Here is a 144,179-nt window from a genome sequence, read left to right as displayed (position 1 = left end):
TTAAGCCAAAGCTGGTTTTCAGTGGCCTGTTCTTACTACGAGACGTGCTGTTCATTTGGCTATCCATTCCACCCTGTTCAGCTCTACATTTTCGTGTCCACAAAACCCAGCCTTCAGAAATCATTGGAATCACCACTAGAGAATGTTCCATGCATTCACTGCGAATCTGGAATTCATCTGAATCTCCACTCCCGGCAGGTTTTCATTGCACCACTGCTGAATGTTCAAGTAACGCAATGATGGTTTTCAGCGGTCTATTCACACTCGAACCCGTGCTGTTCACGGTCTAGCGACTCAACACTGGTGAGTTCTTCTTTTTCCAGTTCAGACAATACAAACCTCAGAAACCATTGCAATCTACACTACAGAATGTTTCATTCATTCACGCGAATCTTGAATTCATCTTGTTCTCCACTCCCAGCAGGTTTTCGTTTCACCACTGGTGAATGTCCAAGCAACCCAAGGCTGGTTTCAGCTGCGTGTTAACACTCGCAGCCGTGCTGTTCAATTGGCTATCCAGTGAACGCTGGTTAGCTCTTGATTTTCCTTCCACACACCGAGCCTTCAGAAATCATTCTTATCTCCACTTCAGAATGTTCCATTCGTTCCCTGCGAATCTGGAATTCCTCTGACTCTCCACACCAGGCAGATTTTCCTAACAACACTGGTGAATGACCAGGTAATCCAATGCTGGTTTTCAGCGGCTGTTCACACTCACAGCCTTGCTGTTCAATTGGCAATCCAGTCAAACCTAGTCAGCTCTTCATTTTCCTGTCCACACAACCCAGCGTTCAGAAATCATTGGAATCTCTACTACAGAAATTTCCATTCATTCACTGTGAATCTGGAAATAATCTGAATCTGCATTCCAGGAAGGCTTTCGTTACACCACTGATGAATGTCCAAGTAATGCAATGCTGCTTCTTAGTGGTCTGTTCACACTCGAAACCGTGCTGTTCACTGGCTATCCACTCAACATTGGTCAGCTCTTCAATATCCTGTCCAGACTATCCAGATTTCTAAATCTTGGCAATCTCCACTACAGAATGTTCCATTCAATCACGCGAATCTGGAATTCATCAGAGTCTCCACTCCTGGCAGGTTTTCGTGACACCACTGGTATATGTCCAAGGAAGCCAATGCTGGTTTTAAGCCGCCTGCTTATACTCTCAGCCGTGCTGTTCAATTTGCTATCCACCCAACCCTATTCAGCTCTACATTTTCCTGTCCTCATAACACAACCTTCAGAAATAATTGGTATCTCCTCCACAGAATGTTCCGTTCATTCACTGCGAATCTTAAATTCATCTGACTCTCAACTCCCGGCGGGTTATCGTTACACCACTTGTGAATGTCCAAGTAAGCCAATGCTGGTTTTCAGTGGCCTGTTCATACTAAGAGACGTGCTGTTCATTTGGCTATCCACTCCACCCTGTTCAGCTCTACATTTTCGTGTCCACAAAACCCAGCCTTCAGAAATCATTGGAATCACCACTAGAGAATGTTCCATTCATTCACTGCGAATCTGGAATTCATCTGAACCTCCACTCCCGGCAGGTTTTCGTTACACCACTGGTGAATGTCCAAGTAACTCAATACTGGTTTTCAGAGGCATGTTCAACTCGCAGAAGTGCTGTTCAATGGGCTATCCACTCAATATTGGTCAGCTCTTCATTTTCCTCTCCACACAAACCAGCCTTCAGAAATCATTGGGATCTCCACTACAGACTGTTCCATTCATTCACTGCGATTCTGCAATTCATCTGACTCTCCGCTCCAGGCAGGTTTTCATTACAGCACTGGTGAATGACCAAGTAATCCAATGCTGGTTTTCAGCTGCCTTTTCACACTCGCAGTGTGCTGTTCAATTGTCTATCCACTCAAACCTGGTCAGCCTTTCATTTTCTTTTCCACAATAACAGACTTCAGAAATCATTGGAATCGCCAGTACAGAATGTTCCATTCATTCACTGCCAATCTGGAATTCATCTGAATCTGCACTCCAGGTAGGCTTTCATTACACCACTTATGAATGTCCAAGTAACACAATGCTGGTTTTCAGCGGTCTCTTCACACTCTAAGCCCTGCTTTTTACTGGGTATCCACACAACTGTGGTCAGCTCTTCATTTTCATGTCCAAACAATCCAGACTTGAGAAATCATTGCAATCTCCAGTACAGAATGTTCCATTCATTCACTGCGAATCTGGAATTCAACTGAATCTCCACTACCTGCAGATTTATCTTACACCACTTGTGAATGTCCAAGTAAAACAATGCTGGTTTTCAGAGGCCTGTTCATATTCGCAGTCGTGCTGTTCAATTGGCTATCCACTCAACCTGTTTTGCTCCTCATTTTCCTGTGCACACAACCCAGCCTTCAGAAATCATTGTAATCTCCACTACAGGATGTTCCATTCATTCACTGGGAATCTGGAATTCATCTGAATCTGCACTCCACGCAGGCTTTCGTTACACCACTGCTGAAAGTCGAAGTAATGCAATACTGGTTTTCAGTGGTCTGTTCACATTCGAAGCCGAGGCTTTTTACAGGCTATCCACTCAACACTGGTCAGCTCTTCATTTTCGTGTCCCCACAATCCAGATTTCAGAAATCATTGCAATCTCCACTACAGAATGTTCCATTCATTCACTGCGAGTCTGGAGTTTATCTGATTCTCCACTCCCGCCTGGTTAACATTACACCACTTGTGAATGTCCAAGTAAGCCAATGCTGGTTTTCAGAGGCCTGTTCATACTCGCAGCCGTGCTGTTTAATTGACAATTCACTCCACCCTGTTCAGCTCTTCATTGTCCCACCACACTACCAGCCTTCAGAAATCTTTGTTATCTCCACTACAGAATGTTCCATTCATTCACTGCGAATCTGGAATTCATCTGACTCTCAACTCCACGCAGGTTTTCATTACACCACTGTTGAATGTCCAAGTAACCCAATGCTGGTTTTCAGCGGCCTGTTCATATTCGCAGCCCTGCTGTTTACTTGGCTATCGATTCAAGCCTGGTCAGCTCTTCATTTTCCTGTCCACACAACACAGGCTTCAGAAATCATTGGAATCTCCTCTACAGAATGTTCCATTCATTGACTGCAAATCTGAAATTCATCTAATTCTCAACTCCCGTCAGGTTTTCGTTACACCACTTGTGAATGTCCAATTAAGACAAAGCTGGTTTTCAGTGGCCTGTTCTTACTACGAGACGTGCTGTTCATTTGGCTATCCATTCCACCCTGTTCAGCTCTACATTTTCGTGTCCACAAAACCCAGCCTTCAGAAATCATTGGAATCACCACTAGAGAATGTTCCATGCATTCACTGCGAATCTGGAATTCATCTGAATCTCCACTCCCGGCAGGTTTTCATTGCACCACTGCTGAATGTTCAAGTAACGCAATGATGGTTTTCAGCGGTCTATTCACACTCGAACCCGTGCTGTTCACGGTCTAGCGACTCAACACTGGTGAGTTCTTCTTTTTCCAGTTCAGACAATACAAACCTCAGAAACCATTGCAATCTACACTACAGAATGTTTCATTCATTCACGCGAATCTTGAATTCATCTTGTTCTCCACTCCCAGCAGGTTTTCGTTTCACCACTGGTGAATGTCCAAGCAACCCAAGGCTGGTTTCAGCTGCGTGTTAACACTCGCAGCCGTGCTGTTCAATTGGCTATCCAGTGAACGCTGGTTAGCTCTTGATTTTCCTTCCACACACCGAGCCTTCAGAAATCATTCTTATCTCCACTTCAGAATGTTCCATTCGTTCCCTGCGAATCTGGAATTCCTCTGACTCTCCACACCAGGCAGATTTTCCTAACAACACTGGTGAATGACCAGGTAATCCAATGCTGGTTTTCAGCGGCTGTTCACACTCACAGCCTTGCTGTTCAATTGGCAATCCAGTCAAACCTAGTCAGCTCTTCATTTTCCTGTCCACACAACCCAGCGTTCAGAAATCATTGGAATCTCTACTACAGAAATTTCCATTCATTCACTGTGAATCTGGAAATAATCTGAATCTGCATTCCAGGAAGGCTTTCGTTACACCACTGATGAATGTCCAAGTAATGCAATGCTGCTTCTTAGTGGTCTGTTCACACTCGAAACCGTGCTGTTCACTGGCTATCCACTCAACATTGGTCAGCTCTTCAATATCCTGTCCAGACTATCCAGATTTCTAAATCTTGGCAATCTCCACTACAGAATGTTCCATTCAATCACGCGAATCTGGAATTCATCAGAGTCTCCACTCCCGGCAGGTTTTCGTGACACCACTGGTATATGTCCAAGGAAGCCAATGCTGGTTTTAAGCCGCCTGCTTATACTCTCAGCCGTGCTGTTCAATTTGCTATCCACCCAACCCTATTCAGCTCTACATTTTCCTGTCCTCATAACCCAACCTTCAGAAATAATTGGTATCTCCTCCACAGAATGTTCCGTTCATTCACTGCGAATCTTAAATTCATCTGACTCTCAACTCCCGGCGGGTTATCGTTACACCACTTGTGAATGTCCAAGTAAGCCAATGCTGGTTTTCAGTGGCCTGTTCATACTAAGAGACGTGCTGTTCATTTGGCTATCCACTCCACCCTGTTCAGCTCTACATTTTCGTGTCCACAAAACCCAGCCTTCAGAAATCATTGGAATCACCACTAGAGAATGTTCCATTCATTCACTGCGAATCTGGAATTCATCTGAACCTCCACTCCCGGCAGGTTTTCGTTACGCCACTGGTGAATGTCCAAGTAACTCAATACTGGTTTTCAGAGGCATGTTCAACTCGCAGAAGTGCTGTTCAATGGGCTATCCACTCAATATTGGTCAGCTCTTCATTTTCCTCTCCACACAAACCAGCCTTCAGAAATCATTGGGATCTCCACTACAGACTGTTCCATTCATTCACTGCGATTCTGCAATTCATCTGACTCTCCGCTCCAGGCAGGTTTTCATTACAGCACTGGTGAATGACCAAGTAATCCAATGCTGGTTTTCAGCCGCCTTTTCACACTCGCAGTGTGCTGTTCAATTGTCTATCCACTCAAACCTGGTCAGCCTTTCATTTTCTTTTCCACAATATCAGACTTCAGAAATCATTGGAATCGCCAGTACAGAATGTTCCATTCATTCACTGCCAATCTGGAATTCATCTGAATCTGCACTCCAGGTAGGCTTTCATTACACCACTTATGAATGTCCAAGTAACACAATGCTGGTTTTCAGCGGTCTGTTCACACTCTAAGCCCTGCTTTTTACTGGGTATCCACACAACTGTGGTCAGCTCTTCATTTTCATGTCCAAACAATCCAGACTTGAGAAATCATTGCAATCTCCAGTACAGAATGTTCCATTCATTCACTGCGAATCTGGAATTCAACTGAATCTCCACTACCTGCAGATTTATCTTACACCACTTGTGAATGTCCAAGTAAAACAATGCTGGTTTTCAGAGGCCTGTTCATGTTCGCAGTCGTGCTGTTCAATTGGCTATCCACTCAACCTGTTTTGCTCCTCATTTTCCTGTGCACACAACCCAGCCTTCAGAAATCATTGTAATCTCCACTACAGGATGTTCCATTCATTCACTGGGAATCTGGAATTCATCTGAATCTGCACTCCACGCAGGCTTTCGTTACACCACTGCTGAAAGTCGAAGTAATGCAATACTGGTTTTCAGTGGTCTGTTCACATTCGAAGCCGAGGCTTTTTACAGGCTATCCACTCAACACTGGTCAGCTCTTCATTTTCGTGTCCCCACAATCCAGATTTCAGAAATCATTGCAATCTCCACTACAGAATGTTCCATTCATTCACTGCGAGTCTGGAGTTTATCTGATTCTCCACTCCCGCCTGGTTAACATTACACCACTTGTGAATGTCCAAGTAAGCCAATGCTGGTTTTCAGAGGCCTGTTCATACTCGCAGCCGTGCTGTTTAATTGACAATTCACTCCACCCTGTTCAGCTCTTCATTGTCCCACCACACTACCAGCCTTCAGAAATCTTTGTTATCTCCACTACAGAATGTTCCATTCATTCACTGCGAATCTGGAATTCATCTGACTCTCAACTCCACGCAGGTTTTCATTACACCACTGTTGAATGTCCAAGTAACCCAATGCTGGTTTTCAGCGGCCTGTTCATATTCGCAGCCCTGCTGTTTACTTGGCTATCGATTCAAGCCTGGTCAGCTCTTCATTTTCCTGTCCACACAACACAGGCTTCAGAAATCATTGGAATCTCCTCTACAGAATGTTCCATTCATTCACTGCGAATGTGGAATTCAACTGACTCTCCACTCCATGCAGGTTTTCCTTACACCACTGATGAATGTCCAAGTAACCCAATGCTGGTTTTCAGCTGCATGTTCACACTCGCAGCCATGCTATACAATTGGCTTTCCACTAAATCCTGATTAGTTCTTGATTTTCCTTCCACACGACCCAGCCTTCAGAAATCATTGGAATCTCCACTAGAGAATGTTCCATTCATTCACTGCGAATCTGGAATTCCTCTGAACCTCCACTCCCGGCAGGTTTTCGTTACACCACTGTTGAATGTCCAAGTAACCCAATGTTTTAAGTGTTTTCTTCACAAGCGCAGTGGTGCTGTTCAATTGGCTATCCACTCAACCCTGGCCAGCTCTACATTTTCCTGTCCACACCACAGAGACTGGAGAAATCATTGTTATCCCCACTACAGAATGTTCCATTCATTCACAGCGAATCTGGAATTCATCTGAATCTCCACTCCCGGCAGGTTTTCGTGACACCACTGGTAAATATCCAAGTAAGCCAATGCTGGTTTTAAGTGGCCTGCTCATACTCTCAGCCGTGCTGTTCAATTTGCTATCCACTCAACCCTCTTCAGCTCCATTTTCCTGTCCACATAACCCAAACTTCAGAAACAATTGGTATCTCCTCCACAGAATGTTCCATTCATTGACTGCAAATCTGAAATTCATCTAATTCTCAACTCCCGTCAGGTTTTCGTTACACCACTTGTGAATGTCCAATTAAGCCAAAGCTGGTTTTCAGTGGCCTGTTCTTACTACGAGACGTGCTGTTCATTTGGCTATCCATTCCACCCTGTTCAGCTCTACATTTTCGTGTCCACAAAACCCAGCCTTCAGAAATCATTGGAATCACCACTAGAGAATGTTCCATGCATTCACTGCGAATCTGGAATTCATCTGAATCTCCACTCCCGGCAGGTTTTCATTGCACCACTGCTGAATGTTCAAGTAACGCAATGATGGTTTTCAGCGGTCTATTCACACTCGAACCCGTGCTGTTCACGGTCTAGCGACTCAACACTGGTGAGTTCTTCTTTTTCCAGTTCAGACAATACAAACCTCAGAAACCATTGCAATCTACACTACAGAATGTTTCATTCATTCACGCGAATCTTGAATTCATCTTGTTCTCCACTCCCAGCAGGTTTTCGTTTCACCACTGGTGAATGTCCAAGCAACCCAAGGCTGGTTTCAGCTGCGTGTTAACACTCGCAGCCGTGCTGTTCAATTGGCTATCCAGTGAACGCTGGTTAGCTCTTGATTTTCCTTCCACACACCGAGCCTTCAGAAATCATTCTTATCTCCACTTCAGAATGTTCCATTCGTTCCCTGCGAATCTGGAATTCCTCTGACTCTCCACACCAGGCAGATTTTCCTAACAACACTGGTGAATGACCAGGTAATCCAATGCTGGTTTTCAGCGGCTGTTCACACTCACAGCCTTGCTGTTCAATTGGCAATCCAGTCAAACCTAGTCAGCTCTTCATTTTCCTGTCCACACAACCCAGCGTTCAGAAATCATTGGAATCTCTACTACAGAAATTTCCATTCATTCACTGTGAATCTGGAAATAATCTGAATCTGCATTCCAGGAAGGCTTTCGTTACACCACTGATGAATGTCCAAGTAATGCAATGCTGCTTCTTAGTGGTCTGTTCACACTCGAAACCGTGCTGTTCACTGGCTATCCACTCAACATTGGTCAGCTCTTCAATATCCTGTCCAGACTATCCAGATTTCTAAATCTTGGCAATCTCCACTACAGAATGTTCCATTCAATCACGCGAATCTGGAATTCATCAGAGTCTCCACTCCCGGCAGGTTTTCGTGACACCACTGGTATATGTCCAAGGAAGCCAATGCTGGTTTTAAGCCGCCTGCTTATACTCTCAGCCGTGCTGTTCAATTTGCTATCCACCCAACCCTATTCAGCTCTACATTTTCCTGTCCTCATAACCCAACCTTCAGAAATAATTGGTATCTCCTCCACAGAATGTTCCGTTCATTCACTGCGAATCTTAAATTCATCTGACTCTCAACTCCCGGCGGGTTATCGTTACACCACTTGTGAATGTCCAAGTAAGCCAATGCTGGTTTTCAGTGGCCTGTTCATACTAAGAGACGTGCTGTTCATTTGGCTATCCACTCCACCCTGTTCAGCTCTACATTTTCGTGTCCACAAAACCCAGCCTTCAGAAATCATTGGAATCACCACTAGAGAATGTTCCATTCATTCACTGCGAATCTGGAATTCATCTGAACCTCCACTCCCGGCAGGTTTTCGTTACACCACTGGTGAATGTCCAAGTAACTCAATACTGGTTTTCAGAGGCATGTTCAACTCGCAGAAGTGCTGTTCAATGGGCTATCCACTCAATATTGGTCAGCTCTTCATTTTCCTCTCCACACAAACCAGCCTTCAGAAATCATTGGGATCTCCACTACAGACTGTTCCATTCATTCACTGCGATTCTGCAATTCATCTGACTCTCCGCTCCAGGCAGGTTTTCATTACAGCACTGGTGAATGACCAAGTAATCCAATGCTGGTTTTCAGCCGCCTTTTCACACTCGCAGTGTGCTGTTCAATTGTCTATCCACTCAAACCTGGTCAGCCTTTCATTTTCTTTTCCACAATATCAGACTTCAGAAATCATTGGAATCGCCAGTACAGAATGTTCCATTCATTCACTGCCAATCTGGAATTCATCTGAATCTGCACTCCAGGTAGGCTTTCATTACACCACTTATGAATGTCCAAGTAACACAATGCTGGTTTTCAGCGGTCTGTTCACACTCTAAGCCCTGCTTTTTACTGGGTATCCACACAACTGTGGTCAGCTCTTCATTTTCATGTCCAAACAATCCAGACTTGAGAAATCATTGCAATCTCCAGTACAGAATGTTCCATTCATTCACTGCGAATCTGGAATTCAACTGAATCTCCACTACCTGCAGATTTATCTTACACCACTTGTGAATGTCCAAGTAAAACAATGCTGGTTTTCAGAGGCCTGTTCATGTTCGCAGTCGTGCTGTTCAATTGGCTATCCACTCAACCTGTTTTGCTCCTCATTTTCCTGTGCACACAACCCAGCCTTCAGAAATCATTGTAATCTCCACTACAGGATGTTCCATTCATTCACTGGGAATCTGGAATTCATCTGAATCTGCACTCCACGCAGGCTTTCGTTACACCACTGCTGAAAGTCGAAGTAATGCAATACTGGTTTTCAGTGGTCTGTTCACATTCGAAGCCGAGGCTTTTTACAGGCTATCCACTCAACACTGGTCAGCTCTTCATTTTCGTGTCCCCACAATCCAGATTTCAGAAATCATTGCAATCTCCACTACAGAATGTTCCATTCATTCACTGCGAGTCTGGAGTTTATCTGATTCTCCACTCCCGCCTGGTTAACATTACACCACTTGTGAATGTCCAAGTAAGCCAATGCTGGTTTTCAGAGGCCTGTTCATACTCGCAGCCGTGCTGTTTAATTGACAATTCACTCCACCCTGTTCAGCTCTTCATTGTCCCACCACACTACCAGCCTTCAGAAATCTTTGTTATCTCCACTACAGAATGTTCCATTCATTCACTGCGAATCTGGAATTCATCTGACTCTCAACTCCACGCAGGTTTTCATTACACCACTGTTGAATGTCCAAGTAACCCAATGCTGGTTTTCAGCGGCCTGTTCATATTCGCAGCCCTGCTGTTTACTTGGCTATCGATTCAAGCCTGGTCAGCTCTTCATTTTCCTGTCCACACAACACAGGCTTCAGAAATCATTGGAATCTCCTCTACAGAATGTTCCATTCATTCACTGCGAATGTGGAATTCAACTGACTCTCCACTCCATGCAGGTTTTCCTTACACCACTGATGAATGTCCAAGTAACCCAATGCTGGTTTTCAGCTGCATGTTCACACTCGCAGCCATGCTATACAATTGGCTTTCCACTAAATCCTGATTAGTTCTTGATTTTCCTTCCACACGACCCAGCCTTCAGAAATCATTGGAATCTCCACTAGAGAATGTTCCATTCATTCACTGCGAATCTGGAATTCCTCTGAACCTCCACTCCCGGCAGGTTTTCGTTACACCACTGTTGAATGTCCAAGTAACCCAATGTTTTAAGTGTTTTCTTCACAAGCGCAGTGGTGCTGTTCAATTGGCTATCCACTCAACCCTGGCCAGCTCTACATTTTCCTGTCCACACCACAGAGACTGGAGAAATCATTGTTATCTCCACTACAGAATGTTCCATTCATTCACAGCGAATCTGGAATTCATCTGAATCTCCACTCCCGGCAGGTTTTCGTGACACCACTGGTAAATATCCAAGTAAGCCAATGCTGGTTTTAAGTGGCCTGCTCATACTCTCAGCCGTGCTGTTCAATTTGCTATCCACTCAACCCTCTTCAGCTCCATTTTCCTGTCCACATAACCCAAACTTCAGAAACAATTGGTATCTCCTCCACAGAATGTTCCATTCATTGACTGCAAATCTGAAATTCATCTAATTCTCAACTCCCGTCAGGTTTTCGTTACACCACTTGTGAATGTCCAATTAAGCCAAAGCTGGTTTTCAGTGGCCTGTTCTTACTACGAGACGTGCTGTTCATTTGGCTATCCATTCCACCCTGTTCAGCTCTACATTTTCGTGTCCACAAAACCCAGCCTTCAGAAATCATTGGAATCACCACTAGAGAATGTTCCATTCATTCACTGCGAATCTGGAATTCATCTGAATCTCCACTCCCGGCAGGTTTTCATTGCACCACTGCTGAATGTTCAAGTAACGCAATGATGGTTTTCAGCGGTCTATTCACACTCGAACCCGTGCTGTTCACGGTCTAGCGACTCAACACTGGTGAGTTCTTCTTTTTCCAGTTCAGACAATACAAACCTCAGAAACCATTGCAATCTACACTACAGAATGTTTCATTCATTCACGCGAATCTTGAATTCATCTTGTTCTCCACTCCCAGCAGGTTTTCGTTTCACCACTGGTGAATGTCCAAGCAACCCAAGGCTGGTTTCAGCTGCGTGTTAACACTCGCAGCCGTGCTGTTCAATTGGCTATCCAGTGAACGCTGGTTAGCTCTTGATTTTCCTTCCACACACCGAGCCTTCAGAAATCATTCTTATCTCCACTTCAGAATGTTCCATTCGTTCCCTGCGAATCTGGAATTCCTCTGACTCTCCACACCAGGCAGATTTTCCTAACAACACTGGTGAATGACCAGATAATCCAATGCTGGTTTTCAGCGGCTGTTCACACTCACAGCCTTGCTGTTCAATTGGCAATCCAGTCAAACCTAGTCAGCTCTTCATTTTCCTGTCCACACAACCCAGCGTTCAGAAATCATTGGAATCTCTACTACAGAAATTTCCATTCATTCACTGTGAATCTGGAAATAATCTGAATCTGCATTCCAGGAAGGCTTTCGTTACACCACTGATGAATGTCCAAGTAATGCAATGCTGCTTCTTAGTGGTCTGTTCACACTCGAAACCGTGCTGTTCACTGGCTATCCACTCAACATTGGTCAGCTCTTCAATATCCTGTCCAGACTATCCAGATTTCTAAATCTTGGCAATCTCCACTACAGAATGTTCCATTCAATCACGCGAATCTGGAATTCATCAGAGTCTCCACTCCCGGCAGGTTTTCGTGACACCACTGGTATATGTCCAAGGAAGCCAATGCTGGTTTTAAGCCGCCTGCTTATACTCTCAGCCGTGCTGTTCAATTTGCTATCCACCCAACCCTATTCAGCTCTACATTTTCCTGTCCTCATAACCCAACCTTCAGAAATAATTGGTATCTCCTCCACAGAATGTTCCGTTCATTCACTGCGAATCTTAAATTCATCTGACTCTCAACTCCCGGCGGGTTATCGTTACACCACTTGTGAATGTCCAAGTAAGCCAATGCTGGTTTTCAGTGGCCTGTTCATACTAAGAGACGTGCTGTTCATTTGGCTATCCACTCCACCCTGTTCAGCTCTACATTTTCGTGTCCACAAAACCCAGCCTTCAGAAATCATTGGAATCACCACTAGAGAATGTTCCATTCATTCACTGCGAATCTGGAATTCATCTGAACCTCCACTCCCGGCAGGTTTTCGTTACACCACTGGTGAATGTCCAAGTAACTCAATACTGGTTTTCAGAGGCATGTTCAACTCGCAGAAGTGCTGTTCAATGGGCTATCCACTCAATATTGGTCAGCTCTTCATTTTCCTCTCCACACAAACCAGCCTTCAGAAATCATTGGGATCTCCACTACAGACTGTTCCATTCATTCACTGCGATTCTGCAATTCATCTGACTCTCCGCTCCAGGCAGGTTTTCATTACAGCACTGGTGAATGACCAAGTAATCCAATGCTGGTTTTCAGCCGCCTTTTCACACTCGCAGTGTGCTGTTCAATTGTCTATCCACTCAAACCTGGTCAGCCTTTCATTTTCTTTTCCACAATATCAGACTTCAGAAATCATTGGAATCGCCAGTACAGAATGTTCCATTCATTCACTGCCAATCTGGAATTCATCTGAATCTGCACTCCAGGTAGGCTTTCATTACACCACTTATGAATGTCCAAGTAACACAATGCTGGTTTTCAGCGGTCTGTTCACACTCTAAGCCCTGCTTTTTACTGGGTATCCACACAACTGTGGTCAGCTCTTCATTTTCATGTCCAAACAATCCAGACTTGAGAAATCATTGCAATCTCCAGTACAGAATGTTCCATTCATTCACTGCGAATCTGGAATTCAACTGAATCTCCACTACCTGCAGATTTATCTTACACCACTTGTGAATGTCCAAGTAAAACAATGCTGGTTTTCAGAGGCCTGTTCATGTTCGCAGTCGTGCTGTTCAATTGGCTATCCACTCAACCTGTTTTGCTCCTCATTTTCCTGTGCACACAACCCAGCCTTCAGAAATCATTGTAATCTCCACTACAGGATGTTCCATTCATTCACTGGGAATCTGGAATTCATCTGAATCTGCACTCCACGCAGGCTTTCGTTACACCACTGCTGAAAGTCGAAGTAATGCAATACTGGTTTTCAGTGGTCTGTTCACATTCGAAGCCGAGGCTTTTTACAGGCTATCCACTCAACACTGGTCAGCTCTTCATTTTCGTGTCCCCACAATCCAGATTTCAGAAATCATTGCAATCTCCACTACAGAATGTTCCATTCATTCACTGCGAGTCTGGAGTTTATCTGATTCTCCACTCCCGCCTGGTTAACATTACACCACTTGTGAATGTCCAAGTAAGCCAATGCTGGTTTTCAGAGGCCTGTTCATACTCGCAGCCGTGCTGTTTAATTGACAATTCACTCCACCCTGTTCAGCTCTTCATTGTCCCACCACACTACCAGCCTTCAGAAATCTTTGTTATCTCCACTACAGAATGTTCCATTCATTCACTGCGAATCTGGAATTCATCTGACTCTCAACTCCACGCAGGTTTTCATTACACCACTGTTGAATGTCCAAGTAACCCAATGCTGGTTTTCAGCGGCCTGTTCATATTCGCAGCCCTGCTGTTTACTTGGCTATCGATTCAAGCCTGGTCAGCTCTTCATTTTCCTGTCCACACAACACAGGCTTCAGAAATCATTGGAATCTCCTCTACAGAATGTTCCATTCATTCACTGCGAATGTGGAATTCAACTGACTCTCCACTCCATGCAGGTTTTCCTTACACCACTGATGAATGTCCAAGTAACCCAATGCTGGTTTTCAGCTGCATGTTCACACTCGCAGCCATGCTATACAATTGGCTTTCCACTAAATCCTGATTAGTTCTTGATTTTCCTTCCACACGACCCAGCCTTCAGAAATCATTGGAATCTCCACTAGAGAATGTTCCATTCATTCACTGCGAATCTGGAATTCCTCTGAACCTCCACTCCCGGCAGGTTTTCGTTACACCACTGTTGAATGTCCAAGTAACCCAATGTTTTAAGTGTTTTCTTCACAAGCGCAGTGGTGCTGTTCAATTGGCTATCCACTCAACCCTGGCCAGCTCTACATTTTCCTGTCCACACCACAGAGACTGGAGAAATCATTGTTATCTCCACTACAGAATGTTCCATTCATTCACAGCGAATCTGGAATTCATCTGAATCTCCACTCCCGGCAGGTTTTCGTGACACCACTGGTAAATATCCAAGTAAGCCAATGCTGGTTTTAAGTGGCCTGCTCATACTCTCAGCCGTGCTGTTCAATTTGCTATCCACTCAACCCTCTTCAGCTCCATTTTCCTGTCCACATAACCCAAACTTCAGAAACAATTGGTATCTCCTCCACAGAATGTTCCATTCATTGACTGCAAATCTGAAATTCATCTAATTCTCAACTCCCGTCAGGTTTTCGTTACACCACTTGTGAATGTCCAATTAAGCCAAAGCTGGTTTTCAGTGGCCTGTTCTTACTACGAGACGTGCTGTTCATTTGGCTATCCATTCCACCCTGTTCAGCTCTACATTTTCGTGTCCACAAAACCCAGCCTTCAGAAATCATTGGAATCACCACTAGAGAATGTTCCATTCATTCACTGCGAATCTGGAATTCATCTGAATCTCCACTCCCGGCAGGTTTTCATTGCACCACTGCTGAATGTTCAAGTAACGCAATGATGGTTTTCAGCGGTCTATTCACACTCGAACCCGTGCTGTTCACGGTCTAGCGACTCAACACTGGTGAGTTCTTCTTTTTCCAGTTCAGACAATACAAACCTCAGAAACCATTGCAATCTACACTACAGAATGTTTCATTCATTCACGCGAATCTTGAATTCATCTTGTTCTCCACTCCCAGCAGGTTTTCGTTTCACCACTGGTGAATGTCCAAGCAACCCAAGGCTGGTTTCAGCTGCGTGTTAACACTCGCAGCCGTGCTGTTCAATTGGCTATCCAGTGAACGCTGGTTAGCTCTTGATTTTCCTTCCACACACCGAGCCTTCAGAAATCATTCTTATCTCCACTTCAGAATGTTCCATTCGTTCCCTGCGAATCTGGAATTCCTCTGACTCTCCACACCAGGCAGATTTTCCTAACAACACTGGTGAATGACCAGGTAATCCAATGCTGGTTTTCAGCGGCTGTTCACACTCACAGCCTTGCTGTTCAATTGGCAATCCAGTCAAACCTAGTCAGCTCTTCATTTTCCTGTCCACACAACCCAGCGTTCAGAAATCATTGGAATCTCTACTACAGAAATTTCCATTCATTCACTGTGAATCTGGAAATAATCTGAATCTGCATTCCAGGAAGGCTTTCGTTACACCACTGATGAATGTCCAAGTAATGCAATGCTGCTTCTTAGTGGTCTGTTCACACTCGAAACCGTGCTGTTCACTGGCTATCCACTCAACATTGGTCAGCTCTTCAATATCCTGTCCAGACTATCCAGATTTCTAAATCTTGGCAATCTCCACTACAGAATGTTCCATTCAATCACGCGAATCTGGAATTCATCAGAGTCTCCACTCCCGGCAGGTTTTCGTGACACCACTGGTATATGTCCAAGGAAGCCAATGCTGGTTTTAAGCCGCCTGCTTATACTCTCAGCCGTGCTGTTCAATTTGCTATCCACCCAACCCTATTCAGCTCTACATTTTCCTGTCCTCATAACCCAACCTTCAGAAATAATTGGTATCTCCTCCACAGAATGTTCCGTTCATTCACTGCGAATCTTAAATTCATCTGACTCTCAACTCCCGGCGGGTTATCGTTACACCACTTGTGAATGTCCAAGTAAGCCAATGCTGGTTTTCAGTGGCCTGTTCATACTAAGAGACGTGCTGTTCATTTGGCTATCCACTCCACCCTGTTCAGCTCTACATTTTCGTGTCCACAAAACCCAGCCTTCAGAAATCATTGGAATCACCACTAGAGAATGTTCCATTCATTCACTGCGAATCTGGAATTCATCTGAACCTCCACTCCCGGCAGGTTTTCGTTACACCACTGGTGAATGTCCAAGTAACTCAATACTGGTTTTCAGAGGCATGTTCAACTCGCAGAAGTGCTGTTCAATGGGCTATCCACTCAATATTGGTCAGCTCTTCATTTTCCTCTCCACACAAACCAGCCTTCAGAAATCATTGGGATCTCCACTACAGACTGTTCCATTCATTCACTGCGATTCTGCAATTCATCTGACTCTCCGCTCCAGGCAGGTTTTCATTACAGCACTGGTGAATGACCAAGTAATCCAATGCTGGTTTTCAGCCGCCTTTTCACACTCGCAGTGTGCTGTTCAATTGTCTATCCACTCAAACCTGGTCAGCCTTTCATTTTCTTTTCCACAATATCAGACTTCAGAAATCATTGGAATCGCCAGTACAGAATGTTCCATTCATTCACTGCCAATCTGGAATTCATCTGAATCTGCACTCCAGGTAGGCTTTCATTACACCACTTATGAATGTCCAAGTAACACAATGCTGGTTTTCAGCGGTCTGTTCACACTCTAAGCCCTGCTTTTTACTGGGTATCCACACAACTGTGGTCAGCTCTTCATTTTCATGTCCAAACAATCCAGACTTGAGAAATCATTGCAATCTCCAGTACAGAATGTTCCATTCATTCACTGCGAATCTGGAATTCAACTGAATCTCCACTACCTGCAGATTTATCTTACACCACTTGTGAATGTCCAAGTAAAACAATGCTGGTTTTCAGAGGCCTGTTCATGTTCGCAGTCGTGCTGTTCAATTGGCTATCCACTCAACCTGTTTTGCTCCTAATTTTCCTGTGCACACAACCCAGCCTTCAGAAATCATTGTAATCTCCACTACAGGATGTTCCATTCATTCACTGGGAATCTGGAATTCATCTGAATCTGCACTCCACGCAGGCTTTCGTTACACCACTGCTGAAAGTCGAAGTAATGCAATACTGGTTTTCAGTGGTCTGTTCACATTCGAAGCCGAGGCTTTTTACAGGCTATCCACTCAACACTGGTCAGCTCTTCATTTTCGTGTCCCCACAATCCAGATTTCAGAAATCATTGCAATCTCCACTACAGAATGTTCCATTCATTCACTGCGAGTCTGGAGTTTATCTGATTCTCCACTCCCGCCTGGTTAACATTACACCACTTGTGAATGTCCAAGTAAGCCAATGCTGGTTTTCAGAGGCCTGTTCATACTCGCAGCCGTGCTGTTTAATTGACAATTCACTCCACCCTGTTCAGCTCTTCATTGTCCCACCACACTACCAGCCTTCAGAAATCTTTGTTATCTCCACTACAGAATGTTCCATTCATTCACTGCGAATCTGGAATTCATCTGACTCTCAACTCCACGCAGGTTTTCATTACACCACTGTTGAATGTCCAAGTAACCCAATGCTGGTTTTCAGCGGCCTGTTCATATTCGCAGCCCTGCTGTTTACTTGGCTATCGATTCAAGCCTGGTCAGCTCTTCATTTTCCTGTCCACACAACACAGGCTTCAGAAATCATTGGAATCTCCTCTACAGAATGTTCCATTCATTCACTGCGAATGTGGAATTCAACTGACTCTCCACTCCATGCAGGTTTTCCTTACACCACTGATGAATGTCCAAGTAACCCAATGCTGGTTTTCAGCTGCATGTTCACACTCGCAGCCATGCTATACAATTGGCTTTCCACTAAATCCTGATTAGTTCTTGATTTTCCTTCCACACGACCCAGCCTTCAGAAATCATTGGAATCTCCACTAGAGAATGTTCCATTCATTCACTGAGAATCTGGAATTCCTCTGAACCTCCACTCCCGGCAGGTTTTCGTTACACCACTGTTGAATGTCCAAGTAACCCAATGTTTTAAGTGTTTTCTTCACAAGCGCAGTGGTGCTGTTCAATTGGCTATCCACTCAACCCTGGCCAGCTCTACATTTTCCTGTCCACACCACAGAGACTGGAGAAATCATTGTTATCTCCACTACAGAATGTTCCATTCATTCACAGCGAATCTGGAATTCATCTGAATCTCCACTCCCGGCAGGTTTTCGTGACACCACTGGTAAATATCCAAGTAAGCCAATGCTGGTTTTAAGTGGCCTGCTCATACTCTCAGCCGTGCTGTTCAATTTGCTATCCACTCAACCCTCTTCAGCTCCATTTTCCTGTCCACATAACCCAAACTTCAGAAACAATTGGTATCTCCTCCACAGAATGTTCCATTCATTGACTGCAAATCTGAAATTCATCTAATTCTCAACTCCCGTCAGGTTTTCGTTACACCACTTGTGAATGTCCAATTAAGCCAAAGCTGGTTTTCAGTGGCCTGTTCTTACTACGAGACGTGCTGTTCATTTGGCTATCCATTCCACCCTGTTCAGCTCTACATTTTCGTGTCCACAAAACCCAGCCTTCAGAAATCATTGGAATCACCACTAGAGAATGTTCCATGCATTCACTGCGAATCTGGAATTCATCTGAATCTCCACTCCCGGCAGGTTTTCATTGCACCACTGCTGAATGTTCAAGTAACGCAATGATGGTTTTCAGCGGTCTATTCACACTCGAACCCGTGCTGTTCACGGTCTAGCGACTCAACACTGGTGAGTTCTTCTTTTTCCAGTTCAGACAATACAAACCTCAGAAACCATTGCAATCTACACTACAGAATGTTTCATTCATTCACGCGAATCTTGAATTCATCTTGTTCTCCACTCCCAGCAGGTTTTCGTTTCACCACTGGTGAATGTCCAAGCAACCCAAGGCTGGTTTCAGCTGCGTGTTAACACTCGCAGCCGTGCTGTTCAATTGGCTATCCAGTGAACGCTGGTTAGCTCTTGATTTTCCTTCCACACACCGAGCCTTCAGAAATCATTCTTATCTCCACTTCAGAATGTTCCATTCGTTCCCTGCGAATCTGGAATTCCTCTGACTCTCCACACCAGGCAGATTTTCCTAACAACACTGGTGAATGACCAGGTAATCCAATGCTGGTTTTCAGCGGCTGTTCACACTCACAGCCTTGCTGTTCAATTGGCAATCCAGTCAAACCTAGTCAGCTCTTCATTTTCCTGTCCACACAACCCAGCGTTCAGAAATCATTGGAATCTCTACTACAGAAATTTCCATTCATTCACTGTGAATCTGGAAATAATCTGAATCTGCATTCCAGGAAGGCTTTCGTTACACCACTGATGAATGTCCAAGTAATGCAATGCTGCTTCTTAGTGGTCTGTTCACACTCGAAACCGTGCTGTTCACTGGCTATCCACTCAACATTGGTCAGCTCTTCAATATCCTGTCCAGACTATCCAGATTTCTAAATCTTGGCAATCTCCACTACAGAATGTTCCATTCAATCACGCGAATCTGGAATTCATCAGAGTCTCCACTCCCGGCAGGTTTTCGTGACACCACTGGTATATGTCCAAGGAAGCCAATGCTGGTTTTAAGCCGCCTGCTTATACTCTCAGCCGTGCTGTTCAATTTGCTATCCACCCAACCCTATTCAGCTCTACATTTTCCTGTCCTCATAACCCAACCTTCAGAAATAATTGGTATCTCCTCCACAGAATGTTCCGTTCATTCACTGCGAATCTTAAATTCATCTGACTCTCAACTCCCGGCGGGTTATCGTTACACCACTTGTGAATGTCCAAGTAAGCCAATGCTGGTTTTCAGTGGCCTGTTCATACTAAGAGACGTGCTGTTCATTTGGCTATCCACTCCACCCTGTTCAGCTCTACATTTTCGTGTCCACAAAACCCAGCCTTCAGAAATCATTGGAATCACCACTAGAGAATGTTCCATTCATTCACTGCGAATCTGGAATTCATCTGAACCTCCACTCCCGGCAGGTTTTCGTTACACCACTGGTGAATGTCCAAGTAACTCAATACTGGTTTTCAGAGGCATGTTCAACTCGCAGAAGTGCTGTTCAATGGGCTATCCACTCAATATTGGTCAGCTCTTCATTTTCCTCTCCACACAAACCAGCCTTCAGAAATCATTGGGATCTCCACTACAGACTGTTCCATTCATTCACTGCGATTCTGCAATTCATCTGACTCTCCGCTCCAGGCAGGTTTTCATTACAGCACTGGTGAATGACCAAGTAATCCAATGCTGGTTTTCAGCCGCCTTTTCACACTCGCAGTGTGCTGTTCAATTGTCTATCCACTCAAACCTGGTCAGCCTTTCATTTTCTTTTCCACAATATCAGACTTCAGAAATCATTGGAATCGCCAGTACAGAATGTTCCATTCATTCACTGCCAATCTGGAATTCATCTGAATCTGCACTCCAGGTAGGCTTTCATTACACCACTTATGAATGTCCAAGTAACACAATGCTGGTTTTCAGCGGTCTGTTCACACTCTAAGCCCTGCTTTTTACTGGGTATCCACACAACTGTGGTCAGCTCTTCATTTTCATGTCCAAACAATCCAGACTTGAGAAATCATTGCAATCTCCAGTACAGAATGTTCCATTCATTCACTGCGAATCTGGAATTCAACTGAATCTCCACTACCTGCAGATTTATCTTACACCACTTGTGAATGTCCAAGTAAAACAATGCTGGTTTTCAGAGGCCTGTTCATGTTCGCAGTCGTGCTGTTCAATTGGCTATCCACTCAACCTGTTTTGCTCCTCATTTTCCTGTGCACACAACCCAGCCTTCAGAAATCATTGTAATCTCCACTACAGGATGTTCCATTCATTCACTGGGAATCTGGAATTCATCTGAATCTGCACTCCACGCAGGCTTCCGTTACACCACTGCTGAAAGTCGAAGTAATGCAATACTGGTTTTCAGTGGTCTGTTCACATTCGAAGCCGAGGCTTTTTACAGGCTATCCACTCAACACTGGTCAGCTCTTCATTTTCGTGTCCCCACAATCCAGATTTCAGAAATCATTGCAATCTCCACTACAGAATGTTCCATTCATTCACTGCGAGTCTGGAGTTTATCTGATTCTCCACTCCCGCCTGGTTAACATTACACCACTTGTGAATGTCCAAGTAAGCCAATGCTGGTTTTCAGAGGCCTGTTCATACTCGCAGCCGTGCTGTTTAATTGACAATTCACTCCACCCTGTTCAGCTCTTCATTGTCCCACCACACTACCAGCCTTCAGAAATCTTTGTTATCTCCACTACAGAATGTTCCATTCATTCACTGCGAATCTGGAATTCATCTGACTCTCAACTCCACGCAGGTTTTCATTACACCACTGTTGAATGTCCAAGTAACCCAATGCTGGTTTTCAGCGGCCTGTTCATATTCGCAGCCCTGCTGTTTACTTGGCTATCGATTCAAGCCTGGTCAGCTCTTCATTTTCCTGTCCACACAACACAGGCTTCAGAAATCATTGGAATCTCCTCTACAGAATGTTCCATTCATTCACTGCGAATGTGGAATTCAACTGACTCTCCACTCCATGCAGGTTTTCCTTACACCACTGATGAATGTCCAAGTAACCCAATGCTGGTTTTCAGCTGCATGTTCACACTCGCAGCCATGCTATACAATTGGCTTTCCACTAAATCCTGATTAGTTCTTGATTTTCCTTCCACACGACCCAGCCTTCAGAAATCATTGGAATCTCCACTAGAGAATGTTCCATTCATTCACTGCGAATCTGGAATTCCTCTGAACCTCCACTCCCGGCAGGTTTTCGTTACACCACTGTTGAATGTCCAAGTAACCCAATGTTTTAAGTGTTTTCTTCACAAGCGCAGTGGTGCTGTTCAATTGGCTATCCACTCAACCCTGGCCAGCTCTACATTTTCCTGTCCACACCACAGAGACTGGAGAAATCATTGTTATCTCCACTACAGAATGTTCCATTCATTCACAGCGAATCTGGAATTCATCTGAATCTCCACTCCCGGCAGGTTTTCGTGACACCACTGGTAAATATCCAAGTAAGCCAATGCTGGTTTTAAGTGGCCTGCTCATACTCTCAGCCGTGCTGTTCAATTTGCTATCCACTCAACCCTCTTCAGCTCCATTTTCCTGTCCACATAACCCAAACTTCAGAAACAATTGGTATCTCCTCCACAGAATGTTCCATTCATTGACTGCAAATCTGAAATTCATCTAATTCTCAACTCCCGTCAGGTTTTCGTTACACCACTTGTGAATGTCCAATTAAGCCAAAGCTGGTTTTCAGTGGCCTGTTCTTACTACGAGACGTGCTGTTCATTTGGCTATCCATTCCACCCTGTTCAGCTCTACATTTTCGTGTCCACAAAACCCAGCCTTCAGAAATCATTGGAATCACCACTAGAGAATGTTCCATGCATTCACTGCGAATCTGGAATTCATCTGAATCTCCACTCCCGGCAGGTTTTCATTGCACCACTGCTGAATGTTCAAGTAACGCAATGATGGTTTTCAGCGGTCTATTCACACTCGAACCCGTGCTGTTCACGGTCTAGCGACTCAACACTGGTGAGTTCTTCTTTTTCCAGTTCAGACAATACAAACCTCAGAAACCATTGCAATCTACACTACAGAATGTTTCATTCATTCACGCGAATCTTGAATTCATCTTGTTCTCCACTCCCAGCAGGTTTTCGTTTCACCACTGGTGAATGTCCAAGCAACCCAAGGCTGGTTTCAGCTGCGTGTTAACACTCGCAGCCGTGCTGTTCAATTGGCTATCCAGTGAACGCTGGTTAGCTCTTGATTTTCCTTCCACACACCGAGCCTTCAGAAATCATTCTTATCTCCACTTCAGAATGTTCCATTCGTTCCCTGCGAATCTGGAATTCCTCTGACTCTCCACACCAGGCAGATTTTCCTAACAACACTGGTGAATGACCAGGTAATCCAATGCTGGTTTTCAGCGGCTGTTCACACTCACAGCCTTGCTGTTCAATTGGCAATCCAGTTAAACCTAGTCAGCTCTTCATTTTCCTGTCCACACAACCCAGCGTTCAGAAATCATTGGAATCTCTAATACAGAAATTTCCATTCATTCACTGTGAATCTGGAAATAATCTGAATCTGCATTCCAGGAAGGCTTTCGTTACACCACTGATGAATGCCCAAGTAAGCCAATGCTGGTTTTCAGTGGCCTGTTCATACTAAGGGACGTGCTGTTCATTTGGCTATCCACTCCACCCTGTTCAGCTCTACATTTTCGTGTCCACAAAACCCAGCCTTCAGAAATCATTGGAATCACCACTAGAGAATGTTCCATTCATTCACTGCAAATCTGGAATTTATCTGAACCTCCACTCCCGGCAGGTTTTCGTTACGCCACTGGTGAATGTCCAAGTAACTGAATACTGGTTTTCAGAGGCATGTTCAACTCGCAGAAGTGCTGTTCAATGGGCTATCCACTCAATATTGGTCAGCTCTTCATTTTCCTCTCCACACAAACCAGCCTTCAGAAATCATTGGGATCTCCACTACAGACTGTTCCATTCATTCACTGTGATTCTGCAATTCATCTGACTCTCCGCTCCAGGCAGGTTTTCATTACAGCACTGGTGAATGACCAAGTAATCCAATGCTGGTTTTCAGCCGCCTTTTCACACTCGCAGTGTGCTGTTCAATTGTCTATCCACTCAAACCTGGTCAGCCTTTCATTTTCTTTTCCACAATATCAGACTTCAGAAATCATTGGAATCGCCAGTACAGAATGTTCCATTCATTCACTGCCAATCTGGAATTCATCTGAATCTGCACTCCAGGTAGGCTTTCATTACACCACTTATGAATGTCCAAGTAACACAATGCTGGTTTTCAGCGGTCTGTTCACACTCTAAGCCCTGCTTTTTACTGGGTATCCACACAACTGTGGTCAGCTCTTCATTTTCATGTCCAAACAATCCAGACTTGAGAAATCATTGCAATCTCCAGTACAGAATGTTCCATTCATTCACTGCGAATCTGGAATTCAACTGAATCTCCACTACCTGCAGATTTATCTTACACCACTTGTGAATGTCCAAGTAAAACAATGCTGGTTTTCAGAGGCCTGTTCATGTTCGCAGTCGTGCTGTTCAATTGGCTATCCACTCAACCTGTTTTGCTCCTAATTTTCCTGTGCACACAACCCAGCCTTCAGAAATCATTGTAATCTCCACTACAGGATGTTCCATTCATTCACTGGGAATCTGGAATTCATCTGAATCTGCACTCCACGCAGGCTTTCGTTACACCACTGCTGAAAGTCGAAGTAATGCAATACTGGTTTTCAGTGGTCTGTTCACATTCGAAGCCGAGGCTTTTTACAGGCTATCCACTCAACACTGGTCAGCTCTTCATTTTCGTGTCCCCACAATCCAGATTTCAGAAATCATTGCAATCTCCACTACAGAATGTTCCATTCATTCACTGCGAGTCTGGAGTTTATCTGATTCTCCACTCCCGCCTGGTTAACATTACACCACTTGTGAATGTCCAAGTAAGCCAATGCTGGTTTTCAGAGGCCTGTTCATACTCGCAGCCGTGCTGTTTAATTGACAATTCACTCCACCCTGTTCAGCTCTTCATTGTCCCACCACACTACCAGCCTTCAGAAATCTTTGTTATCTCCACTACAGAATGTTCCATTCATTCACTGCGAATCTGGAATTCATCTGACTCTCAACTCCACGCAGGTTTTCATTACACCACTGTTGAATGTCCAAGTAACCCAATGCTGGTTTTCAGCGGCCTGTTCATATTCGCAGCCCTGCTGTTTACTTGGCTATCGATTCAAGCCTGGTCAGCTCTTCATTTTCCTGTCCACACAACACAGGCTTCAGAAATCATTGGAATCTCCTCTACAGAATGTTCCATTCATTCACTGCGAATGTGGAATTCAACTGACTCTCCACTCCATGCAGGTTTTCCTTACACCACTGATGAATGTCCAAGTAACCCAATGCTGGTTTTCAGCTGCATGTTCACACTCGCAGCCATGCTATACAATTGGCTTTCCACTAAATCCTGATTAGTTCTTGATTTTCCTTCCACACGACCCAGCCTTCAGAAATCATTGGAATCTCCACTAGAGAATGTTCCATTCATTCACTGCGAATCTGGAATTCCTCTGAACCTCCACTCCCGGCAGGTTTTCGTTACACCACTGTTGAATGTCCAAGTAACCCAATGTTTTAAGTGTTTTCTTCACAAGCGCAGTGGTGCTGTTCAATTGGCTATCCACTCAACCCTGGCCAGCTCTACATTTTCCTGTCCACACCACAGAGACTGGAGAAATCATTGTTATCTCCACTACAGAATGTTCCATTCATTCACAGCGAATCTGGAATTCATCTGAATCTCCACTCCCGGCAGGTTTTCGTGACACCACTGGTAAATATCCAAGTAAGCCAATGCTGGTTTTAAGTGGCCTGCTCATACTCTCAGCCGTGCTGTTCAATTTGCTATCCACTCAACCCTCTTCAGCTCCATTTTCCTGTCCACATAACCCAAACTTCAGAAACAATTGGTATCTCCTCCACAGAATGTTCCATTCATTGACTGCAAATCTGAAATTCATCTAATTCTCAACTCCCGTCAGGTTTTCGTTACACCACTTGTGAATGTCCAATTAAGCCAAAGCTGGTTTTCAGTGGCCTGTTCTTACTACGAGACGTGCTGTTCATTTGGCTATCCATTCCACCCTGTTCAGCTCTACATTTTCGTGTCCACAAAACCCAGCCTTCAGAAATCATTGGAATCACCACTAGAGAATGTTCCATTCATTCACTGCGAATCTGGAATTCATCTGAATCTCCACTCCCGGCAGGTTTTCATTGCACCACTGCTGAATGTTCAAGTAACGCAATGATGGTTTTCAGCGGTCTATTCACACTCGAACCCGTGCTGTTCACGGTCTAGCGACTCAACACTGGTGAGTTCTTCTTTTTCCAGTTCAGACAATACAAACCTCAGAAACCATTGCAATCTACACTACAGAATGTATCATTCATTCACGCGAATCTTGAATTCATCTTGTTCTCCACTCCCAGCAGGTTTTCGTTTCACCACTGGTGAATGTCCAAGCAACCCAAGGCTGGTTTCAGCTGCGTGTTAACACTCGCAGCCGTGCTGTTCAATTGGCTATCCAGTGAACGCTGGTTAGCTCTTGATTTTCCTTCCACACACCGAGCCTTCAGAAATCATTCTTATCTCCACTTCAGAATGTTCCATTCGTTCCCTGCGAATCTGGAATTCCTCTGACTCTCCACACCAGGCAGATTTTCCTAACACTGGTGAATGACCAGGTAATCCAATGCTGGTTTTCAGCGGCTGTTCACACTCACAGCCTTGCTGTTCAATTGGCAATCCAGTCAAACCTAGTCAGCTCTTCATTTTCCTGTCCACACAACCCAGCGTTCAGAAATCATTGGAATCTCTACTACAGAAATTTCCATTCATTCACTGTGAATCTGGAAATAATCTGAATCTGCATTCCAGGAAGGCTTTCGTTACACCACTGATGAATGTCCAAGTAATGCAATGCTGCTTCTTAGTGGTCTGTTCACACTCGAAACCGTGCTGTTCACTGGCTATCCACTCAACATTGGTCAGCTCTTCAATATCCTGTCCAGACTATCCAGATTTCTAAATCTTGGCAATCTCCACTACAGAATGTTCCATTCAATCACGTGAATCTGGAATTCATCAGAGTCTCCACTCCCGGCAGGTTTTCGTGACACCACTGGTATATGTCCAAGGAAGCCAATGCTGGTTTTAAGCCGCCTGCTTATACTCTCAGCCGTGCTGTTCAATTTGCTATCCACCCAACCCTATTCAGCTCTACATTTTCCTGTCCTCATAACCCAACCTTCAGAAATAATTGGTATCTCCTCCACAGAATGTTCCGTTCATTCACTGCGAATCTTAAATTCATCTGACTCTCAACTCCCGGCGGGTTATCGTTACACCACTTGTGAATGTCCAAGTAAGCCAATGCTGGTTTTCAGTGGCCTGTTCATACTAAGAGACGTGCTGTTCATTTGGCTATCCACTCCACCCTGTTCAGCTCTACATTTTCGTGTCCACAAAACCCAGCCTTCAGAAATCATTGGAATCACCACTAGAGAATGTTCCATTCATTCACTGCGAATCTGGAATTCATCTGAACATCCACTCCCGGCAGGTTTTCGTTACACCACTGGTGAATGTCCAAGTAACTCAATACTGGTTTTCAGAGGCATGTTCAACTCGCAGAAGTGCTGTTCAATGGGCTATCCACTCAATATTGGTCAGCTCTTCATTTTCCTCTCCACACAAACCAGCCTTCAGAAATCATTGGGATCTCCACTACAGACTGTTCCATTCATTCACTGCGAATCTGGAATTCATCTGAACCTCCACTCCCGGCAGGTTTTCGTTACGCCACTGGTGAATGTCCAAGAAACTCAATACTGGTTTTCAGAGGCATGTTCAACTCGCAGAAGTGCTGTTCAATGGGCTATCCACTCAATATTGGTCAGCTCTTCATTTTCCTCTCCACACAAACCAGCCTTCAGAAATCATTGGGCTCTCCACTACAGACTGTTCCATTCATTCACTGCGATTCTGCAATTCATCTGACTCTCCGCTCCAGGCAGGTTTTCATTACAGCACTGGTGAATGACCAAGTAATCCAATGCTGGTTTTCAGCCGCCTTTTCACACTCGCAGTGTGCTGTTCAATTGTCTATCCACTCAAACCTGGTCAGCCTTTCATTTTCTTTTCCACAATATCAGACTTCAGAAATCATTGGAATCGCCAGTACAGAATGTTCCATTCATTCACTGCCAATCTGGAATTCATCTGAATCTGCACTCCAGGTAGGCTTTCATTACACCACTTATGAATGTCCAAGTAACACAATGCTGGTTTTCAGCGGTCTGTTCACACTCTAAGCCCTGCTTTTTACTGGGTATCCACACAACTGTGGTCAGCTCTTCATTTTCATGTCCAAACAATCCAGACTTGAGAAATCATTGCAATCTCCAGTACAGAATGTTCCATTCATTCACTGCGAATCTGGAATTCAACTGAATTTCCACTACCTGCAGATTTATCTTACACCACTTGTGAATGTCCAAGTAAAACAATGCTGGTTTTCAGAGGCCTGTTCATGTTCGCAGTCGTGCTGTTCAATTGGCTATCCACTCAACCTGTTTTGCTCCTCATTTTCCTGTGCACACAACCCAGCCTTCAGAAATCATTGTAATCTCCACTACAGGATGTTCCATTCATTCACTGGGAATCTGGAATTCATCTGAATCTGCACTCCACGCAGGCTTTCGTTACACCCCTGCTGAAAGTCGAAGTAATGCAATACTGGTTTTCAGTGGTCTGTTCACATTCGAAGCCGAGGCTTTTTACAGGCTATCCACTCAACACTGGTCAGCTCTTCATTTTCGTGTCCCCACAATCCAGATTTCAGAAATCATTGCAATCTCCACTACAGAATGTTCCATTCATTCACTGCGAGTCTGGAGTTTATCTGATTCTCCACTCCCGCCTGGTTAACATTACACCACTTGTGAATGTCCAAGTAAGCCAATGCTGGTTTTCAGAGGCCTGTTCATACTCGCAGCCGTGCTGTTTAATTGACAATTCACTCCACCCTGTTCAGCTCTTCATTGTCCCACCACACTACCAGCCTTCAGAAATCTTTGTTATCTCCACTACAGAATGTTCCATTCATTCACTGCGAATCTGGAATTCATCTGACTCTCAACTCCACGCAGGTTTTCATTACACCACTGTTGAATGTCCAAGTAACCCAATGCTGGTTTTCAGCGGCCTGTTCATATTCGCAGCCCTGCTGTTTACTTGGCTATCGATTCAAGCCTGGTCAGCTCTTCATTTTCCTGTCCACACAACACAGGCTTCAGAAATCATTGGAATCTCCTCTACAGAATGTTCCATTCATTCACTGCGAATGTGGAATTCAACTGACTCTCCACTCCATGCAGGTTTTCCTTACACCACTGATGAATGTCCAAGTAACCCAATGCTGGTTTTCAGCTGCATGTTCACACTCGCAGCCATGCTATACAATTGGCTTTCCACTAAATCCTGATTAGTTCTTGATTTTCCTTCCACACGACCCAGCCTTCAGAAATCATTGGAATCTCCACTAGAGAATGTTCCATTCATTCACTGCGAATCTGGAATTCCTCTGAACCTCCACTCCCGGCAGGTTTTCGTTACACCACTGTTGAATGTCCAAGTAACCCAATGTTTTAAGTGTTTTCTTCACAAGCGCAGTGGTGCTGTTCAATTGGCTATCCACTCAACCCTGGCCAGCTCTACATTTTCCTGTCCACACCACAGAGACTGGAGAAATCATTGTTATCTCCACTACAGAATGTTCCATTCATTCACAGCGAATCTGGAATTCATCTGAATCTCCACTCCCGGCAGGTTTTCGTGACACCACTGGTAAATATCCAAGTAAGCCAATGCTGGTTTTAAGTGGCCTGCTCATACTCTCAGCCGTGCTGTTCAATTTGCTATCCACTCAACCCTCTTCAGCTCCATTTTCCTGTCCACATAACCCAAACTTCAGAAACAATTGGTATCTCCTCCACAGAATGTTCCATTCATTGACTGCAAATCTGAAATTCATCTAATTCTCAACTCCCGTCAGGTTTTCGTTACACCACTTGTGAATGTCCAATTAAGCCAAAGCTGGTTTTCAGTGGCCTGTTCTTACTACGAGACGTGCTGTTCATTTGGCTATCCATTCCACCCTGTTCAGCTCTACATTTTCGTGTCCACAAAACCCAGCCTTCAGAAATCATTGGAATCACCACTAGAGAATGTTCCATTCATTCACTGCGAATCTGGAATTCATCTGAATCTCCACTCCCGGCAGGTTTTCATTGCACCACTGCTGAATGTTCAAGTAACGCAATGATGGTTTTCAGCGGTCTATTCACACTCGAACCCGTGCTGTTCACGGTCTAGCGACTCAACACTGGTGAGTTCTTCTTTTTCCAGTTCAGACAATACAAACCTCAGAAACCATTGCAATCTACACTACAGAATGTTTCATTCATTCACGCGAATCTTGAATTCATCTTGTTCTCCACTCCCAGCAGGTTTTCGTTTCACCACTGGTGAATGTCCAAGCAACCCAAGGCTGGTTTCAGCTGCGTGTTAACACTCGCAGCCGTGCTGTTCAATTGGCTATCCAGTGAACGCTGGTTAGCTCTTGATTTTCCTTCCACACACCGAGCCTTCAGAAATCATTCTTATCTCCACTATAGAATGTTCCATTCGTTCCCTGCGAATCTGGAATTCCTCTGACTCTCCACACCAGGCAGATTTTCCTAACAACACTGGTGAATGACCAGGTAATCCAATGCTGGTTTTCAGCGGCTGTTCACACTCACAGCCTTGCTGTTCAATTGGCAATCCAGTCAAACCTAGTCAGCTCTTCATTTTCCTGTCCACACAACCCAGCGTTCAGAAATCATTGGAATCTCTACTACAGAAATTTCCATTCATTCACTGTGAATCTGGAAATAATCTGAATCTGCATTCCAGGAAGGCTTTCGTTACACCACTGATGAATGTCCAAGTAATGCAATGCTGCTTCTTAGTGGTCTGTTCACACTCGAAACCGTGCTGTTCACTGGCTATCCACTCAACATTGGTCAGCTCTTCAATATCCTGTCCAGACTATCCAGATTTCTAAATCTTGGCAATCTCCACTACAGAATGTTCCATTCAATCACGCGAATCTGGAATTCATCAGAGTCTCCACTCCCGGCAGGTTTTCGTGACACCACTGGTATATGTCCAAGGAAGCCAATGCTGGTTTTAAGCCGCCTGCTTATACTCTCAGCCGTGCTGTTCAATTTGCTATCCACCCAACCCTATTCAGCTCTACATTTTCCTGTCCTCATAACCCAACCTTCAGAAATAATTGGTATCTCCTCCACAGAATGTTCCGTTCATTCACTGCGAATCTTAAATTCATCTGACTCTCAAATCCCGGCGGGTTATCGTTACACCACTTGTGAATGTCCAAGTAAGCCAATGCTGGTGTTCAGTGGCCTGTTCATACTAAGAGACGTGCTGTTCATTTGGCTATCCACTCCACCCTGTTCAGCTCTACATTTTCGTGTCCACAAAACCCAGCCTTCAGAAATCATTGGAATCACCACTAGAGAATGTTCCATTCATTCACTGCGAATCTGGAATTCATCTGAACCTCCACTCCCGGCAGGTTTTCGTTACACCACTGGTGAATGTCCAAGTAACTCAATACTGGTTTTCAGAGGCATGTTCAACTCGCAGAAGTGCTGTTCAATGGGCTATCCACTCAATATTGGTCAGCTCTTCATTTTCCTCTCCACACAAACCAGCCTTCAGAAATCATTGGGATCTCCACTACAGACTGTTCCATTCATTCACTGCGATTCTGCAATTCATCTGACTCTCCGCTCCAGGCAGGTTTTCATTACAGCACTGGTGAATGACCAAGTAATCCAATGCTGGTTTTCAGCCGCCTTTTCACACTCGCAGTGTGCTGTTCAATTGTCTATCCACTCAAACCTGGTCAGCCTTTCATTTTCTTTTCCACAATATCAGACTTCAGAAATCATTGGAATCGCCAGTACAGAATGTTCCATTCATTCACTGCCAATCTGGAATTCATCTGAATCTGCACTCCAGGTAGGCTTTCATTACACCACTTATGAATGTCCAAGTAACACAATGCTGGTTTTCAGCGGTCTGTTCACACTCTAAGCCCTGCTTTTTACTGGGTATCCACACAACTGTGGTCAGCTCTTCATTTTCATGTCCAAACAATCCAGACTTGAGAAATCATTGCAATCTCCAGTACAGAATGTTCCATTCATTCACTGCGAATCTGGAATTCAACTGAATCTCCACTACCTGCAGATTTATCTTACACCACTTGTGAATGTCCAAGTAAAACAATGCTGGTTTTCAGAGGCCTGTTCATATTCGCAGTCGTGCTGTTCAATTGGATATCCACTCAACCTGTTTTGCTCCTCATTTTCCTGTGCACACAACCCAGCCTTCAGAAATCATTGTAATCTCCACTACAGGATGTTCCATTCATTCACTGGGAATCTGGAATTCATCTGAATCTGCACTCCACGCAGGCTTTCGTTACACCACTGCTGAAAGTCGAAGTAATGCAATACTGGTTTTCAGTGGTCTGTTCACATTCGAAGCCGAGGCTTTTTACAGGCTATCCACTCAACACTGGTCAGCTCTTCATTTTCGGGTCCCCACAATCCAGATTTCAGAAATCATTGCAATCTCCACTACAGAATGTTCCATTCATTCACTGCGAGTCTGGAGTTTATCTGATTCTCCACTCCCGCCTGGTTAACATTACACCACTTGTGAATGTCCAAGTAAGCCAATGCTGGTTTTCAGAGGCCTGTTCATACTCGCAGCCGTGCTGTTTAATTGACAATTCACTCCACCCTGTTCAGCTCTTCATTGTCCCACCACACTACCAGCCTTCAGAAATCTTTGTTATCTCCACTACAGAATGTTCCATTCATTCACTGCGAATCTGGAATTCATCTGACTCTCAACTCCACGCAGGTTTTCATTACACCACTGTTGAATGTCCAAGTAACCCAATGCTGGTTTTCAGTGGCCTGTTCATATTCGCAGCCCTGCTGTTTACTTGGCTATCGATTCAAGCCTGGTCAGCTCTTCATTTTCCTGTCCACACAACACAGGCTTCAGAAATCACTGGAATCTCCTCTACAGAATGTTCCATTCATTCACTGCGAATGTGGAATTCAACTGACTCTCCACTCCATGCAGGTTTTCCTTACACCACTGATGAATGTCCAAGTAACCCAATGCTGGTTTTCAGCTGCATGTTCACACTCGCAGCCATGCTATACAATTGGCTTTCCACTAAATCCTGATTAGTTCTTGATTTTCCTTCCACACGACCCAGCCTTCAGAAATCATTGGAATCTCCACTAGAGAATGTTCCATTCATTCACTGCGAATCTGGAATTCCTCTGAACCTCCACTCCCGGCAGGTTTTCGTTACACCACTGTTGAATGTCCAAGTAACCCAATGTTTTAAGTGTTTTCTTCACAAGCGCAGTGGTGCTGTTCAATTGGCTATCCACTCAACCCTGGCCAGCTCTACATTTTCCTGTCCACACCACAGAGACTGGAGAAATCATTGTTATCTCCACTACAGAATGTTCCATTCATTCACAGCGAATCTGGAATTCATCTGAATCTCCACTCCCGGCAGGTTTTCGTGACACCACTGGTAAATATCCAAGTAAGCCAATGCTGGTTTTAAGTGGCCTGCTCATACTCTCAGCCGTGCTGTTCAATTTGCTATCCACTCAACCCTCTTCAGCTCCATTTTCCTGTCCACATAACCCAAACTTCAGAAACAATTGGTATCTCCTCCACAGAATGTTCCATTCATTGACTGCAAATCTGAAATTCATCTAATTCTCAACTCCCGTCAGGTTTTCGTTACACCACTTGTGAATGTCCAATTAAGCCAAAGCTGGTTTTCAGTGGCCTGTTCTTACTACGAGACGTGCTGTTCATTTGGCTATCCATTCCACCCTGTTCAGCTCTACATTTTCGTGTCCACAAAACCCAGCCTTCAGAAATCATTGGAATCACCACTAGAGAATGTTCCATTCATTCACTGCGAATCTGGAATTCATCTGAATCTCCACTCCCGGCAGGTTTTCATTGCACCACTGCTGAATGTTCAAGTAACGCAATGATGGTTTTCAGCGGTCTATTCACACTCGAACCCGTGCTGTTCACGGTCTAGCGACTCAACACTGGTGAGTTCTTCTTTTTCCAGTTCAGACAATACAAACCTCAGAAACCATTGCAATCTACACTACAGAATGTTTCATTCATTCACGCGAATCTTGAATTCATCTTGTTCTCCACTCCCAGCAGGTTTTCGTTTCACCACTGGTGAATGTCCAAGCAACCCAAGGCTGGTTTCAGCTGCGTGTTAACACTCGCAGCCGTGCTGTTCAATTGGCTATCCAGTAAACGCTGGTTAGCTCTTGATTTTCCTTCCACACACCGAGCCTTCAGAAATCATTCTTATCTCCACTTCAGAATGTTCCATTCGTTCCCTGCGAATCTGGAATTCCTCTGACTCTCCACACCAGGCAGATTTTCCTAACAACACTGGTGAATGACCAGGTAATCCAATGCTGGTTTTCAGCGGCTGTTCACACTCACAGCCTTGCTGTTCAATTGGCAATCCAGTCAAACCTAGTCAGCTCTTCATTTTCCTGTCCACACAACCCAGCGTTCAGAAATCATTGGAATCTCTACTACAGAAATTTCCATTCATTCACTGTGAATCTGGAAATAATCTGAATCTGCATTCCAGGAAGGCTTTCGTTACACCACTGATGAATGTCCAAGTAATGCAATGCTGCTTCTTAGTGGTCTGTTCACACTCGAAACCGTGCTGTTCACTGGATATCCACTCAACATTGGTCAGCTCTTCAATATCCTGTCCAGACTATCCAGATTTCTAAATCTTGGCAATCTCCACTACAGAATGTTCCATTCAATCACGCGAATCTGGAATTCATCAGAGTCTCCACTCCCGGCAGGTTTTCGTGACACCACTGGTATATGTCCAAGGAAGCCAATGCTGGTTTTAAGCCGCCTGCTTATACTCTCAGCCGTGCTGTTCAATTTGCTATCCACCCAACCCTATTCAGCTCTACATTTTCCTGTCCTCATAACCCAACCTTCAGAAATAATTGGTATCTCCTCCACAGAATGTTCCGTTCATTCACTGCGAATCTTAAATTCATCTGACTCTCAACTCCCGGCGGGTTATCGTTACACCACTTGTGAATGTCCAAGTAAGCCAATGCTGGTGTTCAGTGGCCTGTTCATACTAAGAGACGTGCTGTTCATTTGGCTATCCACTCCACCCTGTTCAGCTCTACATTTTCGTGTCCACAAAACCCAGCCTTCAGAAATCATTGGAATCACCACTAGAGAATGTTCCATTCATTCACTGCGAATCTGGAATTCATCTGAACCTCCACTCCCGGCAGGTTTTCGTTACACCACTGGTGAATGTCCAAGTAACTCAATACTGGTTTTCAGAGGCATGTTCAACTCGCAGAAGTGCTGTTCAATGGGCTATCCACTCAATATTGGTCAGCTCTTCATTTTCCTCTCCACACAAACCAGCCTTCAGAAATCATTGGGATCTCCACTACAGACTGTTCCATTCATTCACTGCGATTCTGCAATTCATCTGACTCTCCGCTCCAGGCAGGTTTTCATTACAGCACTGGTGAATGACCAAGTAATCCAATGCTGGTTTTCAGCCGCCTTTTCACACTCGCAGTGTGCTGTTCAATTGTCTATCCACTCAAACCTGGTCAGCCTTTCATTTTCTTTTCCACAATATCAGACTTCAGAAATCATTGGAATCGCCAGTACAGAATGTTCCATTCATTCACTGCCAATCTGGAATTCATCTGAATCTGCACTCCAGGTAGGCTTTCATTACACCACTTATGAATGTCCAAGTAACACAATGCTGGTTTTCAGCGGTCTGTTCACACTCTAAGCCCTGCTTTTTACTGGGTATCCACACAACTGTGGTCAGCTCTTCATTTTCATGTCCAAACAATCCAGACTTGAGAAATCATTGCAATCTCCAGTACAGAATGTTCCATTCATTCACTGCGAATCTGGAATTCAACTGAATCTCCACTACCTGCAGATTTATCTTACACCACTTGTGAATGTCCAAGTAAAACAATGCTGGTTTTCAGAGGCCTGTTCATATTCGCAGTCGTGCTGTTCAATTGGCTATCCACTCAAGCTGTTTTGCTCCTCATTTTCCTGTGCACACAACCCAGCCTTCAGAAATCATTGTAATCTCCACTACAGGATGTTCCATTCATTCACTGGGAATCTGGAATTCATCTGAATCTGCACTCCACGCAGGCTTTCGTTACACCACTGCTGAAAGTCGAAGTAATGCAATACTGGTTTTCAGTGGTCTGTTCACATTCGAAGCCGAGGCTTTTTACAGGCTATCCACTCAACACTGGTCAGCTCTTCATTTTCGTGTCCCCACAATCCAGATTTCAGAAATCATTACAATCTCCACTACAGAATGTTCCATTCATTCACTGCGAGTCTGGAGTTTATCTGATTCTCCACTCCCGCCTGGTTAACATTACACCACTTGTGAATGTCCAAGTAAGCCAATGCTGGTTTTCAGAGGCCTGTTCATACTCGCAGCCGTGCTGTTTAATTGACAATTCACTCCACCCTGTTCAGCTCTTCATTGTCCCACCACACTACCAGCCTTCAGAAATCTTTGTTATCTCCACTACAGAATGTTCCATTCATTCACTGCGAATCTGGAATTCATCTGACTCTCAACTCCACGCAGGTTTTCATTACACCACTGTTGAATGTCCAAGTAACCCAATGCTGGTTTTCAGCGGCCTGTTCATATTCGCAGCCCTGCTGTTTACTTGGCTATCGATTCAAGCCTGGTCAGCTCTTCATTTTCCTGTCCACACAACACAGGCTTCAGAAATCATTGGAATCTCCTCTACAGAATGTTCCATTCATTCACTGCGAATGTGGAATTCAACTGACTCTCCACTCCATGCAGGTTTTCCTTACACCACTGATGAATGTCCAAGTAACCCAATGCTGGTTTTCAGCTGCATGTTCACACTCGCAGCCATGCTATACAATTGGCTTTCCACTAAATCCTGATTAGTTCTTGATTTTCCTTCCACACGACCCAGCCTTCAGAAATCATTGGAATCTCCACTAGAGAATGTTCCATTCATTCACTGCGAATCTGGAATTCCTCTGAACCTCCACTCCCGGCAGGTTTTCGTTACACCACTGTTGAATGTCCAAGTAACCCAATGTTTTAAGTGTTTTCTTCACAAGCGCAGTGGTGCTGTTCAATTGGCTATCCACTCAACCCTGGCCAGCTCTACATTTTCCTGTCCACACCACAGAGACTGGAGAAATCATTGTTATCTCCACTACAGAATGTTCCATTCATTCACAGCGAATCTGGAATTCATCTGAATCTCCACTCCCGGCAGGTTTTCGTGACACCACTGGTAAATATCCAAGTAAGCCAATGCTGGTTTTAAGTGGCCTGCTCATACTCTCAGCCGTGCTGTTCAATTTGCTATCCACTCAACCCTCTTCAGCTCCATTTTCCTGTCCACATAACCCAAACTTCAGAAACAATTGGTATCTCCTCCACAGAATGTTCCATTCATTGACTGCAAATCTGAAATTCATCTAATTCTCAACTCCCGTCAGGTTTTCGTTACACCACTTGTGAATGTCCAATTAAGCCAAAGCTGGTTTTCAGTGGCCTGTTCTTACTACGAGACGTGCTGTTCATTTGGCTATCCATTCCACCCTGTTCAGCTCTACATTTTCGTGTCCACAAAACCCAGCCTTCAGAAATCATTGGAATCACCACTAGAGAATGTTCCATTCATTCACTGCGAATCTGGAATTCATCTGAATCTCCACTCCCGGCAGGTTTTCATTGCACCACTGCTGAATGTTCAAGTAACGCAATGATGGTTTTCAGCGGTCTATTCACACTCGAACCCGTGCTGTTCACGGTCTAGCGACTCAACACTGGTGAGTTCTTCTTTTTCCAGTTCAGACAATACAAACCTCAGAAACCATTGCAATCTACACTACAGAATGTTTCATTCATTCACGCGAATCTTGAATTCATCTTGTTCTCCACTCCCAGCAGGTTTTCGTTTCACCACTGGTGAATGTCCAAGCAACCCAAGGCTGGTTTCAGCTGCGTGTTAACACTCGCAGCCGTGCTGTTCAATTGGCTATCCAGTAAACGCTGGTTAGCTCTTGATTTTCCTTCCACACACCGAGCCTTCAGAAATCATTCTTATCTCCACTTCAGAATGTTCCATTCGTTCCCTGCGAATCTGGAATTCCTCTGACTCTCCACACCAGGCAGATTTTCCTAACAACACTGGTGAATGACCAGGTAATCCAATGCTGGTTTTCAGCGGCTGTTCACACTCACAGCCTTGCTGTTCAATTGGCAATCCAGTCAAACCTAGTCAGCTCTTCATTTTCCTGTCCACACAACCCAGCGTTCAGAAATCATTGGAATCTCTACTACAGAAATTTCCATTCATTCACTGTGAATCTGGAAATAATCTGAATCTGCATTCCAGGAAGGCTTTCGTTACACCACTGATGAATGTCCAAGTAATGCAATGCTGCTTCTTAGTGGTCTGTTCACACTCGAAACCGTGCTGTTCACTGGATATCCACTCAACATTGGTCAGCTCTTCAATATCCTGTCCAGACTATCCAGATTTCTAAATCTTGGCAATCTCCACTACAGAATGTTCCATTCAATCACGCGAATCTGGAATTCATCAGAGTCTCCACTCCCGGCAGGTTTTCGTGACACCACTGGTATATGTCCAAGGAAGCCAATGCTGGTTTTAAGCCGCCTGCTTATACTCTCAGCCGTGCTGTTCAATTTGCTATCCACCCAACCCTATTCAGCTCTACATTTTCCTGTCCTCATAACCCAACCTTCAGAAATAATTGGTATCTCCTCCACAGAATGTTCCGTTCATTCACTGCGAATCTTAAATTCATCTGACTCTCAACTCCCGGCGGGTTATCGTTACACCACTTGTGAATGTCCAAGTAAGCCAATGCTGGTGTTCAGTGGCCTGTTCATACTAAGAGACGTGCTGTTCATTTGGCTATCCACTCCACCCTGTTCAGCTCTACATTTTCGTGTCCACAAAACCCAGCCTTCAGAAATCATTGGAATCACCACTAGAGAATGTTCCATTCATTCACTGCGAATCTGGAATTCATCTGAACCTCCACTCCCGGCAGGTTTTCGTTACACCACTGGTGAATGTCCAAGTAACTCAATACTGGTTTTCAGAGGCATGTTCAACTCGCAGAAGTGCTGTTCAATGGGCTATCCACTCAATATTGGTCAGCTCTTCATTTTCCTCTCCACACAAACCAGCCTTCAGAAATCATTGGGATCTCCACTACAGACTGTTCCATTCATTCACTGCGATTCTGCAATTCATCTGACTCTCCGCTCCAGGCAGGTTTTCATTACAGCACTGGTGAATGACCAAGTAATCCAATGCTGGTTTTCAGCCGCCTTTTCACACTCGCAGTGTGCTGTTCAATTGTCTATCCACTCAAACCTGGTCAGCCTTTCATTTTCTTTTCCACAATATCAGACTTCAGAAATCATTGGAATCGCCAGTACAGAATGTTCCATTCATTCACTGCCAATCTGGAATTCATCTGAATCTGCACTCCAGGTAGGCTTTCATTACACCACTTATGAATGTCCAAGTAACACAATGCTGGTTTTCAGCGGTCTGTTCACACTCTAAGCCCTGCTTTTTACTGGGTATCCACACAACTGTGGTCAGCTCTTCATTTTCATGTCCAAACAATCCAGACTTGAGAAATCATTGCAATCTCCAGTACAGAATGTTCCATTCATTCACTGCGAATCTGGAATTCAACTGAATCTCCACTACCTGCAGATTTATCTTACACCACTTGTGAATGTCCAAGTAAAACAATGCTGGTTTTCAGAGGCCTGTTCATATTCGCAGTCGTGCTGTTCAATTGGCTATCCACTCAAGCTGTTTTGCTCCTCATTTTCCTGTGCACACAACCCAGCCTTCAGAAATCATTGTAATCTCCACTACAGGATGTTCCATTCATTCACTGGGAATCTGGAATTCATCTGAATCTGCACTCCACGCAGGCTTTCGTTACACCACTGCTGAAAGTCGAAGTAATGCAATACTGGTTTTCAGTGGTCTGTTCACATTCGAAGCCGAGGCTTTTTACAGGCTATCCACTCAACACTGGTCAGCTCTTCATTTTCGTGTCCCCACAATCCAGATTTCAGAAATCATTACAATCTCCACTACAGAATGTTCCATTCATTCACTGCGAGTCTGGAGTTTATCTGATTCTCCACTCCCGCCTGGTTAACATTACACCACTTGTGAATGTCCAAGTAAGCCAATGCTGGTTTTCAGAGGCCTGTTCATACTCGCAGCCGTGCTGTTTAATTGACAATTCACTCCACCCTGTTCAGCTCTTCATTGTCCCACCACACTACCAGCCTTCAGAAATCTTTGTTATCTCCACTACAGAATGTTCCATTCATTCACTGCGAATCTGGAATTCATCTGACTCTCAACTCCACGCAGGTTTTCATTACACCACTGTTGAATGTCCAAGTAACCCAATGCTGGTTTTCAGCGGCCTGTTCATATTCGCAGCCCTGCTGTTTACTTGGCTATCGATTCAAGCCTGGTCAGCTCTTCATTTTCCTGTCCACACAACACAGGCTTCAGAAATCATTGGAATCTCCTCTACAGAATGTTCCATTCATTCACTGCGAATGTGGAATTCAACTGACTCTCCACTCCATGCAGGTTTTCCTTACACCACTGATGAATGTCCAAGTAACCCAATGCTGGTTTTCAGCTGCATGTTCACACTCGCAGCCATGCTATACAATTGGCTTTCCACTAAATCCTGATTAGTTCTTGATTTTCCTTCCACACGACCCAGCCTTCAGAAATCATTGGAATCTCCACTAGAGAATGTTCCATTCATTCACTGCGAATCTGGAATTCCTCTGAACCTCCACTCCCGGCAGGTTTTCGTTACACCACTGTTGAATGTCCAAGTAACCCAATGTTTTAAGTGTTTTCTTCACAAGCGCAGTGGTGCTGTTCAATTGGCTATCCACTCAACCCTGGCCAGCTCTACATTTTCCTGTCCACACCACAGAGACTGGAGAAATCATTGTTATCTCCACTACAGAATGTTCCATTCATTCACAGCGAATCTGGAATTCATCTGAATCTCCACTCCCGGCAGGTTTTCGTGACACCACTGGTAAATATCCAAGTAAGCCAATGCTGGTTTTAAGTGGCCTGCTCATACTCTCAGCCGTGCTGTTCAATTTGCTATCCACTCAACCCTCTTCAGCTCCATTTTCCTGTCCACATAACCCAAACTTCAGAAACAATTGGTATCTCCTCCACAGAATGTTCCATTCATTGACTGCAAATCTGAAATTCATCTAATTCTCAACTCCCGTCAGGTTTTCGTTACACCACTTGTGAATGTCCAATTAAGCCAAAGCTGGTTTTCAGTGGCCTGTTCTTACTACGAGACGTGCTGTTCATTTGGCTATCCATTCCACCCTGTTCAGCTCTACATTTTCGTGTCCACAAAACCCAGCCTTCAGAAATCATTGGAATCACCACTAGAGAATGTTCCATTCATTCACTGCGAATCTGGAATTCATCTGAATCTCCACTCCCGGCAGGTTTTCATTGCACCACTGCTGAATGTTCAAGTAACGCAATGATGGTTTTCAGCGGTCTATTCACACTCGAACCCGTGCTGTTCACGGTCTAGCGACTCAACACTGGTGAGTTCTTCTTTTTCCAGTTCAGACAATACAAACCTCAGAAACCATTGCAATCTACACTACAGAATGTTTCATTCATTCACGCGAATCTTGAATTCATCTTGTTCTCCACTCCCAGCAGGTTTTCGTTTCACCACTGGTGAATGTCCAAGCAACCCAAGGCTGGTTTCAGCTGCGTGTTAACACTCGCAGCCGTGCTGTTCAATTGGCTATCCAGTGAACGCTGGTTAGCTCTTGATTTTCCTTCCACACACCGAGCCTTCAGAAATCATTCTTATCTCCACTTCAGAATGTTCCATTCGTTCCCTGCGAATCTGGAATTCCTCTGACTCTCCACACCAGGCAGATTTTCCTAACAACACTGGTGAATGACCAGGTAATCCAATGCTGGTTTTCAGCGGCTGTTCACACTCACAGCCTTGCTGTTCAATTGGCAATCCAGTCAAACCTAGTCAGCTCTTCATTTTCCTGTCCACACAACCCAGCGTTCAGAAATCATTGGAATCTCTACTACAGAAATTTCCATTCATTCACTGTGAATCTGGAAATAATCTGAATCTGCATTCCAGGAAGGCTTTCGTTACACCACTGATGAATGTCCAAGTAATGCAATGCTGCTTCTTAGTGGTCTGTTCACACTCGAAACCGTGCTGTTCACTGGATATCCACTCAACATTGGTCAGCTCTTCAATATCCTGTCCAGACTATCCAGATTTCTAAATCTTGGCAATCTCCACTACAGAATGTTCCATTCAATCACGCGAATCTGGAATTCATCAGAGTCTCCACTCCCGGCAGGTTTTCGTGACACCACTGGTATATGTCCAAGGAAGCCAATGCTGGTTTTAAGCCGCCTGCTTATACTCTCAGCCGTGCTGTTCAATTTGCTATCCACCCAACCCTATTCAGCTCTACATTTTCCTGTCCTCATAACCCAACCTTCAGAAATAATTGGTATCTCCTCCACAGAATGTTCCGTTCATTCACTGCGAATCTTAAATTCATCTGACTCTCAACTCCCGGCGGGTTATCGTTACACCACTTGTGAATGTCCAAGTAAGCCAATGCTGGTGTTCAGTGGCCTGTTCATACTAAGAGACGTGCTGTTCATTTGGCTATCCACTCCACCCTGTTCAGCTCTACATTTTCGTGTCCACAAAACCCAGCCTTCAGAAATCATTGGAATCACCACTAGAGAATGTTCCATTCATTCACTGCGAATCTGGAATTCATCTGAACCTCCACTCCCGGCAGGTTTTCGTTACACCACTGGTGAATGTCCAAGTAACTCAATACTGGTTTTCAGAGGCATGTTCAACTCGCAGAAGTGCTGTTCAATGGGCTATCCACTCAATATTGGTCAGCTCTTCATTTTCCTCTCCACACAAACCAGCCTTCAGAAATCATTGGGATCTCCACTACATACTGTTCCATTCATTCACTGCGATTCTGCAATTCATCTGACTCTCCGCTCCAGGCAGGTTTTCATTACAGCACTGGTGAATGACCAAGTAATCCAATGCTGGTTTTCAGCCGCCTTTTCACACTCGCAGTGTGCTGTTCAATTGTCTATCCACTCAAACCTGGTCAGCCTTTCATTTTCTTTTCCACAATATCAGACTTCAGAAATCATTGGAATCGCCAGTACAGAATGTTCCATTCATTCACTGCCAATCTGGAATTCATCTGAATCTGCACTCCAGGTAGGCTTTCATTACACCACTTATGAATGTCCAAGTAACACAATGCTGGTTTTCAGCGGTCTGTTCACACTCTAAGCCCTGCTTTTTACTGGGTATCCACACAACTGTGGTCAGCTCTTCATTTTCATGTCCAAACAATCCAGACTTGAGAAATCATTGCAATCTCCAGTACAGAATGTTCCATTCATTCACTGCGAATCTGGAATTCAACTGAATCTCCACTACCTGCAGATTTATCTTACACCACTTGTGAATGTCCAAGTAAAACAATGCTGGTTTTCAGAGGCCTGTTCATATTCGCAGTCGTGCTGTTCAATTGGCTATCCACTCAAGCTGTTTTGCTCCTCATTTTCCTGTGCACACAACCCAGCCTTCAGAAATCATTGTAATCTCCACTACAGGATGTTCCATTCATTCACTGGGAATCTGGAATTCATCTGAATCTGCACTCCACGCAGGCTTTCGTTACACCACTGCTGAAAGTCGAAGTAATGCAATACTGGTTTTCAGTGGTCTGTTCACATTCGAAGCCGAGGCTTTTTACAGGCTATCCACTCAACACTGGTCAGCTCTTCATTTTCGTGTCCCCACAATCCAGATTTCAGAAATCATTGCAATCTCCACTACAGAATGTTCCATTCATTCACTGTGAGTCTGGAGTTTATCTGATTCTCCACTCCCGCCTGGTTAACATTACACCACTTGTGAATGTCCAAGTAAGCCAATGCTGGTTTTCAGAGGCCTGTTCATACTCGCAGCCGTGCTGTTTAATTGACAATTCACTCCACCCTGTTCAGCTCTTCATTGTCCCACCACACTACCAGCCTTCAGAAATCTTTGTTATCTCCACTACAGAATGTTCCATTCATTCACTGCGAATCTGGAATTCATCTGACTCTCAACTCCACGCAGGTTTTCATTACACCACTGTTGAATGTCCAAGTAACCCAATGCTGGTTTTCAGCGGCCTGTTCATATTCGCAGCCCTGCTGTTTACTTGGCTATCGATTCAAGCCTGGTCAGCTCTTCATTTTCCTGTCCACACAACACAGGCTTCAGAAATCATTGGAATCTCCTCTACAGAATGTTCCATTCATTCACTGCGAATGTGGAATTCAACTGACTCTCCACTCCATGCAGGTTTTCCTTACACCACTGATGAATGTCCAAGTAACCCAATGCTGGTTTTCAGCTGCATGTTCACACTCGCAGCCATGCTATACAATTGGCTTTCCACTAAATCCTGATTAGTTCTTGATTTTCCTTCCACACGACCCAGCCTTCAGAAATCATTGGAATCTCCACTAGAGAATGTTCCATTCATTCACTGCGAATCTGGAATTCCTCTGAACCTCCACTCCCGGCAGGTTTTCGTTACACCACTGTTGAATGTCCAAGTAACCCAATGTTTTAAGTGTTTTCTTCACAAGCGCAGTGGTGCTGTTCAATTGGCTATCCACTCAACCCTGGCCAGCTCTACATTTTCCTGTCCACACCACAGAGACTGGAGAAATCATTGTTATCTCCACTACAGAATGTTCCATTCATTCACAGCGAATCTGGAATTCATCTGAATCTCCACTCCCGGCAGGTTTTCGTGACACCACTGGTAAATATCCAAGTAAGCCAATGCTGGTTTTAAGTGGCCTGCTCATACTCTCAGCCGTGCTGTTCAATTTGCTATCCACTCAACCCTCTTCAGCTCCATTTTCCTGTCCACATAACCCAAACTTCAGAAACAATTGGTATCTCCTCCACAGAATGTTCCATTCATTGACTGCAAATCTGAAATTCATCTAATTCTCAACTCCCGTCAGGTTTTCGTTACACCACTTGTGAATGTCCAATTAAGCCAAAGCTGGTTTTCAGTGGCCTGTTCTTACTACGAGACGTGCTGTTCATTTGGCTATCCATTCCACGCTGTTCAGCTCTACATTTTCGTGTCCACAAAACCCAGCCTTCAGAAATCATTGGAATCACCACTAGAGAATGTTCCATTCATTCACTGCGAATCTGGAATTCATCTGAATCTCCACTCCCGGCAGGTTTTCATTGCACCACTGCTGAATGTTCAAGTAACGCAATGATGGTTTTCAGCGGTCTATTCACACTCGAACCCGTGCTGTTCACGGTCTAGCGACTCAACACTGGTGAGTTCTTCTTTTTCCAGTTCAGACAATACAAACCTCAGAAACCATTGCAATCTACACTACAGAATGTTTCATTCATTCACGCGAATCTTGAATTCATCTTGTTCTCCACTCCCAGCAGGTTTTCGTTTCACCACTGGTGAATGTCCAAGCAACCCAAGGCTGGTTTCAGCTGCGTGTTAACACTCGCAGCCGTGCTGTTCAATTGGCTATCCAGTGAACGCTGGTTAGCTCTTGATTTTCCTTCCACACACCGAGCCTTCAGAAATCATTCTTATCTCCACTTCAGAATGTTCCATTCGTTCCCTGCGAATCTGGAATTCCTCTGACTCTCCACACCAGGCAGATTTTCCTAACAACACTGGTGAATGACCAGGTAATCCAATGCTGGTTTTCAGCGGCTGTTCACACTCACAGCCTTGCTGTTCAATTGGCAATCCAGTCAAACCTAGTCAGCTCTTCATTTTCCTGTCCACACAACCCAGCGTTCAGAAATCATTGGAATCTCTACTACAGAAATTTCCATTCATTCACTGTGAATCTGGAAATAATCTGAATCTGCATTCCAGGAAGGCTTTCGTTACACCACTGATGAATGTCCAAGTAATGCAATGCTGCTTCTTAGTGGTCTGTTCACACTCGAAACCGTGCTGTTCACTGGCTATCCACTCAACATTGGTCAGCTCTTCAATATCCTGTCCAGACTATCCAGATTTCTAAATCTTGGCAATCTCCACTACAGAATGTTCCATTCAATCACGCGAATCTGGAATTCATCAGAGTCTCCACTCCCGGCAGGTTTTCGTGACACCACTGGTATATGTCCAAGGAAGCCAATGCTGGTTTTAAGCCGCCTGCTTATACTCTCAGCCGTGCTGTTCAATTTGCTATCCACCCAACCCTATTCAGCTCTACATTTTCCTATCCTCATAACCCAACCTTCAGAAATAATTGGTATCTCCTCCACAGAATGTTCCGTTCATTCACTGCGAATCTTAAATTCATCTGACTTTCAACTCCCGGCGGGTTATCGTTACACCACTTGTGAATGTCCAAGTAAGCCAATGCTGGTTTTCAGTGGCCTGTTCATACTCAGAGACGTGCTGTTCATTTGGCTATCCACTCCACCCTGTTCAGCTCTACATTTTCGTGTCCACAAAACCCAGCCTTCAGAAATCATTGGAATCACCACTAGAGAATGTTCCATTCATTCACTGCGAATCTGGAATTCATCTGAACCTCCACTCCCAGCAGGTTTTCGTTACACCACTGGTGAATGTCCAAGTAACTCAATACTGGTTTTCAGAGGCATGTTCAACTCGCAGAAGTGCTGTTCAATGGGCTATCCACTCAATATTGGTCAGCTCTTCATTTTCCTCTCCACACAAACCAGCCTTCAGAAATCATTGGGATCTCCACTACAGACTATTCCATTCATTCACTGCGATTCTGCAATTCATCTGACTCTCCGCTCCAGGCAGGTTTTCATTACAGCACTGGTGAATGACCAAGTAATCCAATGCTGGTTTTCAGCCGCCTTTTCACACTCGCAGTGTGCTGTTCAATTGTCTATCCACTCAAACCTGGTCAGCCTTTCATTTTCTTTTCCACAATATCAGACTTCAGAAATCATTGGAATCGCCAGTACAGAATGTTCCATTCATTCACTGCCAATCTGGAATTCATCTGAATCTGCACTCCAGGTAGGCTTTCATTACACCACTTATGAATGTCCAAGTAACACAATGCTGGTTTTCAGCGGTCTGTTCACACTCTAAGCCCTGGTTTTTACTGGGTATCCACACAACTGTGGTCAGCTCTTCATTTTCATGTCCAAACAATCCAGACTTGAGAAATCATTGCAATCTCCAGTACAGAATGTTCCATTCATTCACTGCGAATCTGGAATTCAACTGAATCTCCACTACCTGCAGATTTATCTTACACCACTTGTGAATGTCCAAGTAAAACAATGCTGGTTTTCAGAGGCCTGTTCATGTTCGCAGTCGTGCTGTTCAATTGGCTATCCACTCAACCTGTTTTGCTCCTCATTTTCCTGTGCACACAACCCAGCCTTCAGAAATCATTGTAATCTCCACTACAGGATGTTCCATTCATTCACTGGGAATCTGGAATTCATCTGAATCTGCACTCCACGCAGGCTTTCGTTACACCACTGCTGAAAGTCGAAGTAATGCAATACTGGTTTTCAGTGGTCTGTTCACATTCGAAGCCGAGGCTTTTTACAGGCTATCCACTCAACACTGGTCAGCTCTTCATTTTCGTGTCCCCACAATCCAGATTTCAGAAATCATAGCAATCTCCACTACAGAATGTTCCATTCATTCACTGCGAGTCTGGAGTTTATCTGATTCTCCACTCCCGCCTGGTTAACATTACACCACTTGTGAATGTCCAAGTAAGCCAATGCTGGTTTTCAGAGGCCTGTTCATACTCGCAGCCGTGCTGTTTAATTGACAATTCACTCCACCCTGTTCAGCTCTTCATTGTCCCACCACACTACCAGCCTTCAGAAATCTTTGTTATCTCCACTACAGAATGTTCCATTCATTCACTGCGAATCTGGAATTCATCTGACTCTCAACTCCACGCAGGTTTTCATTACACCACTGTTGAATGTCCAAGTAACCCAATGCTGGTTTTCAGCGGCCTGTTCATATTCGCAGCCCTGCTGTTTACTTGGCTATCGATTCAAGCCTGGTCAGCTCTTCATTTTCCTGTCCACACAACACAGGCTTCAGAAATCATTGGAATCTCCTCTACAGAATGTTCCATTCATTCACTGCGAATGTGGAATTCAACTGACTCTCCACTCCATGCAGGTTTTCCTTACACCACTGATGAATGTCCAAGTAACCCAATGCTGGTTTTCAGCTGCATGTTCACACTCGCAGCCATGCTATACAATTGGCTTTCCACTAAATCCTGATTAGTTCTTGATTTTCCTTCCACACGACCCAGCCTTCAGAAATCATTGGAATCTCCACTAGAGAATGTTCCATTCATTCACTGCGAATCTGGAATTCCTCTGAACCTCCACTCCCGGCAGGTTTTCGTTACACCACTTTTGAATGTCCAAGTAACCCAATGTTTTAAGTGTTTTCTTCACAAGCGCAGTGGTGCTGTTCAATTGGCTATCCACTCAACCCTGGCCAGCTCTACATTTTCCTGTCCACACCACAGAGACTGGAGAAATCATTGTTATCTCCACTACAGAATGTTCCATTCATTCACAGCGAATCTGGAATTCATCTGAATCTCCACTCCCGGCAGGTTTTCGTGACACCACTGGTAAATATCCAAGTAAGCCAATGCTGGTTTTAAGTGGCCTGCTCATACTCTCAGCCGTGCTGTTCAATTTGCTATCCACTCAACCCTCTTCAGCTCCATTTTCCTGTCCACATAACCCAAACTTCAGAAACAATTGGTATCTCCTCCACAGAATGTTCCATTCATTGACTGCAAATCTGAAATTCATCTAATTCTCAACTCCCGTCAGGTTTTCGTTACACCACTTGTGAATGTCCAATTAAGCCAAAGCTGGTTTTCAGTGGCCTGTTCTTACTACGAGACGTGCTGTTCATTTGGCTATCCATTCCACGCTGTTCAGCTCTACATTTTCGTGTCCACAAAACCCAGCCTTCAGAAATCATTGGAATCACCACTAGAGAATGTTCCATTCATTCACTGCGAATCTGGAATTCATCTGAATCTCCACTCCCGGCAGGTTTTCATTGCACCACTGCTGAATGTTCAAGTAACGCAATGATGGTTTTCAGCGGTCTATTCACACTCGAACCCGTGCTGTTCACGGTCTAGCGACTCAACACTGGTGAGTTCTTCTTTTTCCAGTTCAGACAATACAAACCTCAGAAACCATTGCAATCTACACTACAGAATGTTTCATTCATTCACGCGAATCTTGAATTCATCTTGTTCTCCACTCCCAGCAGGTTTTCGTTTCACCACTGGTGAATGTCCAAGCAACCCAAGGCTGGTTTCAGCTGCGTGTTAACACTCGCAGCCGTGCTGTTCAATTGGCTATCCAGTGAACGCTGGTTAGCTCTTGATTTTCCTTCCACACACCGAGCCTTCAGAAATCATTCTTATCTCCACTTCAGAATGTTCCATTCGTTCCCTGCGAATCTGGAATTCCTCTGACTCTCCACACCAGGCAGATTTTCCTAACAACACTGGTGAATGACCAGGTAATCCAATGCTGGTTTTCAGCGGCTGTTCACACTCACAGCCTTGCTGTTCAATTGGCAATCCAGTCAAACCTAGTCAGCTCTTCATTTTCCTGTCCACACAACCCAGCGTTCAGAAATCATTGGAATCTCTACTACAGAAATTTCCATTCATTCACTGTGAATCTGGAAATAATCTGAATCTGCATTCCAGGAAGGCTTTCGTTACACCACTGATGAATGTCCAAGTAAGCCAATGCTGGTTTTCAGTGGCCTGTTCATACTAAGAGACGTGCTGTTCATTTGGCTATCCACTCCACCCTGTTCAGCTCTACATTTTCGTGTCCACAAAACCCAGCCTTCAGAAATCATTGGAATCACCACTAGAGAATGTTCCATTCATTCACTGCGAATCTGGAATTCATCTGAACCTCCACTCCCGGCAGGTTTTCTTTACGCCACTGGTGAATGTCCAAGTAACTCAAAACTGGTTTTCAGAGGCATGTTCAACTCGCAGAAGTGCTGTTCAATGGGCTATCCACTCAATATTGGTCAGCTCTTCATTTTCCTCTCCACACAAACCAGCCTTCAGAAATCATTGGGATCTCCACTACAGACTGTTCCATTCATTCACTGCGATTCTGCAATTCATCTGACTCTCCGCTCCAGGCAGGTTTTCATTACAGCACTGGTGAATGACCAAGTAATCCAATGCTGGTTTTCAGCCGCCTTTTCACACTCGCAGTGTGCTGTTCAATTGTCTATCCACTTAAACCTGGTCAGCCTTTCATTTTCTTTTCCACAATATCAGACTTCAGAAATCATTGGAATCGCCAGTACAGAATGTTCCATTCATTCACTGCCAATCTGGAATTCATCTGAATCTGCACTCCAGGTAGGCTTTCATTACACCACTTATGAATGTCCAAGTAACACAATGCTGGTTTTCAGCGGTCTCTTCACACTCTAAGCCCTGCTTTTTACTGGGTATCCACACAACTGTGGTCAGCTCTTCATTTTCATGTCCAAACAATCCAGACTTGAGAAATCATTGCAATCTCCAGTACAGAATGTTCCATTCATTCACTGCGAATCTGGAATTCAACTGAATCTCCACTACCTGCAGATTTATCTTACACCACTTGTGAATGTCCAAGTAAAACAATGCTTGTTTTCAGAGGCCTGTTCATATTCGCAGTCGTGCTGTTCAATTGGCTATCCACTCAACCTGTTTTGCTCCTCATTTTCCTGTGCACACAACCCAGCCTTCAGAAATCATTGTAATCTCCACTACAGGATGTTCCATTCATTCACTGGGAATCTGGAATTCATCTGAATCTGCACTCCACGCAGGCTTTCGTTACACCACTGCTGAAAGTCGAAGTAATGCAATACTGGTTTTCAGTGGTCTGTTCACATTCGAAGCCGAGGCTTTTTACAGGCTATCCACTCAACACTGGTCAGCTCTTCATTTTCGTGTCCCCACAATCCAGATTTCAGAAATCATTGCAATCTCCACTACAGAATGTTCCATTCATTCACTGCGAGTCTGGAGTTTATCTGATTCTCCACTCCCGCCTGGTTAACATTACACCACTTGTGAATGTCCAAGTAAGCCAATGCTGGTTTTCAGAGGCCTGTTCATACTCGCAGCCGTGCTGTTTAATTGACAATTCACTCCACCCTGTTCAGCTCTTCATTGTCCCACCACACTACCAGCCTTCAGAAATCTTTGTTATCTCCACTACAGAATGTTCCATTCATTCACTGCGAATCTGGAATTCATCTGACTCTCAACTCCACGCAGGTTTTCATTACACCACTGTTGAATGTCCAAGTAACCCAATGCTGGTTTTCAGCGGCCTGTTCATATTCGCAGCCCTGCTGTTTACTTGGCTATCGATTCAAGCCTGGTCAGCTCTTCATTTTCCTGTCCACACAACACAGGCTTCAGAAATCATTGGAATCTCCTCTACAGAATGTTCCATTCATTCACTGCGAATGTGGAATTCAACTGACTCTCCACTCCATGCAGGTTTTCCTTACACCACTGATGAATGTCCAAGTAACCCAATGCTGGTTTTCAGCTGCATGTTCACACTCGCAGCCATGCTATACAATTGGCTTTCCACTAAATCCTGATTAGTTCTTGATTTTCCTTCCACACGACCCAGCCTTCAGAAATCATTGGAATCTCCACTAGAGAATGTTCCATTCATTCACTGCGAATCTGGAATTCCTCTGAACCTCCACTCCCGGCAGGTTTTCGTTACACCACTGTTGAATGTCCAAGTAACCCAATGTTTTAAGTGTTTTCTTCACAAGCGCAGTGGTGCTGTTCAATTGGCTATCCACTCAACCCTGGCCAGCTCTACATTTTCCTGTCCACACCACAGAGACTGGAGAAATCATTGTTATCTCCACTACAGAATGTTCCATTCATTCACAGCGAATCTGGAATTCATCTGAATCTCCACTCCCGGCAGGTTTTCGTGACACCACTGGTAAATATCCAAGTAAGCCAATGCTGGTTTTAAGTGGCCTGCTCATACTCTCAGCCGTGCTGTTCAATTTGCTATCCACTCAACCCTCTTCAGCTCCATTTTCCTGTCCACATAACCCAAACTTCAGAAACAATTGGTATCTCCTCCACAGAATGTTCCATTCATTGACTGCAAATCTGAAATTCATCTAATTCTCAACTCCCGTCAGGTTTTCGTTACACCACTTGTGAATGTCCAATTAAGCCAAAGCTGGTTTTCAGTGGCCTGTTCTTACTACGAGACGTGCTGTTCATTTGGCTATCCATTCCACCCTGTTCAGCTCTACATTTTCGTGTCCACAAAACCCAGCCTTCAGAAATCATTGGAATCACCACTAGAGAATGTTCCATGCATTCACTGCGAATCTGGAATTCATCTGAATCTCCACTCCCGGCAGGTTTTCATTGCACCACTGCTGAATGTTCAAGTAACGCAATGATGGTTTTCAGCGGTCTATTCACACTCGAACCCGTGCTGTTCACGGTCTAGCGACTCAACACTGGTGAGTTCTTCTTTTTCCAGTTCAGACAATACAAACCTCAGAAACCATTGCAATCTACACTACAGAATGTTTCATTCATTCACGCGAATCTTGAATTCATCTTGTTCTCCACTCCCAGCAGGTTTTCGTTTCACCACTGGTGAATGTCCAAGCAACCCAAGGCTGGTTTCAGCTGCGTGTTAACACTCGCAGCCGTGCTGTTCAATTGGCTATCCAGTGAACGCTGGTTAGCTCTTGATTTTCCTTCCACACACCGAGCCTTCAGAAATCATTCTTATCTCCACTTCAGAATGTTCCATTCGTTCCCTGCGAATCTGGAATTCCTCTGACTCTCCACACCAGGCAGATTTTCCTAACAACACTGGTGAATGACCAGGTAATCCAATGCTGGTTTTCAGCGGCTGTTCACACTCACAGCCTTGCTGTTCAATTGGCAATCCAGTCAAACCTAGTCAGCTCTTCATTTTCCTGTCCACACAACCCAGCGTTCAGAAATCACTGGAATCTCTACTACAGAAATTTCCATTCATTCACTGTGAATCTGGAAATAATCTGAATCTGCATTCCAGGAAGGCTTTCGTTACACCACTGATGAATGTCCAAGTAAGCCAATGCTGGTTTTCAGTGGCCTGTTCATACTAAGAGACGTGCTGTTCATTTGGCTATCCACTCCACCCTGTTCAGCTCTACATTTTCGTGTCCACAAAACCCAGCCTTCAGAAATCATTGGAATCACCACGAGAGAATGTTCCATTCATTCACTGCGAATCTGGAATTCATCTGAACCTCCACTCCCGGCAGGTTTTCGTTACGCCACTGGTGAATGTCCAAGTAACTCAAAACTGGTTTTCAGAGGCATGTTCAACTCGCAGAAGTGCTGTTCAATGGGCTATCCACTCAATATTGGTCAGCTCTTCATTTTCCTCTCCACACAAACCAGCCTTCAGAAATCATTGGGATCTCCACTACAGACTGTTCCATTCATTCACTGCGATTCTGCAATTCATCTGACTCTCCGCTCCAGGCAGGTTTTCATTACAGCACTGGTGAATGACCAAGTAATCCAATGCTGGTTTTCAGCCGCCTTTTCACACTCGCAGTGTGCTGTTCAATTGTCTATCCACTCAAACCTGGTCAGCCTTTCATTTTCTTTTCCACAATATCAGACTTCAGAAATCATTGGAATCGCCAGTACAGAATCTTCCATTCATTCACTGCCAATCTGGAATTCATCTGAATCTGCACTCCAGGTAGGCTTTCATTACACCACTTATGAATGTCCAAGTAACACAATGCTGGTTTTCAGCGGTCTGTTCACACTCTAAGCCCTGCTTTTTACTGGGTATCCACACAACTGTGGTCAGCTCTTCATTTTCATGTCCAAACAATCCAGACTTGAGAAATCATTGCAATCTCCAGTACAGAATGTTCCATTCATTCACTGCGAATCTGGAATTCAACTGAATCTCCACTACCTGCAGATTTATCTTACACCACTTGTGAATGTCCAAGTAAAACAATGCTGGTTTTCAGAGGCCTGTTCATGTTCGCAGTCGTGCTGTTCAATTGGCTATCCACTCAACCTGTTTTGCTCCTCATTTTCCTGTGCACACAACCCAGCCTTCAGAAATCATTGTAATCTCCACTACAGGATGTTCCATTCATTCACTGGGAATCTGGAATTCATCTGAATCTGCACTCCACGCAGGCTTTCGTTACACCACTGCTGAAAGTCTAAGTAATGCAATACTGGTTTTCAGTGGTCTGTTCACATTCGAAGCCGAGGCTTTTTACAGGCTATCCACTCAACACTGGTCAGCTCTTCATTTTCGTGTCCCCACAATCCAGATTTCAGAAATCATTGCAATCTCCACTACAGAATGTTCCATTCATTCACTGCGAGTCTGGAGTTTATCTGATTCTCCACTCCCGCCTGGTTAACATTACACCACTTGTGAATGTCCAAGTAAGCCAATGCTGGTTTTCAGAGGCCTGTTCATACTCGCAGCCGTGCTGTTTAATTGACAATTCACTCCACCCTGTTCAGCTCTTCATTGTCCCACCACACTACCAGCCTTCAGAAATCTTTGTTATCTCCACTACAGAATGTTCCATTCATTCACTGCGAATCTGGAATTCATCTGACTCTCAACTCCACGCAGGTTTTCATTACACCACTGTTGAATGTCCAAGTAACCCAATGCTGGTTTTCAGCGGCCTGTTCATATTCGCAGCCCTGCTGTTTACTTGGCTATCGATTCAAGCCTGGTCAGCTCTTCATTTTCCTGTCCACACAACACAGGCTTCAGAAATCATTGGAATCTCCTCTACAGAATGTTCCATTCATTCACTGCGAATGTGGAATTCAACTGACTCTCCACTCCATGCAGGTTTTCCTTACACCACTGATGAATGTCCAAGTAACCCAATGCTGGTTTTCAGCTGCATGTTCACACTCGCAGCCATGCTATACAATTGGCTTTCCACTAAATCCTGATTAGTTCTTGATTTTCCTTCCACACGACCCAGCCTTCAGAAATCATTGGAATCTCCACTAGAGAATGTTCCATTCATTCACTGTGAATCTGGAATTCCTCTGAACCTCCACTCCCGGCAGGTTTTCGTTACACCACTGTTGAATGTCCAAGTAACCCAATGTTTTAAGTGTTTTCTTCACAAGCGCAGTGGTGCTGTTCAATTGGCTATCCACTCAACCCTGGCCAGCTCTACATTTTCCTGTCCACACCACAGAGACTGGAGAAATCATTGTTATCTCCACTACAGAATGTTCCATTCATTCACAGCGAATCTGGAATTCATCTGAATCTCCACTCCCGGCAGGTTTTCGTGACACCACTGGTAAATATCCAAGTAAGCCAATGATGGTTTTAAGTGGCCTGCTCATACTCTCAGCCGTGCTGTTCAATTTGCTATCCACTCAACCCTCTTCAGCTCCATTTTCCTGTCCACATAACCCAAACTTCAGAAACAATTGGTATCTCCTCCACAGAATGTTCCATTCATTGACTGCAAATCTGAAATTCATCTAATTCTCAACTCCCGTCAGGTTTTCGTTACACCACTTGTGAATGTCCAATTAAGCCAAAGCTGGTTTTCAGTGGCCTGTTCTTACTACGAGACGTGCTGTTCATTTGGCTATCCATTCCACCCTGTTCAGCTCTACATTTTCGTGTCCACAAAACCCAGCCTTCAGAAATCATTGGAATCACCACTAGAGAATGTTCCATGCATTCACTGCGAATCTGGAATTCATCTGAATCTCCACTCCCGGCAGGTTTTCATTGCACCACTGCTGAATGTTCAAGTAACGCAATGATGGTTTTCAGCGGTCTATTCACACTCGAACCCGTGCTGTTCACGGTCTAGCGACTCAACACTGGTGAGTTCTTCTTTTTCCAGTTCAGACAATACAAACCTCAGAAACCATTGCAATCTACACTACAGAATGTTTCATTCATTCACGCGAATCTTGAATTCATCTTGTTCTCCACTCCCAGCAGGTTTTCGTTTCACCACTGGTGAATGTCCAAGCAACCCAAGGCTGGTTTCAGCTGCGTGTTAACACTCGCAGCCGTGCTGTTCAATTGGCTATCCAGTGAACGCTGGTTAGCTCTTGATTTTCCTTCCACACACCGAGCCTTCAGAAATCATTCTTATCTCCACTTCAGAATGTTCCATTCGTTCCCTGCGAATCTGGAATTCCTCTGACTCTCCACACCAGGCAGATTTTCCTAACAACACTGGTGAATGACCAGGTAATCCAATGCTGGTTTTCAGCGGCTGTTCACACTCACAGCCTTGCTGTTCAATTGGCAATCCAGTCAAACCTAGTCAGCTCTTCATTTTCCTGTCCACACAACCCAGCGTTCAGAAATCACTGGAATCTCTACTACAGAAATTTCCATTCATTCACTGTGAATCTGGAAATAATCTGAATCTGCATTCCAGGAAGGCTTTCGTTACACCACTGATGAATGTCCAAGTAAGCCAATGCTGGTTTTCAGTGGCCTGTTCATACTAAGAGACGTGCTGTTCATTTGGCTATCCACTCCACCCTGTTCAGCTCTACATTTTCGTGTCCACAAAACCCAGCCTTCAGAAATCATTGGAATCACCACTAGAGAATGTTCCATTCATTCACTGCGAATCTGGAATTCATCTGAACCTCCACTCCCGGCAGGTTTTCGTTACGCCACTGTTGAATGTCCAAGTAACTCAATACTGGTTTTCAGAGGCATGTTCAACTCGCAGAAGTGCTGTTCAATGGGCTATCCACTCAATATTGGTCAGCTCTTCATTTTCCTCTCCACACAAACCAGCCTTCAGAAATCATTGGGATCTCCACTACAGACTGTTCCATTCATTCACTGCGATTCTGCAATTCATCTGACTCTCCGCTCCAGGCAGGTTTTCATTACAGCACTGGTGAATGACCAAGTAATCCAATGCTGGTTTTCAGCCGCCTTTTCACACTCGCAGTGTGCTGTTCAATTGTCTATCCACTCAAACCTGGTCAGCCTTTCATTTTCTTTTCCACAATATCAGACTTCAGAAATCATTGGAATCGCCAGTACAGAATGTTCCATTCATTCACTGCCAATCTGGAATTCATCTGAATCTGCACTCCAGGTAGGCTTTCATTACACCACTTATGAATGTCCAAGTAACACAATGCTGGTTTTCAGCGGTCTGTTCACACTCTAAGCCCTGCTTTTTACTGGGTATCCACACAACTGTGGTCAGCTCTTCATTTTCATGTCCAAACAATCCAGACTTGAGAAATCATTGCAATCTCCAGTACAGAATGTTCCATTCATTCACTGCGAATCTGGAATTCAACTGAATCTCCACTACCTGCAGATTTATCTTACACCACTTGTGAATGTCCAAGTAAAACAATGCTGGTTTTCAGAGGCCTGTTCATGTTCGCAGTCGTGCTGTTCAATTGGCTATCCACTCAACCTGTTTTGCTCCTCATTTTCCTGTGCACACAACCCAGCCTTCAGAAATCATTGTAATCTCCACTACAGGATGTTCCATTCATTCACTGGGAATCTGGAATTCATCTGAATCTGCACTCCACGCAGGCTTTCGTTACACCACTGCTGAAAGTCGAAGTAATGCAATACTGGTTTTCAGTGGTCTGTTCACATTCGAAGCCGAGGCTTTTTACAGGCTATCCACTCAACACTGGTCAGCTCTTCATTTTCGTGTCCCCACAATCCAGATTTCAGAAATCATTGCAATCTCCACTACAGAATGTTCCATTCATTCACTGCGAGTCTGGAGTTTATCTGATTCTCCACTCCCGCCTGGTTAACATTACACCACTTGTGAATGTCCAAGTAAGCCAATGCTGGTTTTCAGAGGCCTGTTCATACTCGCAGCCGTGCTGTTTAATTGACAATTCACTCCACCCTGTTCAGCTCTTCATTGTCCCACCACACTACCAGCCTTCAGAAATCTTTGTTATCTCCACTACAGAATGTTCCATTCATTCACTGCGAATCTGGAATTCATCTGACTCTCAACTCCACGCAGGTTTTCATTACACCACTGTTGAATGTCCAAGTAACCCAATGCTGGTTTTCAGCGGCCTGTTCATATTCGCAGCCCTGCTGTTTACTTGGCTATCGATTCAAGCCTGGTCAGCTCTTCATTTTCCTGTCCACACAACACAGGCTTCAGAAATCATTGGAATCTCCTCTACAGAATGTTCCATTCATTCACTGCGAATGTGGAATTCAACTGACTCTCCACTCCATGCAGGTTTTCCTTACACCACTGATGAATGTCCAAGTAACCCAATGCTGGTTTTCAGCTGCATGTTCACACTCGCAGCCATGCTATACAATTGGCTTTCCACTAAATCCTGATTAGTTCTTGATTTTCCTTCCACACGACCCAGCCTTCAGAAATCATTGGAATCTCCACTAGAGAATGTTCCATTCATTCACTGTGAATCTGGAATTCCTCTGAACCTCCACTCCCGGCAGGTTTTCGTTACACCACTGTTGAATGTCCAAGTAACCCAATGTTTTAAGTGTTTTCTTCACAAGCGCAGTGGTGCTGTTCAATTGGCTATCCACTCAACCCTGGCCAGCTCTACATTTTCCTGTCCACACCACAGAGACTGGAGAAATCATTGTTATCTCCACTACAGAATGTTCCATTCATTCACAGCGAATCTGGAATTCATCTGAATCTCCACTCCCGGCAGGTTTTCGTGACACCACTGGTAAATATCCAAGTAAGCCAATGATGGTTTTAAGTGGCCTGCTCATACTCTCAGCCGTGCTGTTCAATTTGCTATCCACTCAACCCTCTTCAGCTCCATTTTCCTGTCCACATAACCCAAACTTCAGAAACAATTGGTATCTCCTCCACAGAATGTTCCATTCATTGACTGCAAATCTGAAATTCATCTAATTCTCAACTCCCGTCAGGTTTTCGTTACACCACTTGTGAATGTCCAATTAAGCCAAAGCTGGTTTTCAGTGGCCTGTTCTTACTACGAGACGTGCTGTTCATTTGGCTATCCATTCCACCCTGTTCAGCTCTACATTTTCGTGTCCACAAAACCCAGCCTTCAGAAATCATTGGAATCACCACTAGAGAATGTTCCATGCATTCACTGCGAATCTGGAATTCATCTGAATCTCCACTCCCGGCAGGTTTTCATTGCACCACTGCTGAATGTTCAAGTAACGCAATGATGGTTTTCAGCGGTCTATTCACACTCGAACCCGTGCTGTTCACGGTCTAGCGACTCAACACTGGTGAGTTCTTCTTTTTCCAGTTCAGACAATACAAACCTCAGAAACCATTGCAATCTACACTACAGAATGTTTCATTCATTCACGCGAATCTTGAATTCATCTTGTTCTCCACTCCCAGCAGGTTTTCGTTTCACCACTGGTGAATGTCCAAGCAACCCAAGGCTGGTTTCAGCTGCGTGTTAACACTCGCAGCCGTGCTGTTCAATTGGCTATCCAGTGAACGCTGGTTAGCTCTTGATTTTCCTTCCACACACCGAGCCTTCAGAAATCATTCTTATCTCCACTTCAGAATGTTCCATTCGTTCCCTGCGAATCTGGAATTCCTCTGACTCTCCACACCAGGCAGATTTTCCTAACAACACTGGTGAATGACCAGGTAATCCAATGCTGGTTTTCAGCGGCTGTTCACACTCACAGCCTTGCTGTTCAATTGGCAATCCAGTCAAACCTAGTCAGCTCTTCTTCATTTTCCTGTCCACACAACCCAGCGTTCAGAAATCATTGGAATCTCTACTACAGAAATTTCCATTCATTCACTGTGAATCTGGAAATAATCTGAATCTGCATTCCAGGAAGGCTTTCGTTACACCACTGATGAATGTCCAAGTAATGCAATGCTGCTTCTTAGTGGTCTGTTCACACTCGAAACCGTGCTGTTCTTTGGCTATCCACTCAATATCGGTCAGCTCTTCAATATCCTGTCCAGACTATCCAGATTTCTAAATGTTGGCAATAACCACTACAGAATGTTCCATTCAATCACGCGAATCTGGAATTCATCAGAGTCTCCACTCCCGGCAGGTTTTCGTGACACCACTGGTATATGTCCAAGGAAGCCAATGCTGGTTTTAAGCCGCCTGCTTATACTCTCAGCCGTGCTGTTCAATTTGCTATCCACCCAACCCTATTCAGCTCTACATTTTCCTGTCCTCATAACCCAACCTTCAGAAATAATTGGTATCTCCTCCACAGAATGTTCCGTTCATTCACTGCGAATCTTAAATTCATCTGACTCTCAACTCCCGGCGGGTTATCGTTACACCACTTGTGAATGTCCAAGTAAGCCAATGCTGGTTTTCAGTGGCCTGTTCATACTAAGAGACGTGCTGTTCATTTGGCTATCCACTCCACCCTGTTCAGCTCTACATTTTCGTGTCCACAAAACCCAGCCTTCAGAAATCATTGGAATCACCACTAGAGAATGTTCCATTCATTCACTGCGAATCTGGAATTCATCTGAACCTCCACTCCCGGCAGGTTTTCGTTACGCCACTGGTGAATGTCCAAGTAACTCAATACTGGTTTTCAGAGGCATGTTCAACTCGCAGAAGTGCTGTTCAATGGGCTATCCACTCAATATTTGTCAGCTCTTCATTTTCCTCTCCACACAAACCAGCCTTCAGAAATCATTGGGATCTCCACTACAGACTGTTCCATTCATTCACTGCGATTCTGCAATTCATCTGACTCTCCGCTCCAGGCAGGTTTTCATTACAGCACTGGTGAATGACCAAGTAATCCAATGCTGGTTTTCAGCCGCCTTTTCACACTCGCAGTGTGCTGTTCAATTGTCTATCCACTCAAACCTGGTCAGCCTTTCATTTTCTTTTCCACAATATCAGACTTCAGAAATCATTGGAATCGCCAGTACAGAATGTTCCATTCATTCACTGCCAATCTGGAATTCATCTGAATCTGCACTCCAGGTAGGCTTTCATTACACCACTTATGAATGTCCAAGTAACACAATGCTGGTTTTCAGCGGTCTGTTCACACTCTAAGCCCTGCTTTTTACTGGGTATCCACACAACTGTGGTCAGCTCTTCATTTTCATGTCCAAACAATCCAGACTTGAGAAATCATTGCAATCTCCAGTACAGAATGTTCCATTCATTCACTGCGAATCTGGAATTCAACTGAATCTCCACTACCTGCAGATTTATCTTACACCACTTGTGAATGTCCAAGTAAAACAATGCTGGTTTTCAGAGGCCTGTTCATGTTCGCAGTCGTGCTGTTCAATTGGCTATCCACTCAACCTGTTTTGCTCCTCATTTTCCTGTGCACACAACCCAGCCTTCAGAAATCATTGTAATCTCCACTACAGGATGTTCCATTCATTCACTGGGAATCTGGAATTCATCTGAATCTGCACTCCACGCAGGCTTTCGTTACACCACTGCTGAAAGTCGAAGTAATGCAATACTGGTTTTCAGTGGTCTGTTCACTTTCGAAGCCGAGGCTTTTTACAGGCTATCCACTCAACACTGGTCAGCTCTTCATTTTCGTGTCCCCACAATCCAGATTTCAGAAATCATTGCAATCTCCACTACAGAATGTTCCATTCATTCACTGCGAGTCTGGAGTTTATCTGATTCTCCACTCCCGCCTGGTTAACATTACACCACTTGTGAATGTCCAAGTAAGCCAATGCTGGTTTTCCGAGGCCTGTTCATACTCGCAGCCGTGCTGTTTAATTGACAATTCACTCCACCCTGTTCAGCTCTTCATTGTCCCACCACACTACCAGCCTTCAGAAATCTTTGTTATCTCCACTACAGAATGTTCCATTCATTCACTGCGAATCTGGAATTCATCTGACTCTCAACTCCACGCAGGTTTTCATTACACCACTGTTGAATGTCCAAGTAACCCAATGCTGGTTTTCAGCGGCCTGTTCATATTCGCAGCCCTGCTGTTTACTTGGCTATCGATTCAAGCCTGGTCAGCTCTTCATTTTCCTGTCCACACAACACAGGCTTCAGAAATCATTGGAATCTCCTCTACAGAATGTTCCATTCATTCACTGCGAATGTGGAATTCAACTGACTCTCCACTCCATGCAGGTTTTCCTTACACCACTGATGAATGTCCAAGTAACCCAATGCTGGTTTTCAGCTGCATGTTCACACTCGCAGCCATGCTATACAATTGGCTTTCCACTAAATCCTGATTAGTTCTTGATTTTCCTTCCACACGACCCAGCCTTCAGAAATCATTGGAATCTCCACTAGAGAATGTTCCATTCATTCACTGCGAATCTGGAATTCCTCTGAACCTCCACTCCCGGCAGGTTTTCGTTACACCACTGTTGAATGTCCAAGTAACCCAATGTTTTAAGTGTTTTCTTCACAAGCGCAGTGGTGCTGTTCAATTGGCTATCCACTCAACCCTGGCCAGCTCTACATTTTCCTGTCCACACCACAGAGACTGGAGAAATCATTGTTATCTCCACTACAGAATGTTCCATTCATTCACAGCGAATCTGGAATTCATCTGAATCTCCACTCCCGGCAGGTTTTCGTGACACCACTGGTAAATATCCAAGTAAGCCAATGCTGGTTTTAAGTGGCCTGCTCATACTCTCAGCCGTGCTGTTCAATTTGCTATCCACTCAACCCTCTTCAGCTCCATTTTCCTGTCCACATAACCCAAACTTCAGAAACAATTGGTATCTCCTCCACAGAATGTTCCATTCATTGACTGCAAATCTGAAATTCATCTAATTCTCAACTCCCGTCAGGTTTTCGTTACACCACTTGTGAATGTCCAATTAAGCCAAAGCTGGTTTTCAGTGGCCTGTTCTTACTACGAGACGTGCTGTTCATTTGGCTATCCATTCCACGCTGTTCAGCTCTACATTTTCGTGTCCACAAAACCCAGCCTTCAGAAATCATTGGAATCACCACTAGAGAATGTTCCATGCATTCACTGCGAATCTGGAATTCATCTGAATCTCCACTCCCGGCAGGTTTTCATTGCACCACTGCTGAATGTTCAAGTAACGCAATGATGGTTTTCAGCGGTCTATTCACACTCGAACCCGTGCTGTTCACGGTCTAGCGACTCAACACTGGTGAGTTCTTCTTTTTCCAGTTCAGACAATACAAACCTCAGAAACCATTGCAATCTACACTACAGAATGTTTCATTCATTCACGCGAATCTTGAATTCATCTTGTTCTCCACTCCCAGCAGGTTTTCGTTTCACCACTGGTGAATGTCCAAGCAACCCAAGGCTGGTTTCAGCTGCGTGTTAACACTCGCAGCCGTGCTGTTCAATTGGCTATCCAGTGAACGCTGGTTAGCTCTTGATTTTCCTTCCACACACCGAGCCTTCAGAAATCATTCTTATCTCCACTTCAGAATGTTCCATTCGTTCCCTGCGAATCTGGAATTCCTCTGACTCTCCACACCAGGCAGATTTTCCTAACAACACTGGTGAATGACCAGGTAATCCAATGCTGGTTTTCAGCGGCTGTTCACACTCACAGCCTTGCTGTTCAATTGGCAATCCAGTCAAACCTAGTCAGCTCTTCATTTTCCTGTCCACACAACCCAGCGTTCAGAAATCATTGGAATCTCTACTACAGAAATTTCCATTCATTCACTGTGAATCTGGAAATAATCTGAATCTGCATTCCAGGAAGGCTTTCGTTACACCACTGATGAATGTCCAAGTAAGCCAATGCTGGTTTTCAGTGGCCTGTTCATACTAAGAGACGTGCTGTTCATTTGGCTATCCACTCCACCCTGTTCAGCTCTACATTTTCGTGTCCACAAAACCCAGCCTTCAGAAATCATTGGAATCACCACTAGAGAATGTTCCATTCATTCACTGCGAATCTGGAATTCATCTGAACCTCCACTCCTGGCAGGTTTTCGTTACGCCACTGGTGAATGTCCAAGTAACTCAATACTGGTTTTCAGAGGCATGTTCAACTCGCAGAAGTGCTGTTCAATGGGCTATCCACTCAATATTGGTCAGCTCTTCATTTTCCTCTCCACACAAACCAGCCTTCAGAAATCATTGGGATCTCCACTACAGACTGTTCCATTCATTCACTGCGATTCTGCAATTCATCTGACTCTCCGCTCCAGGCAGGTTTTCATTACAGCACTGGTGAATGACCAAGTAATCCAATGCTGGTTTTCAGCCGCCTTTTCACACTCGCAGTGTGCTGTTCAATTGTCTATCCACTCAAACCTGGTCAGCCTTTCATTTTCTTTTCCACAATATCAGACTTCAGAAATCATTGGAATCGCCAGTACAGAATGTTCCATTCATTCACTGCCAATCTGGAATTCATCTGAATCTGCACTCCAGGTAGGCTTTCATTACACCACTTATGAATGTCCAAGTAACACAATGCTGGTTTTCAGCGGTCTGTTCACACTCTAAGCCCTGCTTTTTACTGGGTATCCACACAACTGTGGTCAGCTCTTCATTTTCATGTCCAAACAATCCAGACTTGAGAAATCATTGCAATCTCCAGTACAGAATGTTCCATTCATTCACTGCGAATCTGGAATTCAACTGAATCTCCACTACCTGCAGATTTATCTTACACCACTTGTGAATGTCCAAGTAAAACAATGCTGGTTTTCAGAGGCCTGTTCATGTTCGCAGTCGTGCTGTTCAATTGGCTATCCACTCAACCTGTTTTGCTCCTCATTTTCCTGTGCACACAACCCAGCCTTCAGAAATCATTGTAATCTCCACTACAGGATGTTCCATTCATTCACTGGGAATCTGGAATTCATCTGAATCTGCACTCCACGCAGGCTTTCGTTACACCACTGCTGAAAGTCGAAGTAATGCAATACTGGTTTTCAGTGGTCTGTTCACATTCGAAGCCGAGGCTTTTTACAGGCTATCCACTCAACACTGGTCAGCTCTTCATTTTCGTGTCCCCACAATCCAGATTTCAGAAATCATTGCAATCTCCACTACAGAATGTTCCATTCATTCACTGCGAGTCTGGAGTTTATCTGATTCTCCACTCCCGCCTGGTTAACATTACACCACTTGTGAATGTCCAAGTAAGCCAATGCTGGTTTTCAGAGGCCTGTTCATACTCGCAGCCGTGCTGTTTAATTGACAATTCACTCCACCCTGTTCAGCTCTTCATTGTCCCACCACACTACCAGCCTTCAGAAATCTTTGTTATCTCCACTACAGAATGTTCCATTCATTCACTGCGAATCTGGAATTCATCTGACTCTCAACTCCACGCAGGTTTTCATTACACCACTGTTGAATGTCCAAGTAACCCAATGCTGGTTTTCAGCGGCCTGTTCATATTCGCAGCCCTGCTGTTTACTTGGCTATCGATTCAAGCCTGGTCAGCTCTTCATTTTCCTGTCCACACAACACAGGCTTCAGAAATCATTGGAATCTCCTCTACAGAATGTTCCATTCATTCACTGCGAATGTGGAATTCAACTGACTCTCCACTCCATGCAGGTTTTCCTTACACCACTGATGAATGTCCAAGTAACCCAATGCTGGTTTTCAGCTGCATGTTCACACTCGCAGCCATGCTATACAATTGGCTTTCCACTAAATCCTGATTAGTTCTTGATTTTCCTTCCACACGACCCAGCCTTCAGAAATCATTGGAATCTCCACTAGAGAATGTTCCATTCATTCACTGTGAATCTGGAATTCCTCTGAACCTCCACTCCCGGCAGGTTTTCGTTACACCACTGTTGAATGTCCAAGTAACCCAATGTTTTAAGTGTTTTCTTCACAAGCGCAGTGGTGCTGTTCAATTGGCTATCCACTCAACCCTGGCCAGCTCTACATTTTCCTGTCCACACCACAGAGACTGGAGAAATCATTGTTATCTCCACTACAGAATGTTCCATTCATTCACAGCGAATCTGGAATTCATCTGAATCTCCACTCCCGGCAGGTTTTCGTGACACCACTGGTAAATATCCAAGTAAGCCAATGCTGGTTTTAAGTGGCCTGCTCATACTCTCAGCCGTGCTGTTCAATTTGCTATCCACTCAACCCTCTTCAGCTCCATTTTCCTGTCCACATAACCCAAACTTCAGAAACAATTGGTATCTCCTCCACAGAATGTTCCATTCATTGACTGCAAATCTGAAATTCATCTAATTCTCAACTCCCGTCAGGTTTTCGTTACACCACTTGTGAATGTCCAATTAAGCCAAAGCTGGTTTTCAGTGGCCTGTTCTTACTACGAGACGTGCTGTTCATTTGGCTATCCATTCCACCCTGTTCAGCTCTACATTTTCGTGTCCACAAAACCCAGCCTTCAGAAATCATTGGAATCACCACTAGAGAATGTTCCATGCATTCACTGCGAATCTGGAATTCATCTGAATCTCCACTCCCGGCAGGTTTTCATTGCACCACTGCTGAATGTTCAAGTAACGCAATGATGGTTTTCAGCGGTCTATTCACACTCGAACCCGTGCTGTTCACGGTCTAGCGACTCAACACTGGTGAGTTCTTCTTTTTCCAGTTCAGACAATACAAACCTCAGAAACCATTGCAATCTACACTACAGAATGTTTCATTCATTCACGCGAATCTTGAATTCATCTTGTTCTCCACTCCCAGCAGGTTTTCGTTTCACCACTGGTGAATGTCCAAGCAACCCAAGGCTGGTTTCAGCTGCGTGTTAACACTCGCAGCCGTGCTGTTCAATTGGCTATCCAGTGAACGCTGGTTAGCTCTTGATTTTCCTTCCACACACCGAGCCTTCAGAAATCATTCTTATCTCCACTTCAGAATGTTCCATTCGTTCCCTGCGAATCTGGAATTCCTCTGACTCTCCACACCAGGCAGATTTTCCTAACAACACTGGTGAATGACCAGGTAATCCAATGCTGGTTTTCAGCGGCTGTTCACACTCACAGCCTTGCTGTTCAATTGGCAATCCAGTCAAACCTAGTCAGCTCTTCTTCATTTTCCTGTCCACACAACCCAGCGTTCAGAAATCATTGGAATCTCTACTACAGAAATTTCCATTCATTCACTGTGAATCTGGAAATAATCTGAATCTGCATTCCAGGAAGGCTTTCGTTACACCACTGATGAATGTCCAAGTAATGCAATGCTGCTTCTTAGTGGTCTGTTCACACTCGAAACCGTGCTGTTCTTTGGCTATCCACTCAATATCGGTCAGCTCTTCAATATCCTGTCCAGACTATCCAGATTTCTAAATGTTGGCAATAACCACTACAGAATGTTCCATTCAATCACGCGAATCTGGAATTCATCAGAGTCTCCACTCCCGGCAGGTTTTCGTGACACCACTGGTATATGTCCAAGGAAGCCAATGCTGGTTTTAAGCCGCCTGCTTATACTCTCAGCCGTGCTGTTCAATTTGCTATCCACCCAACCCTATTCAGCTCTACATTTTCCTGTCCTCATAACCCAACCTTCAGAAATAATTGGTATCTCCTCCACAGAATGTTCCGTTCATTCACTGCGAATCTTAAATTCATCTGACTCTCAACTCCCGGCGGGTTATCGTTACACCACTTGTGAATGTCCAAGTAAGCCAATGCTGGTTTTCAGTGGCCTGTTCATACTAAGAGACGTGCTGTTCATTTGGCTATCCACTCCACCCTGTTCAGCTCTACATTTTCGTGTCCACAAAACCCAGCCTTCAGAAATCATTGGAATCACCACTAGAGAATGTTCCATTCATTCACTGCGAATCTGGAATTCATCTGAACCTCCACTCCCGGCAGGTTTTCGTTACGCCACTGGTGAATGTCCAAGTAACTCAATACTGGTTTTCAGAGGCATGTTCAACTCGCAGAAGTGCTGTTCAATGGGCTATCCACTCAATATTTGTCAGCTCTTCATTTTCCTCTCAACACAAACCAGCCTTCAGAAATCATTGGGATCTCCACTACAGACTGTTCCATTCATTCACTGCGATTCTGCAATTCATCTGACTCTCCGCTCCAGGCAGGTTTTCATTACAGCACTGGTGAATGACCAAGTAATCCAATGCTGGTTTTCAGCCGCCTTTTCACACTCGCAGTGTGCTGTTCAATTGTCTATCCACTCAAACCTGGTCAGCCTTTCATTTTCTTTTCCACAATATCAGACTTCAGAAATCATTGGAATCGCCAGTACAGAATGTTCCATTCATTCACTGCCAATCTGGAATTCATCTGAATCTGCACTCCAGGTAGGCTTTCATTACACCACTTATGAATGTCCAAGTAACACAATGCTGGTTTTCAGCGGTCTGTTCACACTCTAAGCCCTGCTTTTTACTGGGTATCCACACAACTGTGGTCAGCTCTTCATTTTCATGTCCAAACAATCCAGACTTGAGAAATCATTGCAATCTCCAGTACAGAATGTTCCATTCATTCACTGCGAATCTGGAATTCAACTGAATCTCCACTACCTGCAGATTTATCTTACACCACTTGTGAATGTCCAAGTAAAACAATGCTGGTTTTCAGAGGCCTGTTCATGTTCGCAGTCGTGCTGTTCAATTGGCTATCCACTCAACCTGTTTTGCTCCTCATTTTCCTGTGCACACAACCCAGCCTTCAGAAATCATTGTAATCTCCACTACAGGATGTTCCATTCATTCACTGGGAATCTGGAATTCATCTGAATCTGCACTCCACGCAGGCTTTCGTTACACCACTGCTGAAAGTCGAAGTAATGCAATACTGGTTTTCAGTGGTCTGTTCACTTTCGAAGCCGAGGCTTTTTACAGGCTATCCACTCAACACTGGTCAGCTCTTCATTTTCGTGTCCCCACAATCCAGATTTCAGAAATCATTGCAATCTCCACTACAGAATGTTCCATTCATTCACTGCGAGTCTGGAGTTTATCTGATTCTCCACTCCCGCCTGGTTAACATTACACCACTTGTGAATGTCCAAGTAAGCCAATGCTGGTTTTCCGAGGCCTGTTCATACTCGCAGCCGTGCTGTTTAATTGACAATTCACTCCACCCTGTTCAGCTCTTCATTGTCCCACCACACTACCAGCCTTCAGAAATCTTTGTTATCTCCACTACAGAATGTTCCATTCATTCACTGCGAATCTGGAATTCATCTGACTCTCAACTCCACGCAGGTTTTCATTACACCACTGTTGAATGTCCAAGTAACCCAATGCTGGTTTTCAGCGGCCTGTTCATATTCGCAGCCCTGCTGTTTACTTGGCTATCGATTCAAGCCTGGTCAGCTCTTCATTTTCCTGTCCACACAACACAGGCTTCAGAAATCATTGGAATCTCCTCTACAGAATGTTCCATTCATTCACTGCGAATGTGGAATTCAACTGACTCTCCACTCCATGCAGGTTTTCCTTACACCACTGATGAATGTCCAAGTAACCCAATGCTGGTTTTCAGCTGCATGTTCACACTCGCAGCCATGCTATACAATTGGCTTTCCACTAAATCCTGATTAGTTCTTGATTTTCCTTCCACACGACCCAGCCTTCAGAAATCATTGGAATCTCCACTAGAGAATGTTCCATTCATTCACTGCGAATCTGGAATTCCTCTGAACCTCCACTCCCGGCAGGTTTTCGTTACACCACTGTTGAATGTCCAAGTAACCCAATGTTTTAAGTGTTTTCTTCACAAGCGCAGTGGTGCTGTTCAATTGGCTATCCACTCAACCCTGGCCAGCTCTACATTTTCCTGTCCACACCACAGAGACTGGAGAAATCATTGTTATCTCCACTACAGAATGTTCCATTCATTCACAGCGAATCTGGAATTCATCTGAATCTCCACTCCCGGCAGGTTTTCGTGACACCACTGGTAAATATCCAAGTAAGCCAATGCTGGTTTTAAGTGGCCTGCTCATACTCTCAGCCGTGCTGTTCAATTTGCTATCCACTCAACCCTCTTCAGCTCCATTTTCCTGTCCACATAACCCAAACTTCAGAAACAATTGGTATCTCCTCCACAGAATGTTCCATTCATTGACTGCAAATCTGAAATTCATCTAATTCTCAACTCCCGTCAGGTTTTCGTTACACCACTTGTGAATGTCCAATTAAGCCAAAGCTGGTTTTCAGTGGCCTGTTCTTACTACGAGACGTGCTGTTCATTTGGCTATCCATTCCACGCTGTTCAGCTCTACATTTTCGTGTCCACAAAACCCAGCCTTCAGAAATCATTGGAATCACCACTAGAGAATGTTCCATGCATTCACTGCGAATCTGGAATTCATCTGAATCTCCACTCCCGGCAGGTTTTCATTGCACCACTGCTGAATGTTCAAGTAACGCAATGATGGTTTTCAGCGGTCTATTCACACTCGAACCCGTGCTGTTCACGGTCTAGCGACTCAACACTGGTGAGTTCTTCTTTTTCCAGTTCAGACAATACAAACCTCAGAAACCATTGCAATCTACACTACAGAATGTTTCATTCATTCACGCGAATCTTGAATTCATCTTGTTCTCCACTCCCAGCAGGTTTTCGTTTCACCACTGGTGAATGTCCAAGCAACCCAAGGCTGGTTTCAGCTGCGTGTTAACACTCGCAGCCGTGCTGTTCAATTGGCTATCCAGTGAACGCTGGTTAGCTCTTGATTTTCCTTCCACACACCGAGCCTTCAGAAATCATTCTTATCTCCACTTCAGAATGTTCCATTCGTTCCCTGCGAATCTGGAATTCCTCTGACTCTCCACACCAGGCAGATTTTCCTAACAACACTGGTGAATGACCAGGTAATCCAATGCTGGTTTTCAGCGGCTGTTCACACTCACAGCCTTGCTGTTCAATTGGCAATCCAGTCAAACCTAGTCAGCTCTTCATTTTCCTGTCCACACAACCCAGCGTTCAGAAATCATTGGAATCTCTACTACAGAAATTTCCATTCATTCACTGTGAATCTGGAAATAATCTGAATCTGCATTCCAGGAAGGCTTTCGTTACACCACTGATGAATGTCCAAGTAATGCAATGCTGCTTCTTAGTGGTCTGTTCACACTCGAAACCGTGCTGTTCACTGGCTATCCACTCAACATTGGTCAGCTCTTCAATATCCTGTCCAGACTATCCAGATTTCTAAATCTTGGCAATCTCCACTACAGAATGTTCCATTCAATCACGCGAATCTGGAATTCATCAGAGTCTCCACTCCCGGCAGGTTTTCGTGACACCACTGGTATATGTCCAAGGAAGCCAATGCTGGTTTTAAGCCGCCTGCTTATACTCTCAGCCGTGCTGTTCAATTTGCTATCCACCCAACCCTATTCAGCTCTACATTTTCCTGTCCTCATAACCCAACCTTCAGAAATAATTGGTATCTCCTCCACAGAATGTTCCGTTCATTCACTGCGAATCTTAAATTCATCTGACTCTCAACTCCCGGCGGGTTATCGTTACACCACTTGTGAATGTCCAAGTAAGCCAATGCTGGTTTTCAGTAGCCTGTTCATACTAAGAGACGTGCTGTTCATTTGGCTATCCACTCCACCCTGTTCAGCTCTACATTTTCGTGTCCACACAAACCAGCCTTCAGAAATCATTGGGATCTCCACTACAGACTGTTCCATTCATTCACTGCGATTCTGCAATTCATCTGACTCTCCACTCCAGGCAGGTTTTCATTACAGCACTGGTGAATGACCAAGTAATCCAATGCTGGTTTTCAGCCGCCTTTTCACACTCGCAGTGTGCTGTTCAATTGTCTATCCACTCAAACCTGGTCAGCCTTTCATTTTCTTTTCCACAATATCAGACTTCAGAAATCATTGGAATCGCCAGTACAGAATGTTCCATTCATTCACTGCCAATCTGGAATTCATCTGAATCTGCACTCCAGGTAGGCTTTCATTACACCACTTATGAATGTCCAAGTAACACAATGCTGGTTTTCAGCGGTCTGTTCACACTCTAAGCCCTGCTTTTTACTGGGTATCCACACAACTGTGGTCAGCTCTTCATTTTCATGTCTAAACAATCCAGACTTGAGAAATCATTGCAATCTCCAGTACAGAATGTTCCATTCATTCACTGCGAATCTGGAATTCAACTGAATCTCCACTACCTGCAGATTTATCTTACACCACTTGTGAATGTCCAAGTAAAACAATGCTGGTTTTCAGAGGCCTGTTCATGTTCGCAGTCGTGCTGTTCAATTGGCTATCCACTCAACCTGTTTTGCTCCTCATTTTCCTGTGCACACAACCCAGCCTTCAGAAATCATTGTAATCTCCACTACAGGATGTTCCATTCATTCACTGGCAATCTGGAATTCATCTGAATCTGCACTCCACGCAGGCTTTCGTTACACCACTGCTGAAAGTCGAAGTAATGCAATACTGGTTTTCAGTGGTCTGTTCACATTCGAAGCCGAGGCTTTTTACAGGCTATCCACTCAACACTGGTCAGCTCTTCATTTTCGTGTCCCCACAATCCAGATTTCAGAAATCATTGCAATCTCCACTACAGAATGTTCCATTCATTCACTGCGAGTCTGGAGTTTATCTGATTCTCCACTCCCGCCTGGTTAACATTACACCACTTGTGAATGTCCAAGTAAGCCAATGCTGGTTTTCAGAGGCCTGTTCATACTCGCAGCCGTGCTGTTTAATTGACAATTCACTCCACCCTGTTCAGCTCTTCATTGTCCCACCACACTACCAGCCTTCAGAAATCTTTGTTATCTCCACTACAGAATGTTCCATTCATTCACTGCGAATCTGGAATTCATCTGACTCTCAACTCCACGCAGGTTTTCATTACACCACTGTTGAATGTCCAAGTAACCCAATGCTGGTTTTCAGCGGCCTGTTCATATTCGCAGCCCTGCTGTTTACTTGGCTATCGATTCAAGCCTGGTCAGCTCTTCATTTTCCTGTCCACACAACACAGGCTTCAGAAATCATTGGAATCTCCTCTACAGAATGTTCCATTCATTCACTGCGAATGTGGAATTCAACTGACTCTCCACTCCATGCAGGTTTTCCTTACACCACTGATGAATGTCCAAGTAACCCAATGCTGGTTTTCAGCTGCATGTTCACACTCGCAGCCATGCTATACAATTGGCTTTCCACTAAATCCTGATTAGTTCTTGATTTTCCTTCCACACGACCCAGCCTTCAGAAATCATTGGAATCTCCACTAGAGAATGTTCCATTCATTCACTGCGAATCTGGAATTCCTCTGAACCTCCACTCCCGGCAGGTTTTCGTTACACCACTGTTGAATGTCCAAGTAACCCAATGTTTTAAGTGTTTTCTTCACAAGCGCAGTGGTGCTGTTCAATTGGCTATCCACTCAACCCTGGCCAGCTCTACATTTTCCTGTCCACACCACAGAGACTGGAGAAATCATTGTTATCTCCACTACAGAATGTTCCATTCATTCACAGCGAATCTGGAATTCATCTGAATCTCCACTCCCGGCAGGTTTTCGTGACACCACTGGTAAATATCCAAGTAAGCCAATGCTGGTTTTAAGTGGCCTGCTCATACTCTCAGCCGTGCTGTTCAATTTGCTATCCACTCAACCCTCTTCAGCTCCATTTTCCTGTCCACATAACCCAAACTTCAGAAACAATTGGTATCTCCTCCACAGAATGTTCCATTCATTGACTGCAAATCTGAAATTCATCTAATTCTCAACTCCCGTCAGGTTTTCGTTACACCACTTGTGAATGTCCAATTAAGCCAAAGCTGGTTTTCAGTGGCCTGTTCTTACTACGAGACGTGCTGTTCATTTGGCTATCCATTCCACCCTGTTCAGCTCTACATTTTCGTGTCCACAAAACCCAGCCTTCAGAAATCATTGGAATCACCACTAGAGAATGTTCCATGCATTCACTGCGAATCTGGAATTCATCTGAATCTCCACTCCCGGCAGGTTTTCATTGCACCACTGCTGAATGTTCAAGTAACGCAATGATGGTTTTCAGCGGTCTATTCACACTCGAACCCGTGCTGTTCACGGTCTAGCGACTCAACACTGGTGAGTTCTTCTTTTTCCAGTTCAGACAATACAAACCTCAGAAACCATTGCAATCTACACTACAGAATGTTTCATTCATTCACGCGAATCTTGAATTCATCTTGTTCTCCACTCCCAGCAGGTTTTCGTTTCACCACTGGTGAATGTCCAAGCAACCCAAGGCTGGTTTCAGCTGCGTGTTAACACTCGCAGCCGTGCTGTTCAATTGGCTATCCAGTGAACGCTGGTTAGCTCTTGATTTTCCTTCCACACACCGAGCCTTCAGAAATCATTCTTATCTCCACTTCAGAATGTTCCATTCGTTCCCTGCGAATCTGGAATTCCTCTGACTCTCCACACCAGGCAGATTTTCCTAACAACACTGGTGAATGACCAGGTAATCCAATGCTGGTTTTCAGCGGCTGTTCACACTCACAGCCTTGCTGTTCAATTGGCAATCCAGTCAAAACTAGTCAGCTCTTCATTTTCCTGTCCACACAACCCAGCGTTCAGAAATCATTGGAATCTCTACTACAGAAATTTCCATTCATTCACTGTGAATCTGGAAATAATCTGAATCTGCATTCCAGGAAGGCTTTCGTTACACCACTGATGAATGTCCAAGTAATGCAATGCTGCTTCTTAGTGGTCTGTTCACACTCGAAACCGTGCTGTTCATTGGCTATCCACTCAATATCGGTCAGCTCTTCAATATCCTGTCCAGACTATCCAGATTTCTAAATGTTGGCAATCACCACTACAGAATGTTCCATTCAATCACGCGAATCTGGAATTCATCAGAGTCTCCACTCCTGGAAGGTTTTCGTGACACCACTGGTAAATGTCCAAGGAAGACAATGCTGGTTTTAAGCCGCCTGCTAACACACTCAGCCGTGCTGTTCATTTGGCTATCCACCCAACCCTATTCAGCTCTACATTTTCCTGTCCACAAAACCCAGCCTTCAGAAATCATTGGAATCACCACTAGAGAATGTTCCATTCATTCACTGCGAATCTGGAATTCATCTGAACCTCCACTCCTGTCAGGTTTTCTTTACGCCACTTGTGAATGTCCAAGTAAGCCAATGCTGGTTTTCAGTGGCCTGTTCAACTCGCAGAAGTGCTGTTCAATGGGCTATCCACTCTATATTGGTCAGCTCTTCATTTTCCTCTCCACACAAACCAGCCTTCAGAAATCATTGGGATCTCCACTACAGACTGTTCCATTCATTCACTGCGATTCTGCAATTCATCTGACTCTCCACTCCAGGCAGGTTTTCATTACAGCACTGGTGAATGACCAAGTAATCCAATGCTGGTTTTCAGCCGCCTTTTCACACTCGCAGTGTGCTGTTCAATTGTCTATCCACTCAAACCTGGTCAGCCTTTCATTTTCTTTTCCACAATATCAGACTTCAGAAATCATTGGAATCGCCAGTACAGAATGTTCCATTCATTCACTGCCAATCTGGAATTCATCTGAATCTGCACTCCAGGTAGGCTTTCATTACACCACTTATGAATGTCCAAGTAACACAATGCTGGTTTTCAGCGGTCTGTTCACACTCTAAGCCCTGCTTTTTACTGGGTATCCACACAACTGTGGTCAGCTCTTCATTTTCATGTCCAAACAATCCAGACTTGAGAAATCATTGCAATCTCCAGTACAGAATGTTCCATTCATTCACTGCGAATCTGGAATTCAACTGAATCTCCACTACCTGCAGATTTATCTTACACCACTTGTGAATGTCCAAGTAAAACAATGCTGGTTTTCAGAGGCCTGTTCATGTTCGCAGTCGTGCTGTTCAATTGGCTATCCACTCAACCTGTTTTGCTCCTCATTTTCCTGTGCACACAACCCAGCCTTCAGAAATCATTGTAATCTCCACTACAGGATGTTCCATTCATTCACTGGGAATCTGGAATTCATCTGAATCTGCACTCCACGCAGGCTTTCGTTACACCACTGCTGAAAGTCGAAGTAATGCAATACTGGTTTTCAGTGGTCTGTTCACATTCGAAGCCGAGGCTTTTTACAGGCTATCCACTCAACACTGGTCAGCTCTTCATTTTCGTGTCCCCACAATCCAGATTTCAGAAATCATTGCAATCTCCACTACAGAATGTTCCATTCATTCACTGCGAGTCTGGAGTTTATCTGATTCTCCACTCCCGCCTGGTTAACATTACACCACTTGTGAATGTCCAAGTAAGCCAATGCTGGTTTTCAGAGGCCTGTTCATACTCGCAGCCGTGCTGTTTAATTGACAATTCACTCCACCCTGTTCAGCTCTTCATTGTCCCACCACACTACCAGCCTTCAGAAATCTTTGTTATCTCCACTACAGAATGTTCCATTCATTCACTGCGAATCTGGAATTCATCTGACTCTCAACTCCACGCAGGTTTTCATTACACCACTGTTGAATGTCCAAGTAACCCAATGCTGGTTTTCAGCGGCCTGTTCATATTCGCAGCCCTGCTGTTTACTTGGCTATCGATTCAAGCCTGGTCAGCTCTTCATTTTCCTGTCCACACAACACAGGCTTCAGAAATCATTGGAATCTCCTCTACAGAATGTTCCATTCATTCACTGCGAATGTGGAATTCAACTGACTCTCCACTCCATGCAGGTTTTCCTTACACCACTGATGAATGTCCAAGTAACCCAATGCTGGTTTTCAGCTGCATGTTCACACTCGCAGCCATGCTATACAATTGGCTTTCCACTAAATCCTGATTAGTTCTTGATTTTCCTTCCACACGACCCAGCCTTCAGAAATCATTGGAATCTCCACTAGAGAATGTTCCATTCATTCACTGCGAATCTGGAATTCCTCTGAACCTCCACTCCCGGCAGGTTTTCGTTACACCACTGTTGAATGTCCAAGTAACCCAATGTTTTAAGTGTATTCTTCACAAGCGCAGTGGTGCTGTTCAATTGGCTATCCACTCAACCCTGGCCAGCTCTACATTTTCCTGTCCACACCACAGAGACTGGAGAAATCATTGTTATCTCCACTACAGAATGTTCCATTCATTCACAGCGAATCTGGAATTCATCTGAATCTCCACTCCCGGCAGGTTTTCGTGACACCACTGGTAAATATCCAAGTAAGCCAATGCTGGTTTTAAGTGGCCTGCTCATACTCTCAGCCGTGCTGTTCAATTTGCTATCCACTCAACCCTCTTCAGCTCCATTTTCCTGTCCACATAACCCAAACTTCAGAAACAATTGGTATCTCCTCCACAGAATGTTCCATTCATTGACTGCAAATCTGAAATTCATCTAATTCTCAACTCCCGTCAGGTTTTCGTTACACCACTTGTGAATGTCCAATTAAGCCAAAGCTGGTTTTCAGTGGCCTGTTCTTACTACGAGACGTGCTGTTCACTTGGCTATCCATTCCACCCTGTTCAGCTCTACATTTTCGTGTCCACAAAACCCAGCCTTCAGAAATCATTGGAATCACCACTAGAGAATGTTCCATGCATTCACTGCGAATCTGGAATTCATCTGAATCTCCACTCCCGGCAGGTTTTCATTGCACCACTGCTGAATGTTCAAGTAACGCAATGATGGTTTTCAGTGGTCTATTCACACTCGAACCCGTGCTGTTCACGGTCTAGCGACTCAACACTGGTGAGTTCTTCTTTTTCCAGTTCAGACAATACAAACCTCAGAAACCATTGCAATCTACACTACAGAATGTTTCATTCATTCACGCGAATCTTGAATTCATCTTGTTCTCCACTCCCAGCAGGTTTTCGTTTCACCACTGGTGAATGTCCAAGCAACCCAAGGCTGGTTTCAGCTGCGTGTTAACACTCGCAGCCGTGCTGTTCAATTGGCTATCCAGTGAACGCTGGTTAGCTCTTGATTTTCCTTCCACACACCGAGCCTTCAGAAATCATTCTTATCTCCACTTCAGAATGTTCCATTCGTTCCCTGCGAATCTGGAATTCCTCTGACTCTCCACACCAGGCAGATTTTCCTAACAACACTGGTGAATGACCAGGTAATCCAATGCTGGTTTTCAGCGGCTGTTCACACTCACAGCCTTGCTGTTCAATTGGCAATCCAGTCAAAATTAGTCAGCTCTTCATTTTCCTGTACACACAACCCAGCGTTCAGAAATCATTGGAATCTCTACTACAGAAATTTCCATTCATTCACTGTGAATCTGGAAATAATCTGAATCTGCATTCCAGGAAGGCTTTCGTTACACCACTGATGAATGTCCAAGTAATGCAATGCTGCTTCGTAGTGGTCTGTTCACACTCGAAACCGTGCTGTTCATTGGCTATCCACTCAATATCGGTCAGCTCTTCAATATCCTGTCCAGACTATCCAGATTTCTAAATGTTGGCAATCACCACTACAGAATGTTCCATTCAATCACGCGAATCTGGAATTCATCAGAGTCTCCACTCCTGGAAGGTTTTCGTGACACCACTGGTAAATGTCCAAGGAAGACAATGCTGGTTTTAAGCCGCCTGCTAACACACTCAGCCGTGCTGTTCATTTGGCTATCCACCCAACCCTATTCAGCTCTACATTTTCCTGTCCACAAAACCCAGCCTTCAGAAATCATTGGAATCACCACTAGAGAATGTTCCATTCATTCACTGCGAATCTGGAATTCATCTGAACCTCCACTCCCGGCAGGTTTTCGTTAAGCCACTGGTGAATGTCCAAGTAAGCCAATGCTGGTTTTCAGTGGCCTGTTCAACTCGCAGAAGTGCTGTTCAATGGGCTATCCACTCAATATTGGTCAGCTCTTCATTTTCCTCTCCACACAAACCAGCCTTCAGAAATCATTGGGATCTCCACTACAGACTGTTCCATTCATTCACTGCGATTCTGCAATTCATCTGACTCTCCGCTCCAGGCAGGTTTTCATTACAGCACTGGTGAATGACCAAGTAATCCAATGCTGGTTTTCAGCCGCCTTTTCACACTCGCAGTGTGCTGTTCAATTGTCTATCCACTCAAACCTGGTCAGCCTTTCATTTTCTTTTCCACAATATCAGACTTCAGAAATCATTGGAATCGCCAGTACAGAATGTTCCATTCATTCACTGCCAATCTGGAATTCATCTGAATCTGCACTCCAGGTAGGCTTTCATTACACCACTTATGAATGTCCAAGTAACACAATGCTGGTTTTCAGCGGTCTGTTCACACTCTAAGCCCTGCTTTTTACTGGGTATCCACACAACTGTGGTCAGCTCTTCATTTTCATGTCCAAACAATCCAGACTTGAGAAATCATTGCAATCTCCAGTACAGAATGTTCCATTCATTCACTGCGAATCTGGAATTCAACTGAATCTCCACTACCTGCAGATTTATCTTACACCACTTGTGAATGTCCAAGTAAAACAATGCTGGTTTTCAGAGGCCTGTTCATGTTCGCAGTCGTGCTGTTCAATTGGCTATCCACTCAACCTGTTTTGCTCCTCATTTTCCTGTGCACACAACCCAGCCTTCAGAAATCATTGTAATCTCCACTACAGGATGTTCCATTCATTCACTGGGAATCTGGAATTCATCTGAATCTGCACTCCACGCAGGCTTTCGTTACACCACTGCTGAAAGTCGAAGTAATGCAATACTGGTTTTCAGTGGTCTGTTCACATTCGAAGCCGAGGCTTTTTACAGGCTATCCACTCAACACTGGTCAGCTCTTCATTTTCGTGTCCCCACAATCCAGATTTCAGAAATCATTGCAATCTCCACTACAGAATGTTCCATTCATTCACTGCGAGTCTGGAGTTTATCTGATTCTCCACTCCCGCCTGGTTAACATTACACCACTTGTGAATGTCCAAGTAAGCCAATGCTGGTTTTCAGAGGCCTGTTCATACTCGCAGCCGTGCTGTTTAATTGACAATTCACTCCACCCTGTTCAGCTCTTCATTGTCCCACCACACTACCAGCCTTCAGAAATCTTTGTTATCTCCACTACAGAATGTTCCATTCATTCACTGCGAATCTGGAATTCATCTGACTCTCAACTCCACGCAGGTTTTCATTACACCACTGTTGAATGTCCAAGTAACCCAATGCTGGTTTTCAGCGGCCTGTTCATATTCGCAGCCCTGCTGTTTACTTGGCTATCGATTCAAGCCTGGTCAGCTCTTCATTTTCCTGTCCACACAACACAGGCTTCAGAAATCATTGGAATCTCCTCTACAGAATGTTCCATTCATTCACTGCGAATGTGGAATTCAACTGACTCTCCACTCCATGCAGGTTTTCCTTACACCACTGATGAATGTCCAAGTAACCCAATGCTGGTTTTCAGCTGCATGTTCACACTCGCAGCCATGCTATACAATTGGCTTTCCACTAAATCCTGATTAGTTCTTGATTTTCCTTCCACACGACCCAGCCTTCAGAAATCATTGGAATCTCCACTAGAGAATGTTCCATTCATTCACTGCGAATCTGGAATTCCTCTGAACCTCCACTCCCGGCAGGTTTTCGTTACACCACTGTTGAATGTCCAAGTAACCCAATGTTTTAAGTGTATTCTTCACAAGCGCAGTGGTGCTGTTCAATTGGCTATCCACTCAACCCTGGCCAGCTCTACATTTTCCTGTCCACACCACAGAGACTGGAGAAATCATTGTTATCTCCACTAAAGAATGTTCCATTCATTCACAGCGAATCTGGAATTCATCTGAATCTCCACTCCCGGCAGGTTTTCGTGACACCACTGGTAAATATCCAAGTAAGCCAATGCTGGTTTTAAGTGGCCTGCTCATACTCTCAGCCGTGCTGTTCAATTTGCTATCCACTCAACCCTCTTCAGCTCCATTTTCCTGTCCACATAACCCAAACTTCAGAAACAATTGGTATCTCCTCCACAGAATGTTCCATTCATTGACTGCAAATCTGAAATTCATCTAATTCTCAACTCCCGTCAGGTTTTCGTTACACCACTTGTGAATGTCCAATTAAGCCAAAGCTGGTTTTCAGTGGCCTGTTCTTACTACGAGACGTGCTGTTCACTTGGCTATCCATTCCACCCTGTTCAGCTCTACATTTTCGTGTCCACAAAACCCAGCCTTCAGAAATCATTGGAATCACCACTAGAGAATGTTCCATGCATTCACTGCGAATCTGGAATTCATCTGAATCTCCACTCCCGGCAGGTTTTCATTGCACCACTGCTGAATGTTCAAGTAACGCAATGATGGTTTTCAGTGGTCTATTCACACTCGAACCCGTGCTGTTCACGGTCTAGCGACTCAACACTGGTGAGTTCTTCTTTTTCCAGTTCAGACAATACAAACCTCAGAAACCATTGCAATCTACACTACAGAATGTTTCATTCATTCACGCGAATCTTGAATTCATCTTGTTCTCCACTCCCAGCAGGTTTTCGTTTCACCACTGGTGAATGTCCAAGCAACCCAAGGCTGGTTTCAGCTGCGTGTTAACACTCGCAGCCGTGCTGTTCAATTGGCTATCCAGTGAACGCTGGTTAGCTCTTGATTTTCCTTCCACACACCGAGCCTTCAGAAATCATTCTTATCTCCACTTCAGAATGTTCCATTCGTTCCCTGCGAATCTGGAATTCCTCTGACTCTCCACACCAGGCAGATTTTCCTAACAACACTGGTGAATGACCAGGTAATCCAATGCTGGTTTTCAGCGGCTGTTCACACTCACAGCCTTGCTGTTCAATTGGCAATCCAGTCAAAATTAGTCAGCTCTTCATTTTCCTGTACACACAACCCAGCGTTCAGAAATCATTGGAATCTCTACTACAGAAATTTCCATTCATTCACTGTGAATCTGGAAATAATCTGAATCTGCATTCCAGGAAGGCTTTCGTTACACCACTGATGAATGTCCAAGTAATGCAATGCTGCTTCGTAGTGGTCTGTTCACACTCGAAACCGTGCTGTTCATTGGCTATCCACTCAATATCGGTCAGCTCTTCAATATCCTGTCCAGACTATCCAGATTTCTAAATGTTGGCAATCACCACTACAGAATGTTCCATTCAATCACGCGAATCTGGAATTCATCAGAGTCTCCACTCCTGGAAGGTTTTCGTGACACCACTGGTAAATGTCCAAGGAAGACAATGCTGGTTTTAAGCCGCCTGCTAACACACTCAGCCGTGCTGTTCATTTGGCTATCCACCCAACCCTATTCAGCTCTACATTTTCCTGTCCACAAAACCCAGCCTTCAGAAATCATTGGAATCACCACTAGAGAATGTTCCATTCATTCACTGCGAATCTGGAATTCATCTGAACCTCCACTCCCGGCAGGTTTTCGTTAAGCCACTGGTGAATGTCCAAGTAAGCCAATGCTGGTTTTCAGTGGCCTGTTCAACTCGCAGAAGTGCTGTTCAATGGGCTATCCACTCAATATTGGTCAGCTCTTCATTTTCCTCTCCACACAAACCAGCCTTCAGAAATCATTGGGATCTCCACTACAGACTGTTCCATTCATTCACTGCGATTCTGCAATTCATCTGACTCTCCGCTCCAGGCAGGTTTTCATTACAGCACTGGTGAATGACCAAGTAATCCAATGCTGGTTTTCAGCCGCCTTTTCACACTCGCAGTGTGCTGTTCAATTGTCTATCCACTCAAACCTGGTCAGCCTTTCATTTTCTTTTCCACAATATCAGACTTCAGAAATCATTGGAATCGCCAGTACAGAATGTTCCATTCATTCACTGCCAATCTGGAATTCATCTGAATCTGCACTCCAGGTAGGCTTTCATTACACCACTTATGAATGTCCAAGTAACACAATGCTGGTTTTCAGCGGTCTGTTCACACTCTAAGCCCTGCTTTTTACTGGGTATCCACACAACTGTGGTCAGCTCTTCATTTTCATGTCCAAACAATCCAGACTTGAGAAATCATTGCAATCTCCAGTACAGAATGTTCCATTCATTCACTGCGAATCTGGAATTCAACTGAATCTCCACTACCTGCAGATTTATCTTACACCACTTGTGAATGTCCAAGTAAAACAATGCTGGTTTTCAGAGGCCTGTTCATGTTCGCAGTCGTGCTGTTCAATTGGCTATCCACTCAACCTGTTTTGCTCCTCATTTTCCTGTGCACACAACCCAGCCTTCAGAAATCATTGTAATCTCCACTACAGGATGTTCCATTCATTCACTGGGAATCTGGAATTCATCTGAATCTGCACTCCACGCAGGCTTTCGTTACACCACTGCTGAAAGTCGAAGTAATGCAATACTGGTTTTCAGTGGTCTGTTCACATTCGAAGCCGAGGCTTTTTACAGGCTATCCACTCAACACTGGTCAGCTCTTCATTTTCGTGTCCCCACAATCCAGATTTCAGAAATCATTGCAATCTCCACTACAGAATGTTCCATTCATTCACTGCGAGTCTGGAGTTTATCTGATTCTCCACTCCCGCCTGGTTAACATTACACCACTTGTGAATGTCCAAGTAAGCCAATGCTGGTTTTCAGAGGCCTGTTCATACTCGCAGCCGTGCTGTTTAATTGACAATTCACTCCACCCTGTTCAGCTCTTCATTGTCCCACCACACTACCAGCCTTCAGAAATCTTTGTTATCTCCACTACAGAATGTTCCATTCATTCACTGCGAATCTGGAATTCATCTGACTCTCAACTCCACGCAGGTTTTCATTACACCACTGTTGAATGTCCAAGTAACCCAATGCTGGTTTTCAGCGGCCTGTTCATATTCGCAGCCCTGCTGTTTACTTGGCTATCGATTCAAGCCTGGTCAGCTCTTCATTTTCCTGTCCACACAACACAGGCTTCAGAAATCATTGGAATCTCCTCTACAGAATGTTCCATTCATTCACTGCGAATGTGGAATTCAACTGACTCTCCACTCCATGCAGGTTTTCCTTACACCACTGATGAATGTCCAAGTAACCCAATGCTGGTTTTCAGCTGCATGTTCACACTCGCAGCCATGCTATACAATTGGCTTTCCACTAAATCCTGATTAGTTCTTGATTTTCCTTCCACACGACCCAGCCTTCAGAAATCATTGGAATCTCCACTAGAGAATGTTCCATTCATTCACTGCGAATCTGGAATTCCTCTGAACCTCCACTCCCGGCAGGTTTTCGTTACACCACTGTTGAATGTCCAAGTAACCCAATGTTTTAAGTGTATTCTTCACAAGCGCAGTGGTGCTGTTCAATTGGCTATCCACTCAACCCTGGCCAGCTCTACATTTTCCTGTCCACACCACAGAGACTGGAGAAATCATTGTTATCTCCACTAAAGAATGTTCCATTCATTCACAGCGAATCTGGAATTCATCTGAATCTCCACTCCCGGCAGGTTTTCGTGACACCACTGGTAAATATCCAAGTAAGCCAATGCTGGTTTTAAGTGGCCTGCTCATACTCTCAGCCGTGCTGTTCAATTTGCTATCCACTCAACCCTCTTCAGCTCCATTTTCCTGTCCACATAACCCAAACTTCAGAAACAATTGGTATCTCCTCCACAGAATGTTCCATTCATTGACTGCAAATCTGAAATTCATCTAATTCTCAACTCCCGTCAGGTTTTCGTTACACCACTTGTGAATGTCCAATTAAGCCAAAGCTGGTTTTCAGTGGCCTGTTCTTACTACGAGACGTGCTGTTCACTTGGCTATCCATTCCACCCTGTTCAGCTCTACATTTTCGTGTCCACAAAACCCAGCCTTCAGAAATCATTGGAATCACCACTAGAGAATGTTCCATGCATTCACTGCGAATCTGGAATTCATCTGAATCTCCACTCCCGGCAGGTTTTCATTGCACCACTGCTGAATGTTCAAGTAACGCAATGATGGTTTTCAGTGGTCTATTCACACTCGAACCCGTGCTGTTCACGGTCTAGCGACTCAACACTGGTGAGTTCTTCTTTTTCCAGTTCAGACAATACAAACCTCAGAAACCATTGCAATCTACACTACAGAATGTTTCATTCATTCACGCGAATCTTGAATTCATCTTGTTCTCCACTCCCAGCAGGTTTTCGTTTCACCACTGGTGAATGTCCAAGCAACCCAAGGCTGGTTTCAGCTGCGTGTTAACACTCGCAGCCGTGCTGTTCAATTGGCTATCCAGTGAACGCTGGTTAGCTCTTGATTTTCCTTCCACACACCGAGCCTTCAGAAATCATTCTTATCTCCACTTCAGAATGTTCCATTCGTTCCCTGCGAATCTGGAATTCCTCTGACTCTCCACACCAGGCAGATTTTCCTAACAACACTGGTGAATGACCAGGTAATCCAATGCTGGTTTTCAGCGGCTGTTCACACTCACAGCCTTGCTGTTCAATTGGCAATCCAGTCAAAATTAGTCAGCTCTTCATTTTCCTGTACACACAACCCAGCGTTCAGAAATCATTGGAATCTCTACTACAGAAATTTCCATTCATTCACTGTGAATCTGGAAATAATCTGAATCTGCATTCCAGGAAGGCTTTCGTTACACCACTGATGAATGTCCAAGTAATGCAATGCTGCTTCGTAGTGGTCTGTTCACACTCGAAACCGTGCTGTTCATTGGCTATCCACTCAATATCGGTCAGCTCTTCAATATCCTGTCCAGACTATCCAGATTTCTAAATGTTGGCAATCACCACTACAGAATGTTCCATTCAATCACGCGAATCTGGAATTCATCAGAGTCTCCACTCCTGGAAGGTTTTCGTGACACCACTGGTAAATGTCCAAGGAAGACAATGCTGGTTTTAAGCCGCCTGCTAACACACTCAGCCGTGCTGTTCATTTGGCTATCCACCCAACCCTATTCAGCTCTACATTTTCCTGTCCACAAAACCCAGCCTTCAGAAATCATTGGAATCACCACTAGAGAATGTTCCATTCATTCACTGCGAATCTGGAATTCATCTGAACCTCCACTCCCGGCAGGTTTTCGTTAAGCCACTGGTGAATGTCCAAGTAAGCCAATGCTGGTTTTCAGTGGCCTGTTCAACTCGCAGAAGTGCTGTTCAATGGGCTATCCACTCAATATTGGTCAGCTCTTCATTTTCCTCTCCACACAAACCAGCCTTCAGAAATCATTGGGATCTCCACTACAGACTGTTCCATTCATTCACTGCGATTCTGCAATTCATCTGACTCTCCGCTCCAGGCAGGTTTTCATTACAGCACTGGTGAATGACCAAGTAATCCAATGCTGGTTTTCAGCCGCCTTTTCACACTCGCAGTGTGCTGTTCAATTGTCTATCCACTCAAACCTGGTCAGCCTTTCATTTTCTTTTCCACAATATCAGACTTCAGAAATCATTGGAATCGCCAGTACAGAATGTTCCATTCATTCACTGCCAATCTGGAATTCATCTGAATCTGCACTCCAGGTAGGCTTTCATTACACCACTTATGAATGTCCAAGTAACACAATGCTGGTTTTCAGCGGTCTGTTCACACTCTAAGCCCTGCTTTTTACTGGGTATCCACACAACTGTGGTCAGCTCTTCATTTTCATGTCCAAACAATCCAGACTTGAGAAATCATTGCAATCTCCAGTACAGAATGTTCCATTCATTCACTGCGAATCTGGAATTCAACTGAATCTCCACTACCTGCAGATTTATCTTACACCACTTGTGAATGTCCAAGTAAAACAATGCTGGTTTTCAGAGGCCTGTTCATGTTCGCAGTCGTGCTGTTCAATTGGCTATCCACTCAACCTGTTTTGCTCCTCATTTTCCTGTGCACACAACCCAGCCTTCAGAAATCATTGTAATCTCCACTACAGGATGTTCCATTCATTCACTGGGAATCTGGAATTCATCTGAATCTGCACTCCACGCAGGCTTTCGTTACACCACTGCTGAAAGTCGAAGTAATGCAATACTGGTTTTCAGTGGTCTGTTCACATTCGAAGCCGAGGCTTTTTACAGGCTATCCACTCAACACTGGTCAGCTCTTCATTTTCGTGTCCCCACAATCCAGATTTCAGAAATCATTGCAATCTCCACTACAGAATGTTCCATTCATTCACTGCGAGTCTGGAGTTTATCTGATTCTCCACTCCCGCCTGGTTAACATTACACCACTTGTGAATGTCCAAGTAAGCCAATGCTGGTTTTCAGAGGCCTGTTCATACTCGCAGCCGTGCTGTTTAATTGACAATTCACTCCACCCTGTTCAGCTCTTCATTGTCCCACCACACTACCAGCCTTCAGAAATCTTTGTTATCTCCACTACAGAATGTTCCATTCATTCACTGCGAATCTGGAATTCATCTGACTCTCAACTCCACGCAGGTTTTCATTACACCACTGTTGAATGTCCAAGTAACCCAATGCTGGTTTTCAGCGGCCTGTTCATATTCGCAGCCCTGCTGTTTACTTGGCTATCGATTCAAGCCTGGTCAGCTCTTCATTTTCCTGTCCACACAACACAGGCTTCAGAAATCATTGGAATCTCCTCTACAGAATGTTCCATTCATTCACTGCGAATGTGGAATTCAACTGACTCTCCACTCCATGCAGGTTTTCCTTACACCACTGATGAATGTCCAAGTAACCCAATGCTGGTTTTCAGCTGCATGTTCACACTCGCAGCCATGCTATACAATTGGCTTTCCACTAAATCCTGATTAGTTCTTGATTTTCCTTCCACACGACCCAGCCTTCAGAAATCATTGGAATCTCCACTAGAGAATGTTCCATTCATTCACTGCGAATCTGGAATTCCTCTGAACCTCCACTCCCGGCAGGTTTTCGTTACACCACTGTTGAATGTCCAAGTAACCCAATGTTTTAAGTGTATTCTTCACAAGCGCAGTGGTGCTGTTCAATTGGCTATCCACTCAACCCTGGCCAGCTCTACATTTTCCTGTCCACACCACAGAGACTGGAGAAATCATTGTTATCTCCACTAAAGAATGTTCCATTCATTCACAGCGAATCTGGAATTCATCTGAATCTCCACTCCCGGCAGGTTTTCGTGACACCACTGGTAAATATCCAAGTAAGCCAATGCTGGTTTTAAGTGGCCTGCTCATACTCTCAGCCGTGCTGTTCAATTTGCTATCCACTCAACCCTCTTCAGCTCCATTTTCCTGTCCACATAACCCAAACTTCAGAAACAATTGGTATCTCCTCCACAGAATGTTCCATTCATTGACTGCAAATCTGAAATTCATCTAATTCTCAACTCCCGTCAGGTTTTCGTTACACCACTTGTGAATGTCCAATTAAGCCAAAGCTGGTTTTCAGTGGCCTGTTCTTACTACGAGACGTGCTGTTCACTTGGCTATCCATTCCACCCTGTTCAGCTCTACATTTTCGTGTCCACAAAACCCAGCCTTCAGAAATCATTGGAATCACCACTAGAGAATGTTCCATGCATTCACTGCGAATCTGGAATTCATCTGAATCTCCACTCCCGGCAGGTTTTCATTGCACCACTGCTGAATGTTCAAGTAACGCAATGATGGTTTTCAGTGGTCTATTCACACTCGAACCCGTGCTGTTCACGGTCTAGCGACTCAACACTGGGTGAGTTCTTCTTTTTCCAGTTCAGACAATACAAACCTCAGAAACCATTGCAATCTACACTACAGAATGTTTCATTCATTCACGCGAATCTTGATTCATCTTGTTCTCCACTCTCCAGCAGGTTTTCGTTTCACCACTGGTGAATGTCCAAGCAACCCAAGGCTGGTTTCAGCTGCGTGTTAACACTCGCAGCCGTGCTGTTCAATTGGCTATCCAGTGAACCGTGGTTAGCTCTTGATTTTCCTTCCACACACCGAGCCTTCAGAAATCATTCTTATCTCCACTTCAGAATGTTCCATTCGTTCCCTGCGAATCTGGAATTCCTCTGACTCTCCACACCAGGCAGATTTTCCTACAACACTGGTGAATGACCAGGTAATCCAATGCTGGTTTTCAGCGGCTGTTCACACTCACAGCCTTGCTGTTCAATTGGCAATCCAGTCAAAATTAGTCAGCTCTTCATTTCCTGTACACACAACCCAGCGTTCAGAAATCATTGGAATCTCTACTACAGAAATTTCCATTCATTCACTGTGAATCTGGAAATAATCTGAATCTGCATTCCAGGAAGGCTTTCGTTACACCACTGATGAATGTCCAAGTAATGCAATGCTGCTTCTTAGTGGTCTGTTCACACTCGAAACCGTGCTGTTCAATTGGCTATCCACTCAATATCGGTCAGCTCTTCAATATCCTGTCCAGACTATCCAGATTTCTAAATGTTGGCAATCACCACTACAGAATGTTCCATTCAATCACGCGAATCTGGAATTCATCAGAGTCTCCACTCCTGGAAGGTTTTCGTGACACCACTGGTAAATGTCCAAGGAAGACAATGCTGGTTTTAAAGCCGCCTGCTAACACACTCAGCCGTGCTGTTCATTTGGGCTATCCACCCAACCCTATTCAGCTCTACATTTTTCCTGTCCACAAACCCAGCCTTCAGAAATCATTGGAATCACCACTAGAGAATGTTCCATTCATTCACTGCGAATCTGGAATTCATCTGAACCTCCCACTCCCGGCAGGTTTTCGTTAAGCCACTGGTGAATGTCCAAGTAAGCCAATGCTGGTTTTCAGTGGCCTGTTCAAACTCGCAGAAGTGCTGTTCAATGGGCTATCCACTCAATATTGGTCAGCTCTTCATTTTCCTCTCCACACAAACCAGCCTTCAGAAATCATTGGGATCCTCCACTACAGACTGTTCCATTCATTCACTGCGATTCTGCAATTCATCTGACTCTCCCGCTCCAGGCAGGTTTCATTACAGCACTGGTGAATGACCAAGTAATCCAATGCTGGTTTTCAGCCGCCTTTTCACACTCGCAGTGTGCTGTTCAATTGTCTAGCCACTCAAACCTGGTCAGCCTTTCATTTTCTTTTCCACAATATCAGACTTCAGAAATCATTGGAATCGCCAGTACAGAATGTTCCATTCATTCACTGCCAATCTGGAATTCATCTGAATCTGCACTCCAGGTAGGCTTTCATTACACCACTTATGAATGTCCCAAGTAACACAATGCTGGTTTTCAGCGGTCTGTTCACACTCTAAGCCCTGCTTTTTACTGGGTATCCACACAACTGTGGTCAGCTCTTCATTTTCATGTCCAAACAATCCAGACTTGAGAAATCATTGCAATCTCCAGTACAGAATGTTCCATTCATTCACTGCGAATCTGGAATTCAACTGAATCTCCACTACCTGCAGATTTATCTTACACCACTTGTGAATGTCCAAGTAAAACAATGCTGGTTTTCAGAGGCCTGTTCATGTTCGCAGTCGTGCTGTTCAATTGGCTATCCACTCAACCTGTTTTGCTCCTCATTTTCCTGTGCACACAACCCAGCCTTCAGAAATCATTGTAATCTCCACTACAGGATGTTCCATTTCATTCACTGGGAATCTGGAATTCATCTGAATCTGCACTCCACGCAGGCTTTCGTTACACCACTGCTGAAAGTCGAAGTAATGCAATACTGGTTTTCAGTGGTCTGTTCACATTCGAAGCCGAGGCTTTTTACAGGCTATCCACTCAACACTGGTCAGCTCTTCATTGTTCGTGTCCCCACAATCCAGATTTCAGAAATCATTGCAATCTCCACTACAGAATGTTCCATTCATTCACTGCGAGTCTGGAGTTTATCTGATTCTCCACTCACCGCCTGGTTAACATTACACCACTTGTGAATGTCCAAGTAAGCCAATGCTGGTTTTCAGAGGCCTGTTCATACTCGCAGCCGTGTCTGTTTAATTGACAATTCACTCCACCCTGTTCAGCTCTTCATTGTCCCTCCACACACTACCAGCCTTCAGAAATCATTTGTTATCTCCAATACAGAATTGTTCCATTCATTCACTGCGGAATCTGGAATTCATCTGACTCTCAACTCCACGCAGGTTTTCATTACACCACTGTTGAATGTCCAAGTAACCCAATGCTGGCTTTCAGCGGCCTGTTCATATTCGCAGCCCTGCTGTTTACTTGGCTATCGATTCAAGCCTGGTCAGCTCTTCATTTTCCTGTCCACACAACACAGGCTTCTCCTCTACAGAATGTTCCATTCATTCACTGCGAATGTGGAATTCAACTGACTCTCCACTCCATGCAGGTTTTCCTTACACCACTGATGAATGTCCAAGTAACCCAATGCTGGTTTTCAGCTGCATGTTCACACTCGCAGCCATGCTATACAATTGGCTTTCCACTAAATCCTGATTAGTTCTTGATTTTCCTTCCACACGACCCAGCCTTCAGAAATCATTGGAATCTCCACTAGAGAATGTTCCATTCATTCACTGCGAATCTGGAATTCCTCTGAACCTCCACTCCCGGCAGGTTTTCGTTACACCACTGTTGAATGTCCAAGTAACCCAATGTTTTAAGTGTTTTCTTCACAAGCGCAGTGGTGCTGTTCAATTGGCTATCCACTCAACCCTGGCCAGCTCTACATTTTCCTGTCCACACCACAGAGACTGGAGAAATCATTGTTATCTCCACTACAGAATGTTCCATTCATTCACAGCGAATCTGGAATTCATCTGAATCTCCACTCCCGGCAGGTTTTCGTGACACCACTGGTAAATATCCAAGTAAGCCAATGCTGGTTTTAAGTGGCCTGCTCATACTCTCAGCCGTGCTGTTCAATTTGCTATCCACTCAACCCTCTTCAGCTCCATTTTCCTGTCCACATAACCCAAACTTCAGAAACAATTGGTATCTCCTCCACAGAATGTTCCATTCATTGACTGCAAATCTGAAATTCATCTAATTCTCAACTCCCGTCAGGTTTTCGTTACACCACTTGTGAATGTCCAATTAAGCCAAAGCTGGTTTTCAGTGGCCTGTTCTTACTACGAGACGTGCTGTTCACTTGGCTATCCATTCCACCCTGTTCAGCTCTACATTTTCGTGTCCACAAAACCCAGCCTTCAGAAATCATTGGAATCACCACTAGAGAATGTTCCATGCATTCACTGCGAATCTGGAATTCATCTGAATCTCCACTCCCGGCAGGTTTTCATTGCACCACTGCTGAATGTTCAAGTAACGCAATGATGGTTTTCAGTGGTCTATTCACACTCGAACCCGTGCTGTTCACGGTCTAGCGACTCAACACTGGTGAGTTCTTCTTTTTCCAGTTCAGACAATACAAACCTCAGAAACCATTGCAATCTACACTACAGAATGTTTCATTCATTCACGCGAATCTTGAATTCATCTTGTTCTCCACTCCCAGCAGGTTTTCGTTTCACCACTGTGAATGTCCAAGCAACCCAAGGCTGGTTTCAGCTGCGTGTTAACACTCGCAGCCGTGCTGTTCAATTGGCTATCCAGTGAACGCTGGTTAGCTCTTGATTTTCCTTCCACACACCGAGCCTTCAGAAATCATTCTTATCTCCACTTCAGAATGTTCCATTCGTTCCCTGCGAATCTGGAATTCCTCTGACTCTCCACACCAGGCAGATTTTCCTAACAACACTGGTGAATGACCAGGTAATCCAATGCTGGTTTTCAGCGGCTGTTCACACTCACAGCCTTGCTGTTCAATTGGCAATCCAGTCAAAACTAGTCAGCTCTTCATTTTCCTGTCCACACAACCCAGCGTTCAGAAATCATTGGAATCTCTACTACAGAAATTTCCATTCATTCACTGTGAATCTGGAAATAATCTGAATCTGCATTCCAGGAAGGCTTTCGTTACACCACTGATGAATGTCCAAGTAATGCAATGCTGCTTCTTAGTGGTCTGTTCACACTCGAAACCGTGCTGTTCATTGGCTATCCACTCAATATCGGTCAGCTCTTCAATATCCTGTCCAGACTATCCAGATTTCTAAATGTTGGCAATCACCACTACAGAATGTTCCATTCAATCACGCGAATCTGGAATTCATCAGAGTCTCCACTCCTGGAAGGTTTTCGTGACACCACTGGTAAATGTCCAAGGAAGACAATGCTGGTTTTAAGCCGCCTGCTAACACATTCAGCCGTGCTGTTCATTTGGCTATCCACCCAACCCTATTCAGCTCTACATTTTCCTGTCCACAAAACCCAGCCTTCAGAAATCATTGGAATCACCACTAGAGAATGTTCCATTCATTCACTGCGAATCTGGAATTCATCTGAACCTCCACTCCCGGCAGGTTTTCGTTAAGCCACTGGTGAATGTCCAAGTAAGCCAATGCTGGTTTTCAGTGGCCTGTTCAACTCGCAGAAGTGCTGTTCAATGGGCTATCCACTCTATATTGGTCAGCTCTTCATTTTCCTCTCCACACAAACCAGCCTTCAGAAATCATTGGGATCTCCACTACAGACTGTTCCATTCATTCACTGCGATTCTGCAATTCATCTGACTCTCCACTCCAGGCAGGTTTTCATTACAGCACTGGTGAATGACCAAGTAATCCAATGCTGGTTTTCAGCCGCCTTTTCACACTCGCAGTGTGCTGTTCAATTGTCTATCCACTCAAACCTGGTCAGCCTTTCATTTTCTTTTCCACAATATCAGACTTCAGAAATCATTGGAATCGCCAGTACAGAATGTTCCATTCATTCACTGCCAATCTGGAATTCATCTGAATCTGCACTCCAGGTAGGCTTTCATTACACCACTTATGAATGTCCAAGTAACACAATGCTGGTTTTCAGCGGTCTGTTCACACTCTAAGCCCTGCTTTTTACTGGGTATCCACACAACTGTGGTCAGCTCTTCATTTTCATGTCCAAACAATCCAGACTTGAGAAATCATTGCAATCTCCAGTACAGAATGTTCCATTCATTCACTGCGAATCTGGAATTCAACTGAATCTCCACTACCTGCAGATTTATCTTACACCACTTGTGAATGTCCAAGTAAAACAATGCTGGTTTTCAGAGGCCTGTTCATGTTCGCAGTCGTGCTGTTCAATTGGCTATCCACTCAACCTGTTTTGCTCCTCATTTTCCTGTGCACACAACCCAGCCTTCAGAAATCATTGTAATCTCCACTACAGGATGTTCCATTCATTCACTGGGAATCTGGAATTCATCTGAATCTGCACTCCACGCAGGCTTTCGTTACACCACTGCTGAAAGTCGAAGTAATGCAATACTGGTTTTCAGTGGTCTGTTCACATTCGAAGCCGAGGCTTTTTACAGGCTATCCACTCAACACTGGTCAGCTCTTCATTTTCGTGTCCCCACAATCCAGATTTCAGAAATCATTGCAATCTCCACTACAGAATGTTCCATTCATTCACTGCGAGTCTGGAGTTTATCTGATTCTCCACTCCCGCGTGGTTAACATTACACCACTTGTGAATGTCCAAGTAAGCCAATGCTGGTTTTCAGAGGCCTGTTCATACTCGCAGCCGTGCTGTTTAATTGACAATTCACTCCACCCTGTTCAGCTCTTCATTGTCCCACCACACTACCAGCCTTCAGAAATCTTTGTTATCTCCACTACAGAATGTTCCATTCATTCACTGCGAATCTGGAATTCATCTGACTCTCAACTCCACGCAGGTTTTCATTACACCACTGTTGAATGTCCAAGTAACCCAATGCTGGTTTTCAGCGGCCTGTTCATATTCGCAGCCCTGCTGTTTACTTGGCTATCGATTCAAGCCTGGTCAGCTCTTCATTTTCCTGTCCACACAACACAGGCTTCAGAAATCATTGGAATCTCCTCTACAGAATGTTCCATTCATTCACTGCGAATGTGGAATTCAACTGACTCTCCACTCCATGCAGGTTTTCCTTACACCACTGATGAATGTCCAAGTAACCCAATGCTGGTTTTCAGCTGCATGTTCACACTCGCAGCCATGCTATACAATTGGCTTTCCACTAAATCCTGATTAGTTCTTGATTTTCCTTCCACACGACCCAGCCTTCAGAAATCATTGGAATCTCCACTAGAGAATGTTCCATTCATTCACTGCGAATCTGGAATTCCTCTGAACCTCCACTCCCGGCAGGTTTTCGTTACACCACTGTTGAATGTCCAAGTAACCCAATGTTTTAAGTGTTTTCTTCACAAGCGCAGTGGTGCTGTTCAATTGGCTATCCACTCAACCCTGGCCAGCTCTACATTTTCCTGTCCACACCACAGAGACTGGAGAAATCATTGTTATCTCCACTACAGAATGTTCCATTCATTCACAGCGAATCTGGAATTCATCTGAATCTCCACTCCCGGCAGGTTTTCGTGACACCACTGGTAAATATCCAAGTAAGCCAATGCTGGTTTTAAGTGGCCTGCTCATACTCTCAGCCGTGCTGTTCAATTTGCTATCCACTCAACCCTCTTCAGCTCCATTTTCCTGTCCACATAACCCAAACTTCAGAAACAATTGGTATCTCCTCCACAGAATGTTCCATTCATTGACTGCAAATCTGAAATTCATCTAATTCTCAACTCCCGTCAGGTTTTCGTTACACCACTTGTGAATGTCCAATTAAGCCAAAGCTGGTTTTCAGTGGCCTGTTCTTACTACGAGACGTGCTGTTCATTTGGCTATCCATTCCACCCTGTTCAGCTCTACATTTTCGTGTCCACAAAACCCAGCCTTCAGAAATCATTGGAATCACCACTAGAGAATGTTCCATGCATTCACTGCGAATCTGGAATTCATCTGAATCTCCACTCCCGGCAGGTTTTCATTGCACCACTGCTGAATGTTCAAGTAACGCAATGATGGTTTTCAGCGGTCTATTCACACTCGAACCCGTGCTGTTCACGGTCTAGCGACTCAACACTGGTGAGTTCTTCTTTTTCCAGTTCAGACAATACAAACCTCAGAAACCATTGCAATCTACACTACAGAATGTTTCATTCATTCACGCGAATCTTGAATTCATCTTGTTCTCCACTCCCAGCAGGTTTTCGTTTCACCACTGGTGAATGTCCAAGCAACCCAAGGCTGGTTTCAGCTGCGTGTTAACACTCGCAGCCGTGCTGTTCAATTGGCTATCCAGTGAACGCTGGTTAGCTCTTGATTTTCCTTCCACACACCGAGCCTTCAGAAATCATTCTTATCTCCACTTCAGAATGTTCCATTCGTTCCCTGCGAATCTGGAATTCCTCTGACTCTCCACACCAGGCAGATTTTCCTAACAACACTGGTGAATGACCAGGTAATCCAATGCTGGTTTTCAGCGGCTGTTCACACTCACAGCCTTGCTGTTCAATTGGCAATCCAGTCAAACCTAGTCAGCTCTTCATTTTCCTGTCCACACAACCCAGCGTTCAGAAATCATTGGAATCTCTACTACAGAAATTTCCATTCATTCACTGTGAATCTGGAAATAATCTGAATCTGCATTCCAGGAAGGCTTTCGTTACACCACTGATGAATGTCCAAGTAAGCCAATGCTGGTTTTCAGTGGCCTGTTCATACTAAGAGACGTGCTGTTCATTTGGCTATCCACTCCACCCTGTTCAGCTCTACATTTTCGTGTCCACAAAACCCAGCCTTCAGAAATCATTGGAATCACCACTAGAGAATGTTCCATTCATTCACTGCGAATCTGGAATTCATCTGAACCTCCACTCCCGGCAGGTTTTCGTTACGCCACTGTTGAATGTCCAAGTAACTCAATACTGGTTTTCAGAGGCATGTTCAACTCGCAGAAGTGCTGTTCAATGGGCTATCCACTCAATATTGGTCAGCTCTTCATTTTCCTCTCCACACAAACCAGCCTTCAGAAATCATTGGGATCTCCACTACAGACTGTTCCATTCATTCACTGCGATTCTGCAATTCATCTGACTCTCCGCTCCAGGCAGGTTTTCATTACAGCACTGGTGAATGACCAAGTAATCCAATGCTGGTTTTCAGCCGCCTTTTCACACTCGCAGTGTGCTGTTCAATTGTCTATCCACTCAAACCTGGTCAGCCTTTCATTTTCTTTTCCACAATATCAGACTTCAGAAATCATTGGAATCGCCAGTACAGAATCTTCCATTCATTCACTGCCAATCTGGAATTCATCTGAATCTGCACTCCAGGTAGGCTTTCATTACACCACTTATGAATGTCCAAGTAACACAATGCTGGTTTTCAGCGGTCTGTTCACACTCTAAGCCCTGCTTTTTACTGGGTATCCACACAACTGTGGTCAGCTCTTCATTTTCATGTCCAAACAATCCAGACTTGAGAAATCATTGCAATCTCCAGTACAGAATGTTCCATTCATTCACTGCGAATCTGGAATTCAACTGAATCTCCACTACCTGCAGATTTATCTTACACCACTTGTGAATGTCCAAGTAAAACAATGCTGGTTTTCAGAGGCCTGTTCATGTTCGCAGTCGTGCTGTTCAATTGGCTATCCACTCAACCTGTTTTGCTCCTCATTTTCCTGTGCACACAACCCAGCCTTCAGAAATCATTGTAATCTCCACTACAGGATGTTCCATTCATTCACTGGGAATCTGGAATTCATCTGAATCTGCACTCCACGCAGGCTTTCGTTACACCACTGCTGAAAGTCGAAGTAATGCAATACTGGTTTTCAGTGGTCTGTTCACATTCGAAGCCGAGGCTTTTTACAGGCTATCCACTCAACACTGGTCAGCTCTTCATTTTCGTGTCCCCACAATCCAGATTTCAGAAATCATTGCAATCTCCACTACAGAATGTTCCATTCATTCACTGCGAGTCTGGAGTTTATCTGATTCTCCACTCCCGCCTGGTTAACATTACACCACTTGTGAATGTCCAAGTAAGCCAATGCTGGTTTTCAGAGGCCTGTTCATACTCGCAGCCGTGCTGTTTAATTGACAATTCACTCCACCCTGTTCAGCTCTTCATTGTCCCACCACACTACCAGCCTTCAGAAATCTTTGTTATCTCCACTACAGAATGTTCCATTCATTCACTGCGAATCTGGAATTCATCTGACTCTCAACTCCACGCAGGTTTTCATTACACCACTGTTGAATGTCCAAGTAACCCAATGCTGGTTTTCAGCGGCCTGTTCATATTCGCAGCCCTGCTGTTTACTTGGCTATCGATTCAAGCCTGGTCAGCTCTTCATTTTCCTGTCCACACAACACAGGCTTCAGAAATCATTGGAATCTCCTCTACAGAATGTTCCATTCATTCACTGCGAATGTGGAATTCAACTGACTCTCCACTCCATGCAGGTTTTCCTTACACCACTGATGAATGTCCAAGTAACCCAATGCTGGTTTTCAGCTGCATGTTCACACTCGCAGCCATGCTATACAATTGGCTTTCCACTAAATCCTGATTAGTTCTTGATTTTCCTTCCACACGACCCAGCCTTCAGAAATCATTGGAATCTCCACTAGAGAATGTTCCATTCATTCACTGTGAATCTGGAATTCCTCTGAACCTCCACTCCCGGCAGGTTTTCGTTACACCACTGTTGAATGTCCAAGTAACCCAATGTTTTAAGTGTTTTCTTCACAAGCGCAGTGGTGCTGTTCAATTGGCTATCCACTCAACCCTGGCCAGCTCTACATTTTCCTGTCCACACCACAGAGACTGGAGAAATCATTGTTATCTCCACTACAGAATGTTCCATTCATTCACAGCGAATCTGGAATTCATCTGAATCTCCACTCCCGGCAGGTTTTCGTGACACCACTGGTAAATATCCAAGTAAGCCAATGATGGTTTTAAGTGGCCTGCTCATACTCTCAGCCGTGCTGTTCAATTTGCTATCCACTCAACCCTCTTCAGCTCCATTTTCCTGTCCACATAACCCAAACTTCAGAAACAATTGGTATCTCCTCCACAGAATGTTCCATTCATTGACTGCAAATCTGAAATTCATCTAATTCTCAACTCCCGTCAGGTTTTCGTTACACCACTTGTGAATGTCCAATTAAGCCAAAGCTGGTTTTCAGTGGCCTGTTCTTACTACGAGACGTGCTGTTCATTTGGCTATCCATTCCACCCTGTTCAGCTCTACATTTTCGTGTCCACAAAACCCAGCCTTCAGAAATCATTGGAATCACCACTAGAGAATGTTCCATGCATTCACTGCGAATCTGGAATTCATCTGAATCTCCACTCCCGGCAGGTTTTCATTGCACCACTGCTGAATGTTCAAGTAACGCAATGATGGTTTTCAGCGGTCTATTCACACTCGAACCCGTGCTGTTCACGGTCTAGCGACTCAACACTGGTGAGTTCTTCTTTTTCCAGTTCAGACAATACAAACCTCAGAAACCATTGCAATCTACACTACAGAATGTTTCATTCATTCACGCGAATCTTGAATTCATCTTGTTCTCCACTCCCAGCAGGTTTTCGTTTCACCACTGGTGAATGTCCAAGCAACCCAAGGCTGGTTTCAGCTGCGTGTTAACACTCGCAGCCGTGCTGTTCAATTGGCTATCCAGTGAACGCTGGTTAGCTCTTGATTTTCCTTCCACACACCGAGCCTTCAGAAATCATTCTTATCTCCACTTCAGAATGTTCCATTCGTTCCCTGCGAATCTGGAATTCCTCTGACTCTCCACACCAGGCAGATTTTCCTAACAACACTGGTGAATGACCAGGTAATCCAATGCTGGTTTTCAGCGGCTGTTCACACTCACAGCCTTGCTGTTCAATTGGCAATCCAGTCAAACCTAGTCAGCTCTTCTTCATTTTCCTGTCCACACAACCCAGCGTTCAGAAATCATTGGAATCTCTACTACAGAAATTTCCATTCATTCACTGTGAATCTGGAAATAATCTGAATCTGCATTCCAGGAAGGCTTTCGTTACACCACTGATGAATGTCCAAGTAATGCAATGCTGCTTCTTAGTGGTCTGTTCACACTCGAAACCGTGCTGTTCTTTGGCTATCCACTCAATATCGGTCAGCTCTTCAATATCCTGTCCAGACTATCCAGATTTCTAAATGTTGGCAATAACCACTACAGAATGTTCCATTCAATCACGCGAATCTGGAATTCATCAGAGTCTCCACTCCCGGCAGGTTTTCGTGACACCACTGGTATATGTCCAAGGAAGCCAATGCTGGTTTTAAGCCGCCTGCTTATACTCTCAGCCGTGCTGTTCAATTTGCTATCTACCCAACCCTATTCAGCTCTACATTTTCCTGTCCTCATAACCCAACCTTCAGAAATAATTGGTATCTCCTCCACAGAATGTTCCGTTCATTCACTGCGAATCTTAAATTCATCTGACTCTCAACTCCCGGCGGGTTATCGTTACACCACTTGTGAATGTCCAAGTAAGCCAATGCTGGTTTTCAGTGGCCTGTTCATACTAAGAGACGTGCTGTTCATTTGGCTATCCACTCCACCCTGTTCAGCTCTACATTTTCGTGTCCACAAAACCCAGCCTTCAGAAATCATTGGAATCACCACTAGAGAATGTTCCATTCATTCACTGCGAATCTGGAATTCATCTGAACCTCCACTCCCGGCAGGTTTTCGTTACGCCACTGGTGAATGTCCAAGTAACTCAATACTGGTTTTCAGAGGCATGTTCAACTCGCAGAAGTGCTGTTCAATGGGCTATCCACTCAATATTTGTCAGCTCTTCATTTTCCTCTCCACACAAACCAGCCTTCAGAAATCATTGGGATCTCCACTACAGACTGTTCCATTCATTCACTGCGATTCTGCAATTCATCTGACTCTCCGCTCCAGGCAGGTTTTCATTACAGCACTGGTGAATGACCAAGTAATCCAATGCTGGTTTTCAGCCGCCTTTTCACACTCGCAGTGTGCTGTTCAATTGTCTATCCACTCAAACCTGGTCAGCCTTTCATTTTCTTTTCCACAATATCAGACTTCAGAAATCATTGGAATCGCCAGTACAGAATGTTCCATTCATTCACTGCCAATCTGGAATTCATCTGAATCTGCACTCCAGGTAGGCTTTCATTACACCACTTATGAATGTCCAAGTAACACAATGCTGGTTTTCAGCGGTCTGTTCACACTCTAAGCCCTGCTTTTTACTGGGTATCCACACAACTGTGGTCAGCTCTTCATTTTCATGTCCAAACAATCCAGACTTGAGAAATCATTGCAATCTCCAGTACAGAATGTTCCATTCATTCACTGCGAATCTGGAATTCAACTGAATCTCCACTACCTGCAGATTTATCTTACACCACTTGTGAATGTCCAAGTAAAACAATGCTGGTTTTCAGAGGCCTGTTCATGTTCGCAGTCGTGCTGTTCAATTGGCTATCCACTCAACCTGTTTTGCTCCTCATTTTCCTGTGCACACAACCCAGCCTTCAGAAATCATTGTAATCTCCACTACAGGATGTTCCATTCATTCACTGGGAATCTGGAATTCATCTGAATCTGCACTCCACGCAGGCTTTCGTTACACCACTGCTGAAAGTCGAAGTAATGCAATACTGGTTTTCAGTGGTCTGTTCACTTTCGAAGCCGAGGCTTTTTACAGGCTATCCACTCAACACTGGTCAGCTCTTCATTTTCGTGTCCCCACAATCCAGATTTCAGAAATCATTGCAATCTCCACTACAGAATGTTCCATTCATTCACTGCGAGTCTGGAGTTTATCTGATTCTCCACTCCCGCCTGGTTAACATTACACCACTTGTGAATGTCCAAGTAAGCCAATGCTGGTTTTCCGAGGCCTGTTCATACTCGCAGCCGTGCTGTTTAATTGACAATTCACTCCACCCTGTTCAGCTCTTCATTGTCCCACCACACTACCAGCCTTCAGAAATCTTTGTTATCTCCACTACAGAATGTTCCATTCATTCACTGCGAATCTGGAATTCATCTGACTCTCAACTCCACGCAGGTTTTCATTACACCACTGTTGAATGTCCAAGTAACCCAATGCTGGTTTTCAGCGGCCTGTTCATATTCGCAGCCCTGCTGTTTACTTGGCTATCGATTCAAGCCTGGTCAGCTCTTCATTTTCCTGTCCACACAACACAGGCTTCAGAAATCATTGGAATCTCCTCTACAGAATGTTCCATTCATTCACTGCGAATGTGGAATTCAACTGACTCTCCACTCCATGCAGGTTTTCCTTACACCACTGATGAATGTCCAAGTAACCCAATGCTGGTTTTCAGCTGCATGTTCACACTCGCAGCCATGCTATACAATTGGCTTTCCACTAAATCCTGATTAGTTCTTGATTTTCCTTCCACACGACCCAGCCTTCAGAAATCATTGGAATCTCCACTAGAGAATGTTCCATTCATTCACTGCGAATCTGGAATTCCTCTGAACCTCCACTCCCGGCAGGTTTTCGTTACACCACTGTTGAATGTCCAAGTAACCCAATGTTTTAAGTGTTTTCTTCACAAGCGCAGTGGTGCTGTTCAATTGGCTATCCACTCAACCCTGGCCAGCTCTACATTTTCCTGTCCACACCACAGAGACTGGAGAAATCATTGTTATCTCCACTACAGAATGTTCCATTCATTCACAGCGAATCTGGAATTCATCTGAATCTCCACTCCCGGCAGGTTTTCGTGACACCACTGGTAAATATCCAAGTAAGCCAATGCTGGTTTTAAGTGGCCTGCTCATACTCTCAGCCGTGCTGTTCAATTTGCTATCCACTCAACCCTCTTCAGCTCCATTTTCCTGTCCACATAACCCAAACTTCAGAAACAATTGGTATCTCCTCCACAGAATGTTCCATTCATTGACTGCAAATCTGAAATTCATCTAATTCTCAACTCCCGTCAGGTTTTCGTTACACCACTTGTGAATGTCCAATTAAGCCAAAGCTGGTTTTCAGTGGCCTGTTCTTACTACGAGACGTGCTGTTCATTTGGCTATCCATTCCACGCTGTTCAGCTCTACATTTTCGTGTCCACAAAACCCAGCCTTCAGAAATCATTGGAATCACCACTAGAGAATGTTCCATGCATTCACTGCGAATCTGGAATTCATCTGAATCTCCACTCCCGGCAGGTTTTCATTGCACCACTGCTGAATGTTCAAGTAACGCAATGATGGTTTTCAGCGGTCTATTCACACTCGAACCCGTGCTGTTCACGGTCTAGCGACTCAACACTGGTGAGTTCTTCTTTTTCCAGTTCAGACAATACAAACCTCAGAAACCATTGCAATCTACACTACAGAATGTTTCATTCATTCACGCGAATCTTGAATTCATCTTGTTCTCCACTCCCAGCAGGTTTTCGTTTCACCACTGGTGAATGTCCAAGCAACCCAAGGCTGGTTTCAGCTGCGTGTTAACACTCGCAGCCGTGCTGTTCAATTGGCTATCCAGTGAACGCTGGTTAGCTCTTGATTTTCCTTCCACACACCGAGCCTTCAGAAATCATTCTTATCTCCACTTCAGAATGTTCCATTCGTTCCCTGCGAATCTGGAATTCCTCTGACTCTCCACACCAGGCAGATTTTCCTAACAACACTGGTGAATGACCAGGTAATCCAATGCTGGTTTTCAGCGGCTGTTCACACTCACAGCCTTGCTGTTCAATTGGCAATCCAGTCAAACCTAGTCAGCTCTTCATTTTCCTGTCCACACAACCCAGCGTTCAGAAATCATTGGAATCTCTACTACAGAAATTTCCATTCATTCACTGTGAATCTGGAAATAATCTGAATCTGCATTCCAGGAAGGCTTTCGTTACACCACTGATGAATGTCCAAGTAATGCAATGCTGCTTCTTAGTGGTCTGTTCACACTCGAAACCGTGCTGTTCACTGGCTATCCACTCAACATTGGTCAGCTCTTCAATATCCTGTCCAGACTATCCAGATTTCTAAATCTTGGCAATCTCCACTACAGAATGTTCCATTCAATCACGCGAATCTGGAATTCATCAGAGTCTCCACTCCCGGCAGGTTTTCGTGACACCACTGGTATATGTCCAAGGAAGCCAATGCTGGTTTTAAGCCGCCTGCTTATACTCTCAGCCGTGCTGTTCAATTTGCTATCCACCCAACCCTATTCAGCTCTACATTTTCCTGTCCTCATAACCCAACCTTCAGAAATAATTGGTATCTCCTCCACAGAATGTTCCGTTCATTCACTGCGAATCTTAAATTCATCTGACTCTCAACTCCCGGCGGGTTATCGTTACACCACTTGTGAATGTCCAAGTAAGCCAATGCTGGTTTTCAGTGGCCTGTTCATACTAAGAGACGTGCTGTTCATTTGGCTATCCACTCCACCCTGTTCAGCTCTACATTTTCGTGTCCACACAAACCAGCCTTCAGAAATCATTGGGATCTCCACTACAGACTGTTCCATTCATTCACTGCGATTCTGCAATTCATCTGACTCTCCACTCCAGGCAGGTTTTCATTACAGCACTGGTGAATGACCAAGTAATCCAATGCTGGTTTTCAGCCGCCTTTTCACACTCGCAGTGTGCTGTTCAATTGTCTATCCACTCAAACCTGGTCAGCCTTTCATTTTCTTTTCCACAATATCAGACTTCAGAAATCATTGGAATCGCCAGTACAGAATGTTCCATTCATTCACTGCCAATCTGGAATTCATCTGAATCTGCACTCCAGGTAGGCTTTCATTACACCACTTATGAATGTCCAAGTAACACAATGCTGGTTTTCAGCGGTCTGTTCACACTCTAAGCCCTGCTTTTTACTGGGTATCCACACAACTGTGGTCAGCTCTTCATTTTCATGTCTAAACAATCCAGACTTGAGAAATCATTGCAATCTCCAGTACAGAATGTTCCATTCATTCACTGCGAATCTGGAATTCAACTGAATCTCCACTACCTGCAGATTTATCTTACACCACTTGTGAATGTCCAAGTAAAACAATGCTGGTTTTCAGAGGCCTGTTCATGTTCGCAGTCGTGCTGTTCAATTGGCTATCCACTCAACCTGTTTTGCTCCTCATTTTCCTGTGCACACAACCCAGCCTTCAGAAATCATTGTAATCTCCACTACAGGATGTTCCATTCATTCACTGGCAATCTGGAATTCATCTGAATCTGCACTCCACGCAGGCTTTCGTTACACCACTGCTGAAAGTCGAAGTAATGCAATACTGGTTTTCAGTGGTCTGTTCACATTCGAAGCCGAGGCTTTTTACAGGCTATCCACTCAACACTGGTCAGCTCTTCATTTTCGTGTCCCCACAATCCAGATTTCAGAAATCATTGCAATCTCCACTACAGAATGTTCCATTCATTCACTGCGAGTCTGGAGTTTATCTGATTCTCCACTCCCGCCTGGTTAACATTACACCACTTGTGAATGTCCAAGTAAGCCAATGCTGGTTTTCAGAGGCCTGTTCATACTCGCAGCCGTGCTGTTTAATTGACAATTCACTCCACCCTGTTCAGCTCTTCATTGTCCCACCACACTACCAGCCTTCAGAAATCTTTGTTATCTCCACTACAGAATGTTCCATTCATTCACTGCGAATCTGGAATTCATCTGACTCTCAACTCCACGCAGGTTTTCATTACACCACTGTTGAATGTCCAAGTAACCCAATGCTGGTTTTCAGCGGCCTGTTCATATTCGCAGCCCTGCTGTTTACTTGGCTATCGATTCAAGCCTGGTCAGCTCTTCATTTTCCTGTCCACACAACACAGGCTTCAGAAATCATTGGAATCTCCTCTACAGAATGTTCCATTCATTCACTGCGAATGTGGAATTCAACTGACTCTCCACTCCATGCAGGTTTTCCTTACACCACTGATGAATGTCCAAGTAACCCAATGCTGGTTTTCAGCTGCATGTTCACACTCGCAGCCATGCTATACAATTGGCTTTCCACTAAATCCTGATTAGTTCTTGATTTTCCTTCCACACGACCCAGCCTTCAGAAATCATTGGAATCTCCACTAGAGAATGTTCCATTCATTCACTGCGAATCTGGAATTCCTCTGAACCTCCACTCCCGGCAGGTTTTCGTTACACCACTGTTGAATGTCCAAGTAACCCAATGTTTTAAGTGTTTTCTTCACAAGCGCAGTGGTGCTGTTCAATTGGCTATCCACTCAACCCTGGCCAGCTCTACATTTTCCTGTCCACACCACAGAGACTGGAGAAATCATTGTTATCTCCACTACAGAATGTTCCATTCATTCACAGCGAATCTGGAATTCATCTGAATCTCCACTCCCGGCAGGTTTTCGTGACACCACTGGTAAATATCCAAGTAAGCCAATGCTGGTTTTAAGTGGCCTGCTCATACTCTCAGCCGTGCTGTTCAATTTGCTATCCACTCAACCCTCTTCAGCTCCATTTTCCTGTCCACATAACCCAAACTTCAGAAACAATTGGTATCTCCTCCACAGAATGTTCCATTCATTGACTGCAAATCTGAAATTCATCTAATTCTCAACTCCCGTCAGGTTTTCGTTACACCACTTGTGAATGTCCAATTAAGCCAAAGCTGGTTTTCAGTGGCCTGTTCTTACTACGAGACGTGCTGTTCATTTGGCTATCCATTCCACCCTGTTCAGCTCTACATTTTCGTGTCCACAAAACCCAGCCTTCAGAAATCATTGGAATCACCACTAGAGAATGTTCCATGCATTCACTGCGAATCTGGAATTCATCTGAATCTCCACTCCCGGCAGGTTTTCATTGCACCACTGCTGAATGTTCAAGTAACGCAATGATGGTTTTCAGCGGTCTATTCACACTCGAACCCGTGCTGTTCACGGTCTAGCGACTCAACACTGGTGAGTTCTTCTTTTTCCAGTTCAGACAATACAAACCTCAGAAACCATTGCAATCTACACTACAGAATGTTTCATTCATTCACGCGAATCTTGAATTCATCTTGTTCTCCACTCCCAGCAGGTTTTCGTTTCACCACTGGTGAATGTCCAAGCAACCCAAGGCTGGTTTCAGCTGCGTGTTAACACTCGCAGCCGTGCTGTTCAATTGGCTATCCAGTGAACGCTGGTTAGCTCTTGATTTTCCTTCCACACACCGAGCCTTCAGAAATCATTCTTATCTCCACTTCAGAATGTTCCATTCGTTCCCTGCGAATCTGGAATTCCTCTGACTCTCCACACCAGGCAGATTTTCCTAACAACACTGGTGAATGACCAGGTAATCCAATGCTGGTTTTCAGCGGCTGTTCACACTCACAGCCTTGCTGTTCAATTGGCAATCCAGTCAAAACTAGTCAGCTCTTCATTTTCCTGTCCACACAACCCAGCGTTCAGAAATCATTGGAATCTCTACTACAGAAATTTCCATTCATTCACTGTGAATCTGGAAATAATCTGAATCTGCATTCCAGGAAGGCTTTCGTTACACCACTGATGAATGTCCAAGTAATGCAATGCTGCTTCTTAGTGGTCTGTTCACACTCGAAACCGTGCTGTTCATTGGCTATCCACTCAATATCGGTCAGCTCTTCAATATCCTGTCCAGACTATCCAGATTTCTAAATGTTGGCAATCACCACTACAGAATGTTCCATTCAATCACGCGAATCTGGAATTCATCAGAGTCTCCACTCCTGGAAGGTTTTCGTGACACCACTGGTAAATGTCCAAGGAAGACAATGCTGGTTTTAAGCCGCCTGCTAACACACTCAGCCGTGCTGTTCATTTGGCTATCCACCCAACCCTATTCAGCTCTACATTTTCCTGTCCACAAAACCCAGCCTTCAGAAATCATTGGAATCACCACTAGAGAATGTTCCATTCATTCACTGCGAATCTGGAATTCATCTGAACCTCCACTCCTGTCAGGTTTTCTTTACGCCACTTGTGAATGTCCAAGTAAGCCAATGCTGGTTTTCAGTGGCCTGTTCAACTCGCAGAAGTGCTGTTCAATGGGCTATCCACTCTATATTGGTCAGCTCTTCATTTTCCTCTCCACACAAACCAGCCTTCAGAAATCATTGGGATCTCCACTACAGACTGTTCCATTCATTCACTGCGATTCTGCAATTCATCTGACTCTCCACTCCAGGCAGGTTTTCATTACAGCACTGGTGAATGACCAAGTAATCCAATGCTGGTTTTCAGCCGCCTTTTCACACTCGCAGTGTGCTGTTCAATTGTCTATCCACTCAAACCTGGTCAGCCTTTCATTTTCTTTTCCACAATATCAGACTTCAGAAATCATTGGAATCGCCAGTACAGAATGTTCCATTCATTCACTGCCAATCTGGAATTCATCTGAATCTGCACTCCAGGTAGGCTTTCATTACACCACTTATGAATGTCCAAGTAACACAATGCTGGTTTTCAGCGGTCTGTTCACACTCTAAGCCCTGCTTTTTACTGGGTATCCACACAACTGTGGTCAGCTCTTCATTTTCATGTCCAAACAATCCAGACTTGAGAAATCATTGCAATCTCCAGTACAGAATGTTCCATTCATTCACTGCGAATCTGGAATTCAACTGAATCTCCACTACCTGCAGATTTATCTTACACCACTTGTGAATGTCCAAGTAAAACAATGCTGGTTTTCAGAGGCCTGTTCATGTTCGCAGTCGTGCTGTTCAATTGGCTATCCACTCAACCTGTTTTGCTCCTCATTTTCCTGTGCACACAACCCAGCCTTCAGAAATCATTGTAATCTCCACTACAGGATGTTCCATTCATTCACTGGGAATCTGGAATTCATCTGAATCTGCACTCCACGCAGGCTTTCGTTACACCACTGCTGAAAGTCGAAGTAATGCAATACTGGTTTTCAGTGGTCTGTTCACATTCGAAGCCGAGGCTTTTTACAGGCTATCCACTCAACACTGGTCAGCTCTTCATTTTCGTGTCCCCACAATCCAGATTTCAGAAATCATTGCAATCTCCACTACAGAATGTTCCATTCATTCACTGCGAGTCTGGAGTTTATCTGATTCTCCACTCCCGCCTGGTTAACATTACACCACTTGTGAATGTCCAAGTAAGCCAATGCTGGTTTTCAGAGGCCTGTTCATACTCGCAGCCGTGCTGTTTAATTGACAATTCACTCCACCCTGTTCAGCTCTTCATTGTCCCACCACACTACCAGCCTTCAGAAATCTTTGTTATCTCCACTACAGAATGTTCCATTCATTCACTGCGAATCTGGAATTCATCTGACTCTCAACTCCACGCAGGTTTTCATTACACCACTGTTGAATGTCCAAGTAACCCAATGCTGGTTTTCAGCGGCCTGTTCATATTCGCAGCCCTGCTGTTTACTTGGCTATCGATTCAAGCCTGGTCAGCTCTTCATTTTCCTGTCCACACAACACAGGCTTCAGAAATCATTGGAATCTCCTCTACAGAATGTTCCATTCATTCACTGCGAATGTGGAATTCAACTGACTCTCCACTCCATGCAGGTTTTCCTTACACCACTGATGAATGTCCAAGTAACCCAATGCTGGTTTTCAGCTGCATGTTCACACTCGCAGCCATGCTATACAATTGGCTTTCCACTAAATCCTGATTAGTTCTTGATTTTCCTTCCACACGACCCAGCCTTCAGAAATCATTGGAATCTCCACTAGAGAATGTTCCATTCATTCACTGCGAATCTGGAATTCCTCTGAACCTCCACTCCCGGCAGGTTTTCGTTACACCACTGTTGAATGTCCAAGTAACCCAATGTTTTAAGTGTATTCTTCACAAGCGCAGTGGTGCTGTTCAATTGGCTATCCACTCAACCCTGGCCAGCTCTACATTTTCCTGTCCACACCACAGAGACTGGAGAAATCATTGTTATCTCCACTAAAGAATGTTCCATTCATTCACAGCGAATCTGGAATTCATCTGAATCTCCACTCCCGGCAGGTTTTCGTGACACCACTGGTAAATATCCAAGTAAGCCAATGCTGGTTTTAAGTGGCCTGCTCATACTCTCAGCCGTGCTGTTCAATTTGCTATCCACTCAACCCTCTTCAGCTCCATTTTCCTGTCCACATAACCCAAACTTCAGAAACAATTGGTATCTCCTCCACAGAATGTTCCATTCATTGACTGCAAATCTGAAATTCATCTAATTCTCAACTCCCGTCAGGTTTTCGTTACACCACTTGTGAATGTCCAATTAAGCCAAAGCTGGTTTTCAGTGGCCTGTTCTTACTACGAGACGTGCTGTTCACTTGGCTATCCATTCCACCCTGTTCAGCTCTACATTTTCGTGTCCACAAAACCCAGCCTTCAGAAATCATTGGAATCACCACTAGAGAATGTTCCATGCATTCACTGCGAATCTGGAATTCATCTGAATCTCCACTCCCGGCAGGTTTTCATTGCACCACTGCTGAATGTTCAAGTAACGCAATGATGGTTTTCAGTGGTCTATTCACACTCGAACCCGTGCTGTTCACGGTCTAGCGACTCAACACTGGTGAGTTCTTCTTTTTCCAGTTCAGACAATACAAACCTCAGAAACCATTGCAATCTACACTACAGAATGTTTCATTCATTCACGCGAATCTTGAATTCATCTTGTTCTCCACTCCCAGCAGGTTTTCGTTTCACCACTGGTGAATGTCCAAGCAACCCAAGGCTGGTTTCAGCTGCGTGTTAACACTCGCAGCCGTGCTGTTCAATTGGCTATCCAGTGAACGCTGGTTAGCTCTTGATTTTCCTTCCACACACCGAGCCTTCAGAAATCATTCTTATCTCCACTTCAGAATGTTCCATTCGTTCCCTGCGAATCTGGAATTCCTCTGACTCTCCACACCAGGCAGATTTTCCTAACAACACTGGTGAATGACCAGGTAATCCAATGCTGGTTTTCAGCGGCTGTTCACACTCACAGCCTTGCTGTTCAATTGGCAATCCAGTCAAAATTAGTCAGCTCTTCATTTTCCTGTACACACAACCCAGCGTTCAGAAATCATTGGAATCTCTACTACAGAAATTTCCATTCATTCACTGTGAATCTGGAAATAATCTGAATCTGCATTCCAGGAAGGCTTTCGTTACACCACTGATGAATGTCCAAGTAATGCAATGCTGCTTCTTAGTGGTCTGTTCACACTCGAAACCGTGCTGTTCATTGGCTATCCACTCAATATCGGTCAGCTCTTCAATATCCTGTCCAGACTATCCAGATTTCTAAATGTTGGCAATCACCACTACAGAATGTTCCATTCAATCACGCGAATCTGGAATTCATCAGAGTCTCCACTCCTGGAAGGTTTTCGTGACACCACTGGTAAATGTCCAAGGAAGACAATGCTGGTTTTAAGCCGCCTGCTAACACACTCAGCCGTGCTGTTCATTTGGCTATCCACCCAACCCTATTCAGCTCTACATTTTCCTGTCCACAAAACCCAGCCTTCAGAAATCATTGGAATCACCACTAGAGAATGTTCCATTCATTCACTGCGAATCTGGAATTCATCTGAACCTCCACTCCCGGCAGGTTTTCGTTAAGCCACTGGTGAATGTCCAAGTAAGCCAATGCTGGTTTTCAGTGGCCTGTTCAACTCGCAGAAGTGCTGTTCAATGGGCTATCCACTCAATATTGGTCAGCTCTTCATTTTCCTCTCCACACAAAGCAGCCTTCAGAAATCATTGGGATCTCCACTACAGACTGTTCCATTCATTCACTGCGATTCTGCAATTCATCTGACTCTCCGCTCCAGGCAGGTTTTCATTACAGCACTGGTGAATGACCAAGTAATCCAATGCTGGTTTTCAGCCGCCTTTTCACACTCGCAGTGTGCTGTTCAATTGTCTATCCACTCAAACCTGGTCAGCCTTTCATTTTCTTTTCCACAATATCAGACTTCAGAAATCATTGGAATCGCCAGTACAGAATGTTCCATTCATTCACTGCCAATCTGGAATTCATCTGAATCTGCACTCCAGGTAGGCTTTCATTACACCACTTATGAATGTCCAAGTAACACAATGCTGGTTTTCAGCGGTCTGTTCACACTCTAAGCCCTGCTTTTTACTGGGTATCCACACAACTGTGGTCAGCTCTTCATTTTCATGTCCAAACAATCCAGACTTGAGAAATCATTGCAATCTCCAGTACAGAATGTTCCATTCATTCACTGCGAATCTGGAATTCAACTGAATCTCCACTACCTGCAGATTTATCTTACACCACTTGTGAATGTCCAAGTAAAACAATGCTGGTTTTCAGAGGCCTGTTCATGTTCGCAGTCGTGCTGTTCAATTGGCTATCCACTCAACCTGTTTTGCTCCTCATTTTCCTGTGCACACAACCCAGCCTTCAGAAATCATTGTAATCTCCACTACAGGATGTTCCATTCATTCACTGGGAATCTGGAATTCATCTGAATCTGCACTCCACGCAGGCTTTCGTTACACCACTGCTGAAAGTCGAAGTAATGCAATACTGGTTTTCAGTGGTCTGTTCACATTCGAAGCCGAGGCTTTTTACAGGCTATCCACTCAACACTGGTCAGCTCTTCATTTTCGTGTCCCCACAATCCAGATTTCAGAAATCATTGCAATCTCCACTACAGAATGTTCCATTCATTCACTGCGAGTCTGGAGTTTATCTGATTCTCCACTCCCGCCTGGTTAACATTACACCACTTGTGAATGTCCAAGTAAGCCAATGCTGGTTTTCAGAGGCCTGTTCATACTCGCAGCCGTGCTGTTTAATTGACAATTCACTCCACCCTGTTCAGCTCTTCATTGTCCCACCACACTACCAGCCTTCAGAAATCTTTGTTATCTCCACTACAGAATGTTCCATTCATTCACTGCGAATCTGGAATTCATCTGACTCTCAACTCCACGCAGGTTTTCATTACACCACTGTTGAATGTCCAAGTAACCCAATGCTGGTTTTCAGCGGCCTGTTCATATTCGCAGCCCTGCTGTTTACTTGGCTATCGATTCAAGCCTGGTCAGCTCTTCATTTTCCTGTCCACACAACACAGGCTTCAGAAATCATTGGAATCTCCTCTACAGAATGTTCCATTCATTCACTGCGAATGTGGAATTCAACTGACTCTCCACTCCATGCAGGTTTTCCTTACACCACTGATGAATGTCCAAGTAACCCAATGCTGGTTTTCAGCTGCATGTTCACACTCGCAGCCATGCTATACAATTGGCTTTCCACTAAATCCTGATTAGTTCTTGATTTTCCTTCCACACGACCCAGCCTTCAGAAATCATTGGAATCTCCACTAGAGAATGTTCCATTCATTCACTGCGAATCTGGAATTCCTCTGAACCTCCACTCCCGGCAGGTTTTCGTTACACCACTGTTGAATGTCCAAGTAACCCAATGTTTTAAGTGTTTTCTTCACAAGCGCAGTGGTGCTGTTCAATTGGCTATCCACTCAACCCTGGCCAGCTCTACATTTTCCTGTCCACACCACAGAGACTGGAGAAATCATTGTTATCTCCACTAAAGAATGTTCCATTCATTCACAGCGAATCTGGAATTCATCTGAATCTCCACTCCCGGCAGGTTTTCGTGACACCACTGGTAAATATCCAAGTAAGCCAATGCTGGTTTTAAGTGGCCTGCTCATACTCTCAGCCGTGCTGTTCAATTTGCTATCCACTCAACCCTCTTCAGCTCCATTTTCCTGTCCACATAACCCAAACTTCAGAAACAATTGGTATCTCCTCCACAGAATGTTCCATTCATTGACTGCAAATCTGAAATTCATCTAATTCTCAACTCCCGTCAGGTTTTCGTTACACCACTTGTGAATGTCCAATTAAGCCAAAGCTGGTTTTCAGTGGCCTGTTCTTACTACGAGACGTGCTGTTCATTTGGCTATCCATTCCACCCTGTTCAGCTCTACATTTTCGTGTCCACAAAACCCAGCCTTCAGAAATCATTGGAATCACCACTAGAGAATGTTCCATGCATTCACTGCGAATCTGGAATTCATCTGAATCTCCACTCCCGGCAGGTTTTCATTGCACCACTGCTGAATGTTCAAGTAACGCAATGATGGTTTTCAGTGGTCTATTCACACTCGAACCCGTGCTGTTCACGGTCTAGCGACTCAACACTGGTGAGTTCTTCTTTTTCCAGTTCAGACAATACAAACCTCAGAAACCATTGCAATCTACACTACAGAATGTTTCATTCATTCACGCGAATCTTGAATTCATCTTGTTCTCCACTCCCAGCAGGTTTTCGTTTCACCACTGGTGAATGTCCAAGCAACCCAAGGCTGGTTTCAGCTGCGTGTTAACACTCGCAGCCGTGCTGTTCAATTGGCTATCCAGTGAACGCTGGTTAGCTCTTGATTTTCCTTCCACACACCGAGCCTTCAGAAATCATTCTTATCTCCACTTCAGAATGTTCCATTCGTTCCCTGCGAATCTGGAATTCCTCTGACTCTCCACACCAGGCAGATTTTCCTAACAACACTGGTGAATGACCAGGTAATCCAATGCTGGTTTTCAGCGGCTGTTCACACTCACAGCCTTGCTGTTCAATTGGCAATCCAGTCAAAATTAGTCAGCTCTTCATTTTCCTGTACACACAACCCAGCGTTCAGAAATCATTGGAATCTCTACTACAGAAATTTCCATTCATTCACTGTGAATCTGGAAATGATCTGAATCTGCATTCCAGGAAGGCTTTCGTTACACCACTGATGAATGTCCAAGTAATGCAATGCTGCTTCTTAGTGGTCTGTTCACACTCGAAACCGTGCTGTTCATTGGCTATCCACTCAATATCGGTCAGCTCTTCAATATCCTGTCCAGACTATCCAGATTTCTAAATGTTGGCAATCACCACTACAGAATGTTCCATTCAATCACGCGAATCTGGAATTCATCAGAGTCTCCACTCCTGGAAGGTTTTCGTGACACCACTGGTAAATGTCCAAGGAAGACAATGCTGGTTTTAAGCCGCCTGCTAACACACTCAGCCGTGCTGTTCATTTGGCTATCCACCCAACCCTATTCAGCTCTACATTTTCCTGTCCACAAAACCCAGCCTTCAGAAATCATTGGAATCACCACTAGAGAATGTTCCATTAATTCACTGCGAATCTGGAATTCATCTGAACCTCCACTCCCGGCAGGTTTTCGTTAAGCCACTGGTGAATGTCCAAGTAAGCCAATGCTGGTTTTCAGTGGCCTGTTCAACTCGCAGAAGTGCTGTTCAATGGGCTATCCACTCAATATTGGTCAGCTCTTCATTTTCCTCTCCACACAAACCAGCCTTCAGAAATCATTGGGATCTCCACTACAGACTGTTCCATTCATTCACTGCGATTCTGCAATTCATCTGACTCTCCACTCCAGGCAGGTTTTCATTACAGCACTGGTGAATGACCAAGTAATCCAATGCTGGTTTTCAGCCGCCTTTTCACACTCGCAGTGTGCTGTTCAATTGTCTATCCACTCAAACCTGGTCAGCCTTTCATTTTCTTTTCCACAATATCAGACTTCAGAAATCATTGGAATCGCCAGTACAGAATGTTCCATTCATTCACTGCCAATCTGGAATTCATCTGAATCTGCACTCCAGGTAGGCTTTCATTACACCACTTATGAATGTCCAAGTAACACAATGCTGGTTTTCAGCGGTCTGTTCACACTCTAAGCCCTGCTTTTTACTGGGTATCCACACAACTGTGGTCAGCTCTTCATTTTCATGTCCAAACAATCCAGACTTGAGAAATCATTGCAATCTCCAGTACAGAATGTTCCATTCATTCACTGCGAATCTGGAATTCAACTGAATCTCCACTACCTGCAGATTTATCTTACACCACTTGTGAATGTCCAAGTAAAACAATGCTGGTTTTCAGAGGCCTGTTCATGTTCGCAGTCGTGCTGTTCAATTGGCTATCCACTCAACCTGTTTTGCTCCTCATTTTCCTGTGCACACAACCCAGCCTTCAGAAATCATTGTAATCTCCACTACAGGATGTTCCATTCATTCACTGGGAATCTGGAATTCATCTGAATCTGCACTCCACGCAGGCTTTCGTTACACCACTGCTGAAAGTCGAAGTAATGCAATACTGGTTTTCAGTGGTCTGTTCACATTCGAAGCCGAGGCTTTTTACAGGCTATCCACTCAACACTGGTCAGCTCTTCATTTTCGTGTCCCCACAATCCAGATTTCAGAAATCATTGCAATCTCCACTACAGAATGTTCCATTCATTCACTGCGAGTCTGGAGTTTATCTGATTCTCCACTCCCGCCTGGTTAACATTACACCACTTGTGAATGTCCAAGTAAGCCAATGCTGGTTTTCAGAGGCCTGTTCATACTCGCAGCCGTGCTGTTTAATTGACAATTCACTCCACCCTGTTCAGCTCTTCATTGTCCCACCACACTACCAGCCTTCAGAAATCTTTGTTATCTCCACTACAGAATGTTCCATTCATTCACTGCGAATCTGGAATTCATCTGACTCTCAACTCCACGCAGGTTTTCATTACACCACTGTTGAATGTCCAAGTAACCCAATGCTGGTTTTCAGCGGCCTGTTCATATTCGCAGCCCTGCTGTTTACTTGGCTATCGATTCAAGCCTGGTCAGCTCTTCATTTTCCTGTCCACACAACACAGGCTTCAGAAATCATTGGAATCTCCTCTACAGAATGTTCCATTCATTCACTGCGAATGTGGAATTCAACTGACTCTCCACTCCATGCAGGTTTTCCTTACACCACTGATGAATGTCCAAGTAACCCAATGCTGGTTTTCAGCTGCATGTTCACACTCGCAGCCATGCTATACAATTGGCTTTCCACTAAATCCTGATTAGTTCTTGATTTTCCTTCCACACGACCCAGCCTTCAGAAATCATTGGAATCTCCACTAGAGAATGTTCCATTCATTCACTGCGAATCTGGAATTCCTCTGAACCTCCACTCCCGGCAGGTTTTCGTTACACCACTGTTGAATGTCCAAGTAACCCAATGTTTTAAGTGTATTCTTCACAAGCGCAGTGGTGCTGTTCAATTGGCTATCCACTCAACCCTGGCCAGCTCTACATTTTCCTGTCCACACCACAGAGACTGGAGAAATCATTGTTATCTCCACTAAAGAATGTTCCATTCATTCACAGCGAATCTGGAATTCATCTGAATCTCCACTCCCGGCAGGTTTTCGTGACACCACTGGTAAATATCCAAGTAAGCCAATGCTGGTTTTAAGTGGCCTGCTCATACTCTCAGCCGTGCTGTTCAATTTGCTATCCACTCAACCCTCTTCAGCTCCATTTTCCTGTCCACATAACCCAAACTTCAGAAACAATTGGTATCTCCTCCACAGAATGTTCCATTCATTGACTGCAAATCTGAAATTCATCTAATTCTCAACTCCCGTCAGGTTTTCGTTACACCACTTGTGAATGTCCAATTAAGCCAAAGCTGGTTTTCAGTGGCCTGTTCTTACTACGAGACGTGCTGTTCACTTGGCTATCCATTCCACCCTGTTCAGCTCTACATTTTCGTGTCCACAAAACCCAGCCTTCAGAAATCATTGGAATCACCACTAGAGAATGTTCCATGCATTCACTGCGAATCTGGAATTCATCTGAATCTCCACTCCCGGCAGGTTTTCATTGCACCACTGCTGAATGTTCAAGTAACGCAATGATGGTTTTCAGTGGTCTATTCACACTCGAACCCGTGCTGTTCACGGTCTAGCGACTCAACACTGGTGAGTTCTTCTTTTTCCAGTTCAGACAATACAAACCTCAGAAACCATTGCAATCTACACTACAGAATGTTTCATTCATTCACGCGAATCTTGAATTCATCTTGTTCTCCACTCCCAGCAGGTTTTCGTTTCACCACTGGTGAATGTCCAAGCAACCCAAGGCTGGTTTCAGCTGCGTGTTAACACTCGCAGCCGTGCTGTTCAATTGGCTATCCAGTGAACGCTGGTTAGCTCTTGATTTTCCTTCCACACACCGAGCCTTCAGAAATCATTCTTATCTCCACTTCAGAATGTTCCATTCGTTCCCTGCGAATCTGGAATTCCTCTGACTCTCCACACCAGGCAGATTTTCCTAACAACACTGGTGAATGACCAGGTAATCCAATGCTGGTTTTCAGCGGCTGTTCACACTCACAGCCTTGCTGTTCAATTGGCAATCCAGTCAAAATTAGTCAGCTCTTCATTTTCCTGTACACACAACCCAGCGTTCAGAAATCATTGGAATCTCTACTACAGAAATTTCCATTCATTCACTGTGAATCTGGAAATAATCTGAATCTGCATTCCAGGAAGGCTTTCGTTACACCACTGATGAATGTCCAAGTAATGCAATGCTGCTTCTTAGTGGTCTGTTCACACTCGAAACCGTGCTGTTCATTGGCTATCCACTCAATATCGGTCAGCTCTTCAATATCCTGTCCAGACTATCCAGATTTCTAAATGTTGGCAATCACCACTACAGAATGTTCCATTCAATCACGCGAATCTGGAATTCATCAGAGTCTCCACTCCTGGAAGGTTTTCGTGACACCACTGGTAAATGTCCAAGGAAGACAATGCTGGTTTTAAGCCGCCTGCTAACACACTCAGCCGTGCTGTTCATTTGGCTATCCACCCAACCCTATTCAGCTCTACATTTTCCTGTCCACAAAACCCAGCCTTCAGAAATCATTGGAATCACCACTAGAGAATGTTCCATTCATTCACTGCGAATCTGGAATTCATCTGAACCTCCACTCCTGTCAGGTTTTCTTTACGCCACTTGTGAATGTCCAAGTAAGCCAATGCTGGTTTTCAGTGGCCTGTTCAACTCGCAGAAGTGCTGTTCAATGGGCTATCCACTCTATATTGGTCAGCTCTTCATTTTCCTCTCCACACAAACCAGCCTTCAGAAATCATTGGGATCTCCACTACAGACTGTTCCATTCATTCACTGCGATTCTGCAATTCATCTGACTCTCCACTCCAGGCAGGTTTTCATTACAGCACTGGTGAATGACCAAGTAATCCAATGCTGGTTTTCAGCCGCCTTTTCACACTCGCAGTGTGCTGTTCAATTGTCTATCCACTCAAACCTGGTCAGCCTTTCATTTTCTTTTCCACAATATCAGACTTCAGAAATCATTGGAATCGCCAGTACAGAATGTTCCATTCATTCACTGCCAATCTGGAATTCATCTGAATCTGCACTCCAGGTAGGCTTTCATTACACCACTTATGAATGTCCAAGTAACACAATGCTGGTTTTCAGCGGTCTGTTCACACTCTAAGCCCTGCTTTTTACTGGGTATCCACACAACTGTGGTCAGCTCTTCATTTTCATGTCCAAACAATCCAGACTTGAGAAATCATTGCAATCTCCAGTACAGAATGTTCCATTCATTCACTGCGAATCTGGAATTCAACTGAATCTCCACTACCTGCAGATTTATCTTACACCACTTGTGAATGTCCAAGTAAAACAATGCTGGTTTTCAGAGGCCTGTTCATGTTCGCAGTCGTGCTGTTCAATTGGCTATCCACTCAACCTGTTTTGCTCCTCATTTTCCTGTGCACACAACCCAGCCTTCAGAAATCATTGTAATCTCCACTACAGGATGTTCCATTCATTCACTGGGAATCTGGAATTCATCTGAATCTGCACTCCACGCAGGCTTTCGTTACACCACTGCTGAAAGTCGAAGTAATGCAATACTGGTTTTCAGTGGTCTGTTCACATTCGAAGCCGAGGCTTTTTACAGGCTATCCACTCAACACTGGTCAGCTCTTCATTTTCGTGTCCCCACAATCCAGATTTCAGAAATCATTGCAATCTCCACTACAGAATGTTCCATTCATTCACTGCGAGTCTGGAGTTTATCTGATTCTCCACTCCCGCCTGGTTAACATTACACCACTTGTGAATGTCCAAGTAAGCCAATGCTGGTTTTCAGAGGCCTGTTCATACTCGCAGCCGTGCTGTTTAATTGACAATTCACTCCACCCTGTTCAGCTCTTCATTGTCCCACCACACTACCAGCCTTCAGAAATCTTTGTTATCTCCACTACAGAATGTTCCATTCATTCACTGCGAATCTGGAATTCATCTGACTCTCAACTCCACGCAGGTTTTCATTACACCACTGTTGAATGTCCAAGTAACCCAATGCTGGTTTTCAGCGGCCTGTTCATATTCGCAGCCCTGCTGTTTACTTGGCTATCGATTCAAGCCTGGTCAGCTCTTCATTTTCCTGTCCACACAACACAGGCTTCAGAAATCATTGGAATCTCCTCTACAGAATGTTCCATTCATTCACTGCGAATGTGGAATTCAACTGACTCTCCACTCCATGCAGGTTTTCCTTACACCACTGATGAATGTCCAAGTAACCCAATGCTGGTTTTCAGCTGCATGTTCACACTCGCAGCCATGCTATACAATTGGCTTTCCACTAAATCCTGATTAGTTCTTGATTTTCCTTCCACACGACCCAGCCTTCAGAAATCATTGGAATCTCCACTAGAGAATGTTCCATTCATTCACTGCGAATCTGGAATTCCTCTGAACCTCCACTCCCGGCAGGTTTTCGTTACACCACTGTTGAATGTCCAAGTAACCCAATGTTTTAAGTGTATTCTTCACAAGCGCAGTGGTGCTGTTCAATTGGCTATCCACTCAACCCTGGCCAGCTCTACATTTTCCTGTCCACACCACAGAGACTGGAGAAATCATTGTTATCTCCACTAAAGAATGTTCCATTCATTCACAGCGAATCTGGAATTCATCTGAATCTCCACTCCCGGCAGGTTTTCGTGACACCACTGGTAAATATCCAAGTAAGCCAATGCTGGTTTTAAGTGGCCTGCTCATACTCTCAGCCGTGCTGTTCAATTTGCTATCCACTCAACCCTCTTCAGCTCCATTTTCCTGTCCACATAACCCAAACTTCAGAAACAATTGGTATCTCCTCCACAGAATGTTCCATTCATTGACTGCAAATCTGAAATTCATCTAATTCTCAACTCCCGTCAGGTTTTCGTTACACCACTTGTGAATGTCCAATTAAGCCAAAGCTGGTTTTCAGTGGCCTGTTCTTACTACGAGACGTGCTGTTCACTTGGCTATCCATTCCACCCTGTTCAGCTCTACATTTTCGTGTCCACAAAACCCAGCCTTCAGAAATCATTGGAATCACCACTAGAGAATGTTCCATGCATTCACTGCGAATCTGGAATTCATCTGAATCTCCACTCCCGGCAGGTTTTCATTGCACCACTGCTGAATGTTCAAGTAACGCAATGATGGTTTTCAGTGGTCTATTCACACTCGAACCCGTGCTGTTCACGGTCTAGCGACTCAACACTGGTGAGTTCTTCTTTTTCCAGTTCAGACAATACAAACCTCAGAAACCATTGCAATCTACACTACAGAATGTTTCATTCATTCACGCGAATCTTGAATTCATCTTGTTCTCCACTCCCAGCAGGTTTTCGTTTCACCACTGGTGAATGTCCAAGCAACCCAAGGCTGGTTTCAGCTGCGTGTTAACACTCGCAGCCGTGCTGTTCAATTGGCTATCCAGTGAACGCTGGTTAGCTCTTGATTTTCCTTCCACACACCGAGCCTTCAGAAATCATTCTTATCTCCACTTCAGAATGTTCCATTCGTTCCCTGCGAATCTGGAATTCCTCTGACTCTCCACACCAGGCAGATTTTCCTAACAACACTGGTGAATGACCAGGTAATCCAATGCTGGTTTTCAGCGGCTGTTCACACTCACAGCCTTGCTGTTCAATTGGCAATCCAGTCAAACCTAGTCAGCTCTTCTTCATTTTCCTGTCCACACAACCCAGCGTTCAGAAATCATTGGAATCTCTACTACAGAAATTTCCATTCATTCACTGTGAATCTGGAAATAATCTGAATCTGCATTCCAGGAAGGCTTTCGTTACACCACTGATGAATGTCCAAGTAATGCAATGCTGCTTCTTAGTGGTCTGTTCACACTCGAAACCGTGCTGTTCTTTGGCTATCCACTCAATATCGGTCAGCTCTTCAATATCCTGTCCAGACTATCCAGATTTCTAAATGTTGGCAATAACCACTACAGAATGTTCCATTCAATCACGCGAATCTGGAATTCATCAGAGTCTCCACTCCCGGCAGGTTTTCGTGACACCACTGGTATATGTCCAAGGAAGCCAATGCTGGTTTTAAGCCGCCTGCTTATACTCTCAGCCGTGCTGTTCAATTTGCTATCTACCCAACCCTATTCAGCTCTACATTTTCCTGTCCTCATAACCCAACCTTCAGAAATAATTGGTATCTCCTCCACAGAATGTTCCGTTCATTCACTGCGAATCTTAAATTCATCTGACTCTCAACTCCCGGCGGGTTATCGTTACACCACTTGTGAATGTCCAAGTAAGCCAATGCTGGTTTTCAGTGGCCTGTTCATACTAAGAGACGTGCTGTTCATTTGGCTATCCACTCCACCCTGTTCAGCTCTACATTTTCGTGTCCACAAAACCCAGCCTTCAGAAATCATTGGAATCACCACTAGAGAATGTTCCATTCATTCACTGCGAATCTGGAATTCATCTGAACCTCCACTCCCGGCAGGTTTTCGTTACGCCACTGGTGAATGTCCAAGTAACTCAATACTGGTTTTCAGAGGCATGTTCAACTCGCAGAAGTGCTGTTCAATGGGCTATCCACTCAATATTTGTCAGCTCTTCATTTTCCTCTCCACACAAACCAGCCTTCAGAAATCATTGGGATCTCCACTACAGACTGTTCCATTCATTCACTGCGATTCTGCAATTCATCTGACTCTCCGCTCCAGGCAGGTTTTCATTACAGCACTGGTGAATGACCAAGTAATCCAATGCTGGTTTTCAGCCGCCTTTTCACACTCGCAGTGTGCTGTTCAATTGTCTATCCACTCAAACCTGGTCAGCCTTTCATTTTCTTTTCCACAATATCAGACTTCAGAAATCATTGGAATCGCCAGTACAGAATGTTCCATTCATTCACTGCCAATCTGGAATTCATCTGAATCTGCACTCCAGGTAGGCTTTCATTACACCACTTATGAATGTCCAAGTAACACAATGCTGGTTTTCAGCGGTCTGTTCACACTCTAAGCCCTGCTTTTTACTGGGTATCCACACAACTGTGGTCAGCTCTTCATTTTCATGTCCAAACAATCCAGACTTGAGAAATCATTGCAATCTCCAGTACAGAATGTTCCATTCATTCACTGCGAATCTGGAATTCAACTGAATCTCCACTACCTGCAGATTTATCTTACACCACTTGTGAATGTCCAAGTAAAACAATGCTGGTTTTCAGAGGCCTGTTCATGTTCGCAGTCGTGCTGTTCAATTGGCTATCCACTCAACCTGTTTTGCTCCTCATTTTCCTGTGCACACAACCCAGCCTTCAGAAATCATTGTAATCTCCACTACAGGATGTTCCATTCATTCACTGGGAATCTGGAATTCATCTGAATCTGCACTCCACGCAGGCTTTCGTTACACCACTGCTGAAAGTCGAAGTAATGCAATACTGGTTTTCAGTGGTCTGTTCACTTTCGAAGCCGAGGCTTTTTACAGGCTATCCACTCAACACTGGTCAGCTCTTCATTTTCGTGTCCCCACAATCCAGATTTCAGAAATCATTGCAATCTCCACTACAGAATGTTCCATTCATTCACTGCGAGTCTGGAGTTTATCTGATTCTCCACTCCCGCCTGGTTAACATTACACCACTTGTGAATGTCCAAGTAAGCCAATGCTGGTTTTCCGAGGCCTGTTCATACTCGCAGCCGTGCTGTTTAATTGACAATTCACTCCACCCTGTTCAGCTCTTCATTGTCCCACCACACTACCAGCCTTCAGAAATCTTTGTTATCTCCACTACAGAATGTTCCATTCATTCACTGCGAATCTGGAATTCATCTGACTCTCAACTCCACGCAGGTTTTCATTACACCACTGTTGAATGTCCAAGTAACCCAATGCTGGTTTTCAGCGGCCTGTTCATATTCGCAGCCCTGCTGTTTACTTGGCTATCGATTCAAGCCTGGTCAGCTCTTCATTTTCCTGTCCACACAACACAGGCTTCAGAAATCATTGGAATCTCCTCTACAGAATGTTCCATTCATTCACTGCGAATGTGGAATTCAACTGACTCTCCACTCCATGCAGGTTTTCCTTACACCACTGATGAATGTCCAAGTAACCCAATGCTGGTTTTCAGCTGCATGTTCACACTCGCAGCCATGCTATACAATTGGCTTTCCACTAAATCCTGATTAGTTCTTGATTTTCCTTCCACACGACCCAGCCTTCAGAAATCATTGGAATCTCCACTAGAGAATGTTCCATTCATTCACTGCGAATCTGGAATTCCTCTGAACCTCCACTCCCGGCAGGTTTTCGTTACACCACTGTTGAATGTCCAAGTAACCCAATGTTTTAAGTGTTTTCTTCACAAGCGCAGTGGTGCTGTTCAATTGGCTATCCACTCAACCCTGGCCAGCTCTACATTTTCCTGTCCACACCACAGAGACTGGAGAAATCATTGTTATCTCCACTACAGAATGTTCCATTCATTCACAGCGAATCTGGAATTCATCTGAATCTCCACTCCCGGCAGGTTTTCGTGACACCACTGGTAAATATCCAAGTAAGCCAATGCTGGTTTTAAGTGGCCTGCTCATACTCTCAGCCGTGCTGTTCAATTTGCTATCCACTCAACCCTCTTCAGCTCCATTTTCCTGTCCACATAACCCAAACTTCAGAAACAATTGGTATCTCCTCCACAGAATGTTCCATTCATTGACTGCAAATCTGAAATTCATCTAATTCTCAACTCCCGTCAGGTTTTCGTTACACCACTTGTGAATGTCCAATTAAGCCAAAGCTGGTTTTCAGTGGCCTGTTCTTACTACGAGACGTGCTGTTCATTTGGCTATCCATTCCACCCTGTTCAGCTCTACATTTTCGTGTCCACAAAACCCAGCCTTCAGAAATCATTGGAATCACCACTAGAGAATGTTCCATGCATTCACTGCGAATCTGGAATTCATCTGAATCTCCACTCCCGGCAGGTTTTCATTGCACCACTGCTGAATGTTCAAGTAACGCAATGATGGTTTTCAGCGGTCTATTCACACTCGAACCCGTGCTGTTCACGGTCTAGCGACTCAACACTGGTGAGTTCTTCTTTTTCCAGTTCAGACAATACAAACCTCAGAAACCATTGCAATCTACACTACAGAATGTTTCATTCATTCACGCGAATCTTGAATTCATCTTGTTCTCCACTCCCAGCAGGTTTTCGTTTCACCACTGGTGAATGTCCAAGCAACCCAAGGCTGGTTTCAGCTGCGTGTTAACACTCGCAGCCGTGCTGTTCAATTGGCTATCCAGTGAACGCTGGTTAGCTCTTGATTTTCCTTCCACACACCGAGCCTTCAGAAATCATTCTTATCTCCACTTCAGAATGTTCCATTCGTTCCCTGCGAATCTGGAATTCCTCTGACTCTCCACACCAGGCAGATTTTCCTAACAACACTGGTGAATGACCAGGTAATCCAATGCTGGTTTTCAGCGGCTGTTCACACTCACAGCCTTGCTGTTCAATTGGCAATCCAGTCAAAACTAGTCAGCTCTTCATTTTCCTGTCCACACAACCCAGCGTTCAGAAATCATTGGAATCTCTACTACAGAAATTTCCATTCATTCACTGTGAATCTGGAAATAATCTGAATCTGCATTCCAGGAAGGCTTTCGTTACACCACTGATGAATGTCCAAGTAATGCAATGCTGCTTCTTAGTGGTCTGTTCACACTCGAAACCGTGCTGTTCATTGGCTATCCACTCAATATCGGTCAGCTCTTCAATATCCTGTCCAGACTATCCAGATTTCTAAATGTTGGCAATCACCACTACAGAATGTTCCATTCAATCACGCGAATCTGGAATTCATCAGAGTCTCCACTCCTGGAAGGTTTTCGTGACACCACTGGTAAATGTCCAAGGAAGACAATGCTGGTTTTAAGCCGCCTGCTAACACACTCAGCCGTGCTGTTCATTTGGCTATCCACCCAACCCTATTCAGCTCTACATTTTCCTGTCCACAAAACCCAGCCTTCAGAAATCATTGGAATCACCACTAGAGAATGTTCCATTCATTCACTGCGAATCTGGAATTCATCTGAACCTCCACTCCTGTCAGGTTTTCTTTACGCCACTTGTGAATGTCCAAGTAAGCCAATGCTGGTTTTCAGTGGCCTGTTCAACTCGCAGAAGTGCTGTTCAATGGGCTATCCACTCTATATTGGTCAGCTCTTCATTTTCCTCTCCACACAAACCAGCCTTCAGAAATCATTGGGATCTCCACTACAGACTGTTCCATTCATTCACTGCGATTCTGCAATTCATCTGACTCTCCACTCCAGGCAGGTTTTCATTACAGCACTGGTGAATGACCAAGTAATCCAATGCTGGTTTTCAGCCGCCTTTTCACACTCGCAGTGTGCTGTTCAATTGTCTATCCACTCAAACCTGGTCAGCCTTTCATTTTCTTTTCCACAATATCAGACTTCAGAAATCATTGGAATCGCCAGTACAGAATGTTCCATTCATTCACTGCCAATCTGGAATTCATCTGAATCTGCACTCCAGGTAGGCTTTCATTACACCACTTATGAATGTCCAAGTAACACAATGCTGGTTTTCAGCGGTCTGTTCACACTCTAAGCCCTGCTTTTTACTGGGTATCCACACAACTGTGGTCAGCTCTTCATTTTCATGTCCAAACAATCCAGACTTGAGAAATCATTGCAATCTCCAGTACAGAATGTTCCATTCATTCACTGCGAATCTGGAATTCAACTGAATCTCCACTACCTGCAGATTTATCTTACACCACTTGTGAATGTCCAAGTAAAACAATGCTGGTTTTCAGAGGCCTGTTCATGTTCGCAGTCGTGCTGTTCAATTGGCTATCCACTCAACCTGTTTTGCTCCTCATTTTCCTGTGCACACAACCCAGCCTTCAGAAATCATTGTAATCTCCACTACAGGATGTTCCATTCATTCACTGGGAATCTGGAATTCATCTGAATCTGCACTCCACGCAGGCTTTCGTTACACCACTGCTGAAAGTCGAAGTAATGCAATACTGGTTTTCAGTGGTCTGTTCACATTCGAAGCCGAGGCTTTTTACAGGCTATCCACTCAACACTGGTCAGCTCTTCATTTTCGTGTCCCCACAATCCAGATTTCAGAAATCATTGCAATCTCCACTACAGAATGTTCCATTCATTCACTGCGAGTCTGGAGTTTATCTGATTCTCCACTCCCGCCTGGTTAACATTACACCACTTGTGAATGTCCAAGTAAGCCAATGCTGGTTTTCAGAGGCCTGTTCATACTCGCAGCCGTGCTGTTTAATTGACAATTCACTCCACCCTGTTCAGCTCTTCATTGTCCCACCACACTACCAGCCTTCAGAAATCTTTGTTATCTCCACTACAGAATGTTCCATTCATTCACTGCGAATCTGGAATTCATCTGACTCTCAACTCCACGCAGGTTTTCATTACACCACTGTTGAATGTCCAAGTAACCCAATGCTGGTTTTCAGCGGCCTGTTCATATTCGCAGCCCTGCTGTTTACTTGGCTATCGATTCAAGCCTGGTCAGCTCTTCATTTTCCTGTCCACACAACACAGGCTTCAGAAATCATTGGAATCTCCTCTACAGAATGTTCCATTCATTCACTGCGAATGTGGAATTCAACTGACTCTCCACTCCATGCAGGTTTTCCTTACACCACTGATGAATGTCCAAGTAACCCAATGCTGGTTTTCAGCTGCATGTTCACACTCGCAGCCATGCTATACAATTGGCTTTCCACTAAATCCTGATTAGTTCTTGATTTTCCTTCCACACGACCCAGCCTTCAGAAATCATTGGAATCTCCACTAGAGAATGTTCCATTCATTCACTGCGAATCTGGAATTCCTCTGAACCTCCACTCCCGGCAGGTTTTCGTTACACCACTGTTGAATGTCCAAGTAACCCAATGTTTTAAGTGTATTCTTCACAAGCGCAGTGGTGCTGTTCAATTGGCTATCCACTCAACCCTGGCCAGCTCTACATTTTCCTGTCCACACCACAGAGACTGGAGAAATCATTGTTATCTCCACTAAAGAATGTTCCATTCATTCACAGCGAATCTGGAATTCATCTGAATCTCCACTCCCGGCAGGTTTTCGTGACACCACTGGTAAATATCCAAGTAAGCCAATGCTGGTTTTAAGTGGCCTGCTCATACTCTCAGCCGTGCTGTTCAATTTGCTATCCACTCAACCCTCTTCAGCTCCATTTTCCTGTCCACATAACCCAAACTTCAGAAACAATTGGTATCTCCTCCACAGAATGTTCCATTCATTGACTGCAAATCTGAAATTCATCTAATTCTCAACTCCCGTCAGGTTTTCGTTACACCACTTGTGAATGTCCAATTAAGCCAAAGCTGGTTTTCAGTGGCCTGTTCTTACTACGAGACGTGCTGTTCACTTGGCTATCCATTCCACCCTGTTCAGCTCTACATTTTCGTGTCCACAAAACCCAGCCTTCAGAAATCATTGGAATCACCACTAGAGAATGTTCCATGCATTCACTGCGAATCTGGAATTCATCTGAATCTCCACTCCCGGCAGGTTTTCATTGCACCACTGCTGAATGTTCAAGTAACGCAATGATGGTTTTCAGTGGTCTATTCACACTCGAACCCGTGCTGTTCACGGTCTAGCGACTCAACACTGGTGAGTTCTTCTTTTTCCAGTTCAGACAATACAAACCTCAGAAACCATTGCAATCTACACTACAGAATGTTTCATTCATTCACGCGAATCTTGAATTCATCTTGTTCTCCACTCCCAGCAGGTTTTCGTTTCACCACTGGTGAATGTCCAAGCAACCCAAGGCTGGTTTCAGCTGCGTGTTAACACTCGCAGCCGTGCTGTTCAATTGGCTATCCAGTGAACGCTGGTTAGCTCTTGATTTTCCTTCCACACACCGAGCCTTCAGAAATCATTCTTATCTCCACTTCAGAATGTTCCATTCGTTCCCTGCGAATCTGGAATTCCTCTGACTCTCCACACCAGGCAGATTTTCCTAACAACACTGGTGAATGACCAGGTAATCCAATGCTGGTTTTCAGCGGCTGTTCACACTCACAGCCTTGCTGTTCAATTGGCAATCCAGTCAAAATTAGTCAGCTCTTCATTTTCCTGTACACACAACCCAGCGTTCAGAAATCATTGGAATCTCTACTACAGAAATTTCCATTCATTCACTGTGAATCTGGAAATAATCTGAATCTGCATTCCAGGAAGGCTTTCGTTACACCACTGATGAATGTCCAAGTAATGCAATGCTGCTTCTTAGTGGTCTGTTCACACTCGAAACCGTGCTGTTCATTGGCTATCCACTCAATATCGGTCAGCTCTTCAATATCCTGTCCAGACTATCCAGATTTCTAAATGTTGGCAATCACCACTACAGAATGTTCCATTCAATCACGCGAATCTGGAATTCATCAGAGTCTCCACTCCTGGAAGGTTTTCGTGACACCACTGGTAAATGTCCAAGGAAGACAATGCTGGTTTTAAGCCGCCTGCTAACACACTCAGCCGTGCTGTTCATTTGGCTATCCACCCAACCCTATTCAGCTCTACATTTTCCTGTCCACAAAACCCAGCCTTCAGAAATCATTGGAATCACCACTAGAGAATGTTCCATTCATTCACTGCGAATCTGGAATTCATCTGAACCTCCACTCCCGGCAGGTTTTCGTTAAGCCACTGGTGAATGTCCAAGTAAGCCAATGCTGGTTTTCAGTGGCCTGTTCAACTCGCAGAAGTGCTGTTCAATGGGCTATCCACTCAATATTGGTCAGCTCTTCATTTTCCTCTCCACACAAAGCAGCCTTCAGAAATCATTGGGATCTCCACTACAGACTGTTCCATTCATTCACTGCGATTCTGCAATTCATCTGACTCTCCGCTCCAGGCAGGTTTTCATTACAGCACTGGTGAATGACCAAGTAATCCAATGCTGGTTTTCAGCCGCCTTTTCACACTCGCAGTGTGCTGTTCAATTGTCTATCCACTCAAACCTGGTCAGCCTTTCATTTTCTTTTCCACAATATCAGACTTCAGAAATCATTGGAATCGCCAGTACAGAATGTTCCATTCATTCACTGCCAATCTGGAATTCATCTGAATCTGCACTCCAGGTAGGCTTTCATTACACCACTTATGAATGTCCAAGTAACACAATGCTGGTTTTCAGCGGTCTGTTCACACTCTAAGCCCTGCTTTTTACTGGGTATCCACACAACTGTGGTCAGCTCTTCATTTTCATGTCCAAACAATCCAGACTTGAGAAATCATTGCAATCTCCAGTACAGAATGTTCCATTCATTCACTGCGAATCTGGAATTCAACTGAATCTCCACTACCTGCAGATTTATCTTACACCACTTGTGAATGTCCAAGTAAAACAATGCTGGTTTTCAGAGGCCTGTTCATGTTCGCAGTCGTGCTGTTCAATTGGCTATCCACTCAACCTGTTTTGCTCCTCATTTTCCTGTGCACACAACCCAGCCTTCAGAAATCATTGTAATCTCCACTACAGGATGTTCCATTCATTCACTGGGAATCTGGAATTCATCTGAATCTGCACTCCACGCAGGCTTTCGTTACACCACTGCTGAAAGTCGAAGTAATGCAATACTGGTTTTCAGTGGTCTGTTCACATTCGAAGCCGAGGCTTTTTACAGGCTATCCACTCAACACTGGTCAGCTCTTCATTTTCGTGTCCCCACAATCCAGATTTCAGAAATCATTGCAATCTCCACTACAGAATGTTCCATTCATTCACTGCGAGTCTGGAGTTTATCTGATTCTCCACTCCCGCCTGGTTAACATTACACCACTTGTGAATGTCCAAGTAAGCCAATGCTGGTTTTCAGAGGCCTGTTCATACTCGCAGCCGTGCTGTTTAATTGACAATTCACTCCACCCTGTTCAGCTCTTCATTGTCCCACCACACTACCAGCCTTCAGAAATCTTTGTTATCTCCACTACAGAATGTTCCATTCATTCACTGCGAATCTGGAATTCATCTGACTCTCAACTCCACGCAGGTTTTCATTACACCACTGTTGAATGTCCAAGTAACCCAATGCTGGTTTTCAGCGGCCTGTTCATATTCGCAGCCCTGCTGTTTACTTGGCTATCGATTCAAGCCTGGTCAGCTCTTCATTTTCCTGTCCACACAACACAGGCTTCAGAAATCATTGGAATCTCCTCTACAGAATGTTCCATTCATTCACTGCGAATGTGGAATTCAACTGACTCTCCACTCCATGCAGGTTTTCCTTACACCACTGATGAATGTCCAAGTAACCCAATGCTGGTTTTCAGCTGCATGTTCACACTCGCAGCCATGCTATACAATTGGCTTTCCACTAAATCCTGATTAGTTCTTGATTTTCCTTCCACACGACCCAGCCTTCAGAAATCATTGGAATCTCCACTAGAGAATGTTCCATTCATTCACTGCGAATCTGGAATTCCTCTGAACCTCCACTCCCGGCAGGTTTTCGTTACACCACTGTTGAATGTCCAAGTAACCCAATGTTTTAAGTGTTTTCTTCACAAGCGCAGTGGTGCTGTTCAATTGGCTATCCACTCAACCCTGGCCAGCTCTACATTTTCCTGTCCACACCACAGAGACTGGAGAAATCATTGTTATCTCCACTAAAGAATGTTCCATTCATTCACAGCGAATCTGGAATTCATCTGAATCTCCACTCCCGGCAGGTTTTCGTGACACCACTGGTAAATATCCAAGTAAGCCAATGCTGGTTTTAAGTGGCCTGCTCATACTCTCAGCCGTGCTGTTCAATTTGCTATCCACTCAACCCTCTTCAGCTCCATTTTCCTGTCCACATAACCCAAACTTCAGAAACAATTGGTATCTCCTCCACAGAATGTTCCATTCATTGACTGCAAATCTGAAATTCATCTAATTCTCAACTCCCGTCAGGTTTTCGTTACACCACTTGTGAATGTCCAATTAAGCCAAAGCTGGTTTTCAGTGGCCTGTTCTTACTACGAGACGTGCTGTTCATTTGGCTATCCATTCCACGCTGTTCAGCTCTACATTTTCGTGTCCACAAAACCCAGCCTTCAGAAATCATTGGAATCACCACTAGAGAATGTTCCATGCATTCACTGCGAATCTGGAATTCATCTGAATCTCCACTCCCGGCAGGTTTTCATTGCACCACTGCTGAATGTTCAAGTAACGCAATGATGGTTTTCAGCGGTCTATTCACACTCGAACCCGTGCTGTTCACGGTCTAGCGACTCAACACTGGTGAGTTCTTCTTTTTCCAGTTCAGACAATACAAACCTCAGAAACCATTGCAATCTACACTACAGAATGTTTCATTCATTCACGCGAATCTTGAATTCATCTTGTTCTCCACTCCCAGCAGGTTTTCGTTTCACCACTGGTGAATGTCCAAGCAACCCAAGGCTGGTTTCAGCTGCGTGTTAACACTCGCAGCCGTGCTGTTCAATTGGCTATCCAGTGAACGCTGGTTAGCTCTTGATTTTCCTTCCACACACCGAGCCTTCAGAAATCATTCTTATCTCCACTTCAGAATGTTCCATTCGTTCCCTGCGAATCTGGAATTCCTCTGACTCTCCACACCAGGCAGATTTTCCTAACAACACTGGTGAATGACCAGGTAATCCAATGCTGGTTTTCAGCGGCTGTTCACACTCACAGCCTTGCTGTTCAATTGGCAATCCAGTCAAACCTAGTCAGCTCTTCATTTTCCTGTCCACACAACCCAGCGTTCAGAAATCATTGGAATCTCTACTACAGAAATTTCCATTCATTCACTGTGAATCTGGAAATAATCTGAATCTGCATTCCAGGAAGGCTTTCGTTACACCACTGATGAATGTCCAAGTAATGCAATGCTGCTTCTTAGTGGTCTGTTCACACTCGAAACCGTGCTGTTCACTGGCTATCCACTCAACATTGGTCAGCTCTTCAATATCCTGTCCAGACTATCCAGATTTCTAAATCTTGGCAATCTCCACTACAGAATGTTCCATTCAATCACGCGAATCTGGAATTCATCAGAGTCTCCACTCCCGGCAGGTTTTCGTGACACCACTGGTATATGTCCAAGGAAGCCAATGCTGGTTTTAAGCCGCCTGCTTATACTCTCAGCCGTGCTGTTCAATTTGCTATCCACCCAACCCTATTCAGCTCTACATTTTCCTGTCCTCATAACCCAACCTTCAGAAATAATTGGTATCTCCTCCACAGAATGTTCCGTTCATTCACTGCGAATCTTAAATTCATCTGACTCTCAACTCCCGGCGGGTTATCGTTACACCACTTGTGAATGTCCAAGTAAGCCAATGCTGGTTTTCAGTGGCCTGTTCATACTAAGAGACGTGCTGTTCATTTGGCTATCCACTCCACCCTGTTCAGCTCTACATTTTCGTGTCCACACAAACCAGCCTTCAGAAATCATTGGGATCTCCACTACAGACTGTTCCATTCATTCACTGCGATTCTGCAATTCATCTGACTCTCCACTCCAGGCAGGTTTTCATTACAGCACTGGTGAATGACCAAGTAATCCAATGCTGGTTTTCAGCCGCCTTTTCACACTCGCAGTGTGCTGTTCAATTGTCTATCCACTCAAACCTGGTCAGCCTTTCATTTTCTTTTCCACAATATCAGACTTCAGAAATCATTGGAATCGCCAGTACAGAATGTTCCATTCATTCACTGCCAATCTGGAATTCATCTGAATCTGCACTCCAGGTAGGCTTTCATTACACCACTTATGAATGTCCAAGTAACACAATGCTGGTTTTCAGCGGTCTGTTCACACTCTAAGCCCTGCTTTTTACTGGGTATCCACACAACTGTGGTCAGCTCTTCATTTTCATGTCTAAACAATCCAGACTTGAGAAATCATTGCAATCTCCAGTACAGAATGTTCCATTCATTCACTGCGAATCTGGAATTCAACTGAATCTCCACTACCTGCAGATTTATCTTACACCACTTGTGAATGTCCAAGTAAAACAATGCTGGTTTTCAGAGGCCTGTTCATGTTCGCAGTCGTGCTGTTCAATTGGCTATCCACTCAACCTGTTTTGCTCCTCATTTTCCTGTGCACACAACCCAGCCTTCAGAAATCATTGTAATCTCCACTACAGGATGTTCCATTCATTCACTGGCAATCTGGAATTCATCTGAATCTGCACTCCACGCAGGCTTTCGTTACACCACTGCTGAAAGTCGAAGTAATGCAATACTGGTTTTCAGTGGTCTGTTCACATTCGAAGCCGAGGCTTTTTACAGGCTATCCACTCAACACTGGTCAGCTCTTCATTTTCGTGTCCCCACAATCCAGATTTCAGAAATCATTGCAATCTCCACTACAGAATGTTCCATTCATTCACTGCGAGTCTGGAGTTTATCTGATTCTCCACTCCCGCCTGGTTAACATTACACCACTTGTGAATGTCCAAGTAAGCCAATGCTGGTTTTCAGAGGCCTGTTCATACTCGCAGCCGTGCTGTTTAATTGACAATTCACTCCACCCTGTTCAGCTCTTCATTGTCCCACCACACTACCAGCCTTCAGAAATCTTTGTTATCTCCACTACAGAATGTTCCATTCATTCACTGCGAATCTGGAATTCATCTGACTCTCAACTCCACGCAGGTTTTCATTACACCACTGTTGAATGTCCAAGTAACCCAATGCTGGTTTTCAGCGGCCTGTTCATATTCGCAGCCCTGCTGTTTACTTGGCTATCGATTCAAGCCTGGTCAGCTCTTCATTTTCCTGTCCACACAACACAGGCTTCAGAAATCATTGGAATCTCCTCTACAGAATGTTCCATTCATTCACTGCGAATGTGGAATTCAACTGACTCTCCACTCCATGCAGGTTTTCCTTACACCACTGATGAATGTCCAAGTAACCCAATGCTGGTTTTCAGCTGCATGTTCACACTCGCAGCCATGCTATACAATTGGCTTTCCACTAAATCCTGATTAGTTCTTGATTTTCCTTCCACACGACCCAGCCTTCAGAAATCATTGGAATCTCCACTAGAGAATGTTCCATTCATTCACTGCGAATCTGGAATTCCTCTGAACCTCCACTCCCGGCAGGTTTTCGTTACACCACTGTTGAATGTCCAAGTAACCCAATGTTTTAAGTGTTTTCTTCACAAGCGCAGTGGTGCTGTTCAATTGGCTATCCACTCAACCCTGGCCAGCTCTACATTTTCCTGTCCACACCACAGAGACTGGAGAAATCATTGTTATCTCCACTACAGAATGTTCCATTCATTCACAGCGAATCTGGAATTCATCTGAATCTCCACTCCCGGCAGGTTTTCGTGACACCACTGGTAAATATCCAAGTAAGCCAATGCTGGTTTTAAGTGGCCTGCTCATACTCTCAGCCGTGCTGTTCAATTTGCTATCCACTCAACCCTCTTCAGCTCCATTTTCCTGTCCACATAACCCAAACTTCAGAAACAATTGGTATCTCCTCCACAGAATGTTCCATTCATTGACTGCAAATCTGAAATTCATCTAATTCTCAACTCCCGTCAGGTTTTCGTTACACCACTTGTGAATGTCCAATTAAGCCAAAGCTGGTTTTCAGTGGCCTGTTCTTACTACGAGACGTGCTGTTCATTTGGCTATCCATTCCACCCTGTTCAGCTCTACATTTTCGTGTCCACAAAACCCAGCCTTCAGAAATCATTGGAATCACCACTAGAGAATGTTCCATGCATTCACTGCGAATCTGGAATTCATCTGAATCTCCACTCCCGGCAGGTTTTCATTGCACCACTGCTGAATGTTCAAGTAACGCAATGATGGTTTTCAGCGGTCTATTCACACTCGAACCCGTGCTGTTCACGGTCTAGCGACTCAACACTGGTGAGTTCTTCTTTTTCCAGTTCAGACAATACAAACCTCAGAAACCATTGCAATCTACACTACAGAATGTTTCATTCATTCACGCGAATCTTGAATTCATCTTGTTCTCCACTCCCAGCAGGTTTTCGTTTCACCACTGGTGAATGTCCAAGCAACCCAAGGCTGGTTTCAGCTGCGTGTTAACACTCGCAGCCGTGCTGTTCAATTGGCTATCCAGTGAACGCTGGTTAGCTCTTGATTTTCCTTCCACACACCGAGCCTTCAGAAATCATTCTTATCTCCACTTCAGAATGTTCCATTCGTTCCCTGCGAATCTGGAATTCCTCTGACTCTCCACACCAGGCAGATTTTCCTAACAACACTGGTGAATGACCAGGTAATCCAATGCTGGTTTTCAGCGGCTGTTCACACTCACAGCCTTGCTGTTCAATTGGCAATCCAGTCAAAACTAGTCAGCTCTTCATTTTCCTGTCCACACAACCCAGCGTTCAGAAATCATTGGAATCTCTACTACAGAAATTTCCATTCATTCACTGTGAATCTGGAAATAATCTGAATCTGCATTCCAGGAAGGCTTTCGTTACACCACTGATGAATGTCCAAGTAATGCAATGCTGCTTCTTAGTGGTCTGTTCACACTCGAAACCGTGCTGTTCATTGGCTATCCACTCAATATCGGTCAGCTCTTCAATATCCTGTCCAGACTATCCAGATTTCTAAATGTTGGCAATCACCACTACAGAATGTTCCATTCAATCACGCGAATCTGGAATTCATCAGAGTCTCCACTCCTGGAAGGTTTTCGTGACACCACTGGTAAATGTCCAAGGAAGACAATGCTGGTTTTAAGCCGCCTGCTAACACACTCAGCCGTGCTGTTCATTTGGCTATCCACCCAACCCTATTCAGCTCTACATTTTCCTGTCCACAAAACCCAGCCTTCAGAAATCATTGGAATCACCACTAGAGAATGTTCCATTCATTCACTGCGAATCTGGAATTCATCTGAACCTCCACTCCTGTCAGGTTTTCTTTACGCCACTTGTGAATGTCCAAGTAAGCCAATGCTGGTTTTCAGTGGCCTGTTCAACTCGCAGAAGTGCTGTTCAATGGGCTATCCACTCTATATTGGTCAGCTCTTCATTTTCCTCTCCACACAAACCAGCCTTCAGAAATCATTGGGATCTCCACTACAGACTGTTCCATTCATTCACTGCGATTCTGCAATTCATCTGACTCTCCACTCCAGGCAGGTTTTCATTACAGCACTGGTGAATGACCAAGTAATCCAATGCTGGTTTTCAGCCGCCTTTTCACACTCGCAGTGTGCTGTTCAATTGTCTATCCACTCAAACCTGGTCAGCCTTTCATTTTCTTTTCCACAATATCAGACTTCAGAAATCATTGGAATCGCCAGTACAGAATGTTCCATTCATTCACTGCCAATCTGGAATTCATCTGAATCTGCACTCCAGGTAGGCTTTCATTACACCACTTATGAATGTCCAAGTAACACAATGCTGGTTTTCAGCGGTCTGTTCACACTCTAAGCCCTGCTTTTTACTGGGTATCCACACAACTGTGGTCAGCTCTTCATTTTCATGTCCAAACAATCCAGACTTGAGAAATCATTGCAATCTCCAGTACAGAATGTTCCATTCATTCACTGCGAATCTGGAATTCAACTGAATCTCCACTACCTGCAGATTTATCTTACACCACTTGTGAATGTCCAAGTAAAACAATGCTGGTTTTCAGAGGCCTGTTCATGTTCGCAGTCGTGCTGTTCAATTGGCTATCCACTCAACCTGTTTTGCTCCTCATTTTCCTGTGCACACAACCCAGCCTTCAGAAATCATTGTAATCTCCACTACAGGATGTTCCATTCATTCACTGGGAATCTGGAATTCATCTGAATCTGCACTCCACGCAGGCTTTCGTTACACCACTGCTGAAAGTCGAAGTAATGCAATACTGGTTTTCAGTGGTCTGTTCACATTCGAAGCCGAGGCTTTTTACAGGCTATCCACTCAACACTGGTCAGCTCTTCATTTTCGTGTCCCCACAATCCAGATTTCAGAAATCATTGCAATCTCCACTACAGAATGTTCCATTCATTCACTGCGAGTCTGGAGTTTATCTGATTCTCCACTCCCGCCTGGTTAACATTACACCACTTGTGAATGTCCAAGTAAGCCAATGCTGGTTTTCAGAGGCCTGTTCATACTCGCAGCCGTGCTGTTTAATTGACAATTCACTCCACCCTGTTCAGCTCTTCATTGTCCCACCACACTACCAGCCTTCAGAAATCTTTGTTATCTCCACTACAGAATGTTCCATTCATTCACTGCGAATCTGGAATTCATCTGACTCTCAACTCCACGCAGGTTTTCATTACACCACTGTTGAATGTCCAAGTAACCCAATGCTGGTTTTCAGCGGCCTGTTCATATTCGCAGCCCTGCTGTTTACTTGGCTATCGATTCAAGCCTGGTCAGCTCTTCATTTTCCTGTCCACACAACACAGGCTTCAGAAATCATTGGAATCTCCTCTACAGAATGTTCCATTCATTCACTGCGAATGTGGAATTCAACTGACTCTCCACTCCATGCAGGTTTTCCTTACACCACTGATGAATGTCCAAGTAACCCAATGCTGGTTTTCAGCTGCATGTTCACACTCGCAGCCATGCTATACAATTGGCTTTCCACTAAATCCTGATTAGTTCTTGATTTTCCTTCCACACGACCCAGCCTTCAGAAATCATTGGAATCTCCACTAGAGAATGTTCCATTCATTCACTGCGAATCTGGAATTCCTCTGAACCTCCACTCCCGGCAGGTTTTCGTTACACCACTGTTGAATGTCCAAGTAACCCAATGTTTTAAGTGTATTCTTCACAAGCGCAGTGGTGCTGTTCAATTGGCTATCCACTCAACCCTGGCCAGCTCTACATTTTCCTGTCCACACCACAGAGACTGGAGAAATCATTGTTATCTCCACTAAAGAATGTTCCATTCATTCACAGCGAATCTGGAATTCATCTGAATCTCCACTCCCGGCAGGTTTTCGTGACACCACTGGTAAATATCCAAGTAAGCCAATGCTGGTTTTAAGTGGCCTGCTCATACTCTCAGCCGTGCTGTTCAATTTGCTATCCACTCAACCCTCTTCAGCTCCATTTTCCTGTCCACATAACCCAAACTTCAGAAACAATTGGTATCTCCTCCACAGAATGTTCCATTCATTGACTGCAAATCTGAAATTCATCTAATTCTCAACTCCCGTCAGGTTTTCGTTACACCACTTGTGAATGTCCAATTAAGCCAAAGCTGGTTTTCAGTGGCCTGTTCTTACTACGAGACGTGCTGTTCACTTGGCTATCCATTCCACCCTGTTCAGCTCTACATTTTCGTGTCCACAAAACCCAGCCTTCAGAAATCATTGGAATCACCACTAGAGAATGTTCCATGCATTCACTGCGAATCTGGAATTCATCTGAATCTCCACTCCCGGCAGGTTTTCATTGCACCACTGCTGAATGTTCAAGTAACGCAATGATGGTTTTCAGTGGTCTATTCACACTCGAACCCGTGCTGTTCACGGTCTAGCGACTCAACACTGGTGAGTTCTTCTTTTTCCAGTTCAGACAATACAAACCTCAGAAACCATTGCAATCTACACTACAGAATGTTTCATTCATTCACGCGAATCTTGAATTCATCTTGTTCTCCACTCCCAGCAGGTTTTCGTTTCACCACTGGTGAATGTCCAAGCAACCCAAGGCTGGTTTCAGCTGCGTGTTAACACTCGCAGCCGTGCTGTTCAATTGGCTATCCAGTGAACGCTGGTTAGCTCTTGATTTTCCTTCCACACACCGAGCCTTCAGAAATCATTCTTATCTCCACTTCAGAATGTTCCATTCGTTCCCTGCGAATCTGGAATTCCTCTGACTCTCCACACCAGGCAGATTTTCCTAACAACACTGGTGAATGACCAGGTAATCCAATGCTGGTTTTCAGCGGCTGTTCACACTCACAGCCTTGCTGTTCAATTGGCAATCCAGTCAAAATTAGTCAGCTCTTCATTTTCCTGTACACACAACCCAGCGTTCAGAAATCATTGGAATCTCTACTACAGAAATTTCCATTCATTCACTGTGAATCTGGAAATAATCTGAATCTGCATTCCAGGAAGGCTTTCGTTACACCACTGATGAATGTCCAAGTAATGCAATGCTGCTTCTTAGTGGTCTGTTCACACTCGAAACCGTGCTGTTCATTGGCTATCCACTCAATATCGGTCAGCTCTTCAATATCCTGTCCAGACTATCCAGATTTCTAAATGTTGGCAATCACCACTACAGAATGTTCCATTCAATCACGCGAATCTGGAATTCATCAGAGTCTCCACTCCTGGAAGGTTTTCGTGACACCACTGGTAAATGTCCAAGGAAGACAATGCTGGTTTTAAGCCGCCTGCTAACACACTCAGCCGTGCTGTTCATTTGGCTATCCACCCAACCCTATTCAGCTCTACATTTTCCTGTCCACAAAACCCAGCCTTCAGAAATCATTGGAATCACCACTAGAGAATGTTCCATTCATTCACTGCGAATCTGGAATTCATCTGAACCTCCACTCCCGGCAGGTTTTCGTTAAGCCACTGGTGAATGTCCAAGTAAGCCAATGCTGGTTTTCAGTGGCCTGTTCAACTCGCAGAAGTGCTGTTCAATGGGCTATCCACTCAATATTGGTCAGCTCTTCATTTTCCTCTCCACACAAAGCAGCCTTCAGAAATCATTGGGATCTCCACTACAGACTGTTCCATTCATTCACTGCGATTCTGCAATTCATCTGACTCTCCGCTCCAGGCAGGTTTTCATTACAGCACTGGTGAATGACCAAGTAATCCAATGCTGGTTTTCAGCCGCCTTTTCACACTCGCAGTGTGCTGTTCAATTGTCTATCCACTCAAACCTGGTCAGCCTTTCATTTTCTTTTCCACAATATCAGACTTCAGAAATCATTGGAATCGCCAGTACAGAATGTTCCATTCATTCACTGCCAATCTGGAATTCATCTGAATCTGCACTCCAGGTAGGCTTTCATTACACCACTTATGAATGTCCAAGTAACACAATGCTGGTTTTCAGCGGTCTGTTCACACTCTAAGCCCTGCTTTTTACTGGGTATCCACACAACTGTGGTCAGCTCTTCATTTTCATGTCCAAACAATCCAGACTTGAGAAATCATTGCAATCTCCAGTACAGAATGTTCCATTCATTCACTGCGAATCTGGAATTCAACTGAATCTCCACTACCTGCAGATTTATCTTACACCACTTGTGAATGTCCAAGTAAAACAATGCTGGTTTTCAGAGGCCTGTTCATGTTCGCAGTCGTGCTGTTCAATTGGCTATCCACTCAACCTGTTTTGCTCCTCATTTTCCTGTGCACACAACCCAGCCTTCAGAAATCATTGTAATCTCCACTACAGGATGTTCCATTCATTCACTGGGAATCTGGAATTCATCTGAATCTGCACTCCACGCAGGCTTTCGTTACACCACTGCTGAAAGTCGAAGTAATGCAATACTGGTTTTCAGTGGTCTGTTCACATTCGAAGCCGAGGCTTTTTACAGGCTATCCACTCAACACTGGTCAGCTCTTCATTTTCGTGTCCCCACAATCCAGATTTCAGAAATCATTGCAATCTCCACTACAGAATGTTCCATTCATTCACTGCGAGTCTGGAGTTTATCTGATTCTCCACTCCCGCCTGGTTAACATTACACCACTTGTGAATGTCCAAGTAAGCCAATGCTGGTTTTCAGAGGCCTGTTCATACTCGCAGCCGTGCTGTTTAATTGACAATTCACTCCACCCTGTTCAGCTCTTCATTGTCCCACCACACTACCAGCCTTCAGAAATCTTTGTTATCTCCACTACAGAATGTTCCATTCATTCACTGCGAATCTGGAATTCATCTGACTCTCAACTCCACGCAGGTTTTCATTACACCACTGTTGAATGTCCAAGTAACCCAATGCTGGTTTTCAGCGGCCTGTTCATATTCGCAGCCCTGCTGTTTACTTGGCTATCGATTCAAGCCTGGTCAGCTCTTCATTTTCCTGTCCACACAACACAGGCTTCAGAAATCATTGGAATCTCCTCTACAGAATGTTCCATTCATTCACTGCGAATGTGGAATTCAACTGACTCTCCACTCCATGCAGGTTTTCCTTACACCACTGATGAATGTCCAAGTAACCCAATGCTGGTTTTCAGCTGCATGTTCACACTCGCAGCCATGCTATACAATTGGCTTTCCACTAAATCCTGATTAGTTCTTGATTTTCCTTCCACACGACCCAGCCTTCAGAAATCATTGGAATCTCCACTAGAGAATGTTCCATTCATTCACTGCGAATCTGGAATTCCTCTGAACCTCCACTCCCGGCAGGTTTTCGTTACACCACTGTTGAATGTCCAAGTAACCCAATGTTTTAAGTGTTTTCTTCACAAGCGCAGTGGTGCTGTTCAATTGGCTATCCACTCAACCCTGGCCAGCTCTACATTTTCCTGTCCACACCACAGAGACTGGAGAAATCATTGTTATCTCCACTAAAGAATGTTCCATTCATTCACAGCGAATCTGGAATTCATCTGAATCTCCACTCCCGGCAGGTTTTCGTGACACCACTGGTAAATATCCAAGTAAGCCAATGCTGGTTTTAAGTGGCCTGCTCATACTCTCAGCCGTGCTGTTCAATTTGCTATCCACTCAACCCTCTTCAGCTCCATTTTCCTGTCCACATAACCCAAACTTCAGAAACAATTGGTATCTCCTCCACAGAATGTTCCATTCATTGACTGCAAATCTGAAATTCATCTAATTCTCAACTCCCGTCAGGTTTTCGTTACACCACTTGTGAATGTCCAATTAAGCCAAAGCTGGTTTTCAGTGGCCTGTTCTTACTACGAGACGTGCTGTTCATTTGGCTATCCATTCCACCCTGTTCAGCTCTACATTTTCGTGTCCACAAAACCCAGCCTTCAGAAATCATTGGAATCACCACTAGAGAATGTTCCATGCATTCACTGCGAATCTGGAATTCATCTGAATCTCCACTCCCGGCAGGTTTTCATTGCACCACTGCTGAATGTTCAAGTAACGCAATGATGGTTTTCAGTGGTCTATTCACACTCGAACCCGTGCTGTTCACGGTCTAGCGACTCAACACTGGTGAGTTCTTCTTTTTCCAGTTCAGACAATACAAACCTCAGAAACCATTGCAATCTACACTACAGAATGTTTCATTCATTCACGCGAATCTTGAATTCATCTTGTTCTCCACTCCCAGCAGGTTTTCGTTTCACCACTGGTGAATGTCCAAGCAACCCAAGGCTGGTTTCAGCTGCGTGTTAACACTCGCAGCCGTGCTGTTCAATTGGCTATCCAGTGAACGCTGGTTAGCTCTTGATTTTCCTTCCACACACCGAGCCTTCAGAAATCATTCTTATCTCCACTTCAGAATGTTCCATTCGTTCCCTGCGAATCTGGAATTCCTCTGACTCTCCACACCAGGCAGATTTTCCTAACAACACTGGTGAATGACCAGGTAATCCAATGCTGGTTTTCAGCGGCTGTTCACACTCACAGCCTTGCTGTTCAATTGGCAATCCAGTCAAAATTAGTCAGCTCTTCATTTTCCTGTACACACAACCCAGCGTTCAGAAATCATTGGAATCTCTACTACAGAAATTTCCATTCATTCACTGTGAATCTGGAAATGATCTGAATCTGCATTCCAGGAAGGCTTTCGTTACACCACTGATGAATGTCCAAGTAATGCAATGCTGCTTCTTAGTGGTCTGTTCACACTCGA

This window comes from Sorex fumeus, unplaced genomic scaffold (assembly GCF_029834395.1).
Source record: "Sorex fumeus unplaced genomic scaffold, SorFum_2.1 ptg000114l, whole genome shotgun sequence".
In the NCBI taxonomy this organism is placed as follows: Eukaryota; Metazoa; Chordata; class Mammalia; order Eulipotyphla; family Soricidae; genus Sorex; species Sorex fumeus.
This window is presented reverse-complemented; position numbering follows the sequence as displayed.